At 58.6% G+C, this 138474-nt stretch overlaps 1 protein-coding gene and 1 long non-coding RNA gene across 6 annotated transcripts; one reads left to right on the top strand and one right to left on the bottom strand.

The window, feature by feature from the left end:
• Positions 1-38685: 38685 nt before the first annotated feature.
• Positions 38686-44465, bottom strand: LOC124514890 (uncharacterized). Of its 2 annotated transcripts, XR_006962689.1 has the most exons (4): positions 44050-44465; positions 40873-43890; positions 40177-40527; positions 38686-40008 (listed from the first exon to the last, which is right to left on the bottom strand). It is a non-coding gene; the product is annotated as an uncharacterized LOC124514890 (long non-coding RNA). The 2 variants fall into 2 exon arrangements; XR_006962688.1 differs by having other exon boundaries at positions 38686-40527.
• Positions 44466-44621: 156 nt separating this feature from the next.
• Positions 44622-116719, top strand: ARHGEF10L (Rho guanine nucleotide exchange factor 10 like). Of its 4 annotated transcripts, XM_047083248.1 has the most exons (22): positions 44622-44798; positions 45544-45650; positions 47772-47849; positions 48109-48249; positions 48869-49048; positions 50054-50170; positions 50546-50638; positions 51227-51400; positions 55200-55345; positions 56978-56992; positions 57221-57402; positions 60788-60903; positions 61446-61573; positions 62976-63076; positions 71216-71337; positions 76778-76864; positions 78425-78645; positions 79295-79449; positions 86725-86873; positions 107686-107860; positions 114919-115041; positions 115994-116719. In XM_047083248.1, the coding sequence occupies exons 1-22, from the start codon at positions 44627-44629 to the stop codon at positions 116524-116526; spliced, it is 3315 nt and encodes a 1104-aa protein (XP_046939204.1). In that variant the 5' UTR covers positions 44622-44626; the 3' UTR covers positions 116527-116719. The 4 variants fall into 4 exon arrangements, with proteins under 4 accessions (XP_046939204.1, XP_046939207.1, XP_046939206.1 ...); XM_047083251.1 differs by lacking the exon at positions 48109-48249; XM_047083250.1 differs by lacking the exon at positions 56978-56992.
• Positions 116720-138474: the final 21755 nt, after the last annotated feature.

Raw genomic sequence — 138474 nt, 5'->3', positions numbered from 1 at the left:
AGGTTCCGCACGGACGGCACAGAGGCCGATGCGGGGCTTGAACTCAACAAACCCGTGAGATCATGACCTGGGCCGAAATCCAGAGTTGGACATTTAATGGACGGAGCCACCCGGGTGCCCCTGTTAGTGCCTGTTTATTTATTTAGAGGGTGAGGGGCAGGGGAGGGGGAATCCCAAGCAGGCCCCTCCCTGTAAGCACGGAGCCCGACGTGGGGTTCAGACCCACAAACCGTGAGATCATGACCTGAGCCGAGATCAAGACTCGGACGCTTAACCGACTGAGCCACCCAGGCGCCCCCGTGTTTTAATTTTTAAGAAGGGCGGTCACGCAGCATCTTTATGGTGGTGGGGCGTGACCCGGGAGAGAGGAGCTGAGGTTCTCCTGGCTGTGTCATCTTCTCCCCAGAAGGACCACCTCCCTCCTCACAAACCCTCCCTCCCCCCCTCCCTCCCCCAGCCCCCAAGTTCCTCCCCTTCTGGCATCAGCTCAGGGTCCAGGGTCTTGTTGTCTAAGCGGGGTCGACATGAGGAGGGTGCCGGGGTTCCCCCATCGGGAGGCCCGTGGGGCTGTGAGCACCCGGGGTGGGACAGGCCAGGGGAAGGGCCACTGCCCTCCTCGCGGAAGGGCGGGAAGCAGGAGGCACACGGCCGGTCTGGAGCCCTGCTGGAATCCAGCCGTGTGAAACCATCTCCCTGACCGAACCCCGACTTCCCTGCTTGGGGAAGTCAGTCCCCTGCATCCCGAGGGAGGGGGGCGGCATGCCGGGCACCAGAGGGGGGATGCCCGCTGGGTACAGGTCAGGAACCAGGACGCTGCCCTCAACTCCAGCCCCTCGGTCTGGGAGGTCGCGGCTGCCGGCGTGGAGGGGGCCGGAGCCATGGGTCGGCTCCCATCTGTGGTGTTTGGGGAGCCGGGCGCCGAGTCTCCTGGGGGCTGTCTGTCGTGTGGTAACGAGTCGCACCTTCTGGCGAGTTCCTGGGCGCGCCACGCCACTTTGCAACGTTCGTTACCTTGTTCGTGGCTCATCTTAACCCGAGATGCCCCCCTCCCCGCAGTGCATACGCAGCTAAGCAAGTTCTGGCAAATACTGGAGCCAGGATTGCAATCAGTCTGACCCCAGAACCCCTGCCCCAGGCTCTGATCTGGAATGAAACGTGGGCCCGGAATCCCCTGGGCTTCTGTGGGATCACAGCCTGGCGGGAAATGCGGGCTCGGCACCCCCCTTCCGTGCTCAGGGAGCCTCCTGCCCTGCAGGTGCAGGTACAGACCTCCTGTGGTTTGCTGCCTGAGGACGGGAACTTGGGCCTCTCCTTTGTTCCTTTGTCCCCAGGCCCCAGCTGCTCCCCCCTTCCCTGGCAGGCAGTAGGTGACCAGTGAAATGTTTGTTGAGTGGGGGATGGGCGAACACCGGCACTGTCACTGGGAAAGTTGCTGGAGGTGAGCCTGACCCCCCCCCCCCCCGCCCCCGCTTTCACCGGCGGGCTCACCCCATTTCCCATGGAGGGGCCCTTCCCTGGAAGCCCCAGCTCCCCCAGCCTGTCTGGAGGCCTGGGCTATTTCTGCAGCCCGGACAGTCCATCCTTCCCCTACGTCAGCTTTGTCAACTTGGGTGGAGTCAGGCACACCTTGCTTTCCTGGTCGTCCCGCCTCGTGCTCCCGCTGACGTCAGGCAAAGGCTTTGCCGATCTGAGCCTCAGTTTCCCGTCTCTCAAAGACAGGGGAAGAAGCCCACCTCTCAGGTTTGGTGCTGGCATGGAAATGCCCCGCCTCTAGACTGAGCGACTGAAGCCACGCCGGCACTAACATTACCTGGTGGGGGGGGGGTGGTGTTTCCGGGGAAACTGAGGCTCAGAAGGGTGAAGGGGAGGCAAAAAGTCAATGCTGCCCCTGTCCCGCCTCCAGACTGTGGGCCGTGGGGCCCCATCACACAGCCCACCCAGGACGTGGCCAAGGGCCTGGGCCCTCCAGGGATGAGGACAGGAGATGAGGGCAGGACGGTTCAGCCCATAGTAGGAGGCTTTTCCCCGGGTCCTTCAGCCTGGAGCCTCTTGCCTGGGCTGGATTCCTGCAGACAGAGGAGTTAATGCGCTAGGGGCTGAGAGAGGAGGGGTGGCACCGGGGACCAGCCTGGGGCAGCCCTGTTTATATACGATGCACTAGCTGCCCCCGGCTGGTTTGGCTCTCATTTCCCAGGCGGCAGCTCCCAGGGATCCCCACCCCCCCCAACCCCTGCCCCGAGGGGTGCTGAGTGGATGGGCTCTTCTGCCCAGGGGCCTCCTCCTGGGGACTCCTCCCCACCTGTCCTGCCTGGGGATCATTGACCAGGGACCTGCCTAGGAAGTCCCCGGGGGAGGAAGGCTGGGGGCTGGGGGTGCCTACTCTGGGCAGGGACAGAGCCTCCATTGTATGAGGCTTCAGCCATTGACCAAGCCTCGCTCCTGCCCGCAGCCTGGAGGGAGCTCCTCTCAGAGCCTTCCTCCCCCATCCCTCGAGGGAAGCCCATTGAGTGGCCTGGCACCTAGTGGGTGAGAGAGCCGGCCTCCTTGTCCCTCTGGCATTTGGAGGCTTGTGAGGGGCAGGGAAGCGCGCCCCCCCCCCCCCAGGGCCCTCACTTGTTACCGGTCTCCTGCTCCTTGCTGGGGATTTTGCTTAGAACCAGCCTGGGGGGCCTGCCCTGGCGCTCCCCGCTCACAGCCCGGGGACTCCCTGCTCAGGATTGCGTGGCCTGGGACACATCCCTCAGCCTCATCGGCCTCGTCTGTCAGGGGAATGAAATTAACTCAAGTGTCCAGCGTGCAGCTTGGTGCACAGCCGTGTCAGCTGTCATTTTGTGATCTCGAGAGTGATGAGGGTCACAAAGGACAGAGTCAGGGACGCCTGGGTGGCTCAGTCTGTTAAACGACTGACCTCGGCTCAGGTCATGGTCTCACTGCTCGTGAGTTCGCGCCCCGCGTCGGGCTCTGTGCTGACAGCTCCGAGCCTGGAGCCCGCTTCAGAGTCCGTGTCTCCTTCTCTTTGCCCCTCTCCTGCTCCTCCTCTGTCTCTGTCTCTCAAAAATAAATACAGATTAAAAAAGAATTTAAGAATAAAAAAGGACGGGGTCAGGAGTCTGGTGGGCAGTCGGTCTGGGCTTCGTTGAGCAGAGTGGGATGGCTGTCTGTCCTTGGGACGGCTGTCCGTCCCCAGAGAGCAGCAGGGACTCCAGGCAGGGAACTAGCACGCGTTACGAACCCACCGGCGTGATCAGGTGCCATTTCGTTTACACCTGCGTCTGAGAGTCAAGGGCAGGAGGCACCAGAGGATTAACCTCCTGAGGTCTGGCGGCCGGAGAGGAGCAGCTTTAGCATCTGAGTCCTTCCTTCCCGTAGGTCTCTTTCCGGGGCTCTGAGTTCTGGACGTGTGCCCCTTGCTGTGGCTCCTCCGGCGTCTTCTTGGACGAGGCGCCGTGTCTCTCTAGGGGTGCTGGGAGATGATGTCTCCCTCCAGAGCCCCCAGCAGGTGGCTGCTTGCTCTGAGGGCAGAGCTGTGGGCGCCCTGCTTCCCTGCACGCAGTAGCTGCGGGTCCCCTCCACGGCCCAGCTGGCATCCCCGCCTCTCCCTCCCGGCTCCGGTCTTTCCGGACAGGGCCGAGGATACCCGAGGGGTCTGAGGTTCCCCCCTGGGTCATGCCCTTCTTTCCATCCGGCAGGAAGCCCAACACCCACAGCTGCCCCAGGCCCGGGGACACGCCGGCCGTATGGGGTCCACAGTGAGGAGATCCCAGGCAGGTGAAGGTTCTCAGGCTCTCGGGTTCGCAGCCCCTGGGCTTAATTCGGTGCAGTTGAGTGGCTGTTGTCTAGCATGCTGTCTAGTGTTCCAGACACTGAGATGACAAGAAGTCATAGTCCACTGAGGGAGACAGTTATAACGGGTGTGTGTGTGTGTGTCCCAGAATCACTTGTGCCCTTTGAAAATAGACTAGACTTTCCTTGGCTGCATCCCTGAGCTGTCAGAATCATGGACTTGGGACACATGTATTTTTTTTTTTTTTTTTAAGTTTCACAACCAGCCTTGGGAACCGTGTCATGAAATCAGTGGGTTTTGAAGGTTAAGTAGGAGTTTGCTTGCTGGCTGTGAGAGGGCGTTCTAGCTGGAGGGCGTAAACAGCCTGAGCAAAAGGCCCAGAAATATAAACCAGGTTGGCAGGGGCAGGGGCCTGACGACCCTTATGAGGGCTGAGCATGGGAGCTGCTGAGGCCCGAGAGAGGTCAATGGAGAAGGGCGAGGGGCGGGTCCCTGAGGGCCTCGCTTGGGTCCTGGACTTCATTCTGGAGGCGAAAGGAAGAGCCTGAGGGTATGTGTTGTGGAATTGGTCACTGTGGCAGCCGAGGGTCGGGGGCAGGTCAGCCAAGTGTATGTCTGACAAAAGGCCAAAAGTCACAGAAACCTCTGGAAGGGTGCAGTTGCGTGGAGAAGCCCTGGTCCTGCCCGGCCCAAGCGCCTGGCCTTGCTGGCCTGTCCCACACGTTTCTCCTGGCTTCCAGGAGACAGACACAGGTGCCTCCGAGACCAGGTTTGAGATGGCTGGGGGGGCTAGAACCTTTTTCTTGTTTCCCTCCAAGCAAAACTGGGTGGCGGGCCCCGTCGTGGAGCAAGGCCGCCGGACTCGGCTATGCCAGCATCTGCTGCTTCCCCAGCTTCTGGGACTGACTTCCTGCCTGTCTGGACCCCCTGCCCACTCTCCCCTCCCCTGTCCTCTGGCCTCTCTCCCCAGAGGCCAGCCTCCCCTGTCCTCAAACGCCTGGCCCAGCCTGTGCAGCCTCCCTGACTTTGCGGAGCCCCTCCAGGGGTCTTCTCCAGGCCTCCTGTAGGAAAGAGGGATGGGGCCGCTCAGGGATTGGGGGTGGGAGGTGGCTCCGACTGGGGTGAGCCTCATGAGCTAGTGAGGGGGAGGCGAGTGCAGGCTGGAGGACGGTCTCCTACCGGGCCTCAGGGCTGGATGGACCTTGAACTCTAGAGGGAAGGAGGAAGTGATAAGCTCTTTGATTAAATGAGACCCGGAAGGTACCTGCTGTGGTGAGCAGGGCGGCTGCCGGTGGAGGGAGGTGCTCATGCTGGCTGCTCCTGGGTGGTCCCCGTCATGGGCTCACCCTGCCGGGGTCCCCCTGCCGCCCAGGAGCTGGGGCTTCCTCCTCGGCTCCTCTCTCTGTCGCACAGCCCCCGGCTAGCCATTCTGCACCCTGTAGCGGGAAACGGCACTGTTGAGGGGGCCTGCCCGCCTGTCCAGTCTTGACGGGTGTTTCCAAAGAGATGACCCCCCCCCCCGAAGAGGAAGAAGTCTAGGACCCACCTGCCGAGCTCAGCACAGTGAACGCGACAGGGATAGCAGCGACCGGCGTTTCCAGAGAGCATGCTCTGCGCGTCTCGTCTCACTGATGCGGGACCCGTACGTGGCAGGTCCTCGTGAGGAAGGCGTCAGCTGCGCCGCGGGGAAGCAGCAGGGCCGGGGGACTGGAACTCAGAGCTGACACCGGATCTCACCCTTTTAACCGTGGCCCTTGTGTCTCTGTCCCTGCGGCACAGGAGTGCGGCCGCACAGGGCCCCTTCCCTCCGTGACGCGGTTTCCACATCTGAAAAGCCAGAGCAAGGTCATGGTCAGTGTCCGTGCTTTCTGGTTCTGGTTCTGACCTGCTAGGATATTTTTTTTGCCTTGATCTTCTTTTTTTTTTTTTTTTAGAAACAGGAGTGTTCATTTTTGTTTTTCCTTATTTTAACGCTCACCCGAACCGAAAACATCCTAACTACCTGCCTGGGTTTCCTCGTGGGCCTTTTCCTCCGTGCACTTTTCAAGCACAGTCCTCTACTCCGCTGGGCCACTTGTGGTTCCCCGCCGGCTCTCTTCCACCAGCTGGACTGCCCCTTTTGCCAGAGACTGTCATGGCAAGAAGGTTCTGGAGCCCTTTTCAGAGAGAGACTCGTGTCGGGGTCATCACGACATATTTCTTCTGGCTCAGGCTCCCCCCCCTTGAGAGCTCCCAGACCACGCATAGCTCAAGGAAGACTTAAAAGAAAAAAAAGAAGAAGAAAAGGAAATAGCCAAGCCACTCGACCTGTTTGCTTAGCAAGTTCACTCCCACAGCCTGGCTCCTTGCTCGTAGGAGCCCGGGAGATAGTCTGGATAGGGGCGGTCTTGCCCACTTTATAGAAGGGCAGCCCAAGGCTCCGAGAGGCTGAGGAGGGACCCGAGCCCAGCCTGCAGTTGGATCCAGTTGCCCCAGACTCCCCTAGTGCGAAGTCCTTCTGTGGGCCTCCCCCAGGGGCCCTGACACTCCGGGGGTATAGAATCCAGACACAGGGTCCCGTTGGCTGTCTCCCTTTTTGGTGGTGACAGCTTCAAGGACGGGCATCTTGGTGTCGACAGAGCCTCCCAGGGTTTTGTGGTTGACCTCGTGTATGCTGCTGGGAGTCCCGTGGGGCAGGCAGTGGGACCCCATTTTACAGATAAGGATACTGAGGCTCAGCTCACCTGCCAGTGGAGATGAGACTCTGGCCTGGGTCCCCAGCTCCCAAGGTAGAGCTGTGCTCACCACAGCCTGTTGTGTGTGTTAATGAGAGCCATCTACCAGTGTCCCTGGGGGACCCTTCCAAGAGTTTCCATGAAGTTACTCTTTCTTTTTTAAAGTTTATTTATTTATTTTGAGAGAGAGCGAGAGCTCAAGCAGGTAAGCAGGTGAGGGGCAGAGAGAAGGAGAGACAGAATCCCGGGCAGGCTCTATACCATCAACGCAGAGCCCAATGTGGGACTTGAACTCACGAGCCCTGAGATCATGACCTGAGCCGAGATCAAGAGTCGGACACTTAACCCACTGAGCCACCCAGGTGCCCTCGAATTTACTCTTAATTGTCTTTTAATAACCTGGTGAGCTGGCTATTTTTTAGTCCCCATTTTGCAGGTGAGTAAATGAGGCCCTCAGATGGGGGCTAAGGAACTCATCCAACGTGTCATGGCTACTGAGTGGCGGGACCCAGTCAGGTAGCCTGAACTTCTTCCTAACTGCTGTTCCATGAGGGTCTCTAGTGGTGGCAATGGCTGCTCCTTCACATGCACCCTTCTGAGACAAGGGGCGCATGTGTGCCAACGGCCACAGGCTATGGGTGTGCATGGGGCCGCGGGTCCGGCTCCTTGCCTGTAGCAGGTGCCCCACCCCCAGATTAGCCTGTAGCAGGTGCCCCCAGATTAGTTTATAGCAAGTGCCCCCCAGATTATCCTGTAGCAGGTGCCCCTAGATTAGTTTATAGCAAGTGATCCCCCGAGATTAGCCTGTAGCAGATGCCCCCCCCCAGATTATCCTCTAGCAGGTGCCCCCAGATTAGTTTATAGCAAGTGCCCCCCAGATTATCCTGTAGCAGGTGCCCCCAGATTAGTTTATAGCAAGTGATCCCCCCAGATTAGCCTGTAGCAGGTGCCCCCCAAATTAGACTATAGCAGGCGCTCCCCCAGATTAGCCTATAGCAGGCACCCCCCCCGTCAGATTAACCTATAGCAGACACCCCCCCAGATTCCAGGCTTGAAGTCCAGGGAGGGGTTGTGGTTCGAGGAGGGAGAGGACGGCTAGGGGCCAAGGCCCCCATTGAACCCTAGTGTTGTCACCCGTTCCCTTGCCTCTGTGACCTCAGGCAGATCCCCACTTCTCTGTGCCTTGGTTTCCTCATCTGTAAACACAATCATGCAGATGAAGCTTCAGGCTCCATAAATGCTGGTGTCTCCCTCCCTTCCTGGGGAAAGCCTTGGGCTCAGGGAGGAGGGCAGGGTGTGAATCAACCCTGAGGGTGAGGGGAAAAGGGAGGACAGTGGGCTTTCTGGCCTGGAGGGAAATGACCCTGGGTTTCTGCGACATGAAAAAATCATATTTAAGCAGCAGTTTGCACGAGAGCCTGGGTTAGAGCCTCCCTTTGTCCTCCTGTGAAATGGGCGTCAGTCTCCCTGCTCCGGAAGGACGGACCTGCATGAGGAAGGTTCTCTGGCTGTTGTTTGATCTCTTGACTCGCAAGGGAGTTTGCAGACATTTGAGGTCCTTTCCCCAAACCCTTTGCTGAAGATAAAATTTTAGTCCGGACAGTCTTGAGCGCGTGGTTAGAAGACACAGCTACCCGCTTGGTGGAGAGCAGTTTGCGTTCAACCGAGATGGAAACTGCCGTTCTCCTCCTCGACCTGGCAGGTGCCCTGTGGGTTCACGTCCATTTCCACAAGCCCCTACATATGGAGGCTGTGTTGTTCATAATGCCCAAACCCCGGGAACACCTCAGTGTCCAACGATAGAGATCCCATCGATTACGATCTATCCAAAAAAAAAAAAAAAAAAAAAAAAAATCCCCAACTCTGTGGTCATGAAGCAGAGGGAGACTGATGTCTGTACCGTTCTGAAATGGTTGCCAAGCTTCATAAGCTTTTTTATATTTATTTTTACTTATTAAAAAAATTTTTTTTAATGTTTATTTATTTTTGAGAGAGAGAGAGAGAGAGACAGAGCACGAGCAGGGGAGGGGCAGAGAGAGAGGGACACACAGAATCCGAAGCAGGCTCCAGGCTCCGAGCTGTCCGCACAGAGCCCGACGCGGGGCTCGAACCCACGAACCGCGAGATCATGGCCTGAGCTGAAGTCGGATGCTTAACCGGCTGAGCCACCCAGGTGCCCCCAAGCTTCTTAAGCTTTAAAAAAAAGGTGGGTACAGCACAGTGGGTGCGGCATGCTCCCTCCCACGTGAAACAAGATACAGGTATAAGCTGGCACACACGTGGGACATTTAGAGGGACTCCTAAGGACCTAGTGATAGCGGTCACTTTGGGGGGGGCGGGGTGGCTGGGGGAAGGGAGACTTACTTTTTGCTGTGCAACCTTTATACTGCTTGGGTTTCGAGAGGCACTAGAGTGTGGTGGCTACTTAATGAGTGTGGACCGGGTGGGGAGGGGTCTATGGCCTGGGTTCAAACCCCGGCTCCGGCGCTTAGTACCTGTGTGATGCTGGGCAACTTACTTAACCACTCTGGGCTTCGTTTTCTCATAGTTTGGGTTAACAGATGTTAATATTTGTAAAGTGCTTAGAATAGCATCTGAGACGTAGCAGGCACCATGGGAATGTTTGCTGTTATCAATTAATTGCTATTTACATGTGTCCTATATTTATTTAGAAAGCCAGTTAATGAAAATAAAGGCTTTAGGACCGGAGAGGGAAAAAACAGGCACACAGCCAGTTTGTGGCAGGGGCTGATTGGGTTGGAGGGCTCGTGCTTTCCCTCCAGGACTGATTCTGTCCTCTACAGAAAGGTCTAGAAGGACAGCCCTTAGCTCGGAATCGGGGGAGTGCCGGTGGGGAGTGGGGAGAGCTCTTTGTCTCACCGCGGGACTCCTGGCAAGGTTGGCTGCAGGGCCCGGGAAGCCCAGCAGAGCCCCCACTTTGAGGTTGCACTCCCGGCTCCAAGCATTTGGGATTCTACCCCTGTCTCTGGCCATCTGCCTCTCTGCAGCCTTTTACTTCCCTTACGCCCATGTGCCAAGGCCAGTGGCCCCTCACCAGCTGGCCAACCCTGTGGGGCAGGACAGGGAGAGACAAAGAAAGAGTGAGGCTGCAGGCGGGGCTGGTGCGAGGGGCCGGCCTCCAGGGAGCTGTGGTCAGTGGGCAGCGGGAGGAGGAAGTGTCCAGTCACATCCATGACCGTGCAGGCATGATCCAGCTTCTGGAACACAGGGGCCTGAGTGTGATCCTGGCCTCTGGGGCTGGAGTTTGCCTGCAAGCCAGAAGGGATGAGAGGGGTTGTCTAGCCGGACCCACTGGACTGCCCCGGGTCTCTGGTCTGGGGTGGCCAGGGTTTTCTGGGAAGATGGGGTTACGGCTCTGCAGCTGCTGGTGTTCTGGGTTAATGATTTATGGTGGGTGGGGGCTGGGCCCTTTCTGGGGCTGTCCTGTGCTCCCGGAGCCGCCGGGGAAGGAGCCGGAGAGCTGGCGGGCTGGAGCACCCGGCCGTGAGCCAGTGACCCCTTTCTGTTGACGAAACTTTGCCCTTAAACGCCAGCTAATTAGATTTCTGGCCTTTTTTTTTTTTCCCCACAGGCGAGCGGCTGGGACGGTGCTGGTTTGAGCTGGACCTTGTCTGATGGCTTCCTCCAACCCTCCTCCACAGGCTGCCATAGGTAAGGTACCCCAGGCTTCCCGCCCGACCCCCCCTTTGAACGGGCCCCGGGGCTGGCCGAGGGCCACCGGCCCTGGGCGTGAAGCCTGCCCTGCTGGTGGTTGGCTGTGTGCTCTTGGGCAAGTGACTTTACCCCTGTGCCTCAGTTTCCTCGCCTGCAACAGGGAAATCATAATTTCCTTGTCACACAGAGTAGGCTCCAGACGAGGCTTGAGTCTTTATCTAAGATGCCCCGGAGACTTTAAACTTTGAAGGCCACAACCCTTAGACGTGACCACAGCCGTGTTGTGTGCTTGGGGGGCAGAGGGGAGTGAGGCTTATGAGTTGAGGGCAGCGACCCCAGGTTGGAGGGGAAGGCGTTGGGGCCGCCCGCCTCCATCTGCCAAGGTCCCGAGGTCAGGTCGTCTAGCAGCGGCAGGGTCATCAGAGTTATCGAAAAGAAGAAGAAGAAGAAAAATCCATGCTTATGCTAACAAATTATTTGTTGTTAATCTGAGATTCAGTTCGATGTCCTGTGGTTTATCTGGCAAAGCCTGGCAGTGGGGCCTCGGACACCGTAGGCAGAATCCAGAATCCAGAATCCTGGAGGAGCTGGACACCCTTCTCCCACTGGGCCCAGATTCCTGTCCTTTTATCTCCTTTGGGGGACGCAGATAGCAGAGAGGTCCCGCCTGAGGGCTTTTTTTCACCAGCCCAGCCCTGCCACTGACACCGTGGGCTTGGCTGAACGACTTGGTGATTCCGTGGCTGTTTCATCAGCCGGAAACATGGGGTTGGTAATGACACCCTCTCCTGTGCTGTTGCAAGGTTTAAATATATGTAAAGCCCGGGTGTGTGGTGATCAATCGCTCAATGAATAGAGGCTATTATCACCATGGGGTGTTGCGGGACAAGGCCAAGTGTGCCGGGCTCTGAACCCCGGGCCGAGACCAAGGAGAGTCCCTTCCTCCCTGAGCCCTCGTGTTCTTCTCCGAAGGGTGGGGACCAGCACAGTGAACCCACCTTCACGGTGCAGGGTGGCTGCTCAGGCGTCCTGCCTCCCCCGGCCTTGCCGGGGTTGGCTCTCCCGAGGACGGGAGTGCGTCCAGGAACATCAAAGGCATATGTGGCCGGTTCTGGTCCTGCCACCTGTCGGGACGGGTGGGAAGGGCTCAGTTCAGCTCTCATTATCCAGGGAGGGGCCTTCTGATTTTTCCTTCTGATAAGGAGCCGTGTCTGGTTGCCTTGGGTCTCAGGAGCATGGGAACAGGGCTATGGGGACCAGGGCATCTTCTGATGCCCGACTGTGGCTTTGATCCCAGGATGCCCCCTGCCCTGCCTCCTGCTGCCGTGGGCATTTTGCACCCTTTCTCCTGCCCAGCAACAATGAGGAACACAATGATTTTGCGATTAAACCGATTCGGTCCCGTTCAGCAAACATTTGACAGGCATTTCCTTGTTCTGGTTGCATCTGAAACTGGGGCCAGTGCCACCTGGTGGAGACAGGCTCTTTGCCACTTGCGGATTCTCTGAGAACTTCCTGTTGTCTTACTAAATGAAACTCAAATCCCCCGAAACACCTCTGTAGTGTCCCGTCGCTGCCCTCCTCCTCGCTCGCGTCTGCGCCCCCACTGGCTCACGGGCCGTTCGTTCCCCGCTCCGGCCGTGGCCGCAGCCTCTGGAGCACCAGCTCGATACGAGCCTGTCGGACCTTCACTCGTCCCGCAAGGCCCTGTGAAGGGGCAGCCCCGGCCAGCCTGAGCCCGCCTCTGCTGTCGCTGGGCACTGGCTCAGTCCCTTGTGTGCTATGGCCATCTCTTGCCATATTTGCCGCCCGCCTCACCTGCAGTGAGCTCCTTGACGTGAGGGGTCCCGTCTTACTGGCCCAGGGGCTGCTGGGAACAGTCCTCGGGATGCAGGCGTGACTGTATTGACGGATGTCCCTGCACACAGCCTGTGGGCCGGTGGCTCGGTGGGCCAGGCTTGTGATTGGGAAGGCCTGCCCATCTCCCCTAGGGCCTGGGGCTGGGCTCTGACTGAATAATAATAATAATAACAACAACGAAGATAATGGTAAGGATGCAATGACACAGGACAATGAGTGGGACCATTATTATCAGAATAGCTAATGTCAGTGAGCACGTACCTCACACTGGGTGCTTTATATGCATCAGTTCATTCCGCCCTCCCGTCCTCACCCCGCCCCCTCTGCTCGCCTGTGAGGTACTCACTGTCACTGTCCTCCTTATGGGTCAGGAAGCCACCGCCTGTGGGGATAAAATGACCTGATGCTCAGGCAGCATCTAGGAGAGCTGGGGTTGGAGCCCAGTGGTCTGGCTGTGACACCCTAGTCACCCTGTGACACTGGTCATGCACACAGTATCCCTGCCGCCTCTCAGGCAGATTCGAGTGGGCAGGGGCCAAGGGCACCGAGAGAGAGAGAGAGAGAGAGAGAGAGAGAGAGAGTGTGTGTGTGTGTGTGTGTGTGTGTGTGTGTAAGCCAGGGAGGGGCGGAGAGAGAGGGAGACTCAGAATCCGAAACAGGCTCCAGGCTCCGAGCTGTCCGCACAGAGCCCGACACGGGGCTCGAACCCACGAACCGCGAGATCATGACCTGAGCTGAAGTCGGACGCTCAACCGACTGAGCCACCCAGGCGCCCTGTGGTGTTTTTAAACTTTTAATACCACGACCCATAGACATGGCAACAGGAGTGTGTGTGTGCACGTATGTGTGTGCGTGTGTGTTCAACAGATGCTTGTTGTGCACCTACTGTGTGCTGGCACTGTACCAGATGCTGGGGATATATGTGACAGTGGACAAAACAGACCAGAATTCCTCATGAGCTCACGTATGTTCTAGTGAGGACCCAGTAAAATGAAAGCGTCAAACCTCGTTGCTGACGAGGGCCGTAGGGCAAAGTAAAGCAGGCGAGTCAAATGGGGAGTCCCAGGGTGTCTCTGTGGGCAGTTTCACTCACAGCAGCCTCACCTGCAGGTGACCTGCAGTAAACACCTGAAGGAGGTGAGAGCAGGAGAAGATGCCTGGGGAAGAACATTCCGGACCCCAGGACTGAAAGTGCAAAGGTCCTGAGGCAGGAGCACATCTGGCACGTTCACAGTGTAGCAAGGAGACCAGTGTGGCTGTGTGGGGCGAGCGAGGGGAGAGCGGTAGAAGGTTCTAGACCACCTGTACGTGTGTGTGTATATATACCCTGGAACAGAACTGTCAAAAGCAATATCGAGAGTAATCCCAAGTGTGACTTAATAAACCTAAAATATTTAAAACTATCTCAAATAAGCATTTCAAAAATGAAACAAAAGGCTGCCCGGGGAATCCCCTAATTGATTTTGTGACTCACCAGTGGGTTGAGAGCCAGAACATGAAAGCTACTAACCTGGCTTCTGACTCAGCCCCGGGATTTCTCGTGTCGGTTCATCATCTCAGGGCCCACCCAGCATCCAAGGGGGCAGCAGGGCTCAGTGGAGCATGTAGGATGGGAACTAAGACAGAACGGGCATTTTCGGGCTCGCCACCAGGGTTTGGTTCCCTGACCTGGGGGAGCGGCTTGCGCCCCTGGCCACACCATGGCCTGGAAGGGTCCATCCTGCTGACTTTGGCCCAAGGGGCCCCCTAAGCTCCCGGGAGGAGAGGTGGGCCCCCGCCTCAGTGGTCTCCGGCTGGGGGTGGGGGAGGGAGGATGAGCTGGCGTGCAGCTGACGAGGGGACTTCTTGGATTTGGTACATTTGCACCTGGAATGTTCTGCTCTGCAAACTCCCAGGTCGCGGGGGGAAGGATTGGAGTTTTCTAGTCCAACAGACTGCTGGAACTGGATATGCCCATCAGTCAGTCTGCTGTTCCATCCAGCTGTCTCTCTGCTCCATGTACCTCGCTGCCTTCTTACTCATCCCTCCCCGCCCCGAGCACCTGCTGGGGCCGAGTCCACAGACCAGGCGATCCTGTCTTCAAGGATCTCAGGCTGGGAGGGGCCGTACCTACAACAGGTGCCCGAGTGCTCCATCTACCCTGGCTGTTGTTCTCAACCTGGGGTGATTTTGTTCCCCAGGGGACGTTGGGCAATGTCTGCAGACGTTTCTGGCTGTCACAGCCGGAGGGCAGTACTTGCTTCTAATTGGTGGAGGCCGGGGCTGTGGCCATAGGTCCTCCTCCAGTGCCCCCACCACAAGGACCCTGCGACCCCAAAGTCAGTAGCAGTGAGGCTGACAGACCCGGACCTGCTTCTCAGTTCACGTTCTCGGCCTCATGGGGTGTTTTTATTCCCCAGTTTACAGAGGGAGGCGTCAGGGCTCCAAGAGGTGAAGTGGCTTGCTCGGAACCACACAGCACGTTGGGGTCCCAGGCAGGACCGAAGGTCATGCTCTCAATCATACGGTGTGAGCTGCATACAGCGGGACTGCTCAGGGCGGCCGGAGGAGGGGTGGTCAGCTTTGCAGACTTTTAACACCAGGCCACACTGCCCTTCGGTTTTGGAGCGGGTTTCCAAGAGGCCGGAGGGGAGGGCGAAGTGAAAGCCTGAGGCGCTGTCCAGCCCCAGGTTCTAGGAAGGGAGCCCTCGGAGGAAGACTGAGAACCTCAGCTCGGTGATGTAGGTGGAGAGGTGAGCGCCTGGTCAGCTCTTTGGGAGAGACGATCTGTTCCTTTTCTTGTTTAACAGAAGTTTCTGGGTTTCTACCCCAGGCCAGGCCAGGACCTGTCCCCTTCAAGGGGACGGTAAAAGGGGCTCTCAAGGATCTGAGGTCCGTCTGGGAATACAAACGAGCACAAGTCACATCACTGCAGGTCATACAGGAATGGAGAAAACAGGGTTGAGTCGAGGAGGGGGTGTGGTGGGGCAGGGCTCTGCTTCGGTGGAGCTTTGATGGATGGCAGGGGGCATGGCTCCAAACACTTGCAGGCGGCCGGCCGTGTTTTATGCCGCTGCGGTGTGCAGGCCAAGCGCGTGTGTGCTCACTCACACGTATGAAAAGCACATGGGTACACACATGGAGATACGCACAAAGGTGCGTACCCAGCCGCACGCGAGCAGATGCATTTAAAAGGCCCCCCTTGCTTACAAAATGGGGAAATAGGGAACAAGGGCACGAAAGACGTGCGTCCGAGTGTGGATGTGCTCGCGTTCTCCGTGAAGGCTTTCTCCCTCCCCTCTGTCCGCTGCCCACCTGCTTCGAGCCCTCACCGAACCACAGGTCACTTCTGGAGCACAGGAGGGCCGGCTGGCCCCGGGCAGGGGTTTACTGTAGTCTCTGGGAACTGCCCTCGCTCAGACCCCAGCTGCTCACCCGCTGCAGATACCCCCCTTGCCCAAACCCCAGGCCCTGTGGCCGCTGACTCCTCCTCCCTTCCAGGAGATCAGCTGGTTCCTGGAGGCCCTGGCCCCTCCCCTGAGGCGGAGGACGACCCTGGAGAGGCTTTCGAGTTTGACGACAGTGACGATGACGAGGACACCAGCACTGGCCTGGCCGTCCCGGACATTGCTCCCGAGAAGGACATCGATGCCCCACTGATCCACTGGGACTCCGCCCCCATCGCTGGTAAGGTGTTTTGGGGGAGCCTGGGGGCCTCCCATTTCCGGTCCGCTGGGGCTACAGAGAGCCAGTGGAAGATCCAGGCTCCCAGTGATGCCTCCCAGGCCCCACCACGGTCCCCAGAAGCAGGAAGGGAAAAACCATTGAGAAGAAGTTGCATTCCACCGCTTCCCTTGGGGACTGGACATTCCAGGCGTTCCTGCAGCATCTGGTGCACTTTGACACATCATAATGAAAGTGGTTTTGGCCCCAGGGTTGTGCTTTGGACACAGCGGGTGCCCAGGGCTGGGTCTCCCGAGCCCCTCTTCCTCAGCAGCTGCTCCCAGGGAATCACACCAACCAGAGAAGGAGGCTCCCAGAAGTCCCGGAGGGTGGCTCTAGGGGTGGGAGTGCCCTGATAAGCCTGATGTTAAATGGCAGCTTCTGGGCTCTCGTATTGTGTCATCTGGGAGAGACTGGGGACCGGACTAGCAGGAACCTCCTGCAGGCTTGGGGACAAGAGGCTCCTTGAGGAGCTGGGGGTGGCGGGGGGGGGGGGGCAGGCCCAGTGCAGATAGGGCGGCTGGTTCTGGCCAGAGTTGGGATGTGGGCCATGGGGGTGGGAGTGGGGGTGGTGCAGGTAGGACAGGTTGGGGAGCTTAATGACAGCCGGTGCAGTGGCTGGGGGAGGGGAGGCAGGAGCCCAGCAGGCACCCGGGAAAGGGGGCGGGGATGGGCCCAGTCGGTAGAGACCAGCCTCGGGCCTGACGGGCTCTCCTCTGCTCTCTTCCCCCAGACCCAGACCCAGACCCAGACCCAGACCTGGTAGCCTCACCACCCCAGACACAGTAAGTGAGCCTTGTTCCTTTGCTTTGGCGGTTGGAGGAAGAGACACCAGGCAGGAGGTGTGAGAGAGGGTGGCGCTGTGCCCAGGAGGGCTTGGATGGGTCTTTGGCTAAGGAGGGACGCATTCAAGATCCGTCAGCCATCCCCTCTGTGGCCTCCCCAGCCAACTCTGGGGCGGGCTTCACATTTGGGGCTTGGGAGTCTTACAAGCAGCGGGTTCTCAGGGTTTGGCTCACTGCTGCTTGCTGCCTGGCTTCGGGGACCTTAGAGAGCACTCCTCTAAAGGAATTCTGAGTGGTGGATTGAGGGCCTGGGGCCGGAGCTTTAAATCCTGGCCACCCTGGTTGGGGGGAGGGGTATTCGAGTCTCCTTTTGTCTTCCTGGTGCGGGGAGCCAGGGGGACTGAGGCTGAGGCAGGTGTCTCCAGGCTGGCTGTCTCAGAGATGCATTTTGCCGCCTTGGGCCCCCGGGAGCCAAGGCAGCCCTGGATTCAAGTGCAAATGTCCCTGCATTTGCCATCTGGAGTGGGTGGGCCCTGGAGGGTTTCTGCTGGGCCAGAGGTATGGGCCCGCCTCTCCTCCCTGGCGGGGGATCTGAACTGAATCGGCAGCCCTGCACCCACGCGGGGAGTTCTGCTCTCCCAGGGGTTAGAGCCCTCCAGGGTGGGCCAGGAAGGAAGCTGGCCAGAAAGGCAGTCACAGGAGAGCGGCCCAGAGAAGGATGCACAGGGAACAGGGGACACCGATGGGAGGGGGCCCAGGAGGAGAGCTCAGGGAGAGGGGAGGGGAGGGGAAGAGAGTTTACTGGAGGAAGCTACTGGCCAAGGCAGGGGGGTGGGAAGGGGAGCCGGCCATGAGCTAGTGCACCTATACCATCAAGGTCTGGTGCTCTTGCTTCCCTCAGACCACCCTCCAGGAGAACCCCGTTGCCCACTCGGGACTGTCCCTGCCCGCCTTCTCTCTGTGGGTCCAGGAGGCCGGATTGGATGTCTGGCCAGTGCTGGCGCCGTGCCGAGGCGGGGACCCAGTGGCCTGAGAGCTGCTGCCATTAATTACCATGTTGTTTCCATCAGCCCCACTGGGCAGGTAGCTCAGAGAGTGTTTCAGGCACAGGGGCCCAGCCTCGGCCTTGACCCGCCGCCCGCCCCTCTGCAGCACCCTTACCTGTCCTGGGACTCGCCCTGGAGCAGCCCTAGCCCCCTTGAACACCATATCCTGGTGGCGCCAGGGCGTGAGCTCTCGAAGGTTCAAATCCCCACTCAGCTCTTCTCCAAATGGGTGGTTTTGGGCGCCCGTGAACCTCTCTGAGCCCCACTTTCCCCATCTGTAAGGCGGAAGTAATACCCATCTAGGAGCATCGTGGAATAGGAGAGGCTGGTCGAAGGACGCGCTAAATATGCACCTTGTGTTTGCTTCTACTCCGCCTCCTGTCTGGGTGTTCCCAGTGATGGGGCCCGAGGGACGGAGACTGTGCGCTCAGTGCCTCAGCCTCTTGGGCTGGGCCTGGGTTGCCCGGTGAGTCTTGCCAACACTTGGCTTGAATAAATGTCACTTTTGAGTTCCCTGACTGGGCAAAGCCCTCTGCAGAGCCTCGGTCCTGGCCGGAGTCCTCAGGGGCCTCTCTTCCTGCCCTTAGTTTCCCGGATGGAGAGATTGGGGGGCAGGACTTGTCCAAGGTCATGCGGCGAGACTCCGGCAGCCTCGGACTCCTCGTCCAGTGCTCTCTGTCTGCTCCCAGTGGCACCCCTCCCTTCCGGGTCTCTGTTTACTTCACTTCCAGCTCCCTGCCTGGGGGGTGATTTTCTACTTTGGAGTCCTCTGGGAGAAGAATCCGTTCAGATCACTGTCCTCCTTTTTATCTAAAGGAAAGAGGAAAAAAAAGTTTGCTGTCCTTTTTTTTTTTTTGTTTTTAGACTTTCCTAACGATAGTCTCTCAGCAGAGGCTGCTTTGAAAAAGCAGACGTCCGAGCGGAGGACATTTTCACCAGTCCTCCTTGCATTTCCTCCACGGCCCCTGCCTGCGGGTCTGGAAATGGTCCCTCTGCCTACCTGGCCTCCGGAGGCTCCTGACAACGGGAGGCTCCTGACAACAGAGTTGGGGTCACCGCCCAGGTCCTGGAGTTGCTGCAGCCTCAGAGCCACCGCACTCCCATCCGGGCCCTCGTCCCCAGCGGGGGAGGGAAGCGGGCCAGTCCTCGTCCCCGCCGGCCAGCTGCCAGGCAGGAGCGAGGTGGGTAAAGTGAGGGCTGGCGTCCGGGGCCCGAATCACCCGGCAGCCTGGGCCCTGAGCCACGCGGAGCTGGCCTCGAGTCCTGCTCTGCGCTTAGCTGTGCGTCATTGTGCAACTGGCTTCCTGTCCCGAGCCTCACTTCCCAGGGGTAAGATGGGGATCATAAATCTACTCTCTTGCAGGACTTGCACGAGGCGCATGTAACCTTGATCCCGTGCTCAGTCTGGCTGGCATGCGCCGGCCGCCCCGGATGTGTTTGCTGTTGTTATTCTGGGTCCTGGTTGAGATTGGGTTGTCGAGGGAGCCGGCTGGGCTCCGTACCCTGGGAGCCAGACCGACCTGGGTTTGACTGGGCTCTCAGCAACCAGCTACCCCAGCTCTCCCAGTCTGCGCGGGGAGGGGAATCGTACTTGCGGGGTGGGCGGTGGCGAGGCTGGCTGAGGCTGACTGGCAGTCCGGGTACCCTGGCGGGGGCACTGGGTCCGTGTCTGACTTTGAGGCCTGTGGACTTCCTGGTCCCTTCACCGGCTTGGCCAGGGGGGGCAGCCAGGCGTCTACGGGGTAAACAGAGCTGCTGGTGTTTCTGGGCGCACGGTGCCGAGGCCCCTGGGGTGATTTGAGGGCCAGGCCACCCTGCCCAACAGTCCCAAGGAGTGAGAACAACCGGGGTCTCGTCCGTCCTTGCTGCTGGTCAAGAGTCACCTTCGAAGTGCTCGGCGTTGGTGACGCTTCTGCTTGTGGCACGAGACATATCTATTGCTGGAAAACCACCACGATAACAGCGGCAAAGTTAACGGCAGTGATAATGATCCTGTTTACTGCGTACCAGGCACACTGAGCTAAGTGCCCACTCCCGCTGATGCCTCCCATCTGCAGGAAGTAGACCCTGTCCTTACCTATGGCACAGGTGGGGAAACTGAGGCTCAGGGAAGTTAGGCGGCCAGGGTCACGCGGAGATGGTACGTGTTCATTCAGCCCGGAGACTAGGACCTTGGGCCTCTCCAACCAGAGGCTGGGCATTGGCCCCAGGCTGTCCTCCAGGGATGCGCTGGGGACTCCAGGTGCAGAACCTCAGGCTTCGGGTCATGGTGGGGGTTGTGGCCAGTTCCATATGGATGAGCCGATTGTGCGTGTGTTTAATTGGGGTGAGGATTTTGCCTGCTAGGGGATTTAACTTTGCCTCTGAGTTCTTAGAGAGCAGTTTGCGAGCGGTTGGCTCTTGGGGGGCCAAGCAGGGTGGCCTCGGCACTGCCTGTACGTGATTCTGGCTGAGGTCCCTTCCTGTAAAGGGGAGCAGAGTACCAGCGGCCCCCTCCCCTCTGGTAGAAGGGTGTGGAGGCATGTCTTCCCGCCTGCACGTTGGCTCCCTTGGGCGCTGGTGGTTTGGGTGGGGGAGGGACGCATTGTATTTGCTGTCGGGTCCTCTTGGCTTAGCACACTGCCCGGCCTAGGGGAGTCCTGAAGGCATCGTGTGGAGTGAATGGTGGGCGCGGGTGGACAGAAGGAACAGTGGGGTCTGAAAGGCAACCTTCCGTGTCTCCATGAAGACGAGAATGGGAATTTGGAGCCCGGGCTTCGACTCTGGCACTGACGGAGGCCGGTGGGAGGCAGGCTCTCCGTGGCTGGGTGGCTGGTCCCACTGATGCTGGTGGTGGTGGTGAGCTAACACCGCGAGCTAACATCATCTTGCAACTGATCTCTCCCAGCACCGCAGCCGCGGGAGATGGGATGATTGATCTTGCCCACTTTTTGGATGAGGAGCGGAGGCTAGAGTTGAAGCGGCTTAGCTGTCCGTTGTTGGAGCCTGTGGGATTGGCCTTTCCTGGTGGACTTTGAGGCCCATGCACTCAAGCACCCCGAGCTCTCGCCGGGGGAGTCCGGCTGACGAAGCAGCCCGGAGCACCAGTGCCTGCTAGAAACAAGGGCGTGTGGGTCGCTGGCTTCCTGTGTTTTCCCTGGACTCAGGCCCGGGCCTCTTACCTCTGAGGGCACCGGCCCCCTCTGGGGTTGTTTGCTTTTCCTGCCCGGTTTTGCTGCCTTCCCAACGGGGCCCCCTGCAGCCTTAGTATTTCCTGCTGGGTCAGGCTTTTGGCTCCTGTCCGGGCTGCAGGGATGCTTACTGGCTCCCTGGACGCACCTGTCCTGCCCCTTCCTGGGTATCCAGACGAGATGGACTGGTCAGAGGCTCTCACCTGGGCCTGGACGCCAGGGAAGCAGTTGGGCAGCTGGATTCCCGGAGGTGCCAGGGAGCCCCGTCCTCCCTGGACACCTCCGGCGCTGGGAGCATCTGGCCGGGCACAGAGAAGCTGCATTTGAACAGAATGGATGGAACCAGGGCACCGGAGGGCCTGGCGGCGGCCTGTGGCTTCTGAGGCTCATGGATGTGGGGAGTACGGGGGTCTTGGGAGGGACGGCTGGACAAAGCTGGAGTGCCCCCAGCCCCGGAGGAGTTTCTCCCTGGCGGAAGTCAGTCACCGGCTTATCCCTCAAGGCTTTATAGACTGGCTGCAGCCCTAGTCTGGGGTTGTTTACGCTCCCGGGCTTGCCCTCAAACTCACTGTTTCTACAAATCTGGGGCATTCTCAGCCTCCCGCGTCCTCTTCCGAGGGCTCTGTGTGAAATCTGAGCCCTGGCAGAGGTCACTGCCCCTCAGAGGAAGATGTCCTCGTGATAGGGTTATGGGGACCAGGCCCCTTTTCCATTAGAGACCTCTCTCTGGCTCCTTGCCAGTCCCGAAGTGGAAAAGCTGTATTTTTTTTGTTTTTGTTTTTCCTCCTCCCCACCTCTGGTTACGAGGGGTTTCCACATCCGGAGCCATAGCCTTTGGGTCCCGGCACAAAAGTACCAGCACAAAAGTACCCAGCATAAGAGCCACACGGTCTCTCCTGAAGAAAGGTCCCCGCGTACCCCCATTCATTGGATCCCTGCAGCCACAGGACGCTGCCTTCTTCCTCTCTCATCCCTGGTGCCTGGCGTAGAGAAGGTGCAACCCCAATAGTTTCCGCGTGCACGGACTTTACGTGGTCCGTTCCACGCATCTCCTAGCTGTGGCGGGCAGAATAATGCCCCCCCCACCCCCCACAAAGAGTGCCATGTCCTAATCCCCAGCACCCGTGAGCATGTTGCTGTCTATGACAGAGGGACTTGGCAGGTGTAAGTTAAGGATCTGAGAGGGGGCCACAAGGGTCCTTATGAGACAGGCAGGAGGGACCCCAGTCAGAGAGAGACTGAAAGATGCCATGCTGGGGGCGCCCGGGCGGCTCAGTCGGTTAAGTGTCCAACTTCGGCTCAGGTCACGATCTCATGGCTCATGAGTTCAAGCCCCGCGTCGGGCTCTGTGCTGACGGCTCGGAGCCTGGAGCCTGCTTCGGATTCTGTGTTTCCCTCTCTCTCTGACCGTCCCCTGCTCATGCTCTGTCTCTCTCTCTCTCTCAAAAGTAAATAAACATTAAAAAAATTTTTTAAAGAAAATATGCCACGCTGTTGGCGTGGAACATGGAGGAGGGGCCTCGGGCCAAGGGATATAGACTGTGTTTCCAGAGGCCTGGAGGAGCCGAGGGAACGGATTCCCCCGCCCTGGGGGCCTCCAGGAAGGCACAGTCCTGCTAACACCTTGCTTTTTATCTTTAGTGAGGCTCATGTTAGAAGTTTGACCTACAACTGTAAGATAATGCGTCTGTTGTTTTAAGTTGACCAGGTTTGTGATCATTTGTCCCGCAGCAATAAGGAGACTAACGCACCTGGAAAAAGGGAATCATTATGGATCCCATTGTGCAGACCCAGAGGGGTGCACTTCCTGGCCCCGGGGTGGTGCTGGCCCCTGAGCTCCAAGCCGGAGGGCAGGGCTCTGTTTGCTTCCCCCCCGCCCCCACCCTGCAGCCCTCCCCGCCTGTGCAGGACAGTGCTGGGGTGCAGGTGGCCGGTATTCTGTTGGCTGGCGGGCTGGCTGGGCGCCCCCTGCCCCTCACCCCCATGCCTCCGGCTCGCACGTCTTTGTGGCATGCCTGTGATGTGCCGGGCGCTGCAGTGACCCAGGCCGACAGGCCCTGCCCTCGGGGGGGAGGGGGTGCTGACATTCTGTGCCAGGCTGTATTATTTTCACATGCCAGGCTCTGTTTTAAGAGTTTTACTTGCCTTATCTCATTAATCCTCATGACCCCCTCGGAGGCGGGCACTGTTATAATCCCCATCTTACGGATGTGGAACCAGATGCCGAGGGGACATGGCGTCAGCCTAATGTCAGCCCAGAGCTGAGATGAGGCAGAGCCGGGGCTGAGGCCAGTCAGCTTCCAGAACCGGGGTTTAACCTGCCGAGGTCTCCCACCCGGATCCGGTTTGGATCCTGCCCGCCCTACGCATGAGCTCTGTGACCCAGGACCCGTGGGTTGCCTTATCTGCTTAAGCCGGCTGCTGGAGCCGTGTGTGTGTGTGTGTGTGTGTGTGTGTGTGTGTGTGTGTGTGTGGTGGGGGCGGGGATGAAATGAGATGCAGGGATCGGATGCTCAGCCAGGCACTGTCCCCACAGGGTGATGGTCTGTCTGGGGCTGACCCCAGGGCATGAGGGACCCGTGCTGGCCAGCGGGCTGCTTAACATTTCCAGAGATGCGTCTCCTTCCTCTTTTGCTTTCTTATAATAGGCATACATGTTTACTGTAGAAAAATGAGAAAGTACAGAAAATGACAGACTAAAGCGAGCTTTAATTCCACCACCGTGTGTTTCTGTCCAGCTTCTTTGCTACGCAGATATGCAAGTATTCATAATATTTTTTTTTTTATAGAACTGTGGTTTTATTGCACATGCTGTTTCATGGCTCATTCTTTGTCCTAATTGCATATTGTGAGCGTTTTCCTGTGAGAGCCTGTATTCTTGTTCAGCACCCCACATGGCTCTTGATAAGTTATTGCTGGGGGGTACAGTGCCTGCCGTGATCTGACCCCCGAGCCCAGGGCCCTCCAGATGTCAGAGGGGTGCGTGCGGCACAGAACGTAAGGGGGGGGCCGTGTCAGCATCCGTGGCTGTGGAGGGTGTCCCCGGGGGCCTTGGCACTCTGTCCCCAGTGAGAGCTGTGCTATGGATAGCAAGTCAGGGGTTCTCTTTCCCCCCAGACTTCCCCCTGGCGTCTTCTCACCTCTCAGGGGGTGGCAGAGGACAGACAGACTGGGTCCCCGATCCCTTCTGTAGGAGAGGGACGGCCCGGCTGTGGCTGCAAAGAGGCACGTGCCTGCAGGTTGGAGGCATTGCTCTGGGACCCACAGCCCAGGACCCTGTAACTGGAGGAGGGACGGAGGGGAACGTGGGGAAGGGAGGTGGCACACTGGCAGGATTTATCAAGCGCCAGCCCCCCTGCTAAGTGTTTTAAGTGCTCGCTTTGTTTACTCTTTACCAGAACCCTGCCCGGGAGGTATCGTGGCCCCATCTCGCAGATAGGTTGTCTCGTTAATCCTTGCTACAGGAAGCAGAAACCGTTATTCGGCCCATTCCACAGTAGCTGTGGGACATGGCGACTGTCCTGTCCGCCCAGGACACGCTGACAAGCCCATGAGCCCGGTTCCCGACCCTGGCTGCCCAGGGGAAGCAGCGGGCAGTTTAGAAACGCCGATGCCTGGCCTCCTCCGGACCACCAGCTCAGGACTGCTGGGCCGGGGCCCTGGCCGGTACCTGCTGGGGGCTTCCCGGGCAACTGCGAGGGCCACTGCTGTGAGTCATCTGACCAGATGATCTTTAAGGCCCTTCGAGCTTTAATGTGTTATATAAACTGGAAAGTGGCCAGCGCTGAAGAGAAATCTGGTAGCAGGGTTAATCTGGGCTTAATGTTTTTGTCATTCTTTTGTGTCTCTTGGATGTAGGGATGGTGGCAGTGGTGACTTTCTGGAGGGGTGATGCCCTGAGTAGGACCGTCCCGGGCAAGCCCTCTTGTCAAGGCCCGATAAGGCAGTCGGTATTCCGGTCCTTTCTATTCCCCAACGGGGGATTCTTTCCTCCTTTGCGTTTTTCACACTTTGCCCTGGAAAAGGCCCTGGAATGCCCCGTGTGTGCACGTGGGGTGTATGTGTGTGTGCACAGGGCGCAAACCCAGCCTGCGGGAATCCTCGGGCCGTTAGGGTTTGGGTGGTGTTCCACACCACGTAGCCCCTGGGGAAGGGACCCTGTGGAATCAGCTGTGCCTGGAGATTCACTGAGAAACTGGGGGCTAGACCAGCAGCTGCAGGGGTGAGGCCACTGCCATTGTCTGGAGTGGAGCTTTGATCGAAAACAGGCCGGGGAGGGCACCCGTCAGCATCGATCGTGCCCCCTGTGTGCTGGGGCTGACGGAATGGGGTGGCCAGGACAGAGCAGGTCCCTGCTGTCCTGGGGCACTCACTTCCCTCTCATCTCTGGCTTTTCCCTGGATAGCAAGGAGATGGGCACAGAGGCTGCTTGGAGCTGCGTGGTGGCCCAAGTCCGGTGGAGAGTGCACACCGGCATTGGGGGACCAAGGAGGCGTCCTTTCTTCTGTCTCCTGCCCCCTCGTTTCCATCGAGCTCCTTGTTCTCTGCTCCTGTCCGCGAACCGGGCTCCTTCCCCCTGCATCCTGGTGGCAGTGGGCTCACCTCGTGAGACTGGAGTCCTGTTAGCGGACGGCCTGTTTCTCAGGTGCAAGCTGAGAGGCATCGAAAGTGCCGGAAGCTCAGATAAGCGTGAGATAGTTGGCCTCTCGTTGACTTTTATGGCTCTTTGCTTATCTTGAAGCGTTGGGGAGGCCCCCGAGGGAGGGTTTGCTCCCACGGAGAATTGCGGCCAGGCAGAAGCTGGGAGAGGCTGTCCTCTGGGTGACTGCAGAGCGGGTACCCTCAGCCTCATTTCCTGCCACGTCCTCCGCTTCCCTTGCCCGGGAGGTACTTTCCCCTGCGAGGCTTCGCAGGCAGATTGCAGCTCAGCCTTGCTGACCAGGTGACTTGGGGGGAGGTTCATTCTGAACCTCAGTTTCCTCATCTATAAAACGGTCGTGATGAGACATACACTTGTGCTCAAGGGGTCTCAAGCGTTCAACACAGCATGGGGTACGGCATAGGCACCAGCCAAGTGCAGGGCAGGGGGTGGGTGATTGTCTCCAGCCCAGCCTAGGAAGACCTGTACACCCAAAGGCACTGGCCTTTTCCCTCCCTCGGGGCTCCCAGTCGCTCTGCTTGCCTGAGCCGGGGAGGCAGCAGGGGTGGGCACGAAGGTGATTTCTCTCTGCTGGAAGATTCCCCACTCCCAAGCCCAGGGGCACAGACTAGCTTCTCCGGTAGTGGAGGTGGCTTAGACCTGCACTGTCCTGTACAGTGGCCATTAGCCACGTGTGGCTATTTAGAATGAAATGACGTAGAATGAAATAGAATGAAAACTTAAGTTCGCTGTGTTTCGGTGATGCTCAGCCCGGAGGCTCGTATTTCAGCCACTCCCGGCTTTTAGTACGTCATGTATTATTTCCAGAGCCCTCCTAAAGCTGCCTGACCTCACCCAAAAATACCCACTGCCTTTTGATGTCACCTTCAGAGTTCACCCAGGGCCTCCTCGGGTGTTCTCTGGCTGAATCGCGATGCAGCCTTGGGGCTGGCTGTTAGGATTTCTCTTGGACAGAGACTTGAACTTGCATAGGCCCAGTGCTCTTTCTCTTCTTCCTTTAAACATTTTTTTCAAATGTTTTTATTTATTTTTGAGACAGAGAGAGACAGAGCATGAGCAGGGGAGGGGCAGAGAGAGAGAGGGAGACACAGAATCCGAAGCAGGCTCCGGGCTCCGAGCTGTCAGCACGGAGCCCGCCGCGGGGCTCGAACCCGCGGACCGTGAGATCGTGACCTGAGCCGAAGTCGGACGCCCCGCTCTCCTTCCTTTTAAAAAGTCTGCACACTCAAGCCAGGCTCAGTGGCGTTATGACACAGCAAATATGTGATGTAGTTGAATATCTAAATGCCGCTTGTCTACTTCCAAGTGGTCTGGTTGAAAGATGATAAAACTTCGTAGGCAGACGGGCTGGGCTGTAGATCCCAGCTCCCGCGGATGCACTGAGCGACTTTGGGCGAGTGAAATGGAGTCTTTGCGAGTCTGCGTCTCCACGTGCAGAATGAGGATCACAGAGCCTGCCTCGCCTGCGTTCTTGCGAAGTGAAATCGGAAAATACAAAGCAAACCGGGAAGCACGCAACAGGTGCTTTGTAATGGTCACCGCCTGCCGTGGTCAACATATCGAAGCAGAGAGAGTCTGTGGTTGGGCCACTTTTGAGCCAAATCGCCAAGCTGGCGTGGACGGGGGCTGGAACGGGTTTGGTGCCGTCCGAGCACCTGCAAGATGTCTCTGGGTTGAGGAGGTGGGGGGCACAGGGAAGGGAAGGTGTCAGGGAAGGGAAGGTGGCTCCCGTCAGCCCAGCACCCCGTCCTGGTCTAGCCCAGCCCTGTCCCTCGCTGGCCCATGGAAAGTGCTACCCTGGACTGAAATATGCCATCTTCCTCACCCCGGGGTGACACTGCTGACTTCTGGCCGTAAAACGTGAGCCAAGATTTGCTTCTCCAGGGCTGCCCGTCACCTAGACCTGCACTGTCCCGTACGCGGCCACCAGCCACGGGTGGCTGTTTAAAATTAAATTACTTGCCGTGGAACAGAACTAAAAATGAAGTCCCTTAGCTGGAGCTAGTCCCCTTAGCTCCAGTAATGAAGTTCCACTCATCACATTCCAAGCACCCGGCAGCGTGGCTCGCCGTACGGCACGGACAGAACATTAACAGCATCACAGCCGTCCGTGCTCTCGTACCTGAGCCGCAGGTGTAGGAGCCCACGCGGGGCCAGGCAAGCTGGCCCCACGTCTGGCTCTGCCACTCGGGCAGTGTGACCGTGGCCAGGTTCCCCCGTGGGCCCAGCACCCACAGGTGGATGCAGGATTCACCTCTTGGCTGCTCCTGGGAGGTGCTCCTTCCCCCTCTTCCTTCTCCTCCCTCCCACCCCTTCTGCTGCCTCCTCCCTCCCCTTCTCCTGCACTCTCCTGATGTGTGCCTCCCCTCCTCCTCCCAGGGCTCTCCAGTGAATTCTTGGCAACCGTGGCTACTGTCTTGGACTGTTTCAGGATCGGCAGGTGTGGCCTTTAGTTTTTTGAGGCTGGACTTAAAAAATAAATAAAAAAAACCCCAAATTCTTCCTGGAATAGTTTTAGATTTATAGAAAAGTTGCAAGGGTAGCATGCAGAGTTGGGTATACCCAACAGCCCGTTTTCCCTGTGGTTAACTTCTTACACGACCACGGAACGTTTTCTTTTCTTTTCTTTTCTTTTCTTTTCTTTTCTTTTCTTTTCTTTTCTTTTCTTTTCTTTTCTTTTCCTTTCCTTTCCTTTCCTTTCCTTTCCTTTCCTTTCCTTTCCTTTCCTTTCCTTTTCCTTTCCTTTCCTTTCCTTTCCTTTCCTTTCCTTTCCTTTCCTTTCCTTTCCTTTCCTTTCCTTTCCTTAACGTTTGTTTATTTTTGAGAGAGAGACACACACACAGGGTGTGAGTGGGGGAGGGTCAGAAAAAAGAGGGAGACATAGAATCCGAAGCAGGCTCCAGGCTCTGAGCTGTCAGCACAGAGCCCGACGTGGGGTTCGAACTCATGAACCCTGAGATCATGACCTGAGCCGAAGTCAGACGCTTAACCGACTGAGCCACCCAGCCTCCCCGACCACGGAACATTTCTTGAAAGTGAGAAGGCAGTGCGGGCACACGACCATTCACTGAACTCCAGGCTTTATCTGAGTCAAGCCAGGTTTTCTTCTTACACCCTTTTCTGTTCCGGGATGCCGTCCAGGCTCCCACGTTGTGCACGTACTTGTTGTATGTTTAGCCCGGTCTGTGACAGTTTCGTAGTCTTTCTTCCCTTGCTTTTCATGATCTTGGGAGTGTTGGGGAGTCATGGCCAGGGGTTTGTAGAATGCCTGGGTTTGTCTGGCGCTCTTCCTGCGATCAGACTGGGGCTACGGGTGTGGGGTTACAGTGCTGCAGAGGACAGACGGCTTCTCGTCACATCCCGTCAGGGTACACGGCGTCACGTGTGATGTCGCGGGAGATGTTCACTCAGCCTCTTGGTTGAGCTGGCATTCGCTGCCTGGCTAGTTTTCCCTCTGAGTGTCTGCGGCCGGGAAGCTGGCCTCCGGGTCCGGCCCATCCTCACGTTGTGGGGGATGAAGTTCTGCGTCCTGTGCCTGGTTTTGTGAAGCTTTCCAAGACCTCGTTTCCCACAGAGGCAGGGGTCCCCCGACCCCAGCCCCCATCTTGCCCAGAGGAGAATGGGCGATGGCCAGCCCACTGAGTCTGCCCCGGAAGAGAGACGGGTGCCCTTGCATCCAGGCACCTGGCCCTCAGCACTGGGGTCTTAGGGTGCTTTCCAAAGATGGGGAGACTGAGAGAGGGAGGGGCTTGTTCAAGGCCAGCCCAGCGGCGGCCTCCCCCGCTCTCCTGACTCACAGCTTTGGGGGCCGGGGGCTCCTGGGCTTCAGCCCCCCGCCCCTGCACCTCACGCACCCTGCCGTCCTGGTGAGGGGCTACCAGAGGCTTCGAGGAGCCGGCCGTCCCGTCCCTCCCTGCTCAGCGGCACCGTCCCTGTCCCCGCTGGCTCCCTGACTCTGTTTCTTGGCCCGCAGGGTGCCACCGGTGGTGAGCAACGGGGATGCTCTGGGTGCTGCTCTCTCCGGGGTCCGGCGCTCCAGCTGGAAGCGGAAGAGCTCCCGCCGGAGTAAGTGCCCCCATCCCCCCCCCCCCCCCAAACCTCATCTTAGCTCAGGAAGGTGGTACTGTGATAACCTTAGAGTCCCTTCCTCAGGCCCAGAGGGCTGATGTGGGCTCCCCCGTGCCACAGGGGCATCCTCACTGGGTGGGCTGCCGCAGGCTTGGTGGCAGCTCTGAGGGGGACCGGCCGCTGCCCATGCCTGGGAGTTGCCCCCGTCTCCTGCCCGATGGGAGCCATGGTCCAGGAGTAGATCGTGTGTTTGACCGCTTATCTGTTCCCCCGAATACCCAGAAGCTCCTACAGCAGGGCGGATGGGCTGGCAGTGGGGTGCCCTGCTGCCCAAGACGAGGTCCCTCCCGGGAGCAGAAGCCACCAGGTAGGCAGGAGGTCACCTTGCAGAGGGCAAGGTGCCAGGAGGGGGAGGCGGGAGTGAGGAGAACCTGAGAGTCCTGAAGGCAGAGAGGCGGGAGCAGGGCTCAGGGAGAGAGCATCCAGGCAGGGTCCACCTGTGCAGGAGCCCCAGTCCCCCCCCCAGCCCCAGGGTGGAGGGGGGACATCTGGCACCCTGGGAAGCAACGGCCTTGGTGTGACGGAGGGTAGCATCCAAGGGGTGATTGGGGCGAGGTGAGGCTGCATGTCCCCAGCTCCTTCTGGGGCCGTCCAGCCCTGCTTTTCCGAAGGCAACAGGGAACCACGAGAGGGGAGCCAGACAGGGTGGGGTGCCTGCAGCCCAGTGGGGAGGCTGATGGCCAGAACTAGGGACCTGAAGAGAGGTGAGCAGGTCTCAGAGCCATGTGGGAAACAGAGTCTGTATGGGGGTGGAGGAGGGGGTCGAGGGTGAGGCTTGACCAGGCTCTGGGGGCCCTGGGGGCCCTGGGGGCCCTGGGACAGCCGGAAGCACTGCAGTTAGGACCGTGGGGATTTCAGAGCCCATCTGGTCCTGTGTCTTCTGCGAAGGGCGATGGGGTGAAGACAGGCTCCCATCAGGGTGGGGACTGGTTTTCCAAACCCTGGCTCTGTGGAGGGGGGCACACCCCTAAAGAGGGCAGAGGTTGGGCACACAGTTTTGAGGGAAGACCTCCTTTTTTTTAATGTTTATTTTTTTTTATTTTATTTTTTTAAATCCTTCTAATATTCTTTGCTTATATTTCTTTTTTTTTTTTTTCAACGTTTATTTATTTTTGGGACAGAGAGAGACAGAGCATGAACGGGGGAGGGGCAGAGAGAGAGGGAGACACAGAATCGGAAACAGGCTCCAGGCTCTGAGCCGTCAGCCCAGAGCCCGACGCGGGGCTCGAACTCACGGACCGCGAGATCGTGACCTGGCTGAAGTCGGACGCTTAACCGACTGCGCCACCCAGGCGCCCCTAATGTTTATTTTTGAGAGACAGAGAGACACACAGTGCGAGCAGGGGAGGGGCAGAGAGAGAGGGAGACACAGAATCCGAAGCAGGCTCCGGGCTCCGAGCTGCCAGCACAGAGCGCCAGGCGGGGCCCGAACCCACGAACAGTGAGATCGTGACCTGAGCCGAAGTCAGGGGCTTAACCTTAACCGACTGAGCCGCCCAGGCGCCCTGAGGGGAGACCTCCTTAATGTGTCCATCCGGGTAGCTGCTAACAGGGGCAGAGTGCGCGCCTGCCCTGCCCCCTTCCAGCCCAGCAAAATACTAGCAGAGGGATGTGTTTGTTTGCTGAATTCTTCAGCAGTCAGGATCCTGCTGGCTGAGTTTTGGGGGCCCTCTCCTTCACCCCACTCTCCAAATCCATCTCCCCTCCCCCCATTCCCTGTCCTCAGTAGGGCCGCTTTGCCCGGCCACCTCTGGGTGGGAGGTAGTTCCTTTTGGGCAAGTCCCGTGAGGGCTTCTGGGCCCATGAAGATGTCCCCCGGGCCCCAGGGCACAGGCGCAGGGTCGGCTTCATGCTCCCTGCAGGTGCCGCGAGCAGCTGCGGCGTCAGCCAGATGGGCAGGCCTGTGGGTGGCAGGGAGGCAGCTCGCCAGGAGGGTGCCTTGGGGCGGAGGGCGGGGAGAAGCAGCGGAAGCGTGTCCTCCGAGAGGAGAGCAGCCGGCAGGGGCTCCCCAGGGGCCGGGCCGCGGGCTGCTGGCCGGGCCCAGCCGGAGGGCTGCGGGGCGGCGGGAGGGAGCCGCCGGCTGGCGCAGTCCCGCTGGCAGCCTGGCAGCCGCCTCCGCCCCTAGCGCTCTTGTCCTCTCCCTTCGCTCCCAGTCGACCGATTCACTTTCCCCGCCCTGGAAGAAGATGTGATTTACGACGACGTGCCCTGCGAGAACCTGGATGCCCATCAACCGGGTACGCCTCTTCCGCGCTTCTGTGCCACCTTCGGGGACGGGCCGGGGGGCGGGGCCTGGGGAGGGTCGTCTTCTATTTGGCTCTCCGCCCCGCCCGGCCCTGGCCGCTGCCTCCAGCTTTTTCACCAACCTCCGGTCGTCCTGGGAGAGGATGGTGCCGGCTGGGGGCGTGGCCAGGCCGCTGGGCGGGGTTGGGCTTCAGGCGCAGGGACCCCCGGCTGGCTGCCGGGACCCCCTGGCGGCGAGGCCGGACCTGGCATTTCACCTCCCCAAGCCTCCATTCCTGCCTCTGGAGAACGGGGTGGTATAGTCCGGGCTTCCCAGGGCTGCTGGGAAGAAGGGCAGCTCGTTAAACCTGACCGCTGAGGCAGAGAGGGCTCCAGAAAGCCTGTGCCTTGCTTGCTCTGGGCCCAGGGAGGCCGGGGCGGGAGGGATTGTGGCTGTAGAGAGGAAGCAGGGTGGGGTGGGGGTAAGTCTGCCCCAGCTGCCCCCCCCCCCACCAACCAAGTCCCCAGCATAGAGTCAGTCACCCAGCAGGAGAGAGCATCACTCAGGTCCAGGGAGGAGGAATGGTTAGTAACTTCACGGTCAGAGCCGTCTTTGCCCAAACACATCGGGGTAGCGACTCTTCGTGTTTGATTTCCTGGAATCTGCTTAGAAACTTTGATTTGGGGTATCGTGGCCTCAGTGTACAGACGAGGAAACTACAGGCAGAGCTGGGATTTGAACCTGGTTATTCTGCCTCCAAGTCCGCTGCTCTGTCCCCTGCCCCGGGAGGATTTGGGTGGCATCTTATGACCGGTGACGCACATCTGCTCCCACCGGTCTGTCAACCCCTTGAGGTCAGCAAGGCAGGCCCAGTGGCTCCCGGGGACAGTTGCATCTGAGAGGTTAAGACACCAGCTCCAGATCACACAGCCCGTGTTTGAGGGGCTTCTAGTCTGATAGGGGTGGCCATCACCATCTTGGGCTGTGCACAGTCCAATGGGGGAGACACGCGGATGGCACTACAAGGCCCCAGGGCGACCAGGGGCAGGGACAGGTGGGCTGATGGTATGCACATCCCTTTAGCAAGTCCCGGAGGTGCTTGGAACATCCCTGCTGCTTGCTCCTTGGAATCCAGGGAGAGGAGGGGGAAGGGCACGCTGTATTGGGAGGCAGTGGGGTCTTGCCGAAGGTCCCGAGTGGCTGCAGTCCATTGTTTAGCCCTGTTGGGCAGTCTTCCCGCCTGAATCAAATCAAGCAACACATTACTTGGCTGAACAGGGATCTTCACTGAACAGGGATCATTGACAGGCCATCCTGCATTTGACCGTGAGGTGGTTACAAGCAGGCAGCCTGGGAATCAGCCCCTGAGCCTTCAAGTGGGGGACCGTGACACCCATCCGAGGGCCCCCACCCTCACGGCTTCGGGAGGGTGAGTCCCAGGAGGCTGTGGCTGGCCCTCAGTGGGTGGTCAGCTCAGGGCTGGCCCTCAGTAGGTGCACTGCACAAACGATGGTGCTGTCGTTACCACGTCTGCCAGGGCCCAGCACTGACCTTCACGGACCGATGTGGGCTCAGTGGGCACGGGAGAGGAGGCTGTCAGCTGAGCAGCAGGCCGCACACGCAGCCCTTGGTTCAAATCCCAGCTCTGCCGCTGATTAGGGCACAGAGCTCCGTGCCTTCGGGCCTTGGCTTCTTCATATGACATCAGAATATCATCCTGACCTCATGGACTGTCATTCTGAAGCTCTGGGGAGTGTCACATCAGAGAACCGCTTCCTATCTCTGGACCTCAGTTGACGCATCTGTAAATTTGGGACAGTCACAGCTGCATCCTGGGCTTGTGAGTTTGCCGTGAGGTAACTGACACAGAGCACTGAGCCGGTGGTGGTCCGTGCTTTGCAGGGGGAAGCCGTTCGTGAAGCCCGAGGCCCCGGGAAGCGGAGGGTGGGAGCCAGGATCCCTGTGAGGCCCCTGAAGGCTGAGGCTTTGGCCCAGGCTCAGGACTCTGGTGGCACTGTCTCCACTGGAGAGAATATTTCTAAATGAGCCCAGGAGGTGGTCAGGTTAGCCGGCCTCATAGAAGGCAGCGTGGTGCGTGGAGGGAGCCTGTCTGAGTCTGCAGCTCCTTCTCTGTGCCCTGTCTGACCTTGGACAAGCCACCTGTCTTCTCCAGGCCCCTGTTTTCTTGTGTTTCTAATGAGGCGGTGGCCGACCTTAGGGCTGCGGGAGAATCCAGAAAGAGAGGTGGCTGTCACTGAGGACGTAGGCGGGTGGGAGGCCGGGGCTCATGGAAGCGTGGGGAGGTGGGCATTCGAGATGCTGCCTGGGTTCTTCCTCAGAGGGAGCCCCAAGAACTGGGCTCTGCCCCTTTACTCCCCGGTCATCGGGCCTCCCCTGCGGTAATAAGACAGTCGACCCAGTCTTGTAAAGGTCATAGCCTGGTTACCAGCTGCTCCTGTCCCTGGAGACGTTAGTCACTATTATCTTTTGCTTAAAAAATAACCTCACGCTCCCTCCTCATCCTGAGACCTGAGCCCCCAGCTAAGCCTCAGTGTGTCTGTTCTTTGGGTGACAGTCTCCCAGACCCCACACTCCCCAGCTTTCCGGTAGGGGCTCTGGGGTCAGTGGGATGATTCCCGGGCCCACGCAGACACTCCCCCCCACCCCCCCACCTCAAAGCAAGGATCGGCTGCTGTTTGCTGAGCACCTGCCATGTGCTACACTCTTTGCTAGAGCTTTTGGTTCATATTTTATTTACTCGACCTTTTCTGGCTTATTGTTGTCGCCGTTTTTGCAGAGAGGTCTGCGATAACCAAAGCTCCCTGTTCTGAGCAGATTTTTTTTAAAAACCCTTCCCAGTGCTGTATTTCTTGTGTGTTGACAAAGGCATTTTCATATTGGTGCGCTTTTTGGGGGTCTGGCCTCGGTGAGGCCTGCAGTTCGGTTCTCCCTCAGGTGACAGGCCAGGAAGTGCAGCCCAGAGGGGTGGGAGCGAAGGCCAAGGTCTCGGGATGGGAGAGCTGGGGTTACCTGGACAGCAGCTCTCCCACTTCAGCCTCAAAGCTGAGCATCGCACTCCGGATTTCACAGGGACCCTGGGAGTACCCCGGCCCCTGAGGGGACCTGTTTCTCCTGGCCAGTGGACTCTCAGCTCTTTGTCCCCCACTTCTCCAGTGGGGCTCTGGAAGACAAGGGAACACTCCTGGATCCTGGGCCTGGTGCGCCCCCTACTGGGCCATTCTGGACCTGCACGGGAAACTCAGATGTGGGAAACGCCAATTTAATGCTCCCGACAATTTCCATTTTGATCCCTCCGAGGATGCTGGGGCTGGAGCCGAGGGCCCGATTCAGGACTTGGTTCTAGGTCTTGTCTTTCCCACTAAAACATGCCCCGAGGCCCAGGATGAGCACTCAGATCCCAGAAGAGCAATACTGAGGCGTGGGGGGAGGGGGTTAAGGAGGCTGTTGCGTTCCCGACTCGTTTCTTGTGCCTCTCCGGTCTTTCTCGTGTCCTCCTCGCTTACCAGGTGGATGTTGCGTGCTCCTCACCCCTGCTCTGTGGACCGGGAAGTGGGGGCGGAGCCCCACCTGCCTGCCTGGGTCAGAAATCAGGTCTGGTGGCCTTGGTGCCGGGGCCTCCCCTCACCAGCCCTGTTCCCTGGCCTGCAGGGGCGGAGAGGAGCCTGCTCTACGAGGATGTGCATCGGGACGGAGCGCCCAGGGAGCCCGAGGACCTAGGCTGGAGCTCCAGTGAGTTTGAGAGCTACAGTGAGGACTCGGGGGAGGAGGCCAAGCCAGAGGCCGAGCCCGCCAAGCACCGAGTGTCCTTCCAGCCCAAGGTAAGGGGTGGGCACCTCCCACCCCGGCCAGGGCTCCGGGACCCCCTGGGGAGGGGGTGAGGAGGGTGGGAAGGGTTGGCCTCAGACTCGTATCCTGTTAGGGAACCTCCCCCCCGCCCCCAGGAATGTACAGTGAGAGGGGCGGTGGCCCGGGTACCCCAAGCATAGGAAGCGACCCCCCGGCATTGCTGTTTGTGCCCCAGTGTGGAGTCCCACGCAGGGCTCAGTTCCCCGACCGTGAGATCATGACCTGAGCCGAAATCAAGTCAGACACTCAACCTACTGAGCCCCTCCGAGGTCTTTTGAGATGCCATCCGTGCGTTGGTTTCTGCCTGGAACAGGGTTCATTCTGCTGGCTTCGTGGAAGGAGCCAGAAGCCGAGAGGAGGACGGACTGCTTCCTCCTGAGACAGACTGCTCCTCCCGTTTGTTCTACAGAAGCCAGCAGAAAGCAGATTCTACCCATGCTGAGATTTGGGGTTTAATGGGAACCACTCCTTACAGGCAGGCCCTGCCCGACCAGAGGTGACTGGGTCCCTCTCAGCCTCTTTGTGAAAAGACGTACATGACAGATACCCAAAGGTGGTGCAGGGAGAAGGCAGGGGCCCCAGGACTAGGCTGGGGTTATGGCACCCCATGTCTTTCCTAGTGCATCCTGCCCCTTTCGGAGTTTGAGGATCCCCTCTGGGGGAAGGCTGCCGGCCAGAGCGGCACCCACGCCTACGAGTCCTCGAGGAGCCTGGGGGCGGAGCAGGTCTCTCTCGAATGTGGTCTTGTGGCCGGGCCTCCGTGGGCCGGGCCGCGGAAGATGGCCTTGGTATCTCACTAGGATGAAGTTAAGCATCTATGATACCTACCCTGTGCCCAGTCGTTTCTCAGGGTGCGGGCAGGGGGAGCTCGAGGCCTGGGCCAGCCCTTGTTCTCATCCTCTGGCTGTCCCTCCTGATCCCCCTGGGCCACTTTCCCAGGCCCCTGCCACACATTTCTCAGAGGGCAGGAGGTGTGGAGATGCTGAGTTGGGCTTCCCACTGCTGGTGCTCAGTCTTATTTAAGCATCAGGACCACGAGGTCCTGATTGAAATCGCAGATGCCAGGGCCTCACTCCCAGGGACTCCGGCTCATGGTTTGGGGGTGGGGGGTGGGAGCCTGGCAATTTACCTTTTTTTTTTTTTTCAAGTTTATTTATTATTTTTTTAAATTTTTAAAAAATGTTTACTTTTTGAGAGAGAGAGAGAGAGAGACAGAGTGCAAGCAGGGGAGGGGCAGAGAGAGAGAGAGCGAGACACAGAATCCGAAGCAGGCTCCAGGCTCCGAGCCGTCAGCACAGAGCCCCACGTGGGACTCGAACCCACAAACTGTGAGATCGTGACCTGAGCCGAAGTCTCGCGCTCAGCCGACCGAGCCACCCAGGCGCCCCCTCCCTGGGCTGGCCCTCACCATGGCCGGGCCCCAGGGGAGGAGTCTCTGGCGGCCGACCATTAGCGTTTGTCCCTCAGACCCTCAAGCGAGGGGCTTTGGACCCTTCCTCAGTAGACAAACAGTGTGGCAGAGTTCTTGGAATTTCTAACCGGGAGGACTTTTTGTCTGGCTGCGGGCCACGGCCTGCCTGTTCCCCAGACAGCAGGCCCCCAGGGAGGTGAGGGTTGTGGAGGGACCTTTCCTTTGGCACCTTGCCTGCTGCGCTCTGCCCTCCTGGGCCGCTTGGGGCCCACCTGCTTCCGTGCCTGGCACCGCCGTGGCTGAACGTTCTGGGGCCACCGCTGCTTGGCCGTGTCTTGTGTGTGCTGTGGGGCATGGGGCCACAGAGATCTGGTGGTGTTTTGCCCTGTCCTTGGAGTCTCACGGGGGCCTAGCTTCCTGTCCAGCTGCAAGCTGTCCCTGCTTCAGGTGTCTTAGAAGGCCAGCCCTCAGCGGGTGGATTTTTGCCAAAGAAAGTGACCGAGGGGTCTTCAGAGGGACCCCCTCAGAAGCACCTGACCCAGATGTAAGCAGGGGCCTGATCCCATTATGTTAATAAGTACCTGCTGATGGCCACCCAGGGTCCTTGGGATTTTTTTTTTTTTTCTAGCCAGTTGTGGATTGGGCTGCATTGGATTTTTCCTTTTCCTGACTGTGACCTCTTCATAATTAAGGTTACCGTGATACAGCTGGCCAGGGCACTGGGCAGAAACGCCAGCTCTGACCTCTGACCTCAGCCTTGCTCTCTCCCCTGCTCAGATCGGACCAGTCTGCAATCGATCTCTGATCCGGGTTCTTCTAATCCTGAGAGAGGCAGAGGGGAAGTGCAAAACCAGGGGCTTTATGATTTTATTGTGTCAATTTACAGGTGAACCAGGGCTCAGGACAAACCCCAGCCTCTCTCCAGTTGTGGGGAGTCTGAGTAACTCTCAGAAGGATCCCTGTCCTGCGATTTCTTTCTTTTTTTTCTTTAAATTTTTTTTAAACATTTATTTATTTTTGAGAGACAGAGAGAGACAGAGCACGAGCAGGGAAGGGGCAGAGAGAGAGGGAGACACAGAATCTGAAGCAGGCTCCAGGCTCTGAGCTGTCAGCACAAGACCCCGATGCGGGACTCGAACTCCCGGACCATGAGATCATGACCTGAGCCGAGTCGGACGCTTAACCGACTGAGCCACCCAGGTGCCCCCTGTCCTGCGATTTCTTTGCATTGACAATAGTGAGCCTCTGCATAGTGTGGTACAATTTACAAAGCGGTTTCCTGTGATTTTCCTGATACCCTAAAGTGGTTGGTGTTATTTGGATTAAGAGTCTCATGTTATTGATCAGAGACCCTAACACAGAAGTGTAGAGAGGCTAAATGATATGGTTAGGGTCACGCAGCCAGTAAGTGGTATACAACTCAACATCACACAAGATTTGAAAGAACATACATCGTTCTTCTGTCCATGCATCCATGCACCCATCTATTCATCCATCCAAGCATCCTTCCTTCTATCCTCCCTCCTTCCCTCCCTCCCTTCCATCCGTCCATCCATCCGTCCATCCATCCAACCATCCATCCATCCATCCATCCATCCATCCATCCATCCATCCGTTCATCCATCTTTCCATCCATCCGTCCATCCATCCTTCCATCCGTCCATCCATCCTACCAACTATCCACCCATTCAACAAATATTGAGCACTTACAATCTGAAAGATAGCGTAATACTAGCTTCCATGTTTTGAGCGCTTGCTAAGTCTTGGGGTCTACACGTGTTTCCCATTCCATCTTCTCAGTAACTCCGTGAAGTGGTTATCATCCGGGCCGCTTTCCCAGTGAGGAAGGTGTCCCTCCGAGAGGTGAAGACACTATTCCAGCTAGTGAGCGGGGGGTGGCGACTTAAACCCAGGCCCGCCTGCCTCCAGCGCTCCTGCTCGTGGTCCCCTTCCTGGTCTACTCCGGAAGTAGTACCTTCTTGGGGTTCTGAATGCTTCACCGGATGTCAGTGTTGCTCATGCGTTTGAATGTCTGTGTTTGTCTCTCCATCCATCCGTCTTCCCAGGTGGCGTGTAAGCTAGTCAGCCACCCCTCCTTCCATCCAGACGCCCACCTGCCCTCCGTCCGTCCATCCGTCCGTCCGTCCCTTGCTCTGTTTGCCCACTCCTTCCTGCAGCTGTGTGCCAGAGTCCGCTCTTCCGAGCTCACGAGAACTAGGAACCAATTGCGCGCTCTTTCCAACTCCGCATTCAGCGACGTCACACTAGTGGCTTGAAATTTGCCACGGTGGTGTAGTGACATCATGGAAAGCCAACAAAGCAGGGGTCTATTTCTTGGAGAAGCGCATGTTAAATATTTACCGGCACGGCACTGCTTCCATCCATCCCCTGGTCCCCCTGGGTTTTTATCCATCTTCTTGTCCGTCTGTCTGTCCATTTACCCAGATCTGCAGTCCTCCAGCCAAGTTTATCCATTTGCTCATCCAGCCATTTTTCTGTCTGTCCATCCAACCACTCATCCCTCTGTTTACAGTCCATCCGTCTGTCCAACCAGCTCTCTGTCCATTCACCCGTCTTCCTGTGCATTTGCCCACGCACCTGCCCATCCATCCATCTCCCAAACTTGCCAAGGACCTCCTGTGTCACCAGCCCCTCGCTGGCCCCTGGCATATGGGGGGATGCCTGAGACACAGTCCTTGTCCTCTAGGCACTGTTCCCCTTCTCTGAGCGGGGCCGGCTGGTCCCCTGCCCCTGGCCCCCCAGCAGCCAGGACTCCCAGCCCCCGCTGCCTGCGCGTTGGGGTGGGACGCTGCTGGAGCCGATCCCCGGCGGGAGCCATCCCCAGGCCCCACGTCCCACCTCACCTGGTCTCCTTTCTCCTCTGTTGTCCTGTCTGTGTCCTCCCGTCCCGCCTGCTCCTCGCACCTGCTCTCCTTCTGCCTGGCTGCTTGGGGGCTCCAGCTTTCTCCAGACCTGACTAGGCTAAAGGAGAGATACGCCAGGACTAAGAGAGACATCTTGGCTTTAAGAGCCGGGGGGAGAGACGTGCAGGCGCTGAAGCACAAGTACGACTGTAAGGTACTGTCTGTCTGTCCCCCGGCGGCCTGGCAGGGGCCCGCCCCGACGCCGGAGCCTGGCCGCCTCTCGCACCTGTGCCGGGACCGGTGGTGCCGGCACCTGCTCCTTTCCACGTTCTCGCCTCTCTCTCCGAGTGAAACTGTCACTGTGCCAGAATTCCTGGGGGGTGGGCTGGGCTGGGCTGGGGCGGTCTGCAAACTCTGGGGTCCTCAGAATCACCTGGGTGCTTTGGAGAATGCAGATTCCTGGGCTGCACCCCCAGAGATGCTGATTCTGTAGGTCTGGACCGAGGCCCAGGAATCCGCAAATTTGGTAACTGTGGCGGTGGGTTTGGGTGACGCCTGGAGAGATGTGAGCCTTAGTGAGTGATGCTGAACGTTCCTCCCGCCCTGAGCCGTTCAGAGAGATCCAGGGTAAGGAAGCCTGTAGGAGAAATCATAACACCTTGGTCTTAGATGAGACCCAGACTTCTGGATAACGATGACACCGACAGCAGGAACTTCTCTTAGTTGAGCACCTACTATGTGCTGTGGAGGCCTGCAGGCCTGGCTCTGAATCCCCGTCCCACCACTTCCTCTCTTTGTGATCCCGGGCAGGTCTCTTGACCTCTCTGAGCCTTGGTTTCCTCACCTGTGAAATGGGGGCATTAAGACTACCGGCCCCCTGATAGATGTAAAGATTAGGTGAGCTCAGATCTATAAGGTGCTCAGTGCTGTGCTTGGTGTGACCTAAGAGCTCAGTGGGTGGTGGCCACTATTACTTACACACCTGACTGTTTTGTCCCCAGGGCATCCGGGGAGGCAGCTGTCTTACTGCTGTCATTTAGCATCAGTGAGGCTGGAGAGAAGTAACTGGCTGATGGTCACAGCGCTGGTCAGTGGCAGAGCCGGGATTCAAACCGGGGTCTGCTGTCCATCCTGTGCCACGTCCTGTTTCATCAGAACCCGAGGCCTCCCCGGAGGGGGAGGGGGAGGAGGAGGAGGCGGCGGCGGGGGAGGGGAGGCACTTTATAGTTCCTATACACACGCCTTGGGGGGCCTGTGACCTGAGGGGGGCAGGTTTAACTTCTCAGAAGGCGAAGGCCCCGAGAGGAGAGGGAGCCTCGAAGGGAAGATTCTATGACCACTGTTCTTGCCCTGGCTGTGACCCTGGAATCAGACGCCTGGTCCAGCCTCTGCACCGTGGTTGATGGTGGGGACACCTTCCGGGATGTTCATTTGCTGCTCTTCTTTGCCCAGGAAAACGGCAAGAGAAGACCGCTTTGGGAGTTTGTAGGATAGCCACCTGCCCCAGCTTTCTTCCGGGAAGGAACTGGGCTCAGAGCAGAGGTTTCCAATCTGGGGCTTGTGACCCCTCCCAACCCCCAGAGGAGGACGAGCATCTCTGTGTAGTTTCTGGGGTCGGACATCCGTGCTTCTCCTTAGATTATCACAGGTGTTTCTGACCCCCGAGCCCCACTCCTAGAAGCCAAGAATCACCACTGAAGAATTTTACCATTTCCATGCAGGGAGGCCCCAGGGGACTTCCCTTTCCTCCTGCGGGGTGTGGGGGGGGGGCGAGGGGTGTTTCCAGAAGTCAGCATTGTTCCTGAAAAGCCACCACCACCCCGTGCCCCAGGCCTCACGCTCAATGGGTTTTTGGCAAGGCCGGCTGCTCGGGGTCCTTCCACTGGGGACCAGGGGGTTTGCTTGGAGGAAGGTGACCTCCTCCTCCAGGGACCAGAGCCCCCCAGGGGAGTGCTCTCCGCCTTCAGCAGAGAGTTTCAGGAAGGAGAGAGTGTTCTAGAACTGCGCTGCCCATTATGATAGTCATGTGGTTCTTTACGTTTAAATCAGTTACAATTAAATATAACCGGGACTTCAGGTCCTTAGTGACAAGAGCCGCTTTTCAGGTGGCCCAGGAGTTACTGGTGGCTGGCGGACCCCCTGTGGGCACACCGAGAGTCGGCATTTCCATCACTGAGAAAAGTTCTGTGGGATAGGGCTGACTGTGTGTCGGGGAAGATGCCAGGGCTGGGGGCTGGGGGGCGGTGCAGGGATAACTTCCGGGACAGCGGCTCTGTTTGCGGGCCCCGGGCTCCCCCAGTGCTCAGCTCGCGGCTTCCCCCTCCTGGGTGCGCGTCCTCTCCCGCCTCACATCCTGCTTTGCCTGCCGCGAGGTGTGGTGGCCGCGGTCCGTCCCCACGCCGGGGAAGCTGTGCTCGGCTCCGTGGCAGCTCCGGCCTTCCCTCCCCTTCCCGGGCCTCGGCGCAGTCAGAAACTTGGCTGCTTTGGGGGGCAAGGGACGGGGGCCTCACTTGGGTTTGGCAGATGGGGTGGGGGTGTGAACTCACTTCCTTCTGCTTGCCCCCAAAGTAACCGCTGCCGTTTGCGCGGATCATCTTACTGTCCAGCGTGCTTCCCTGGCCCCCGTTAGTCTTCATAGACCCTGGCACATCTCAGTGAGGAAACTGAGGCTCAGTGAGGCTAAGTGACTTGTCCCGAGAGGCGCGGCTGGGATTTGAACCCAGGCCTGGCGCTCCAGGCCTCGGGTCTTTCCCCTGTGTCATGCCACTGCCTTCATTTGACGCCTACCCGTGCACTTTGTCCCGAAGGGAGACATCGGGTTAAGACCTCCTTTTGCCAGTAAACAGGGTTCTTCCGGGGTGATCTCCAGGGCACAAATGCCCCTTCTCACCCCTTCCTGGGATGCATTGGGCGGCGTTGCCTGGCTGTCCCCCTTGGCCTCTGCCGCCCCGTCCCTGGGAGTGAACGGGCCCTGGGGTCATGATGTGCGCGGCCCCGGCTGGGAGGCCTGCGTGGGGCGGCGTGGCCCTTGGTGGCAGGCGTCCTGGGCTCTCCTTCGGCTTCTCTGATGAGCCCCTCTGCCTTTGCTCAGATGACCCAGCTCATGAAGGCTGCGAAGAGCGGGACCAGGGACGGGCTGGAGAAGACGAGGATGGCCGTCATGCGCAAAGTGTCCTTTCTGCACAGGAAGGACGTCCTCGGTGAGGCGCCGTGGGCCTGGCTGGCGGGAGGGTCAGGACTCGGCTCTGTGACAGCGGGGACGGTGGGCGAAGTCACTCGGGCTCTGGGCTCCTTCGGTGGTCGGAGTCCTCTCTGGCTGGTCCCAGTTAGTTTCCCACCCTCTGGCAGGCATGGTCTACCTCGTTTTGGGGGCCCTGGGGCCTCTCCCTTGGTCTGGGGCCCAGCGGCCCTGCCCTTGGTCTCTGTCCTGGCCGTCTGGGCCCCCCGCCTCTTATGCTGTGCAGCTTACCCGGCCTCATCTTTGGACGCTCCCACCCTTTCCTTTATCCGTCACCCATCGGCCCGGCAGCCGGTACTTACTGAACACCCACTGAGAGCCGCACCCCGTGCCGGGCGCAGGGCCACCAAGATGAATGAAGCAGCATTTCTTCCAGGAATATAAACAGGAAGTGACGGTCAGAGGCGGACAAGCAGTGGTGGGGAAATGTGGCAGGAGCAGGGAGGAGTGCAGTGCGAATGAGCGGTCAGGGAAGGGCTGGGAGCAGGAGGACGCGGGTCAGTTAGGTAGCAGGGTGGGGGGGGGGTGAGGCAGGGAACAGGAGTGAGCGTGTGGAAAGGCCCAGGAGTGGGGAAGTAGGAGACATTCGAGAAAGGATTGTCGCGATCGTCCACATGTATCGGGGACTTACTGTGCGCGAGGCAGTCTCTTACGGTCTTTGTGGTTCCTTGCTCAATCCTCATCAACACCGGACGGTACGCAGGGCTGTCCTGTGTCCATCTGGAGACGAGCGAACAGGCACAGAGTGGCTCAGTGGCTTGCCTGGGGACACACAGGGACAGAAAGGATAAAGCAGAGGCTTCATGTGGCTGGAGTGAGGGTCCGGGAGACCAGTGAGAGACGGGGGCCAGGTCAGCACAGGCGTTCAGGCCAGGGAGGCCTTCGAGACTCTGTGCCCTCTTGAAAAGTTACGTGCTTTACCTTCTCTGTGCCTCAGTTTCCTCATCTGTGCATCTGCCTCAGGGGCCGGGGTGAGAGTGAGCGAGGCAGTGCGTGGAAAGAGCCCGGCACGGCTCCTGGCTCCTGTGTGGCAGGTGTAATTCTCAGTGGGCAGTCACTCAGTGAAGTCGTGTGCAGCTCTCTGGTCTGGCTTCAGGTCCCGGCTCCCCGGCCCCCTGGCTGCAAGACCTTGCATAGGCTTCTGCCCCTCTCAGAGCGGCAGGTTCCTCATCTGTGAAATAGGCTTATTACTCCAGCACTGCGTGAACTTGGCACAACCCTGAACCTTTGGGAGAGCCCCGGCCCCCGACCGGGGAGCGGATGGGCGGAGGGGTCCTCTCAGACTCGGTGGGGTGGCCTGGAGGGTGGACAGGGTGACAGGCCGGTTGGCCGCGAGCGGTCCCTGGTCACCCTCCCCACCCCCAGACTGGCCAGGCTGCCAGCGGGCTCTCCCTCGGCCCTCCCCCGCCCCGCCCGCCGGCCCAGAGCCTTCCCCAAAGTGACCCTCCCACCCGGGTGTTATTAATAGCCACGACAGGGCTCGGATCACTGGCCAAGAATGTTGCCCAGTGGCGCATGGGGGAAGAGGAAGCCGCGGGGCCGGCGGCTGGGGTGGGTGCGGAGTGATGCCCGGGGTACCATGTGGGCCAGGCAGGAGGGCCTTCACCACCCCCACCCCCACACTGTCGTCCGCTGTCCCTCCTCCTCCTCCTCTTCTGTCTCCTGTTCAGGTAAGGGCCCGCCCGGGTGTCCCTGCTCCCTCGGCCCCCCGCTCAGGGGTCGCTGCCCCTTCTTTCTGCTCAGCTTCCCCACGGCCACCCCCACTGGGTGTCAGAGTCCTGAGCAGCTAGGGTCCCATCTCCCTGTGCCTGTGTCTCTCTTGTGGGGGCAGAACCGTCCAAAGCCAGGTCCCTACACTCTGCCTGACCTCTCTCTCTCTCTCTCTCTCTCTCTCTCTCTCTGCCTGATCCTTGGCCTGTCTCCTGCTCTCTGTCCGAGAGCTGCCTCCACTCGGGTCTGCATCGCCCAGTTGAACTTTTTCCCTTTGGGTCTGTCTGCATTAGTTGTGATGAAAACTTGAAAACGCACAGCCAAAGAGCCCCATTCTTCTTGGGGCTTACTTTCTTCCCCCTTTTGGGCATCCAGAAGAAAACTATTTTTAGTGCATGTGATGGAGACACGGGCGGCCTGGCTTACTCCGGGCCAGGAGTGGGCGGGTCTGAGCAGGGACAGGGACTCTGGCAGAGCTGATCGGGCGAGCTGGAGGCCCTGGACGTGCTGCTCTGTGGCCCCTTGCTCGTTCCCGTTAATTTACGGACCGACCGATCTAGCAGAGCGCAGCAGTGAGTGCAGCTTGTGGGCTCTGACCCTGTGCGGCCCCAGGACCCTGGCCCAGGGTGGTTCCCAACTCCTGGGGGGCTGAACAGTCTAGGTCATCCTCGCTTGCGTGTGTCACCAGCCCATCTGACTTTGCAGGTGACTCGGAGGAGGAGGACATGGGACTCCTGGAGGTCAGCGTTACGGACATCAAGCCCCCGGCCCCGGAGCTGGGCCCCATGCCAGATGGCCTGAGCCCTCAGCAGGTCTGTGGGTAGGGTGGGGTGCCGGGGGTCTTTGGGGGCAAAAGGGGTGGTTGGGGACCCCGCGGGTCTGGGTCTTGAAGGGGAAGGGGTGAGCGGGGCCTCCTGGCCGAGCCTCAGCTCGTTCTCTCCTCACCTGCTGCGCAGACTTCCAGACTGGGCCCAGCAGGTCCCATGCCGTTGTCCCGGGGTGGGGACGGGGGGGCCGGCATTCAGAGCCTTTTCTTCCCACCCCCAGGGTGACGAGAGCAGCTCCTGCTTAATCATTTCACACGGGAGATGTCATTTGCAGGGAAGACCACAGTGACAGAAGGGTTGGAAAGCATTGAGCTATTCCAACTTGGGAGACTACAGAGGGGCCAGCCCACCCTCCATCTCTGGGCTTCTCCCAGGCTTCGGGGGTCTTTGGGCCATGCCTCCCCTCCCCTGAAGTGTCACACGGGACCAGGACCCCGGGGGCTTTGCTCCGGGCCTCAGGCACAGGCATGTTGCCATGAGGCATGAAACGGGGGGGGTGGGGGGTGGGTGGGGGGAGACCCCTGGCTTCCCCCATTGTGGGGACACTGAGTGAGTCGCGTTGGGGCAGCAGGTGCGAAAAAGGATTTGCCCCTCTTTTGGCTGGCAGAGGAGATGCTTGGCCTCTTTTGAAAACCAGGGAGAGGAGATGTGGTGGCCACACCTCACGTCTCAGGACGTGAGTCCGTCCGCCTGCTTCCTTCTTCTCTGTTACCCGCCTGGACCCCCCTGCCCCCAGCACTGAGGTGATGACCCCCTGCCCGCGCGCGGCGAGTCCCCGTCAGAGCCAGGCGCGAGCCAGTCCCGGCTGCTCCTGCTGGCATTGGCCGCGTCTCTCTCCTCCGGAGCCTCTTGTGTTTCCCGGTCAGGCAATATGAGTTACTTTGGGCCAGTGGCTCTCAGCCGAGGTGATTTTACCCTCCAGGGGCATTTGGCCGTGTCTGGTGACGTTTGTGGTTGTCGCAACTGGAGGTCCTCCTGGAATCTAGTGGGCGGGGGCCAGGGATGCTGCAGGACAGTCCCCGACACCCAAGAGTCACCCGGCCCCCAGTGTCTATGTGCTGTGGTCGAGAACTCTGCTCTGGGAACGGCTTGGGCACCTGGGGATCGGTGACCGTGACGGTGCATCTGGCTGTGGGGCGGCCTGAAGGACAGTGGGCCTGGCCCATCCTGCGGCCCTGGGGCTCGTGCGGGCCGTAGTCAGGCCTGGGTCCCAGGCGGGGCCGTGGGAATTGCTGACAGAGGTGTGCGAGGTGGGAAGGAGGTGTCCAGAGGGGCAGGGGGAGAGGGTAGGGGCTGGATCGATGCCCAGGACGGCTGTGGGGGCACAGAGGAATCACCTGGGATGCTCTCACCACCCCCTCCCCCCCGCCCCGCCCATACCCAGGTAGTGCCCTATACCGACTCAGTCGGAATGACTGGGGAGGCAGCTAGGTGACAGCATTTTAAAGACGCCCGTGTGATTCCACTGTGCAGCGGGGTTTGCTTATGCACCTGCCCCCTCTGTGCTGCTGGGCCCAGGCGAGGGCTCCCAGCCTCTTGCCGGCCAGGCTGCACCTGAGGGGGGTGTTGATGTGGGCCGAGGAGAGAAGGGGCCAGCGAGAGGGGGGCTGGGGGGCACTGGGCTGTTTGGCCTGCGGTGGAGCTCACCCGGTGGGGTGGAGAGTACCCTGAGGGATCCCGTCTGAGGGAGGGGGGTTGGTTAAGGGGTTGGAGCTACGAGGGGTGGGAGCTGAGATCTCTGTTCCGTCCAAGAAAGAATTTTCTCCCCCATTTGTCCCAGGATGTGGGAGGCCACCTGACCCCTTGGAGGAGGGGTGGTGACTCCCTATCCCTGGATGTACGTGAGGAGCGGCCTGGCGGGGGCCTCGAGCCCAGCACCCCACACCCCCCATCTGTAGGCGGGGCTCTGGAGGGCAACGCTGGCCCGCGGGCCCCGGTGGTCCCAGGAGCGGGCTCTGGGAGGGACGAGTCCCTTCCGTCCTGCAGCCCCTCAGCTCTTCTGGCGCCAGGACTCCTTATCGGCCACCCGGGGCCTCTGCACACAGCGGGTGCTCCCTCTGTGCTATGGCGGGTGCGGCCACTGACTGTGTTTTCTGGCCCGGGCAGGTGGTCCGGAGGCACATCCTGGGCTCCATCGTGCAGAGTGAAGGCAGCTACGTGGAGTCTTTGAAGCGGGTCCTCCAGGTACGACTCCGGGGGCCTCTGGGGAGACAGCAGGGAGGACCCCAGAGGGACACTCTGTAAGGAGGGCTTGTAGGGAGGTTATGGGCAGTTTTAAGGGGAAGGAGCCACAGGCCAGCGCTTTTATGGGGATGCCTGGGAGTTGGCAGGAAGACTGCATTTCTGAACCAGAGTCGCGGGTCTGTGAAGTGAGGTGTGCCCTCTAGAGTAGAGGGCGTGTGGACCCTTCTGTGCCTGGAAGGGACCGTGCTTTCCTCACCAGGCCGGGAGCCCCGGGCGAGGGGCCACGTCTCCCATCATCCGGGATCATCCTGGGCCCCCCCTCCCCCGCCCGAGGCTGGAGTGGATGCACCCCCTCGTGCTCTGTCAGTGCTCGTGTGACTGGAGTAACCCTGCCGCCCCGGTCTGTCGTCTGCACTCCCGAAGGGGTGACTCCTCTGGGGGTGCTGTGACTCCAAGACAGGCCAGCGGGGAAGGGAATTGTTGGGGGTCGTGGGGTGTCGATGACACCGTCCTCTTGCCCCTCCTGAGTTCGGAGCCACACAAGGGCAGCCCGGGCGGCAGGCAGGGAGAGATGACAATATCACCGTGTTCCTGATGGCTGGTGGGGGTGTGGCTCTAGGGCTGGGGGCCAGGGGACTTGCCAGAGGGGCATCGCCACCACTATTCCATTCGACACGCGGGCTCAGTCACGGGCAGAGCTGCCCAGGGCCGGCCTGGGCCTCGGGGCCTGCCTCCACGGGGCTGTTTGCAGGCGGCCTCTTCCCCCAGTCCAGCGTGACACCTAAGTCACGGGGGTGGGTTGTGGGTGGGCAAAGAGGGGCCAGGAGTGTTACATTCATGGAGACCCTTCCCAAAGGACGGTGAGGAGTGAGGGATGAGTGCCCTCCCACCTCCTGCCTCCGGGAAGGTCCACACATGGCCTGCTGAGTTCTGATTGGCAGGGCAACTGGGTGGGAGGGGCTGTGGCCGGGCCCTGGGGTGCTCACCCCGCTGCCGCCCCCCCCCCCCCCGCCCCGCAGGATTACCGCAACCCCCTGATGGAGATGGAACCCAAGGTGCTGAGCGCCCGTAAGTGCCAGGTGGTGTTCTTCCGCGTGAAGGAGATCCTACACTGCCACTCCATGTTCCAGATAGCCCTGTCCTCCCGGGTGGCCGAGTGGGACTCCACCGAGAAGATTGGGGACCTCTTCGTGGCTTCAGTAGGTATCCCAGATTCTCTTTCCCCGGCCCCCACCAAGGTGAACACCGCAGCCCTGTCCCGGATGTCATCCGGGCCAGCCTCCTGCCTCCACCTGGTCACCTGTCCAAGCTGACAGGGTCAGGGGGAAGCAGGGCCTGAGTCTGCCTGGCCCAAGCTGGGGTGCACATGACAGCTTCTAGTGGGTCCTTGGAGATGTCTGCGGGCAGGGTGCTGGGGAAGCCAGCTCACCGTTCTGGCCCTGCTGGGGCGGCTGTTCCGAGTACCCACAGGTTGCTCACCATATGAGATGCTTTCCCATCCCATGGCCTTGGCCCCCAGAGGACTCTATGCTACAGGGCAAGGGGCAGGTGCACTGGCTTGCTCTCCAGGAGGCCCGGCTGGGTCCCAGCTCAGTTTTGTAACCTTGGCCAGCTCCAGGGCTCTCTCGGGGCTCAGGCCCCCCATCTGAGGGGGGACTCTTGGTTTTTCAAACTGCAGTCTGTGAACCCCAAAGAGATTTGTGGGGGGTGGGCGCATCAAGTCAGTGGATCTGTTTTAGATCACTGGGTTCTGCTAAAAGGAAAAAATATATATGGTTTTGCAAACCCCAGCATTCAATAGATCTGATATCCTGGTCAGTGCGGACAAGGACCTGGGGTCAGGAGTGCTGTCCTCGGGGCTGGAGGCCCAGGGCATTTTACTTCCTGGGGGTGGTGAGGAAATGCAAAAAGGGGCATCGTGGCTGCCCCCACCTCTGTCCCTTCTCCCCTCGCCTTCCCGGGTCACCCTGCTGGGAGAGGAGGAGGGTCCCTGGTCTCTCCTTAGCACCGCCCCTCCCTCCCTGGACCGTGGGCATCTCTCCACCCCTCGGAGCCTGGGTTCGTCCCCTCAGCGGGGCGACAGGTCTCCTGACCACAGGGCTGGTTGCGAGCCTCTGGGTACCTGGCACCGAGGGCAGGGGTGCCGCCCGCCCTTCCCCTCACGTCACAGTGACCCTCCCTCCCTGCCCCCGTGCCCATCCCAGTTCTCCAAGTCCATGGTGCTAGACGTCTACAGCGACTATGTGAACAACTTCACCAACGCCATGTCCATCATCAAGAAGGCCTGTCTCACCAAGCCTGCCTTCCTCGAGTTCCTCAAGGTGGGCCCCTCTCACGGGTTTCTCAGGAGGGAGAGGGCCCTGCGGCCCAGCTTCGGGTGTCACATCATCGCTGTGGCCTGGATGCCACCCCCCCTTTCCTTTGGGACATCCCCCGTCCTGGGGGGAGAGGATCGGTCCCTCTTGCCCCCCAAGAGGAGGGTGATGACGAGGTGGACAGATCCGTAAGCAGCCTGGGAATCTGGAGGTTTGTCAGGTGGAACAGATGGGCGAGGTGAGGGGCGGGTCCTTTTGGGGGGGGACCTGGCCCTGTTGGGGCTGTGCTCCTCCGTCGGGCTTGGCTCGGGTGGGGCTTCAGGTTGTGGCTGGGCCCTCGCCTCAGGAGGTCAGCGGACGGCTCCGCCCCTTCTCCAACAGCGTCGGCAGGTATGCAGCCCCGACCGCGTCACGCTCTACGGGCTGATGGTGAAGCCGATCCAGAGGTTCCCGCAGTTCATCCTCCTGCTTCAGGTACTGTGCGGGGTTCGGGCTGCCACGGACCTGCAGGGTGCGGGGGCAGGAGCCCAGGCGACCGGAAGGGAGTGACAGCCTGTGGCCTCCCGGGGCCTGAGGGGTCCCGGCAGTGGGGAGTTGCTCAGTCAGCTGGCTTTGGCCTCGTCAGGCTTCCAGAGGGAGCGTTGGTCCCCACGCAGGGCTCCCGGAGCTCGGAACCCCTTCCCTGATCGCCCAGGGCCCTTAGTTGGGGTGAGCCGTCACCGCCGGGCTTGGCGGGGGGGGGGAGGGTCGCCAGGCCGAGGGCCGCCCCAGCACTTTCTTCTCTGTCCTCAGAGCTTCCAGCTGAAGGAGGGAGCTCTCATCTCAGGAAACTGCTGATCAGTGAATTAGGGATTGATCCAGAGATTTATTTTATTTTTCTGTTCATTAGCTATTTCTGGAGTCCTTACTCCATGTTCGATACCATCTGTCCTGGCCGAAAGCTGGGCACCTTCAGATCGGGTCTCTGCAGGAGGTGGGAGGGTGAGGCCTTGACCCCAGGCCAGGGGAGGAGGGTCTGCCGGCGTGCGGTTCTCATTCCCGGCTCTCTCGGGGTCCTGGCAGGACATGCTGAAGAACACCCCCAGGGGCCACCCGGACAGGCTGTCCCTGCAGCTTGCCCTCACGGAGCTGGAGACGCTGGCCGAGAAGCTCAACGAGCAGAAGCGGTTGGCCGACCAGGTGGCCGAGATCCAACAGCTGACCAAGAGCGTCAGTGACCGCAGCAGCCTCAACAAGGTGAGTGCCAGGGTCCCCCCTCCCCCACCCCCAACCACCTGCACGCCTTTACCTGCTCTGCAGCCTTTATCACCTGTCACTCTGCCTCCTCCCCTCGGCCACCCACTAGATGGCAGTGTTCTCCGAGGGAGGGTTTCCTGGCTCCCCTCTGAGCCCCGCAGACCTAACCCCGAGGATTGGGGTCTTGACCGCCTCCTCCCCATTCATTACCATTCACATTATTTTAGGATAAAAGCCGATTTTGTCCACCAGTGTCATTGCCAGGAAAGACACCAGAAATGAGAGTCTAGCATCGTGCTTGACACAAGTAGGCTCTGGAGTCAAGAGTCTGGTTTTGAATCCAGACTTTGCCAGTGGTGCTCACTGTGTGGCCTCAGGGGAATCACCCAACCTCTCTGAACCTCACTTGCTCCCTCTGAAACGAGGAGAACTCAGTGGGGCCTGACCCCAGGGCTGCCGTGAGGCAAACGGAGGCGTCGGCAAAGCAGCAGACCCAGAGTTCTTAATACAAGGTGGCTGTTGTCATTATTAGTGTTTTATTTATTTATTTATTTATTTATTTATTTATATGTTTATATGTTTATTTATTTAATTTGAGAGAGGGGGAGGAGGGGCAGAGAGAGAGAGAGAGGGGGGGGGGGCTGGGGGAAGAAAAAGAATCCCAAACAGGGACATCAGGCTTGATCCTACAATCCTGGAATAGTGAGCTGAGCCGAAATCAAGAGTTGGACACTTAGCCAACTGAGCCAGCCAGGCGCTCCTAGTGTTATTATTAAAAAAAAAAAATTTTTTTTTAATGTTCATTTATTTTTGAGAGAGAGAGAGAGAGACAGAGTGCGAGCAGGAGAGGGGCGGAGAGAGAGGGAGACACAGAATCCGAAGCAGGCTCCAGGCTCCGAGCTGTCAGCACAGAGCCTGACCAGCGCTCGAACCCACGTATCGTGAGATCATGACCTGAGCCAAAGTGGGACACTCAACCGACTGAGCCACCCAGGCGCTCTGCCCCTGGTGTTATTTTTAAAGAAGAAAGATGAGAAATTCAGGCCATGGTTTGGGACTGTAACTCAGGAACATTCTAGTAAAAACAACAAAACAAAAAATCCCCCAAAACCTTGGAAAACTTTCAAATGAGTCTGTAGAGAACCTTGTTTTCAACATGAAAAGCCAGCACAAAAAACTGGAGTCCCCTAGAGTCACCTGTTGGTGCGCGTGACATGAGCGGCTCAAAGCCGCACCTAGATCTGGGAGGCCCTGCCCCCTGGGCCCCACCTTCCTTTCTCCCACTGGAGGGCAGAGGTTGGTGGGGATGGCTCAGAGTGGGGTGACCCCCATGTCAGGGGACATAGGCAAGGACAGTGGCTGTTCTTTGGGGCAGAGACATCGTATGAGGTCATCATAGGAGGTGTTCAGATCTTTTGGGGCAAGACTGGGAGCCTCCTGGCTCTGTGGGCCCTGAAAGCAGAAGTAAGGTTAGTGACTAAGGCCAGTGAGATTTCAGCCACATGGGGTGGAACTTTCTGAGAGCACGGGAATTCTTGCCAGATGGCCAACAGCCCTTTCCAGGCGGACTGCCCTTTACAGTATATGATACTAACTTACACTGTCGTCTTTGATCTTCACCATGAGCCTGGAAACCCGGGCGAGGTAGCCTGTGGGGTTCCCTGCAGTTCTAGGCATCAGAGGTCCCACCTCTTAAGACTCTCCCTCCTCAGGCCAAACTCAGGCCGTACACACATGCTTTTAGGCCCACATAGTATTTTCAAGAAGGTGGAATCGGTTGCCATCATTCAAAAATGGAAGGATGTCCTAGAAAGTCCAGACTTGTAGGTCTGCTTGAGGGGCTGGAAGAGCTGGCACATTGGCCTGCCTTCCTGCCAGGAAGGTCACCTGAGTAGTGGCTGCCCCCGCAGTCCCCAGTCTGTCCCCGCCTCCAGGCAGGCCTCCCTAACCTGCCCCACACCAGCTTTCTGTTTCAGGATGTCTCTTGAAAAACAGGCTGCACTTGGGAGGGGTCTTCTCCTGTCCCCTCCTTTGGCCCCCTTGTCTGTAACCAAGGGGTTTCTCTTCCTCGCACACCTGTGCACCTGTGGGGGGGGGGTGCGAGGAGACCTGGCTGGGCAGGAGGAAATCCCTCTCTTCAGCATCACTGTTCTCTTCAGCTCTGTCCCCGATGGGACCCAGGCAATAAGGGGCCAGGGTCACTGGCTGGAGGTCGGGAAGACCTGTTTGGTGTTGGACAAGGAACAGAAGGCTCTGAGCCTCAGTTTCTCTACCTGTCAAGTGGGGGCATTTTTGAGACGTGTGGGATGTGGTGGCAGTGTGGTGGCCATGCACTGCGCCTGCCTCGAGCTAGGCCCCCCCCCCCCCCCACCTTGGACAATCTCAGCCAGTTCTGAGACCAGTCCGGTGATTTTCCTCTTGCCATCCATCCCCTGGGGAAAAGCAGAATTGAAACTGGGCGCGCCCCAAACGGAACCCTGCCGGCTATTTCAAAATGTGCCTGCTCAGGACCCTCCAGAGGGGGGTTTGTGCAACATCCGCTCTTCTTTTTTTCTTTTCATCTGCCTGAGGGGCAGGGGCGTGGTTTCCAGAAGCCCAGGGGACTTTCCTTCCAAGGTTCGGGTCGTGGCGCTCTTGGCAACCTTCTGGGGGGCCTGCTGTCCTCGGGCCTCCAGTCTTGTTTCCATGTGCTGGCGGCAGCTTGATGGAGGAGGTAGTGACACAGGGGAGCCCAGCCTTAGCCATTACGCGGGGACTCCCGAGGGACCCCTGAGTCCCTTTTGTGTTGCGAGCGGTGGGGCCTCCCCACTGTCGCACCCAGCGCTGCCCAGGCTGGGGATGGCTTCCTCCTTTGGGGACAGGGATGGCCTCAGGGGCTGCGGAGCCCGTGAAACAGGAAGTGGGAGACTTAGGGCCACGTGCAGTGCCCAACACGCAAAGGGCATTGGTGCCGTTCAGGCTTTGGCGTTGATCGGAAAACATGGTTCTGTGGAGAATGACAGGCTGTTCTCTCCGGGGGGGCGGGGAAGCTTTGGGTGATCTGCCCTTTCCCAGCAGGGGTGAGGAGGGAGGGGAGGATGACTCTTGTCATCGGAGTCATGGGTTTTGGGAATGAATTTTGCTGAATACTCTCCTTCTCTCTGGGAAAAAAAAAAAAAAAAAATCCTTGTCAGTAAAAAGATGTTTTCCCGGTGGGTCCCTGGGCAGGACGGTGGTCCCGGTGCGGGCAGGGGGTTCTTGGTGCCCAGCCTGAGATTGGCAAAGGCCTGCTGAGGTGCTTGAGGCTCGAAGGTCTCCGGCCTCCTCGGAGGGTCGCCTCATTGGACGACAGATCTGTGCCAACCCCCTCGTGAGGCAAGGCTGGTCCAGGCCGTTCGGTTCAGGGTGCAGGGCTGAGACCTCTTCCAGGCTGGGAGTTTTCCCTGAGGGAGGCCACACCTCCTCACGGGGGGGGGCGGGGGCGGTGGGCTGCCAGGACCGGTCACCCCCGAGAAGGGGTGCTGGCTGTGGGCAAGGCGGGCGGTCAGAGAACCCAGCGTGTGGTCCCCTGGCCTCCTCCCCGGTGCCCCCCGCGCCAGTCCCCTTTGTGCACAGCGAGGGGACCCTGGCCTCCTCCCCGGTGCCCCCTGCACCGGTCCCCTCCGTGCACAGCGAGGGGACCCTGGCCTCCTCCCCGGTGCCCCCTGCGCCGGTCCCCTTCGTGCACAACGAGGGGACCCTGGCCCGCTGGTGCGTTGGCGTCCCTGTCGCAGCCGGTGTGTGTTGCGGGTGTTGACTTTGCTCTGTCCCCCTCCCGCAGCTACTGACCTCGGGTCAGCGGCAGCTGCTCCTATGTGAGACGCTGACAGAGACCGTGTACGGTGACCGTGGGCAGCTGATCAAGTCCAAGGAGCGTAGGGTGTTCCTACTCAATGACATGCTGGTCTGTGCCAACATCAACTTCAAGTAAGTGGGTCTGGGCCGTGACCACTCTCTAGGGACCCCCTCCTGCTGTGTCCCAGTTCCCAGACCGGCCTCTCTGTGATGGGGTGCCCTCTGGGCTCGGCTTAGGTCTCAGACATTCCAGCTTCCTCTCCCAGCCCTCTTGGCCTGCTCTGTCCCCGGTACCCGGAACTGGGGAGCCTATGGAAGGGTCATCTGGGCCAACCCCCGGCCTTTGGGCCAACAGCTGTCCATTTGTACAGACTGGTCTGTTCTGGAACTCTGCTGTTGGTAACTGAACAGCCTCCTGAGTTTCAGCCACGTTGCAATTCAAGAAATTCCGCCCCCCCCGCCCCACCCCCCACTGCCCAGGGCATCGTCTTCCCTACAGAGCCTGGCTGCCTCGTTCTGAGTCAGAGGTGGTGGAAATGCCCAGAGCGGGGCTTCCAGACTGTGCCGGAAAGAATCAGAGCCTGGACAGGGTGAGGGCGATTGTGCCCCGTGGGTTGCGTCAGACCTCCAGAAATCTCTTATTAGGCTCGCACCGGGAGTTCGCACAAGGACCGAGACGTTTGACTTCTCTGGAAAAGTTGAGGCTCCGGCATTCTGGGCCTACACTGCCCGGGCCACTGGGGCCTGGAGCTGGGCCACTTGGCCCCCTTCCTGGGGAGGAGTCCCCACCTGGCCCACTTTACTCACTTGTGTCCCCTGCTTGGCCCTGTACGTGTCAGGGATTGTGACGGAGTGAGCTCCAGCTGTGTGACCCGTCCAGCTGTGACCCATCCAGCAAGCAGAGGAGGCTCTTTGCTCTCAGTATTTTATAACACTTTGACCAACATCAGGGCAACACCAGCATGGCAACGATCGCTGAGGTCCAGAGGGAAATCGCCTGTACTCCAATCTGAATCCCGGCCCGACTCTCTTATTGCCCGCCCGCTGGAGCGCACGTGGGGTGGGGGACGCCTGAGGGGACTCACGTAGGCTCTGTACCTGGTGCAGGCACGGCCACGGAGCGGATTTGGGGACGGTCCCCATGCTTGGGGCTCACGCGCCCTGGAACGGGAGCAAGTGGGGCTGTCCTGGGACTCCCATCACCCTCCAGCCACCCATCCATCCATCCGTTAATCCATCAGATACTTCCTGGGTCCTTGCTTTATGCCAGTTCACGGGTCTGGAGGAGAGCCGGTACTGGAGGAGAGCGGACTTGGACAGAGAAGCTTCTGTTCTAGATCAGTGTGGGTGGTGCTTACGGCTGCCTCATCCATTCCCTCCCTCCCTCTCTCCCTCACTCACTCAAGCCCTGTGATTTTTAAGGCATCATAGCCGATGAATACCTGCTCTGCCCTCTTGTGGCTCAGGGACTAGCCTGGTATGAGCTGTGACGGGGATGCTGGTGGCCCACTGTGGCAGGGAGCGTGTGGGGGGGATTCGGCGTGAGTCGCATGACCTCTCTGAGCGTCAGTGTCCTTGTCTGGAATAATACAAGTTTCCAGCAGGGCCGCTGTGGCAATCACAGGTGACTAGAGGCTGGTGCCCAGCTCAGGGAGAAGGCCCCCTGTGACCCCCGCTGCCCACACCCGGCCCCGCTGTCTCAGTCCCCTAGAAGTCACTCACTAATGGTAATGACCTTCCCTTCTGTCTTGTCTTTTTCCTCAGGCCTGCCAACCACAGGTAGGGGTTTGGGGGCTCGGGGCCTTGGGGCATGTGATTCTGGATCTGGGCTGGGGCCTGGGCACCCCGGTGCTTTGGCCTCATCGGCGGGTCCCTGCTCTGCCTCGCTTGGTTCTGGCCTGAGGTCTTACGCTTGTCGCGAGGTGCCTGGCTGAGCTGGTGTGCCCTGGGCTGGCCCTGGGCCTGGGGTGCCGCGGGCCCTGCAGGGCTTCCTCTGTGTCCTGGCAGGGGCCAGCTGGAGATCAGCAGCCTGGTGCCCCTGGGGCCCAAGTACGTGGTCAAGTGGAACACAGCACTGCCCCAGGTGCAGGTGGTGGAGGTGGGCCAGGATGGCAGCTCCTACGACAAGGACAACGTGCTCATCCAGCACGCTGGCACCAAGAAGGCCTCTGCCGCAGGCCAGGCCCAGAGTGAGTACCCGCCCCGCTGCCGCCCAGGCCTGGGGGCCCTGTGTGGGGACCCCAGAACGACGGGCCACTCAGCCAAGAGGCCCTTGCTGGTTTGCACGCTGCATACCCACGACCCACCTGCGCACGCGCGTCCTGCAGGCACGTCCTGCCGCACGAGGGATGGCATGCCCGCCCCCGGCCCCGCCCGCCCCGCCCCTACCCCCTCCAGCACGTCTGTGCCCATTCAAGCACTCGTGCGCCGTGCCTGGTGAGACTTCCACCACTACCTGGCCACTGCCTGCCTCCTCCGGGACCTCGGCGGCTGTCCCTCCTCTCTGTGCCTCAGTTTGCCCCTCCGTGCGGGGAAGGGCTCAGGTGACACTCACTGAGGCCCCTACATCCTCAGGGACAGGCTCGGGGCCCAAGGAGATCGAGAACGCAGAGTGTGGCCGGCAGCCTCCCAGCCCCGCACCCCCAGCCGTCTCCGTGGGGCTGCCGTCCCTCCCTGCACCTCTGTGCCCTTCCTGTCCATCCTCCACCCACCCCCGGAGCTGGCTCTTGCGATGCAGATCCAATCTGTGTGTGTCCCCCTCTGCTCCCAACCCACCCGTGGCTTGTCATTGCTCTCAGGGTAAAGTCCCAGGTCCTCGCGGGCTCCGTGCACCCCTCCTTTGGGCACCTGTCCACCCACCCTCCCTGGGCCGGCCACACCGGGCCTCTGGGTTCCTGAGGGGCAGAGACCCCTCCGGCCGCAGGGCCTTCTCCCAGGCTCCGCCTGCAGAATCTTCTGCTGTTCTATTTTGGCTTAGTCTGCCCTTCCTCCTCTTAGCTCAGATAGCACCTCTGCAGACAAGCCTTTTCTGATTCCCTTGGATGGGCAGATCCCCCTGTCCCCTGCTCCCAGGGCCTGTTAATTTTTAAAAAAAATTTTTTAAAAATGTTTATTTGTTTTTGAGAGAGAGAGAGAGAGAGAGTGAGTGGGGAGGAACAGAGAGTGAGGGAGACAGAGTCCGAAGCGGGCTCCAGGCTCCGAGCTGTCAGCACAGAGCCTGACGCGGGGCTCGAACTCACAAACTGTGAGATGATGACCAGAGCCGACTGAGCCGCCCAGGCGCCCCTCTCGGGGCCCGGTTTTATGGTCACCATCACTGGTGGCGGTTCTGCTGCAGCCCTCGCCCCAGAGCCTGGTGTGCGATGGGGGTTAAGGGATGTTTGTCGAATGAGTGAAGGGGGCCTCGCTGCAGGGCTGGCAGAGAGGAGCTGTGCCTGAGGCACCTTCCACAGGCAGGAGGCTGCTCGGTCCGACTCTGTCCCGCGCCAGCAATTCTGGAAACTTTGAGGGAGTGATTGCATCATGCGCTCTTGCCCTAGGAGGGCTGGGCTGCAGAGTCGCGCCTGCTCCCAGATTTGTGCCTCTTCCCCTGGGTTTTGTGAGCAGGAAGGCTGTTCCATGGTTCATAGAAGCCCCTGGCGAGGGGCTCATCGGCCCCGTTTGTCTTCCTCTGAGGTGCCTTTACCCCAGCTTGACTCTGCCTTACTGCTACCACTCTGGGGCCCCCCCTTCGGTGGCTGTTTTGTCCGTGGCCACATTTCTCAAACTAGAGTCATCCACGGCCAGACTCCCTGAAAGAGGGGGAAAGAAAAAAGAATTCTTGCTGAAGCCTCATCGGCCTCGACTGATTTTTTTTTTATTACGTTGCTATTCAAATAGGTGCACATATAAGGCTAGCTCTAATAAGCTCCTTAGGCTCGTATGTCCCTTGAACAGCCATAAAGCCAAAACGAAATCACAAATGGAATAAAAATGAAGCCTCAAAACAATGAAATTCAAATTAACAGCGTGAACGTGATGGATGATGTTGTTTCGCTGGAACCAAATCGCTCACGCCCTGGGCGTGGCCCTCTTCTGGGCCAGGTTCTTTTGGGTTTGTCCACACCTGCACGCACCCCAGGACACGTGGACGGTGACCCGCACTCCCCACCGGCTCACCCGCCCGGGCCGCTGGCGAGTCTGTTCTTGCCCCCCTCTTGGCGTGAGTGCGTTACCTCCCTCCCCTGCACACCTCGCTTCCGCTCCGTCCCTGCCTGACCACTCACTACCAGAGTCCACAGGAGCCCTGACCCCACGCAGCAAAATGCGGCTTGAAAGTCACGGTATCCGGGTGACTCAGGATGTGCATCTGGTCTTTTTTTTTTTTTTTTTAATTTTTAAAAAATGTGTTTATTTTTGATTTTGAGAGAGAGTGGGAGAGAGAGAGAGCGAGCGAGCAGGCCCCATGCTGTCAGCGCAGAGCCTGATGCGGGGCTCGAACCCGCGAACCGTGAGATCGTGACCTGGGCCGAACGCAAGAGCTGGGTGCTTAACCGACTGAGCCACCCAGGCGCCCCATGGATGTGCATCTGTTTTCTTTTTTCTTTTTTTAAAAATTTTTTTAATGTTTATTTATTTTTGAGACAGAGAGAGACAGAGCATGAACGGGGAGGGTCAGAGAGAGGGAGACACAGAATCTGAAACAGGCTCCAGGCTGTGAGCTGTCCGCACAGAGCCCGACGCGGGGCTCGAACTCACGGACCGCGAGATCGTGACCTGAGCCGAAGTCGGCCGCTTAACCGACTGAGCCACCCAGGCGCCCCTGTGCATCTGTTTTCTAGATAGTCATCTAAACCCCCAGATAAGCCCTCCCCTGGGATTCCATAAGACCTCAGCTTGAGGAACCATGGCCTAGAGGCTACAGCCCACATTCCCTGTCTCCGCATTCAAGGATTTCCCCACGTGGCCCCAGTACTTACCACGTGTGTGTGATCACCAGAGGTCTGGACACCCTCACCGTCCCCGCGCCCTGATGTCTTTCTCCCTAGTGCCTTCCATCATTGTTCTTAATTGCTGTTAATTGGCTGCTGCCCCTGTCCCCCGTCACTTGGTTCATAAGCTCCACGAGAGCAGGGACCCTATCTGTCTGCTTTGCAGCTATGTCACCAACACCTGCAAGAGAATCTGGCACCCAGTAGGTCCCCGGCACATCTTTGAACAACTTGCCCTTTCTGGGTTTCCTCTAGCCACAGTGCCTTTGTACGTGCCGTTCTCCTTTTTGGCCGTGCCCATTACATCCCCAGCCCCGTGAAGGTTCCTCACCGCTTGCAGGCACAGTTGGGTCTCGATCTTCTGGCCTCCTGTGACCCTTTGAGTGTGGCCCGGACCCTAGGTGCTAAACCACCTGTGGTGACATCTGTCCCCCTAGTAGACTAGGGGCTCCACCGGGGCAAGAGCCTGGTAATGCTTCCTTCTGTGTCTCTAGTGCCATATCTCCGGGGCGACAGGTCTTCTCCTGTGCGGTGAGTGGACGCTTGGGTCCTTGTTGGCACCTTCTCCACCCCTGAAGTTGAGTTGGGTCTCTTCTCCGTCCAGATAAGGTGTATTTCGGCCCCCCGCGCCTCTTCCAGGAGCTGCAGGATCTGCAGAAGGACCTGGCTGTCGTAGAGCAGATAACCTTCCTCATCAGCACGCTGCACGGCACCTACCAGGTACGCAGCACTGGCCCGGCTTCGTTGGGCTCCGGGCAGCGCCCAGACTCAGCAGGCAAAGTGGGAGAGGGCTCCTGTCTTAGCCCAGGCCCCAGGCATGCTCCTGGCTTCTGAATTCCCGCAGGCAGCACGAGTGGCCAAAGCTCCCCGTGGCTGTGCGGCCTCTGGTTTGGGGGGAGGTTCTGATTCGGATCGAGTGGGGGCTGGCTGCGTGGTGACGTTTTTCTTCTCTGCACGATGACGAGTCCATCTAGCAGCCCCTTCCTGGACCTCAGCCCGGGCTGGAGAAGAAGCCGGCTGGGAGGTTGTGTCCCTCTCAAAGGAGGGGTGCCAGGTGGGGTCTGAACCCCGGGCTGGGGGAGCTTACTCGGGGTCTGCAGCGGGGAGCCGGTCACCCGCTATGGCTGAGCGGGTGGCCCCTGTCGAGCTCTCGGACCTCCCGGCTCCTGTCCCTCTGGGCACCCTGAATGCTGCAGGGTCCTGTGTGGCTTTTGGGGAGCCGGCCGGCTGTGTGGTGACCTCACTGGCCTCCTCAACCCTAGAACCTGAACATGACCGTGGCTCAAGACTGGTGCCTGGCCCTGCAGAGGCTAATGCGGGTGAAGGAGGAGGAGATCCACTCGGCCAACAAGTGTCGTCTCAGGCTCCTGCTTCCTGGAAAACCTGACAAGTGAGATGGGGAGTGGACAGCGCTGAAAGGGGGGTGGTCCCGAGAGGCGGCACCTGGAGCCGATCTGCTCATCAGGGTGGTGACGGGTGACGGGTGACGGGTGTGTGCACGATGTGGGCCCTGCCCAGCACGGCACTTGGCGCGGAGCGGGTGCTCCTTGTGGAATGAACGCATGCACAAACAGATGAGTGACGGATTCATACTTGGGCTCCTCCTCCTAGGAGACTGAGGACTCAGACCCTCTGCTGTCGGTTGGCTCTGTTTGTGCTGTGACCCTGTCACTCACTTCAGACTGTGCAGAGCCCCGGGACTGGGCCCTGGGTCTCCTCTTGGACCGAGGCTGGGTCTCCGGCCTCCCCCCAGATGCCCACACAGGCGCTGGGGCTCCCTAGACCCTCCACTGATGTTTGTGGAATTGATGACAGATCTAGCAGGGGTGAGGAAAGGTAGCTGAGCCCCATTTTGCAGATGAGGGTGGCGAGGCCCAAAGAGCTGTCAGATCGCCCCACGGCCACAGAACAGGCGGTCGAGCCAGGCTCCGACGGGCTCTGGCTCTGAAGCCTGGGCTGGCACAATGAGGGGCCCACGGCCTGCGTTTGACCTCGAGGATGAGGGGACGGTGGGGGACAGAGGGTTCCAAGCACACTGGCTGCATGGAGAGGGAGCACTGTCGTTCGAGGGAGGGCCACCAGCCCGGGAGCCCAGGAGACGAGGCTCCAGGCTAGGGTCTCAGAGGCAGAGAGGCAGGGCCCTGAGCCGTAATCCCAATCTGCCACACCCCTGCTGAGTGGCCTCTCGCAGCCCCTTCCTGCCCCCGCACCCCTTTCTCTGTGCGGAGTTGGTGACACTAGCCTTGCCTGCCTCCCGGGATGGCTCCTGGCGAGAGCCTGCCCCAGAGGACTCTGAGGGCGCTGCTCCAAGGTGAGGGGACAGTGTTGTGACCATAGCGGCCCCTAGCTGCCCAAGCCTGGGCACAACCTCATTCATTCACGGCTTCATTCACTCGTGCGTCCATTCCACAAATGTCTGCCGGATACCCACACTGTGCCCGGTCCTGGGAGTCCGAGAGGGCCCTTTCCTGCCTGCACGGGCTCCCGGTTGGACGTGCTCGTGTGTCTGACAGGCCCGTGGAGAGCTGACCGGGAAGCCCGGGCAGGGCAGGTGCTGGAGGCTGGGCTGCGGAACGCGGCGTGATCGCTTTGGGGAGGGACCTCCGTTCCGGGGCCACGGTGGGTGGAGGGACCCCTCCCCCAGGAGACCTTGGCTTTGCCGGCCGCCAGCCTTTCTGGCCACCCTTCGGTGCTCCGAGCAGAGTCAGTGACACTGAGAGTGCGCATGGTCGAGGGAAGAGCTGGGTGCTCGCTGTGGACACTCACTCACGCTCGTCACCCTCTTGCCGCAGATCTGGCCGCCCCATCAGCTTCATGGTGGTCTTCATCACCCCCAACCCCCTGAGCAAGATCTCCTGGGTCAACAGGTTGCACCTGGCCAAGATTGGACTCCGTGAGTAAAGGCCTGGGGAGAGGGCCGCAGGAGACAGGAATGCGGAGAGGAATGCGGAGCCGGGAGGCCTGGGTGTGTGTGTGTGTGTGTGTGTGTGTGTGTGTGTGTGTGTGTGTGCGCGCACGTGGGGGCGGGGGGCTTCTGAGTTGGAGGGAGGTCGTGCGGTGGAGAAATACCGGAGCCAGTTCTGAGCGCTGAGGCTTTGCCTCGTAACCCTGGACAAGCCACTGCTCCTCTCTGAGCCTCAGTTTCCCCATCTATCAAGTGATGGCAGTTCACCACATAAATGACCTGGGGGAGGGCGGTTGGAGCGTGGCTGCTGAGGGGGTTTCTTTTGGTGGAGGGGGGGTGACGAAAGTGTTCTAGAAGTAGGTAGTGGTGATGGTCGCTCCACTCAGAACGTGCTAGAAACCAGTGACGTCAACGTTAGAGAAGGGCGGTTTCGTGGCCACCCCCTTCTGTCTCAGTAAAGCTGCTACCAAAAGAAAAACGCCACACGGTGCGGGTTAGATTAAACTGATTCTCAAGCAGGACCTCCTTGTGATCTCTTTCTCCTACTCCCCCTGCGATAATCACGTAGGTAAATACCAGACATGTGTGGACAGCGTTTCCTCTGGGGCATTTTTCTGCGCATTTTACACACATCTCTTTCATTTCACATTGACGATGACCCTAGGAGGCAGGTCTGTCGTGATCCCCCTTTTACCGGAGAGGGTTCTGAGGCCCAGAGAGGGCCAGTGACTTGCCCGAGCTCACCTAGAAGGAAGGGGCCGAGCTGGGGTTCAGACCCTGGGCCCTCGGCCCCCAGAGCCCAGTCTGGACCGTTGTCTCTCTGCCTTCTCACGTTGGAGAGTTTCTGTCTGCAAAACACATCTGTTAAGTTGTCATTACTTTCTTTGTCCTCGTTTTGAATTGACAAAAGGCCTGGGTCCTTGTCATTCAGCATTGCCATATCCTGTGACGCACTAGCATTCCTATTTGCTGCCTCTGGCTGGTGGCAGGGACATTTTTGTTGTTGTTGTTTGCTTTTCCATTGTTGGTTGTCGTTTCTAGTGATCTTTTTCTAGGCTTTGAAACATTTCTGGGAAGAGGTTAGGACCTTTGTCACTGGCTTTCATCAATTCAAAAATATTGAGTGAGTCTTTACTGTGAGTTTAGGCCTGGGGGGAAAGAGCGGTGATGAAAACTGAAAGATCTCTGCTGTCAAGGAAACTGTAATTTATGAGGGGCAGACAGATATTACATGAGGAGCAAATCAACAGGGGGAGGCGGTGCTGTTTAGGGGACACAGCTGGGCGGCATGACGGTCACCGAGCCCGGGGGCCAGGGCTGCCGTCAGGGAGGGCCTCTGAGGAGGTGACATCCGAAGCCGAAGCAGTCTAGGCTTCAGAAGAGCAAGTGCAAAGGTCCTGTGGTGACCAGAGCTGATGAGTGATGGGGAGAGAAGCAGGCGGGTGGAAGAACGGGCCGCATTTCCAGAACACCAGGGCCAGGCGCGTGGAACTTAAACTCTGGATGGGACGGGGGCCGTTCCTCATGGCAGTGAGAGCTGGACAGCCCCCTGAACTGGGTTCCACTTGAGTGGATCACTCTGCCTGCTGGGCCCAGAGGGCATGTGGAGGCGGGAGGGAATGGGGAGGAGATGGTTGCTCTGGGGGAGCCAGGCCCTTCTTGGATCTGTTGCTGATGCGGCACAGGCCTCCGCTGGATGTTTCTGGGTGACCAGGGGGGCTGCGGAGGGAGGAGAGAGGATTTCAAGCAAGGCTGACGTGACTCCCCGCAGGCCTGCGGAGCACTTTGGGAGCACTTTGGTCTCGGGCGCGCCTGGGCCGATTTTACACCTGCTCTAAAGGCGGGTCAGTCTCCCGCTGCTTTGCTGAGTGGGGCTTGGGCTTTGGCGTTGGAGGGAGACGGGCTGAACGGGGTGAGCCTCTCCTTTCTCGGCTGCCTGTGACGCTCAGCCGCTTTATCTCCACGCGGTTTCACTGCAGCAAAAGTTTTAATGGAAGGAGAGTCATTTGAAATCTTATTTGAAAGCCTGGGTTCCCCTGGGGCTTGAATAATTTGTTCCTTTTATTTTGCCTGTTTTTTTTTTTTTTTTTTTTTTTTTTTTTTTTTTTATCTGCAGTGCCTGGTTGGGTGGGGTGGGGGATAATACGAGCCTGTTAGTAACAGAATATGTTAAAAACATTTATTCACAAAGGATGTGATTCCTTTAATTTTTCCCCCCTGTCTTCCTCTTTTCCTGACTACCACGTTGAGAAAGGAGAGGACCGGAATGGGGGTGCCTGGGATTCAGCGTGGGCGGGGGGGGGTCAGTTCTGCCCCTTGGGAGGAAAGGCCAGGGTGCCCGGGGCATCTGGGGACCCATTTCACATCCCAGTGGGGCCCCCACTGTGCCGTGCGCTCTGGGGAAAGGCAGGCTCCCTCCTGGTAACTTGGACTAGGGCTCCCGTGGTCCTGTCCCCTCTTACATTTGGGGATCTTCGGGCCTTGTGAAATGGATCCGGGCTGCCTGGCTTTCATTTCCCACTTCTGTCCCTTTACCAGCTCTGCGATCCTGGGCCGATGATTGAGCCTTCAGAGGCCCGTCTCCACCAGAAAGGGGGGATAAAGCCAGTGCCCTCATGGGGCTCTTGTGCATGTTCGGGGAAGCCAGCACCTGGCACATGGAAGAAACTCTGAGGACAGTGGGCACCCGCATCGCCTAGACGGGGAAGTGACCGGGCTGAGGTCGCATACGATTCAGCACAGAATGGGGGTGGGACACCTTCCCACCCTCTGCCAATTAGTTCCCTATTCATAAAGGCTCCAGAAAAGAGCTGGGACCTCTTTCCCCCAGAGGAGGGAGAGGCGTGGCTGCGGGCTTCTGGTTCCACCTTCCCATGTCCCCTCACCTGAAGCCCTCCAAGTGCTGTATTCCTGGCTTTTCCACTCCACGGACCCCTGGGGCCTCTCCTACCACAGTCCTTATTCTCCCCTTCCCAGAGGACCCGGGCTGGGCAGGCTGCCGGCTGCCGCCAGGTTCTCAGGGTACATCCTCGAAGGCACGGCCTGGGCCCCCACTCCTCGCTGTGTCTGACTTGGTTAACTTTCCAGCCCTCGTCCTCACGGATAGAACCTATAATTTATGAGGGGCAGACAGATATTACACGAGGGGCAAATCAACAGGGGGAGACGGTGCTGTTTAGGGGACACAGCTGGGCGGCATGACGGTCACCGAGCCCGGGGGCCAGGGCTGCCATCAGGGAGGGCCTCTGAGGAGGTGACATCCGAAGCCGAAGCAGTCTAGGCTTCAGAAGAGCAAGTGCAAAGGTCCTGTGGTGACCAGAGCCGATGAGTGATGGGGAGAGAAGCAGGCGGGTGGAAGAACGGGCCGCATTTCCAGAACACCAGGGCCAGGGGCGTGGAACTTAAACTCTGGATGGGACGGGCGGCTGTTCCTTGTGGACAGCATCCTGATCTGGTTTCTACCCGGCCTCTGTTCCACCTGACTGCGAGCCAGTGAAGGATCCTGAGTGTGGCCCAGGCCGCGTGCTGAACTCTCATCTCCACTAACCCTCAACCAGTGCAGAGGCGGGTGCCGGGACCTGCCCCAGCCCTCGGGTCTGCCCTCTGGAGGGGTATTAGCCCAGCTGGCCGACCACAGCCATTCATCTGGCCTCTCGGGGCACCATGTCTCTCCATCTCCACGATGGGCGGTATTGGGAAAAGAGGGGTGCCGAGGTCCCACCGGCCCCCCACGTCCGTGACTGCGGCCAGCGGCATCTCCGTGGCACCGGGGGCATGAGAGGGCCTCGAGGGCAGCCTCGGATTTGGAAAGTAGAGAAGGGTGGTCCGGCCTGTCCCCCTGGGGCTAGTGGTGGCAGGATAGGCACAGCGCTGGGAATGAGCGCAGGAAGGCTTTGGGGGCAGGTTGGGGTAGAGAAGCAGGGCGGGGCCGGGGGCTCAGCATGGTGGAGGCGGGGTGGCCGCCCTCGAGCATACCCGTAGACTCCTCCCCTCGGGGACGGTGATCTCCGTGAGCTTCATTTCCTGTGGGCCTGGCACATGCCAGGCATCAAATCCTTTCTTCCCAGCGCTCACGATGACACTGAATGGCTGGAGGCATTTCCCCCGTCCTCCAGATGAGGCCACAGACTCAGAGAGGTTAAGTGTCTGCTCTGTGTCGCACAGCGAGCTGGAGGCGGCTGGGGGATCTGCCAGGGGCTTCCTGGCAGAGTCGGCCTCCGGCCGCGGGTGGGGTTGTGAGGTGGGGGGAGTGGAAAGGGACGTGGCCTCCAGCCCCGGAGCTTCCCCCCCGCTGCCCCCTGGGGTGCTCTCGTGTTCGGTGGGTGCCGACAAACAGAGCTGGGCTCTAAATAAGCCCCCACTTAATGTCAGTTGGAACTCGAGGCCTTGCCGATCGTGCCAGTTCTTAATGTCACTTATCCCGAGCGGGCTCTCAATTTTCGACCGCAACAGCCTTCTAATTTGGTCTCAGCCGCTCTGGTTTTGTGACAGGAACAATGGCAGTGGCAGATGGGGAGCAACAACTCCATTTTCTTTTAACGTTCGCGATCGCAGGCAGGGAAGGCACCATCTGGAAGGAGAAGGTCAGATCATTAAAAAAATATATAATAATAAATTGCCGGGACTCGGTGGGCCGTGGGCGTGGGGGGAAGGGTTGATGTTCACAGGCTGGGCTCCCGGAAGGAGCTGGAGCTCCGGGGGGGTGGGGGGCGGTCGGTTTGAGTGGCCTGCAGGGCTCTCGTGGGGCCTGGGGGGGGGGCTGCGTGACCGTAAGCTCCCTGAGAGCAGGGCGGACTCGAGTCCCATCTATCTTCGTTTGTCGCCGGCCGGGAGCTTGTCCAGGACGCCGTGTGGTGATGTCCCCTGCCGAGGTGGAGGCGGCTGCCCCGCAGGGCGGGCCGTCTGGGCTGTCACACCCCGTGCTGCGGGCCCAGGCAGGGTGCCCCCGCCGGTCGGTCCCCTGCCTCCTGGGCCCAGCGTTGGGCTTCTCCTCCTGGCCTCCGGTCCCCTCCGGGGTAGGAGGGGGACGCGATCACCGACCGCTCCCGGCGGCCCCAAGGACGAAACGAAGCCTCACGCGGGGCAGAGCCTTGTAAACCGTGCCGTGTGGTGCGCGTCGGCACTGCTGTGAGGGTGCCTGGGCCCTGCCGTAGTTGGCCTTTCCGTGGTGGCCTCATCTCCTCAGTGACGGGATCCGGCTTCGGGAGCCAGTGGGGCGGAGGGCTGGCGCCTCTGGCGAAGCAGGTTGCGCACGTGGTGATGCCCGACATTTACGGATGTCTTGGACGAGCATCGCCTCCTGCCACCTTGTCCCAGCTGCTCTCGCCGTGACCCACACGGAGACGCCACCTTTCTGTGGTGGCGGTGGCATTTTCAAAAGCCACTTTATTGAGGTACGACTGACATACCTCACACAGAACACAGGCGTAGTCGGGGAGCCCATGGGCACACATGAGCACAAACACGCACACGCTCATGCACGCACACCCACTCACACACACTTATGTAGGTACACACCCACACACACACGTGCATGCACAGACTTGTGCGCACACACACACTCCCGCACACACTCCCACACACACTCATGCAATACACTCCTGTACACACACTCCCGCACACCCACTTATGTAGGTACACACTCACACATGCACACACACACACCCACACCTACACTTACGCAGGTACACACGCATGCACACAGACTTGTGCACACACTCATGCACACACACACTCCTGCACACACTCATGAACATGCTCCCGCACACACACACTCCTGTACACACACTTCCGCACACACACTTATGTAGGTACACTCACACATGCACGCACACCCACACCTACGGAGGTACACACGCATGCACACAGACTTATGCACACACTCATGCACACACACACTCCCGCACACATTCATGCACACACTCATGCAATACACTCCTGTACACACACTCCCGCACACACACTTATGTAGGTACACACTCACGCATGCACACACGCACGCACACCCACACCTACACTTATGCAGGTACACAGACTTGTGCACACACTCATGCACACACACACTCCCACACACACTCATGCACATGCTCCTGCACACACACACTCATGCACACACACACTCCTGTACACACTTCCACACACACACTTTTGTAGGTATACTCACACATGCACACACGCACGCACACCCACACCTACGGAGGTACACACGCATGCACACAGACTTGTGCACACACTCATGCACACACACACTCATGCACATGCTCCTGCACACACACACTCATGCACACACACACTCCTGTACACACACTTCCGCACACATACTTATGTAGGTACACACTCACGCATGCACACACGCACGCACCCACACACTTATGGAGGTACACACGCATGCACACACGCGTGCACACACGCATGCACACACATTTATGCACACAGAGGAAAAAAGAGGCAAGTCAGTAAAAGCGCCAGAAACTGTGTTAAGGGCCACGACAGACCAGGGGCTGAGATGGCAGGTGATGGAGGGGCAGGGGAGGGTGATGGTCACTTAGGGCTGCTCCCAGAAGGTGACAGGAGGCGAGGAGCCGGGCCTGGAGGGCAGAGAGGGAACATCCTGGGCCTAAGTTGCTGAGGAGAGCCTAGGGCAGTGGAGCCTGAAGGAGTGTCCTCACAGTTCTGGAAGGGTTGGATCTTACTCCAAGTGGATGGGACTCGATGGATGCGGGAATGGCGAGGTCCAGTGGCTGTCGTGGGGGGGACGACTGTAGGGGACAGTAGTGAGCACGGGAAGCCCGTCTGGCTGGTGGGCCCTGTGGGGCTGAGCTGACCCTTGCTTGGCCGGGGTGGGCCCGGGTTCCAGCTTCCTCCTTGCCACTGTGTGGGTGGGGATGGCCGCCGTCACAACCCTTCTGCGGAAGACCTCTCCTCCCAGGCCCGAAGCTCAGCCTGCTGGCGTTGCATTCAGTGGCCCCTGTCCCCTGGGGCACCCTGTCCTGTGCCTCTCCAGGGCAGAGCTACCTCCTGGCTGTCCAGGGTCGGTGATACCCACGGGCCTCAGCGGGGGGCTGGTTGCTGGGAGATGGCATTTGTGTCGGACAGACCCAGGTCCCCACCTGGACTCTGCCACCAGGCCATGCACGTGACCTAGCCCGTTACCTAATCCCCAAGGGTCGGTCTCGGCGTCGTTGCCCTTAAAGCGAACATCGTGATCCTGATTGTGCTCGATTGTTGTGAAAGCGAGGCCTGGGAACGTGTCTGTAGCACCGTGCCCCTGCTGTCCCCACGTGGGGTGCAAAGAAGGCTGGGCTCCTGTGCAGGGAGAGTTCCACCTGCTCGCTCACGCCCCCCCCCCCCCGCCGCCCCCGCTTTTCATTCACCCCATCCGTCCGTGCTCGCGGAACATTCCAGCGCGCTGGGTGCCAGGGAGACCGTGGCAAACAAGACAGACCAGGTCTTGCTGCCTCGAGGTCACATTCCAGAGACCTAAGGAGACAGACCATAAACCAGGAAACAGACAAAATGATTTGAGATTGAGGTGAGGCGATGCGGGAAGTAAGATGTGGTCTTTAGAACCGGTTTCCGAGAGAGGGGCCCATCGTAGGCAGGGTGGTCAGGGAGGACTTCTTGGAGGTGGTGCCGTGTGAGGGAGCCCTGACCCATGGGGAGGAGACGTGGCAGGGTGTAGTTTGGCGGATGTGAGTCCAGGGTCGGGGCCTCAGTGTCCAGCTGGCCTGGGGACTTGGAGGCAGATGCCACCCGGGACTCAGGGTAGGTCTCGAAGGGAGCAGGAGGGAGTCATCCTCTTGACCGTCATCCTCAGAGTCAGGCGGAGAGCGGCATGGCTGCATCATCTTTCAGCCTGTTCGGGGGGCCATCTCCCACCTCTAGAAGCATGTCCGGAAGCTCTCAGTGAAGGCAGCAGGGCCTGGGGACTGTGCTCAGCGTCACATGCTTTTTGAAACCCTTTCTCGTCTCTAGGACCCAAGCCTTAGGTTCCCCGGCTCGCTGCTTGCCATGACCATGGAGTGAGGTCACCTTTCCTCTTGGCTGGGCAGGCGTGGGGCTGGGGGCGGCCCCCTGGGCTTTGCGGGGCTCTGACCGGCTTGACCCACCTCCTTCCTCTTGCTGTAGGGGAGGAGAACCAGCCGGGCTGGCTGTGTCCGGACGAGGACAAGAAAAGCAGAGCCCCGTTCTGGTGCCCCATCCTGGCCTGCTGCATTCCTGCCTTCTCCCCCCGGGGCCTCAGCCTGCAGGTGAGTGTGGAATGGATCTATCTCCCCGAGCCCACCACGAAGGTGGCTCCCGGGGGAACCAGAGTTTCCAGGGTGTGCCCACCGCTGGAGAGGGCCCGGCTGCAGTCCCGGCTTCCCCACCTCTCGCTGACGGAGTCGGTCAAGACCTTTTGTTGCTCTAGGAGCCCGCTTTCCCACCAAAGAGGATAGACGCCTTCTGTGGGTCAAGTGAATGGAAAAATTCCATGGTTTTGAGCTAACGAATAGCAGTGATCTCATCAGTTGATGGTGCGACTCCAGCTAAGAAGATAGGCCGGAATATGCCCAAGGGGCTCTGCCAGACTGTGGGTTGGACCCTTTATGAGGCCGCCAGCCGGGAGCTGGTCTCTGGCTGCAGCCGCCACACCTCCATTTGTCAAGCACCTACTGTATTCCGCCCCCCCCCCCCGCTTTGCCACCACTCTCTTGTTTTAATATTTATAAGAACCCCATGCATAGATGTTTCTAGATTAGTTTCACGGGTTAGGAAACTAAGGCACAGATAGGCGGCGTGAGTTTCTAAAAACACAGCCAGTAGTGATGGGTCCAGGAATTGGAAACTCGCTTCGCCTGATTCCAGCCCCCGTGTTCTTAACCACCGGGACGCTCGCTCCACTGGCTTCCGTCCCCGATGTCCTGGCCCCTCCATCTGGAGTGATCCCTGCCCGTCCTCCTCCCTGGGTGAGGGGGTCATGTGAGCTTTGGGGAGCGGGAGCAGGCTTGGGACCTCGGCCCAGATACGTAAGCCCCAAGAGACAAGCTCATTGGGGTGTAGACTGGGGCACGAAGCACACATGCCCTTGAGATGTCCGTTCATTCATTCACTCATTCACTCGTTCTTTTGTCTGTTCTGTACATAATTTTTGAGCACCTACTGTGTGCCAGGCCCTGTGCTGGACGCTGGGTTTATGGTGGTGACCAAAACATACAAGGGCCCCACCCTCCTGTGGCTTTTAACCTGGAGACAGACAGCGGCACCCCGGCTAACACAGGGAAACGCAGAAGAGTGATGTGTGTTATAGAGAAAATAAGTCAGCTGTGATGGATACAGAGGTGGGGCCCCATGACAAGGGGGCAGGGAGGGTCTCATGGAGGAGGTGGCTTTTAAACTGAGACCTGAACGCCAAGCAGGCTGCAGTCCCTTGAGGGCCCAGGGGAAGGATATTCCAAACAGACAGGGCAGCCCAGAGGAACAGTCTGGGCAGCTGCAGCTCGGGGAGCCGGGCGGAGAGGCCGTCGATGAAGTCTGATGTGGGCACAGTGGGCCAGCCAGCTTCCCCGGCTCGTCGGGTTTGGGTTTTGTTCTCAGGACAGTGAAACCCCAAGGATGGCTCCACACAGGGGAGCAGCACGATCTGATGTACATTTTGGAAAGATCGTCTGGGGGCAAGAGACAGACCGATATGGACCTTGGCGGCCGGGGGGGGGTGGGGGTGGTTGTCCCGCCAAGCTGTGGCAGGACGTGGTACAAGTGGAGGTAGGTCCAGACTAGAGCAAGGGGAGCAAGAACTCACCTGATCCTAATTCTCAAGATAATACTTACAAAGTCAAATCAGCAAATTGTGACCTTGGCTTGGCTGCATTTATTGGGTGAGTGACAGGCGGGGATTAGGGTGAGGCACAGTCGTGCCAGGGCAGAGACCGTTGCTGTCTTTATTTCAGTCTCACTGATTGTTCACCGTGGGTTTTTTGGCATTAATTTTTATTGCCCCAAACTGTGTTATATATAATATTCCCTTCGACGTGGGAGTGTGTCGGCCCCACTCTCCTCCTTCTTGTCCTGGTCCCAGAGGAGGCAGTGGGGGACACGGGGACACATTTGGGGAGTGTGCCGGCGTAGGGCTGGCCGATCTGATGAGGGTTTAGAGGGCGGCTGGGGGGGCAGGAGGGACGTGACGGGTCTTGGGCTTGTGTACCCGCAGGTGGTGTCGGGAGATGGGGGTGTGTTCCCCGTGCCACAGCCTGATTTAGGGGTGCAGTGAGAGAGACGGGTGAGCTTCCCAGCGCTGCTGGGGGGGGGGGGCAGCGGCCGGGGCAGCGGCAGCGACAATATGGTGGCAAGCCCTTTCGCGAGGCATCTGTGCCCGGCTCTGTTCGAGGCACTTCTCCACGGCTAACTCTGGTCCCCCCAGCTGCCCTCAGAGGCAGGGCTTGCCCACGCCCACTGGGGAAGGAGAGTTTTCTTGACTCGTGCCCCATCCTGCTTTTCCTGCCTCTCACGGCCTTGGCTGATGTTTTCCCTGGTGTCGGTCCCCCCACCAAACATTTCGGGGGGTAGGGGGGGAAGGACAGATGCTGTTCATTTCTATAGGGCTTGGGGAAGTCAGCCTTTGTAGGCCTTTATTTATTGATTGATTATTTATTGATTCATGGGGAGGCCCTGCTGAGTCTCGTGAGCTCTTTCCCAGCATGGCGGGCATTCTCACGTACCTTTCGGGCCAGGCAGGGGTGGGGTAGAAGGGCAGAGTCCATGGAGTGCAGGCTGTTCAGGGTCCACCCTGCCCGTGGCTCATCTGGTCCTAGGACTCCTGCGGAGAAGGCTGATCTGGGGTGACTTCCAACCCCCCTTCCCCTTTCCCCAACTGCCAGGGCTCAGGCTATTCATGGGTAGTAAAGTCTGAGACCAGCTGCGGCTCCCAGGGCCTCCCTGAAAGAAACCCCTACCTGTCTGGGGAGCCATCGTCCGCCTCATACTCCTTCTGTGGAGCCCTCAGGGTCTGGGGGTGTGTAGGCTGGGGAGCATCCTTAGCCCCCTCCAAGCCCCCCGCCTGCCACCTCCTGAGGAGCCCCCTGTGGGAGCGAAGAGAACCCCCAGTGAATCTCCGGGGGCGGCGAGCCTGTGGAGCTCCTGAGGGACATACCAGAACCTGCGTGTGCCCATCTGCTGGGTCCCGAGACACCACTCCCGCTCCGCCTGCACCTGCCTCCCGCCCCGGACCGGGCAGATGCGCCCCATCAGCTCTGTGCAGGCGGCCAGATGAATTAGGGGCCCGGAGTGCCAGGGCCTTGTCCAACCAGCGTGGCAACAGATGTGAGCCTGTCGGCCGCTGTCTGGGCCTCCCGGCCCGCCGCCTCTCTCCAGGATTCGGGCTCTGCGGCTGGCCTCCTGGGAGCCCAGGACTCAGTCTGCCTTCCGGGAGAACGCTCGCTGGCCCCAGCCCCCTCCCAGCGTGGACGAGGTCCGTGCTATGTCCTGCCAGCTGGATGAGGGCGTGCGTGGGGTTCTCCCCGTCAAAGGAGCAGGGACATGGGGGCTGAGGGAAGGAGCGTTTCTCCTCTCAGTGCCGACGGGTGGCTGGGGCCCAGGCTGGGCCACACCAAGACCTTCCTCGAGGGGACGTCATTGGGGCACAGCCGTCCCTGGGCCTGAGCTCCAGCCGAGTGATGCTGGGAATGCCACCTTGGCCGGCAGCGTGCTTCACGCCGAGCACTGGCAGGCCTGTCACGGGGCGTGTGTGCAGAGTTCAAGAGATGGAAGCAAAGATCCAAGGACATTTAGGCCCCCACGGGCGTCTGTTCTGGAGGGTTTCCGAAGGCGTCACGGCCGCGGGGTCACCCCGGCGGCACCCATCCAGGCTGGGGGCCTGTCCCTGGAGGGTTCAGTGCAAAGGTGTCCCCACCGTTAGCTGCAGCCCTACCTGGGGGCAGGGGCTCGGGGAGAGGGGTGGGGGTGCCCCCCTGCACTGAGGTGCTCTAGGACATAGCCCCTCAGGGGGGCCGGGGCTGCGGCCCCGACCTGCAGAGGGTCTGTTCCAGGCTCGCGTAGGCCTCAGCGTGCTGGCCGAGAGCCTCTGTCCTGGCCATCGTTAGCCAGGACTCCCCTGCCTCCCAGCCCTGCCACAGCCCTCCCCTCCTGGCCTGGGCCTGCCCGTGAGGTAAGGTGATGCACAGGAGGTTGTTGGTAAGCAGCAGCGGCCGCTGCTTTTTTGTCTGCCTCTCCAGTCCCCACGACCATCCTGATGAGATGTCAGGGCCCCCGTGAGCGTGACGAACTGGCCTGTGGGGTCACCAGCTGGTAGCGGCTGAGCTGGGACCAGAGCCCAGGCTGGCTGCCTCCACGGCCCGTCTCCTTCCCCAGCCCCGAGCCGCTCTCCGCTGTGCTGCGCGGGGCACCGTGGTTTGGGAGAGCTGGCTTCTTGGCACAGGTGGGACTTCTGGGTCCGGGGCCTTGCCCGTCCAACGAGCCGTTTGAGTTTTTGCCATCACTTTGGACCTGGACTCTATTTGGCTGACTTCCGGGCCCCCTGGAGTTGCCATGGAAACGCCTGAGCCTGGGCTGTGGTTGCCCCGTGCCCGTCTGTGTGCTGGGCGGCCTCAGCTGGGTGTGGCCTACCATGAAGCAAAACGACTGGGGAGCAGGGGCCTGAGGGGGCCCGGGGCCCCGGGGGCCGGGGCGAGGGAAGCCTCTAGAGCTCCCAGCTGTGCAGAGGTGGGAGCTGGCGACTGCCCAGGCCTCCAGTAGGGCGGCCTGGCCTCTGGGTAGAATTAACCAGAGCGGGAAGGGCATTGGGCAGGGAGCTGGAACTCTGAATTCCAGCCCTGACTCTGCTGCTAACGTGCTATGTGACCTTGAGCCAGTCATGTGCCTCCCATGCCCACCCCCTGAGCTTCAGTGTGCTGACTTCTGAATGAGGGGACTGGATGAGGCGACCTCTTTGGGCTTCCTCACCTTTAACCATGGGACATCTTGTTCGAACATCCCAACAGGGCCGGGGCAGGCCAGGGCCTTCACCACCAGCAGAGGGCAGCACTTGCCCAGCAAAGGTCCCGTGGTGGCCGCGTTGCAGGTGGGGACCCTTGAACTGTCCCTTCTTGGCCTCCTTCCCCTCCCCTGGCCCCGGGTTCCAGCAGCGTCCACCACAGGGCCAGGCCATCTCCTCACCCTGCTGCCCTGGCCGGACAGACGGACTGGCCGGGTCTAGCTCGTCTGCACAGGGGTTCTGACGTTGAGTGGGGCGGTACCAGATGTCTGGCACCCCTTCCCTCCTCCACCGTGCTTTTCTGGAAGGATTCAGGAAGACCTAGGAGGGCGGCTGGCGCAGGCCGGGCCCTGGCACTCATCTTCTCGTGGCCTAGGGCAATCATGTGTCCTCAGTTCCCCATCTGTGAAATTAGGGCGTGGCAGGCGTCAGTGGTTTCCATCAAATCTTATCTGGACGTTGCTTAGTCTGAGAAATCTGTGGCTGGCCCAGAGCATCATTCGGGCGCCTCCTAGCCAGAAGGTTCTAGAAGAGCGCTGGTCAAACGTGAGTGGATAGGAACTGCCTGGAGATCCTATGGGGCTTTTCCGGCCCCATCCCCCTCAGGGATTCACATTTGGGGCCTGATGGGGCCCGGGAATCTGCAGGCTTAACAACCCCACAGGTGGTGGTTCAGACAGAGATCCTGCTGCCAGATGTGTGTGCCTTGTGTGTCTTCACAGCTTGGGGCCCTGGTCCACAGTCCTGTCAGCTGTCCCCTGCTGGGTTTCTCGGCGGTGAGCACGTCCCTTCCACAGGGCTACCTCTGGGTAAGTCACTCCTGAACCCAGCCAGGGACTCTGGCCTCAGGACAGAAGCAGGGAGGGTGGCACCGGGAAGGGGGTGCTGGAGGGTGCTGCCTGCCTGCTGGCCCCCGTTAGGTCCATCTTCAGCCAGGAGGGTCTTCCTGGGAACCTCTGTGCTGGGCTGTGTGCTCAGAGTTGGCACATGCGACTTCACCAGGGACGACAGAAAACCAAGTGACGAAGAAGTGAGCGTGGCTGTTGCAAATGGCCATGTGCCACGAAGGAAACGAACAAAGCTGTGCCGAGTACCTGGATGTCAGGGTCTTTTACCCTGGGGGTCAGGAAGCAGGCCTGGATGTCGCTCATCTCTGGCAGAGAGCCCCACCCACCTCTTTTCCCCTGGGATTCCTGGCAAAGCCTCTCTCAATTCAAATAGGTCCCCTTACGCTCCTTGTGACGCAGCCTGTGCTCTCCCGTAGGCTGCCCGGGGTTCCACCTCCTCACCCCTTTGGCCACTTTCCAGTTCCTGCTTATTCCTGTATCTAGGCACTCAGGCAGGAACTCTGGCTCACTCTTGAGAGTCCAACCCAAGTGTCCTCTGAGGGTGATTTGTTTCTCACTGTTTGCTCAGTTTCTGGCATGTGGTATATTCATCCAACCATCCAGCCAGCCGTCCATCCATCCATCCATCCATCCATCCATCCATCTTTCCATCCTTCCTTCCATCCATCCATCCATCCAGCCAGCCGGCCGGCCAGCCATCCAACCATCCAACCAATCATCCAACCATCCATCCATCCATCCATTCATCCATCCATCCATCCATCCATCCAGCCGTCCATCCATCCATCCATCCATCCATCCATCCATCCATCCATCTTTCCATCCTTCTATCCATCCATCCATCCAGCCAGCCGGCCGGCCAGCCATCCAACCATCCAACCAATCATCCAACCATCCATCCATCCATCCATTCATCCATCCATCCATCCATCCATCCATCCAACCAACCATCTAACTATCCAACCAGCCAGCCAGCCATATACTCATCCACCCATCTATCCATCCACCTATCCGTGTAATCATCCATCCATCCACCCACTCATCCATACAGTTATCCATCCATCTGCTCATCTATCTACCCACTTTTCTATCCCTTGCTTCCATCCGTTTATTCATCTGTCCATCCATTCAGCAAGTGTGTATTAAGTGCCTACTGTGCGTGACACAGAAGTAGAATGGTAAACAAGACAGAGGAGAACATTTTGAAGGAGCACATGTATGTTCACTATTTGTTGGTTGAAATCCACCCTAAAGATGGGGAAATAGAGCTGACTTGGTGTTTAGTCTACCTTAGCTCCTTAACTGATTTCGTTTGGACTAACTTGTTGCTATGGCAACTGGGGAAGCATGACCTCCAGTGACAGCAGGACGTGTGGGGGCAGGAGGCGGGTGGAATGCTCCTCCCGATGCCTAACCTCAGTACAAGTTGAAGTTTGGGGCACGTCGCTGGGAGGGCGGGGGCCCAGCTCTGTCCCCGCTCTGGCGATTGTGCCTGACGGCCTCTTCGGGTCTCTGCCACAGGTCGGGGGCGGGCAGGAAGGTGCAGGGGGCCAGGTTGAGATCTTCTCCTTGAACCGGCCCTCGCCGCGCACGGTCAAGTCCTTCCCGCTGGCAGCCCCTGTGCTCTGCATGGAGTATATTCCCGAGCCGGAGGAGGGGGAGAGCGGAGACGAGGGCCACGTGGCCGCCGAGCCCTCAGCTGCAGTGCATCCGACCATCTGCCTCGGGCTCCAGGATGGCAGGTGAGGGGCCTGGGGAGGAGGCGCGTGTCACGGCCTCGTTTCCTTTTTGGCGGTGAAGCCGGCATCATTGCCCCATTTCATGGGGGAAACTGAGGCGCAACAGCCTGGGGTCAGTCCGCTATTCCCACTCGGGTCTGTGGGGTCCTGAAAACACTTTTTTTTCTTTTTTAAATTTTTTAAAATGTGTATTTATTTTTGAAAAAGAGAGAGAGAGAGAGAGAGAGACGGGGTGTGAGTGGGGGAGGGGCAGAGAGAGAGGGAGACACAGAATCGGAAGCAGGCTCCGGGCTCCGAGCTGTCAGCACGGAGCCCCACGTGGGGCTCGAACCCGCGAACTGCACGATCACGACCTGAGCCGAAGTCGGTCGCTTAACCGACTGAGCCCCCCAGGTGCCCCCTGAAAACAGTCTTCTCGGCACCTCGATCATGCCGCCTCTCGAGATTCCCACCTAGTTCTCCCTGGCGCCAGGGGTGGGGAGCGTGCCGTCCTCCAAAGAACCGCCCACGGCCAAGTGCAGGCTCCCAGAGAGTGGGACAACGGCCTGTTGCCACGGCAGGGAGGCCTGGCTGAGACCCCTGTCCGCGGGAGGGCCTGCGGGGCGGCGGGGGGGGGGGGGGCTCCGTGAGTCACTCGGGCCTCTCCCCACAGCATCCTGGTTTACGGCAGCGTGGACACGGGCACCCAGTGCCTGGCGACCTGCGGGAGCCCAGGCCTGCAGCCTGTGCTCTGCCTGCGGCATAGCCCCTTCCACCTGTTCGCTGGTTTGCAGGATGGGACCGTCGCCGCCTACCCTCGGGCCAGTGGTGAGGATGGCGGTGCTGGGGGCGGTGGGGGGCGGCCCCGGGCACTGCCTGCGAGCGGCCGCGGGAGGGAGGCCGAGGAGGCAGCTCAGACACAAATCGGGGAGTCTGGGGGTACTTCGAGATTCCACGGGGGTCCCTGCGGGAACAGGACGCTCACTACCGTGCAGGCAGCTCACCCCGTTAGCAGGAGGCTCTGGGAAGAGCAGGGACTCTGGGTCACAAAGACTCTGGGGTCTGGGGTCCCCTCACTGCCCTGTCGATGGCCGTGTCCGCTGGCGATCGGCTTCTCTTTGCACCCGGGTCTCCTCGTCTGTGAAATGGGCATATGTCTGTACCCGCTGTGCACGGGTCCCGGCGGGTTAAACAACCCGGCGAAGGCGGAGCCCAGGGCCTGGCACGGGGAGTGCTTAAATGGAGTCAAGCATTTGAACGCCTATCACGTTATCAAGCCACGGATGGCACAGATGGTGTCTGGAGGGCAAGGCTAACAGGTCTGAGCTGCTGTGCACCAGGAACGGGAGAAGTGTCTGATTTGTGCGCATCACCTGAATTCTCCCGACAAGCCTCTAGAACTGCAGATCCTGGGAGTCCGGGAGGGGGTGTGGGTTGTGCACAGCCACACAGAAGGCCGTGGCCCCTGTGCCCTTGTGGCTCGTTCGGCTCCCGGTTCCAAGATATGTGCTGGGGGTGGGAGGGCGGCCAGCCCCAGGGCGCCCAGAGAGGGCTGATGGGTCTGAAGCTCAGCAGTCATAGACCTCTCCCCCTCCTCCCCTCCCCTCCCTCCCTCTTCCTCTCTCTCTCTTCCCCTTCCTCTCCCTTCCCTCCCCTCTCTCCTCCCCTTTCCTCTCTCCAGCCCTCCCTTCCTCTCTCCTCCCCTCCCCTCCCTCCCTCTTCTCTCCCCTCCCCCTCCCCCTCCCCCTCTCCCCCTCCCTCTCTCCTCCTCCCTCCCCTCCCTCCTGAGAGAGCCTCTAATTGCTGCGTCATCACTGCCTGTTGCAAGGATATAAACGGATATTTGCACTGAGCTATTTTTTTGCCACTTGGCACTGTGTTGGTATTTTTAATTAGCTTTTGATAAGGCATTTATAGTTTTTAATTAAAGGGGGAAGAGGGAGGGAAAAAAAATCCCTCTCACCGACAGACGTTGCATGTGTGAGAGTGTAAACGTGGACTCTGATTTTTGGAGATCTAAACGGGGGGTTCCAAGGGGACCTGTACCCTGTGGCTCCTGCTGAATCCCGCGAGCCCTGCCCTGCCCTGCCCTGGCCGCCCGGGTCCCCACTAGGGGCTGCCCTTGGCCCTTTGCCTCCTGGTTCCCGACTTACCAGTTTGGGCATGGGGGTGGGAGGAGGTGGGGGGGGGGTGAGATCGCTGGGGCCACCTTAACGAGACACCACAAACTGTACCACCTCCTGCTCTGGGGGCCAGAAGTCCAAGACCAGTGTGCTGGCAGGGTCGATTCCTTCTGAGGGCCGGGAGGGAAGGGTCTGTTCCAGGTCCCTGTCCCAGCTTCTGGTGCTTCCTTGGCTTCTGGCCACAGGACCTGCCCTCCCATGGCTGCCTCCCCTGTGTCCTATTAGATTAGGGGCCCACCCTACCCCAGCGTGACCTCATCTTAATCAGTTATATCCACGACACCCCTACTTCTAAATAAGGTCACATTCTGAAGTCCTGGGGTTTAGGACGTGAACTTACGAATTTGTGGGGGACACAACACCCATAACGGGGGCCTGGGGTCTAACCGTTGGCTTTCAGCCCGGGGTTAGAGCCTGGTGCTTTGTCAGAACCAGAAAGGCCACTGGGGACCACTGGACTCCACGCCCTCATTTTCCAGGTGGGAAGGGACTTCCCAAAGTGCCGTGGGTGAGCCCGAGCCCAAGTCCTCTTGCGAGGGCCAGGGCCCTCTCCAGACGTAAGGGGGTTTGGGCTTCCCCGAGCGGAGCTGGAGGCCATCGGGCCGGGAGGAGGGGCTGAGATCCGCTAGCCGCTCTCCCAGCTTTGCTGCCTTGCAGACGCTTGTCACCAGGTATTTGCTGAGCACCTGCTATGTGCCATAGATATGGCGGCCGGCAAAACAGGCGTGACCCTGCCCTGGAGAATGTATATAGCCTGTAGCGGGAGACAGAATCAGTCAAGTGGACAGGTAGGGAGCTTATGGTTATACATCACGCTGAGGGGCGTTGGGGGGAAACAGGGTGGCACGTGAGGGCCTGACCCCCGGGCATGGGGTGGGCTGGTGGGCAAAGGCCTCTCCGAGGCACGGGGGAGTGGGGCAGGGTCTGGGAGCAGACGGCTGATAGGGTGGGCCTTGGGTTTGTCTCAGTCGATGGGAAATAGAATGTTGGAAGAGGCTGAGCACTCTGCCCTGTGGCCGGCGGACGGGAGAGGAGGCAGGGAGGCTGGCTGGGAGCCCGTCACACCCGGCTGGCCAAGTGGGCCTGGGCTCGCTCTTTCTTCCTGGAGCCCACCCTCTGGGGCTTCGGTTTGGCTTTGGCCAGGGAGGCCTCTGGGAGAGGCCTTGTCTCGCCCGGCCTCCCCCTTCCCCCATTCTTTCTGTGCTATCCTCCAGAGGTGGCCCAGGCAGGAAGGCGGGGGGGGCGGGCGGAGGGGCTCTCAGGACCTGCCTCACGGTGTAGGGTGGGGGAGGGTCCCCCCCATGACCGTTCACTTCGGCTGCATGTGGCAGGGTCTGGACTCATCATCCTGGCCCATGACCTAGCTGTGGGGCCCCCTCCAGACTCACTGAGGCCTCAGATACCTATACCCCATCCCAGCCCCAGAGCTCCTGGGCCAATCTCTGCAGCCCTGTGCTGGTGGAGCCCCCTCTGGTGCTCCTGGTGGCCTGGAGAGTCTGGGAATTGTGAATAATCCACTTGAGGACACCTAGGTTCATGCTTGGCTCACCCATGGGCCTTTGGGAAGTCCCTTCCCACCTAGAAAAAATGAGGGTTTGGAGCCTTTCTTTTTCTTTTTTTAGTTGTTTTAATGTTGGTTTATTTTTGAGAGAGAGAGAGAGAGAGTGCAAGCAGGGGAGGGGCAGAGAGAGAGAGAGACACGGAATCCGAAGAGGCTCCAGGCTCCGAGCTGCCAGCATGGAGCCCGATGTGGGGCTTGAACTCACCAACTCTGAGATCACGACGTGAGCCGAAGCTGGACGCTTAACCGACTGAGCCACCCAGGCGCCCCGGGTGTGGAGCCTTTCTGGTTCAGCTCTGGGCTGAAAGCCAATAGTTAGACCCACATCTTCTAGCATAGGTTGAGTTATATCCTCCCCAAATCCAGAGGCTCAAGTCCTAGTCCCTGGAACCTGAGACCGTGACCTTGCTGGGAAGTAGGGTTGTTGCAGATGTGATTAGTTAGGATGAGATCACAGTAGAGTAGATCCAGTGCAAGGATGTCTTTATAAAAAGGGGAAATTTGGACACAGACCCTTCGTGGGCTCGGAGCCAGTGCCGGACGGAATACTCGTGTTTGTAGTCCTGCCTGGGTTTGGCTGAGACCAAGACCTGGTAAAACGGGGATTTCCGGCCCGTGATCTGGCTCATTGCAGAAGGGAAGACCCAGAAATATTAAGGAAGAGGTGCAGAGCCAACGGGGGACTGGCCCAAGTGCTGGGACCTGCGGAAGCAGCGGCTGAGACATGACAGGGTTCCAAGGCCGCCAGGCCACACGGAGTTCCGTAACGGCAGAGCTGGAGGGGCCTTGGAGTCCAAGGCCAAGAGCAGTGTGGTCACGGCAGTCATTCTGCTGCTCCCCGGGAGCCTCTGCATACCTGCATGCATTCATTCACTCACTCACTCACTCATTCATTCATTCACTCACGCATTCATTCATTCATTCATTCGTTCACTCGTTCTTCCATTCACTCAACAAGTATGTATTCAGTGCCCATGAGGTGCGAGGCCCTGAGCAGGGCACTGGGACCCAGAGATGACTCAGGTGGCTGCTGTCCCTGCCCAGTCCTGTGTTTGAGCGGAGCTACCTCCAGGTACCCTCTGTCACCCCATCTCTGAGCAGGCAGAGGAGGGGTATGGGTATGGAGCTGTCCCCGGTTAGGTGCTGGGGACGAGGGCCAGGGCCACCCCCTGGAGGAGGCAGGTGATGGAATGTGTAAGGGGATGGACTGAGGAGTCAGGCTGCCTGGGATGGAGTCCCAGCTGTGACAGGTTGGGCCTATTGCCTCCCTTCTCTGAGCCGCGGTTTCCCCACCTGTGAAATGGGTGTGAAGGCAGCCGCACACAGAGTGGATGTGAAGGCCCCATGTGATGAGTCAGGTGAAGTATCAGGACGGGCGCCTGTTAGTTCCTGTCACCATCGTCGTCACTGTCGTTATTGCTGGGCTCAGGCTGCCCTTTGGGCCTTTCTCGGCCCCGAGGACGTTCCCTCTGTGTCCTGCCCCGTGACTCCGGCTGGGTGAGCGTCCCTGAGGGAGACCAGCGGGGGTGGAGGGGCTCCTGCCTCCTGAAGGTGCCTTTGCTGAGACATCTCCCTTCATCTGGCGTGAGAGCCGGTCCCGGGCCCAGACGGATAGGCTGTCACTCGGGGCTGGCGTGTGCATGTGAGTGTGCACGCGTGTGCCAGGACGTGTGCGGGCTTAACCCAGAGCCGCTGCAGGGCACGGAGGGGGCCGGGGTCAGCCCTGCCCCGCGCTCACAGTGACTGCATTTAAAATCCTAAGGTTGTGGCTCGGGAGGGCTGGGAGGAGCCCTTGAGCTCTGGCCTCTTGTGGTGCACTTGGGGAAACTGAGGCTCAGCTCGTTAGAGCCTGTTGGAGCCTGTCCGGTGCCCTTTTTGATAGACAAACATCTAATTAAATTTTGCCACAGTTTATCATTTTGTCCTGGAGTCAGGCCTTGGGGGGTTTCTGGAGGAGGGATCAGAGTGATGTGGTCCTCAGGGCTCAGACCCCACCCCCCACCCCAGGTGGCCATGACTGTGCTCTGTGCTAGAAAAGTACAGGGTGCCCACGGGGCAGAGCCCCCACTCCCTTGTTTTCACCTGTGGTCCCAGCCTGCTCACCAACCCCTCCCCACCACCAAGAGGTCACAGCCCCACCCGAGCCATAGTTCTGCCACACACACGCACTACTCACCTCTGGCCACTGGGGGGCGCCAGAAGCCTTGCAGTTTGTGGTTCCGGTGTCTGGGCCAGGGGGTCAGCATCCCTTGTGGAGGCCCGGCCACCATGTGGTCACTCATCATCCTAGACCCCAGTCCTGATCCCAGAGCCCGTCGGAAACTCTGGGAAGCCGAGAGGGCGCCAGGGTTGGGGAAGGAGGCCAGGATCAGTGAGCGGAGTTCAAGCCCTGCTTGGCCCGTCACCCTTCGGGTGGCTTTGCACAACCTCTCAGCTGTCTGGGTCTCTGCTGTCACGTCAGTCAGGGGGAGTCCACACCTGCTTCTGCACACTGCTGTTTTGTAGCAAATGACACCCGACAAGAGCTAACGGGCAACTGCAGGCTTTCTGGCCGCGTCGCTTGGGCCACTTATTTAAATTCTCTGTGTCTGTTTTCTCGGCGTAAAACCGGGATAAGAATAGCGCCTTCCACACCGGCTTGCCAGGAGTTCAGGAAACGACTCACGAGCCGAGCGCCTGGCAGTGCCGACCTGGCAGGTCAAAGCTGTCAGTGTTCCTGACTGGGTGCCACCCCCGTGCTGTGTTCTGCGTGTCTCCTCTGATTCTGCAACGTGCAGGCACGCCTGTCACGCCCATTTTACAGATGAGGCTCCGAGAGGTGAAGTCCCCTGTCCAAGGTCTTGCAGTAGGTTGGGGGGCTGCGGCCAGGGTTCTGGCCCAGCCTTCTCCCCGTGTGTTCATGTTCATGGGCTGGAAAGACCCTATCCCCCACCTCCTAGCTGACCCGGGAGTCTGCCAGCTGTCAGTGGGACAGAAGGGTGAGAGGAGACCCCGTTTTACGGGTGGGGGAGGGGTAGAGGAAGAGGGAAAGCTGGGGGTCGGGGGTGGTAGGGCATCTGGTCTGTCCTCCGAGGGCTCCTCCCGATGCACCCAAGCGGCGACCTCCACCGGGTGCCCCGGTGGCCCCCCCCAGCCCTGCAGACAGCTGTGCCCCGTCATGCCCCGCCCCGGCCCCCAGCAGCTGGCTCGGAGGGAAGGGCTATGACAGGGACCCGGTGGGGGGGCTGTGAGGGCGGCCGGGCACTGGCACGCCAGCAGCGGCCTCTGCCCTCTTCCCAGGCCCCAGCCACTGCCGCCTGTCTCCATAGTGTGCCCCAGATTCCCTCTCAACGCCCCCCACTTCTCACCCGGTATGCTGGCAAGACAGGGTGGCCCCAGGGGTTCTGTGTGGCCTTGAGTGTGACCTCAGAGAAACGCCTGTCTCACACACCCGGGGATATTCCAGGCATGTTCTCGGGTCGGCCGAGCACCCCTGGGGTGGGCAGGGGAGAATCGTGTCCAGGGCCGGGTCAGGTCTCTCGTTCTGTTCCGTCTTCAGGGGTGGTGGACTGTGGACTAATTGCCCCTCAGACTTCCTCTTCTGTACCCGGAGGTGGAGGCATCTCTGGAGGAGGAAGGTCATCAGAGCTCTTGGTACAGGTGACAGAGTGTCCTGGAGACAGCAAGGTCTCAGAGATGGCAAGAGTCGGCCAGAAACGTGTAGAAAAAGTCCTCGGAGTCCATGTTGGTGGTTGCCCCATTTTACAGATAGGGAAACTGAGGCCCTGAGAGGTGGGCAGAGATGGGTCAAGGCACTTCCCACCATGCTGTGTGTGGCCTTCTTGGCAGGACTGTGTGGATGCTGCCGATCCTGGGAAACCTCCTGGGATTTCCCCTGTGCCGAATTTTCCCCTTTATCTCGAAGTCCTCAAGGCCCGCTGTGCGTGCCCGGTCACTTTTGCCTGTCACCTTGTATGGGGACTGCTGATCAACCAGCCCCTTGGCTTCTCCAGCCAGCAGGGGGGTTCTCTGAGGGCAGGGTCTGCGCTCTTCCCAGGGCGCAGCACGTGGCCTGGCACCGAGTTGGCGCTCACTAAGCGTGCGTGGGATGAACAGAAGAGAGAGGGAAAGGGAGAGAGGGAGGCAATGAAAGCGGGAAAGATAAAGGAGGGGAGCAGGAGGGCGAATTGGGGGGTTCAGCCCCCAGAGGGGGTGGGGCACAACGGAGGCAGGTACGAACGGCCCCGACCCTCTGGAGGAGGGAGAAGGGCCACAGAGAGGGTCGAGCAGGTGCTCCCTCTGCGGAGGGTTCCCATCCGTTCCCAAGGGTTGAGGAGTGCCCCTCCCCCCTTCTGACCTGCTTTTGTCCTCTCCCTGCAGGTGGTGTCCCCTGGGACCTGGAGAGCCCTCCCGTGTGCCTGACTGTGGGGCCAGGACCTGTCCGCACCCTGCTGAGCCTGGAGGATGCCGTGTGGGCCAGCTGTGGGCCTCGGGTCACTGTGTTAGATGCCACTAGCTTGCAGACTCAGGTACTGGCCCTACCTGTGGCTCGAGGCCGCCGGCCCGCGGGCCGTCTTGCTGGGCAGAGCCCGGCAGACCCTTCTCATGGTTCCAGCTGTGTCTCAGGGATCAGTGAGGGTTTGCTGAGAAGCAGAGGGGCCCCCAAATCACTGCCGGGCTCTGCCCTCTGCCCCGGCATCATCCCTGGATGATGGGCTGCCTGGAGGGGAAGGGTCACGACCACTGGGCTGAGCCGTGATCTCCTGCTGCCTGTGGGGCTGTACCTGGGGCCTGGCTGTGCTGAGGGGAGGCCAGTGTGGATGCAGCTGTCCTGGGGGCTGGGCTCGGGCGGAGCACAGCCTGCGCCTTGGCCCCTAGGATGAGGGCCTCCACGCGGGGCCTCCATCTGGACTCAGCCTGGGCCCGTGCCTGTCGCCGCCCAACAGCATTGCCCACCCCGTCTCTCCACACCCCAGGGCCCATCCTGGGTGGCAGGCGTGAGACTTGGGTGTGGCTCCCCAGTGGTATTTCGGTGACGTTTGCCATCGTTTGATTTGTCGTGGAATGAGGCCTTGATGACCGGGCCCAGAAGAGAGGTCTGGGTTCAGGCTCAGGGTCGGAACAGACCGATGCCCTGGGCGAGCTTCTGTGAGGGGGGACCATTACTGTTTGCTCGCCTGGTCAGTCATCTCTACAGACCGGCTGTAAATTGGCTACTCGACAGGCAGGCGAGAGCACTACGGGAATTCTGCCGTCGTAAGATCAAGGCGATGGGAGCTGGGTCAGAGGGGGGGAGACTGAGGCCCAGGGAGCTGTGGGTGAATAGAACCAGAGGGTTGAGGCTTTGAGTTCTAATTGTCCTTTAGAGGAGAAGGGGGTTGGGGGCTGAAGGTGACTCCTGGGCTCCGCTCTGGGGACAGAGCCTGAGGACCTGTGACCTCACTGGTGCAGCTGGGCCTGGCCAGGGGCAGGGTGGACGCAGGGGGAGGGACACTCCAGGGAGGGGCCAGGGAGGCGTGAGCAGGAAGGAGTCTGCTACCTCCCGCTCTGGATTTCTTGTTCTTCTTTTTCCTTTTCCTGGGGGGAAAGCCAGAGCGGGGAGGGGAGCCCTGAGCTGTTGTAGCCACAGGCCCCCTTCCCAGCGCCTGATTTGCTCTGGGGGCTTGTCTGCACTTGCTCCAAGGGCCTCTCACCTCCTCCCCCTTCTGAGAGGGAGGAGAGCAGGGAGACTTGGCTCCCCAGGGCCTTCGGGGTCCCCTAAACTCCTGGGTCTCAAGCCCCCAGGCAGGAGGAAGGATGAGGCCCGTCTTGGACCCTTTGGCTCACCTCCTGCAGCCCCTCCCCCAGTGTCCCTGCACTGTCCTCACAGCAGGCCCGGGTGCCGCCTCTGCTCTCCCCTGCTCGAACCCTGTGCAGGTTCTGACTCTCGGAGGAGAGTGGTGAGGGGCCCTCGGCCGGCAGCTGAGCACTGGGGCCTGGTTGAGGGCAGCTGGGGAAGGGAGGAGGGGTCCCAGTCTTGCACATGGTGGCCTCCAGACTGATGGGGGAGACACAGCCCCTCCCTTGAGGGCCTCCAGTCTGATGGGGGAAGGCCCAGCCCTGCCCTTGAGGGCCTCCAGTCCGATGGGGGAGACACAACCTTGTTCTCTACATGGGAAAAGTGAGCCCAGAGATATGAAGAAGCCAAGAGCAGAGAGAGGATGAGATGAGAAGGTGTAGGCTCTTCGAGTCCCCTGTTGGCCAGAGGACCTGCTCCTCATGCCAACAGGGGAAATGGGGCAGGGGTGGGAGAGAGGAGGCAGCTGAGGACATTGGGAGGCAGGATGTGAACGAAGAGGTGTTTCAGAAGAAGAATTGTCTGAGGAAGGGTCCTGAGGACCCAGAAAGCACAGGCCTGGGGGGGGTCAGTGGCTGTTGGTTGCTGGGGAGAAGGTGTGAGCAGTGGGGCCTGAGCGGCACAGCAGAACGTATCTCTTCCCCTCCCCTCTCCACCCACCTCCCCCGGGCCCTGAGACTTCCTGGAGAGGGAATGGGGGCCATCACCAAAGGCAGTGGCCCCATCTCTGTCCTGGCCACACCCCCCGCCCCGCACGCCGGGTTCTCTGGGCGTCCCAAGCCCTTGGAGGTGTGCAGCTGGCCGGCCAGCTGGGTGGCCCTGCTCTGTTCTGCCAAGCTGTGCACCCTTGGACCAGGCACCGAGCCTTCCTGGGCCTCAGTCGCTTCATCCGTAAAGTGAGATGTTAACAGTACTTCTAGAGGGTCGAGTGAGAACATTTATGGAAAACGGTTATTTCACCTCGGGGCCTGGCACACAGCAGGTGTTCAGTGAGCATGAGTCATCCCCGTAATGGGGTCCCTAACCTAAATCCTCGTTACGGCATATGTGGCTTATTTGGAGAATCCAGCTCCCTTTGGGTCGGTGTCGCACGTGTCCGCACCCCGGGCGCGCCATCGTCTTGGGTCACTGGCAGGGGCCTCGCCTCCTGCCGACGGCGGTCCTGGGAGGGTGGGACGGTTGGACGGAGGGCAGGACATGGGTGAGGCCGGGCCCCGGCCATCTCTCACCCGATCATGCCGCCCGCCAGCCGCAACACAGTCCTACCCAGGCCCCGGGAGCCCCGCTCTGGCCCGACCGGCCCTGGGGCCACGCGGCCACCGTGCTGCAGCTCAAGGCCGTGATGATTCAAGATTAGTTCTGGATCAGCTGCTCTCAAGAAGGGGATCAATATGGCCTTTCATCTGCTTTGCACGCCACGGGGGGTGTCGGGGGGGCGTCGGGTGCAGGAGGCTGGACGGAAGAAGGGGTGGCGGGTCAGAGGGAGCACGCGCCCCCTCTGCGGCCAGGGAGACCGGAAAGCTCGCGCGCTGTGCCATGCGGTCCCCACAACCCTCCAGCGATGAGGTGATCGCCGTACATTTTTAATAAAGCTGCACTCTGCTGCCGCTTGGAATAGAGGAAGCCTGCCCACCTCAGCGCCGGGGCTCTGGAAGCAAGCTCCGTCCGGCCGCGGCTAGTGAGGCTCTCGTTGGTGCCCAGCACACGGTCAGCCAGGCCTGGGGGAGCAGCCTGGAGACCCGGATGCCGTCCGGGCTGCTGTGCTCTCGCACAGCCGCCCGGGGCCTGGCGTGTGTCTCTGCCCCAGGCCTGAGAAAACCTTCGATGGGGATTTGAGATACTTACAACTGCTCGGTGCTCCAAGCCAGAAGGCCCCGGAGTGCGTTGGTGGCTGCAGGTGTGGTGAGCGGGGTTCTGGGCCAGATGTGAAGACACAGTGAGTTAACGTCGGCCTCGCGTCGACTCTGAGAGGCTCTGCCTGGTTTTCTCCCACCCCCAGGAAATAATAATAACCGAAACATCTTGAGTACTTGGTGTGGATCAGGTATGGGTTTTAAGTATTTTGCATGAATTAACTTGTTTAACCCTCAAGTCACCCTATGAGATGAGCATTGTTATTGCTCCCACTTCACGGATGAGGAAACAGAGGCACAGAGAGGTTAAGTGACTTGCCCAAGGTCACACAGCTAGAAGGAGGCGGAGTTGGGTTCTGAGCACAGGCATCTGACTCCTGAGTCTGCTCTTGACCTCTGTGTTGGCCGCCTGGGTAGATGGAAGGCTGTCTCCTTTGGGCTGCATTTGTCCCCTGCAGTTTCTGTCCTGTTACACATAGCTCCTGGGAACTGTCATTCGTTCATATACTTGCTTTCTCCGCCAACACGTCTCCCAGGCTAAGGATTGCTGCCTGTTCATTTTCATTTCCCCGGTGTCCAGCTTACATAGCAGTGATCTGAGTAAATAGTCATGGTGGACGGACAGGGGGGTGTCCTGATTTCCAGGCCCTCTGTGTGGGGTGCTGCAGGGATCGACGGACACGAGTAGCACCTGCTCTCAGCTCGCGGGGAGCTCAGAGTCCAGTGTGGGGAGCAGACCTGGGGTAGTCAGTGTCAACCCAGGGTGGGGAGACCGGGAGGGGGCAGGCCCAGGCCCAGCGGGAACCCAAGGGAGCCACGAGGGGTGCCAGATGCAGCCAGAGGAGGGACAGGAGCAGGCGAGGTTCCTGGAGGTCAGGACCCCCGAGCCGGGCCGGGCAGGCGCGTGTCTGTGATGAGGGCAGGAAGGGAGGAGGCGAGGATGATGCTGGAGCAGGGGAGGCACCGTGAGCCGGGCCGCAGTCAGCCCGATGGTGCGCAGACACAGTTCGGAGGGCTCCCTGGGACCAGGCCCCTGAGCTGCGCCCCCGCCCCCTGCAGCCATCTCCATTTAGGCCCGCTTGTGCCCCGTCAGCCGCCCCTGACCTCACTGAGCCTGTCCCCCGCGGGGCCAGTGCCCACAGTCTGTCTCTTGGCTTGACGCTCGTCCACCAACTGCTTGTTCAGCTCCTTGATCCCAGCGGAACAGCAGCGAGGCCTGTTAAATAATCATGTAGCTCACCAGGGCCTGTGTCAACACCGCGTCCTCCTGTTCATTATCTAGATCGGCACCTTCAAAGTCTAATCCAGTCGTATGGACTTCATTTTAACCGATCGCTGGAGGGGAAGCCGGCTGTGGGATGATTGTTGCATCTTAATTAAAAAAAAAAACAAAAAACAACAACAACAAAAAACCTTACTGGGGACAGGTTGCCCGGAGAATGCTGGGACACGGGCAAGTTGTGTCCGTGTTTGGGGACCGGGCCTGGCGCCTGTCCCGCAGGGCTGTTGAGAGGGTTAATGGGGGCAGCGTCGCTCTCGTTAGACCCTGGCTCCCCCATTCCCACCCGCAGAGAAGCCTGTCTGGACCACCTCCCCTCCTCCACGTGCACTGGGTCATACCCCTGTGACCCGCTGCCGTGACACCAGGCCATTCTCCTTTGTAGCACTGGCCACAGCCGCGTGTTGATGTTTTGGGGACAGCTACCAGATTAACCAGACCGAGGCTGAGTGAGGGCAGGAGCACGCCCGGTTGGCTCCCGCTGCAGAGCTGGTGCTGAGACCAGGCTGACGCATAGCAGGTGCTCAGCGAAGGGCCGTGAAGGCCTTGGGCACGCCCCCTCGGGGGAATGGGCTTGGAGTGTGGCGGGCCCGCTCAGCGAGGAGGGCAGATTTGGGCAGGGGATGTGCGGAACAGGGGGTGTGATGTTAGCCTGCTTCAGAGCTCAGCACCAAGCCCATGAAAGGTGCTTCCCACCTCGCACTGGCTCCCGAACTTCCTGCGGCTGCCACGCCCCCCCGGCACCCAGGCGCTGGCCTCCGATACAGGCACCGATGCTTTTTGTCGCCAAGCATGCCCGAGAAGAAACTTCTCTGGATTCCTGGACACCGACAGCCCCCAGATGTCCCCCTGCCCACCCCCGCATACACCCACCTTCCCCACCCTTAATTTTCACGTTTAGTGCCCAAACTTAGTTTGCATGTATTAGCTGTTGTAAATCTATCATAACAGTGTGATGTGGTATGAATAATGCATCCCTGGGCTGTATTAGTTTTCTGTCTCCCGTCTTATTTATGACACGAAACGGGTGGGAATTTGCAAAAGCGAAGTCTAGGCGCAGGGTTTCCTGGGTAATGGTATGCAAATTAGCATGAGGGCGGAAAGATTCACCCAGTCCTTGGGGTGCTGGGGGCCCCCTGAGCGTGCGGGGCAGGGCTCATGTCACTGCATTGAGTCCTCTCTGTTCCACGGTTTTGTCTTAGTTTTTTAAGTGCGCGCATCATTATTATTGTCGGCCTGTTATTTATTTTTTAAATTAAAAATTGGCTGGTGAAACTTGAGACACTGATTTTCTAAAGACCAGAGACTTCCCAGGAGGCTCAGACAGTAACAAGGATAGCGAGCGTTTTCCAACAGTAGGAAGAATGGAGGTTAGACTTTTAGAAGAACTTCATTTCAGGGAGCTTGTGAAGGGTAGGGGGTGGGGGTGGGTTTGGGGATCCTGCGGGAACCCCCTCCTGGGGGATGCGTCGAGGGGTCAGGCATAGCTCAGGGCTGACCCTGCTCCGGGCATCGGGGGGTTGCGAGGAGGGATCTCCAGGGTTGTCCTACGGGCCTGGGGATGGTTGAGGGGGCAGGGCTCCAGGCCCCCTCTCCCCTCACCGGGAAGAGCTCAGATCTTTCTTGTATCCCATAGTTGGTCTCCCCCTGTCCTAGAAGATTTAGGTTGGTAAAGGACTTCATGGTTTAAAAACAAGTTGTTTGGCTGAACCCAAGAACCTGTCGGCTCAGGGAGCAGGTTCTGTGAAGCCATGGAAGAGAGGAGGGAGGTGGTGAGGGGAAGACAGATAGAAGAGGTTATTACGGAGAGAACAGATGGGGGCTGCAGGTGAGGGAGGGGACAGACGATGGCGGCAGGTGGCAGTCCTCTGTCTCTGAGCCCCTGCCCCCCGCCCCCCCCCCCAGCGTCTCTGGCTGTCATGCTGTCCTCTGGTCTATCTGGCTCTCCCATGTGCCCCCCACACCCCCTCTGCGGTTACCCTCCGCTCTGAGCCCTGTAGGACAGACATCACTGGACCAGCTGCCCAGCCCCCCAGAACCCCCAGACACACAGAGCCGCGGACGGACCCCTGAATGCTGGGCCCCAGGCTGGGCCTTGATGCAGTGGAGGCTGGGAGCCTAAGCCCAGAACCAGACTCCGGGTGTAATCACAGATTGAGATCACACAGGAAGGGGTTCAGGCCAGTGCCTCGCACATTCAAATGGTCATCTCAAGCCTGGCAGCCGGCTGGGGGAGGGTGTGCTGCGCTGGAAGCTCCAAGGAGGCCGTCCTGCTTCCGTGTCTGGGTGAGCTCGCATCGCGGTCCATGTGGGCTGGGGAGCTGGGCTGACTGGCTTCAGCCCTGGGTTCCGCCGCTGAGTGCCTCCACCTCCCCACCTGTAAAATGGGGATAATTACGGAACGGAGCCCAGGACCTGCGGCTCAATGTATGTGAAACACTAAGTGTCACAGCTGTTGTACGGTGACAGGAAGGGCTTGGTCAGGACCTCTCGGGACACCCGGTGAGGTGACGTGCCTGGATTGGCATCACTCAGGCTCGGTCAGGTGGGGCCCGCAGGGAAGCAAAGCAGAGAAGGCAGAGCAACCGTAGCGGGCACCTGGAACTGTTTCTGAGGTGCTGGAGGTGCTGCTGCTGCTGGAGGATCTTTCCCGAACAAAGCTCCCATCACACCTGATCCAGAACTGCCTCTTTCCCGCCTCTCGCAGCCCTCGGGCGCAGGGCTGGGCACTGACTGGCACTTCGGTCCCTGCGCTGGGCCACCCTGCTGTCGTGCACCCGCTCCTTTGGCGTGGGTGCGGTGGTGGGGGTGGGGCCGTGGGGTGGACGCTCATTGAAACTCCCTTGTCCCAGTGGCTGTTCCAAGGCCTGTTGCCAGTCGCGACTCCTGGAATCTTTACAGCAGCCCTATGTGGCATTCGCCTTATCACCCCAAAGTCGGGGAGGTAGAGGCAGGAAGTCGGGGAGCTGCCCCTGACAGTCTGGCCCGGTGCCCGTGACCTCACTGCCTCTTCTGAGCAGGAAGCGGCTGATTAAAGTGTCACACAGAAGGTGAGCCAGGCACACTGAGCTCAGCCCGGCTATTTCCAGGCAGGTCACGCCCCCTCCGAGCCTCAGTTCCCCTGTCTGCCCAGATGCTCAGTGGTCCTACCCCTTGGAGGGGGTTGCGGGGACTCCGTGAGCTGAGCTGAGCTGCGGTGAGCGGGGCCTAGACGTGCTCGGGTGCTGTGGGTGCTGTAGGTGCGTGTCCTGTGTCTGCCCTGTCTTGCTGGGGCCGCCGCGGTGGCTGGGGCAGAGGCAGACCGCAGGCTCAGCCGGGGCACTGCTTGCACAGGGCAGGGCAGGGCTGGGGCACGTGCTAGGGCCAGACTCCCTCTGAAGGTGCTGGGTGGCCCCGGGTGGCCCACAGCCCGGCGTCCCCCCTCAGGTGGAGAGGAACCGCCTGCCGCCTCACGTAACCCAGGACAACAGAAGGAAATTAAATAGGAACTAACGAGGGGACTCTCGGTGGCCCACGCTCGGAGGTGCTTTTCATATTCCACTCCCTCCAGAGTAGCCGCTGCACCAATGAATTTTAGTTTAGTTTTTAGAGGTACAGGCAAAGGTGGTTTGCAGACTAAGCAGTTGACCGTCTTTCTGGAAAAAATGCACCAGGGATGCCAAGTCTTTCACAGTTGATTCCAAAATGGGTTGTTGAAAGTTCGGGACAGGCTGGCAGTCTTGGAGCTGTGCGGGGACCTCCACCCGTCCGTCCTTCCCTTTTCGGTTCCCGGGGTGGCCCTGAGCTGGAAGAGCCCAGCACCAGGTCAGGTCTCTTGTTAGCCAGACACGACCTCACCCCCGGTTTAGAGATGAGTTGGCTGAGCCCCAGGCGTGCTGACCGACTTGCTGGTGAGAGGGGGAAGCGGGTGTCACGTCCTGGGCCCCCCTGAGAAATGCGCCGGAAGGACCCCTCTGCTTCTGACACGTGATCCCTTGGCCGTGAGCAGGTGGGACTCTGGAGGAGGTGTGTGGAGGCACAAAGGTGTCTGTGCGTGGCCGGGAGACCAGGTGTGGCCTGTGGGGTCCCTCTGGGGTGATCAACCGTCCCAGCTTGCCCAGGACAGGGCGTTGGACTTCTGGTGCTACAGAGGTGCCTCCCCAGGCAGACCGGGGCGGTTGGTCACCCTGAGCTGGAATCCTGGCCACCACCTCCCCCCCCCCCCCGCCGTTTCCTGTGCCGTGACTTTGTGAGTGTCATTCAGCCTCTCTGTTTTCTCAGCTGTGACGCGTTGATAAGAATAAGACAGATAAAGAAAGGGACGGGAGTTGTCATGCCGATTGCCTTTCAACCACAGACGGTGCCTTGCCCAGAGCAGCGGATCAGAGCGGGACCCCTGCGTCTCCGTTCCCGGCCCGGCCCCAGGCTGGTGGAGTGACCCCACACCATTGATTTCTCGAAGCCTCTGTGTCCTGCCTGTTAGATGGGAACGGCAGGGAGGGGCCCTCATCCCAGGTGGCTGGGGCGTTACGCGGAGGCAGCGTTGGCCAAGGAGCTGGCCAGTGCTCCGTGGGTGATCTCTGGAGGGGCCCATGACTGTGCCTGCCGGGCAGCCCGCCCTGGGGACCAAGCAGGGGGTGGGGAGGAGGGCCCCGCGTATGCCTCCATTCTGCTGGGTCGTTCGGTCAGAGATGTCTGGGGGTGAGTCCTGAGCTTGGAGTCCAGCTGCGCCCCTGCCCCTGCCCCTGCCCCGTGGGGTCACCTGTGCTCATGTTCCCCTTTCCGGGTGGTCCCTCTTCTCTCGTAAAGGTCTCTGCAAGGATGCAGTCCTACAGCACGGGAAGGGCCTGGCACACAGTAGGTCCCCACGGGCCGTAGCTGCGCCAGCCTTCTGCCATTTCCTCGGCAGCCCCCGGCCGGCCCCGACCACCCTCGCGCTCCACCATCCCAGCTCTAATGACTTTGAGTGCTGAGCTGCTCACCCTGGCGATTTATAGAAACCAAGCACAGAAACGGCACCTGGAGGCACATAAATATTGTAGGATGGAGGCTGGGCTGTGTCAGCACTATTTGGAGCAGTGTCAGTCACCTGAAACCCTCTGTGTGCACCCCTGCCGCGGGGCGAGGGGAGGCGGGCCGCCGTGGGCCGGTGAGGCCACCTGGTTTCTTCCCAGCTCCCTGACCAGCTCCTCACGGAGGCCCGCCCTGCCCTCCCCGTGGAGGCTTCCGGGACCCCAAACGGCGGCTTCTCCTCCAGGCTCCGTTGACAGGCGTGCGAGGAGAGCCAGTTACCTGGACGGAGATGAGCTAGAAGCCCGGGCTCTGACCCGGGCCCTTCCCTCTGGCTGCCAGCTTTTTTTTTTTTTTTTAATAAATTCCCCCCTCCCCAAACTTTTTATTTATTTTTAACATTTTTAATGTTTATTTTTTATATTAGAGAGAGACCAAAACAGAGCATGAGAAGGAAAGGGGCAGACACACACACACACACACACACACACACAGAATACGAAGCAGGCTCCGGGCTCCAAGCTGTCAGCACAGAGCCCGACGCAGGGCTCGAACTCACGAACTGTGAGATCATGCCGTGGGTCGAAGTCGGTGCTTAACCACCTGAGCCACCCAGGCGTCGCCCCCTCCCCCCCCAAACTTTTTATTTTTAAAATTTCAACAGTAAAGTTGAAAGAATAGTACAAAACCACGCAAATATTCTTTAGCTAGTTAACCAACCGTTATCATTTTGCTATAATTCTTTCCCCACTTTATACGTACGCTCCCTTTTTTGGCTAAACCATTTAAAAGTCCGTTGCAGACATCATGAGGCTTAAGCCCTCAAGGGCGAAGGGCGGCGTGGCTCTCCTGCGTAACTTCTACAGCGTTATCGTGCCCGGGAATTTAACGTCAGCAGAGTGGCATTTCCCAGCTGTGCCCAAGTATCTTTCGTAGCTTCTCTCCCGACCCCTCCAGCTGGGATTGAACCTTGCTTTTGTTTTTCAGGCCTCTTTAGTCTCCTTTTAATCTAGAATAATCTCTCTGCCATATTTATTTATTTATTTGGTCTCCATGATCCTGACTTTTTTGAGAAATCCAAGCCAGGGTCTCATAAAACATTCACACCCAGGAATTGCTTGGTGTTCCCCCAGATGGGCTTGGGGTGTTCGGCCAGATCCTGCGTGGGGAAGCTGTGCACTTCTCGCTGCGTCACACGAGGGGGCAGGACACGCAGGCTGGCCCGTCCTCATCCTCTGTCACTCGGTGAAGGCGGGTCCTTCAGGTGTCCCCATCCTAAAGGGACTGGTTTCCCTGTGTAATTAATTCCTTGGTCACCTGCAGGTGATTCTTCCAGAATCTGTGAACATCCTGTTCCTCAGCAAACTTTCATCCTGAACTTTCCTTATTTAAAGAGGGGTTTCCTTACCCGGACTCAGCCCTCCCCCCTTCCTGTACGACCTCTACATGTTTATAGATTCTTTTTTATGTCGATTTAACTTTCAGAGTTTTTATTTATTTTGAGAGAGAACGTGCACGAGCATAAGCATGGGACGGGCAGAGAGAGAGAGAGAGAGAGAGAGAGAGAGAGAGAGAGAATGCCGAGGCTCTCCGATGTCAGCACAGAGCCCGATGCAGGATTTGATCTCATGAACCTTGAGATCGTGACCTGAGCTGAGATCAAGAGTCGGATGCCTAACCGACTGAGCCGCCCACGTGCCCCTAGATTCTTTTTTAAACCCAGTGTACTGTAATCCAAGACCATCATTATTATTTTTGATACTCAAATTGTCTCCGATGTGGCCACCAGGAGCTGTTTGTGTTGGCTCCTGGGTCCTTTGGGCACCTTCCCCGTCATTCGTTGGGCACTTCCTTGCTTTTCTGCATCGGGACTTTTAAGCTCCCCTGTTATCTCCCCTGCCCTGATCGGCCATTTCTCTGGGGTGCCTAGGCTGGTTCCCTTTTGTGGGGAACGGTGTCTGGAAATCGAGACCTGGTGTGCCCTCCACTGCTGGGGGTCATTGCTCCAGACCCTTTCGGTGCACAGGGCCAGGGTTCATATGGACAGCTCCAATTCAGATCCCAGATGACGGACCTCCACCCCCCAACATCAGTGAGCTTCAGCCACACCACAGTTTCCGGATCGCTGTGCCTGTCCCACCACCCACACCAAGCCTACTGGGTAAAGTTCAGGATTTCTTTGCAGATCTTTTTGTCCTTAAGGACCTGGGGTGCTGTATGGTCAGAGTGCTGAGTTCCCAAGCCACTGGAATGGATTCTTTTCTATGTGGCTGTGACCATGTTCCAAGAAAACTTAATTTCCCCAAACAGGTGGCAGGCTGGTATAGTCTGAGGGCCACTGTTTGCAGACCACTGGTCCAGAATTATCGTCCCAACGGAGCAGTTCCTGGTTCAAGATAAGCAGCTGGCAAATCGCCATGCCTGGACCATGGGGGTCAAGTGGGCAGGAAGCACGGAGCCTCCCAGAGCTCAGAGGCAGGGGCATGGCTGTGCCCGTGGCAGCTGGGCAGGGGGCCTTCTTCAAAGACAAGGGGGATAGAGTCCTCTTAGAGAGAAGGTGCCCCCACCCCAACTCCTGGGCTCCAAGACCAGCTAGGGATAGAGGAGGGGTCCAGAGGTGACAAGTGGGATGCCAGCACCGAGCCCAACAGGCAACAAGGGCCGGGGCCTCCCTGCCACCTGCCCCCACCCAGGGGTAGTGGGACCCATGCTGCGGGATGCCACCGAGTCCGCCTGTGTGCCCAGGAGGCCCGGCCTGGACTCCCAGGACTTGGCTCCATGGCGGGCTCCTGGAGTGGGGAGGGGTCTCGGGGAGCCCGGAGATCACCGAGGGGTGAGGGGCTGGGCCTCCGTGTCGTTGGTCATACATCCTACCCTTTCCCCCACCTGCCCGACCGCTGGGCTTGGCGGGTTGGCGCAGGCCTTGTGTAAAGTCGTTCGGGCCTGGGGGCAGACTTGTCACGCCTCTGGAGAAATGAGCCCGGATTTCCACTGCTGACTTCTCTCTTAATTGGATTCTGACAACAGCATTCGGGGCTGAGTGCCTGCAGACTCAGGTATGGCTTTCCACAGCCCTAGGCCTCTCGGTTCCAGCGCAGCCTGGCTTTCTGGGAGGCAGGAAACGCTTCTGGCCCTTTCTTAGGAGCTGGGCAGGAGCCCTGCTGCACACAGGGGCGAGCATGCCCACGCTTTCCCGTGCAGCACGCGTGTGTGTGTGTGCGCTCGTGTGCAAATGGGTGCGTGCTGTTTTTGGAAAAAAGACTGCAGCCAGAGCCTGTTGGGGGCCCCTCCCACCCCGCTGCCCCATCCGTCCGTCTGTCTGCTTGTTGGCGGTGGGCACTGTGGGCAGTCGGGTCCAGCCTCAGCGGCTTGGCTGTGATGGGGGTCGGTGAGTCCTCGGCTGGCCCTTCCCAGCAAGGCCCCTCGGGAGGTGTCCTGTTGAACCTGGTGTTGTGCCCGGGGCTGGGCCTTCTGGAACATTGTCTGTTCAGGACAGCAGGCTGCTCGGGGTTTCTCTGAAGGAGAAAAGGAGTACTGAAAGCCAGCATTTGGGGGTGAGGGCCAGAGGGATCAAAGATCCTCCTCTCCCCTTGCACGGCGTGGACTGGGCCTGGCTCTGAAGTTTCTACTGCCTCTTCAGCTTCTGCTCTCCGGGTGCCCCTAGTCAGGGGCGAGCTGTGCCATAGAACCGTGCCCCTCGAGGGCAGCCTGGCACACAGGGAAAGGAGGACGATGCTCTGCCTCTCTCCTCCCCTAACCTGGGGCCCTGGAGTTTCCTGTACCCACCCCCCCAACCTGGTAGGCCACCCTCAGCCCTGTGCAGAGCTCAGCCGCCGGGGGCTGGCTCGGAAAAGCAATTTTGTTGGCCTTCTCACAGGCTTGCCCTCCCTGGCTTGGCTCCCCTCCACCATTAGCTTCCTTATCTCAACGGGGAAAACGCGTGAAGGTCTTGGTGATCGGAGCCGGGTGGAGTCGGGGCTGCGGCCAGAGAAACCGAGCAGTGTTAGCGCCACGTTCACTGGCGAAGCAAACGTCCTTCGGGGCTAAACCTGACCCTGTCACTTCCCAGCCTAGCTCCTCCCGCACCTAACCGGATGGCGGTGGCCCCGGGGTGATCCGGCGCCTGCCCCCCTCTCCCCTCCATCTAACCACGGGCTGCACCCTGACACGCACACTCATTCCTGAGGGGCCTCCCCACTCCCCACCCCGGCCCTGCTCCCTGGGACAAAATGCACCTGTTCTGTTTCTAATCGCCAGGAACTTCCCTCCGGCTCCAATCTGTCTGCTCTGCGATTTCTTTTTCCTTTTCTTGAATTCAAACCCAAAGTCAGAGTCAGAGACCCTCAACATAGTAAGTGCCTGACATCCCATAACTGTTTTTATTCCGTAAGTTTCAGGAGCGCAGCTTTATAGTTTGGCATTGTGCGCGCTACAAAGTCGCCTCACCCTCCATCACCATACGGTTGACCTCTCACACATTTTGCCCGTCCCCGACCCCCCTTTCCCTCTGGTAACCGCTCATCTGTTCTCAGCATCTGTGAGTTTGGTTTTGTTTCATTTCATTTGTTTTGGTGTTGGTTTTTCAGATTCCACATATGAGTGGAATTCTGCAGGATGGCTTTCCCTGTCTGATTCATTTCACTTAACATAATACCTTCTAGGTCCATCCATGTTGTCGCAAATGGCATATTTCATTCTTTTGATGGCTGAGTAGCAAATAGTCCATTGTGTAAATACACCACATCTTCTTTATCCATTCATCTCCCGATGGACACTTAAGGCTGTTACCATGTTCTTGGCTATTGTAAATACAACTTTAGTGAGCATAGTGAGCACAGTATCTTTTTGAATTAGTGTTTTTGTATTCTTTGGATACATACCCAGAAGTAGGTCATATGATATTTTTATTCTTAATTTTTCAAGGAAGCTCCATCCTGTTTTCTGCGGTGGTGACACCAGTGTGCATTCCCACCAACAGTGCATGAGGGCTCTTTTGTCTGAACATCCTCACCAACACTGTTGTTCCTTGTGTTTTTTGCTGGGGGCCATTCTGACGGGTGTGAGGTGAGGCCTCATTGTGGTTTTGATTTGTGTTTCCCTGATAATTGGTGACCTTGAGAATCTTCTCCATGTGTCTGTTGGCCATCTGTAAGTCTTCTTTGGAGACTTGTCTATTCAGGTCCTCTGCCATTTTTAAATTGGGTTGTTTGGGGCTTTTGTTGTTGAGTTGTATGGGTTCTATTTATGCAGGTTTACTTCTAGGCTCTCAGTTCTGTCCCATTGACCTGGGTGTGTTTTTGTACCGATGCAAAAACAATACTGTTTTGATTATTATAGCTTTGTAGTGTAGTTTGAAATCAGAGAGTATGATACCTCCATGGACATTAAACAGTTTTTGAAAGCTTATTTAGACAGAGAGGCGGTGGGGGAGGGACAGAGAGAGAGGGAGAGAGAATTCCAAGCAGGCTCCGTGCTGCCAATGCAGAGCCTGATGTGGGGCTTGAACCCACAAACCATGAGATCATGACCTGAGCTGAAACCAGGAGCCGGATGCTTAACTGACCGAGCCACCCAGGCACCCTGGAATGGACATTTTTATAATATTAATTCTTCCCATCCATGAGCATGGAGTATCTTTCCATTTATTCGTGTCTTCTTCAGTTTATTTAATTAATGTCTTAGAGTTTTCAATGTACGGGTCTTTCCCCTCCTTGGCTAAATTTATCCCTAGGTATTTTATTCTTTTTGGTAATAATTGGAAATGGGGTTGTTGTCCTATCTTCTCTTTCTGATGAGCTGTGATTAGTGTACAGAAATGTCACAGATGTCTGTATATTGATTTTTTATTCTTGCAACTTTACTAGATTCATTTATTAGGTGTAATGGGTTTTGGGTGGAGTCTTTAAGGTTTTCTACATACAATATCGTGTCATCTGCAAACAGTGACAGTTTTACTTCTTCCTTTCTGATTTGGATGCCATTTATTTCTTTTCTCGCCTCATCGCTGTGGCTAGGGTTTCTAGTACTATGTCGAATAACAGTGGTGAGAGTGGACATCCTTCTCTTGTTCCTGCTCTTAGAGGAAAAGCTTTTAGCTTTTCTCCATTGAGGATGCTATCAGCTGTAGGACTGTCACATATAGGTTGAGGTACATTCCCTTGTACCCACCTTGTTTTGAGAGTTTTTCAACATCATAAATGGATGTTGCATTTTGCCAAATGCTTCTTCTGCATCTATTGAGATGATCATATGATTTTGATCTTTCATTTTGCTAATGCGCTGTATCACATGAATTGATTGGCAGATGTTGAACATCCTTGTATGCCTGGAGTAAATTCTACTTGGTCTGGTGTATGGCCCTTTTAATGTACTGTCGGATTCAGCTTGCTAATATTTTGTTGAGGATTTTTGCATCTACGTTCATCAAGGGCATTGGCCTGTAATTTTCTTTCTTTGTGTGGTGTCCATGTCTGGTGGCGTGATGCTGACCTTGTAAAATATGTTTGGATGCTTTCCTCCCTTTAAGTGTTTGGAGGAATTTGGGAAAGGTAGGTATTAAATCTTCTTTGAATGTTGGTAGAACTCACCAGGGGAGCCTCCTGGTCCTGGACTTTTGTTTGATGGGAGGTTTTTGATTGCTGTTAAAATCTCCTTTCTAGTGGGGCACCTGGGTGGCTCAGTTGGTGAGGGAACCAACTTCGGCTCGGATGATGATCTCGCGGTTCGTGGGTTCGAGCCCCGTGTCGGGCTCTGTGCTGACAGCTCAGAGCCTGGAGTCTGCTCCCCACCTCTCTCTGCCCCTCCCCTGCTCATGCTCTGTGTCTCTCTTTCTCAAAAATAAATAAACATTAAAAAAATTGAAAAAAAACCCATAGGGGTACATGTGCCCCTATGCATCAGCACTCCTGTATCCCTTGGGTAAATTCCTAGCAGTGCTATTGCTCGCTCGTAGGGTCGTTCCATTTTTAATTTTTTGAGGAACCTCCACACTGTTTTCCAGAGTGGCTGCACCAGTGTGCATTCCCACCAACCGTGCAAGAGGGTTCCCCTTTCTCCACATCCTCGCCAGCATCTGTAGTTTCCTGATTTGTTCATTTTAGCCACTCTGACTGGTGTGAGGTGGTATCTCAGTGTGGCTCTGGTTTATATTTCCCTGATGATGAGCGACGTTGAGCATCGTTTCATGTATCTGTTGGCCATCTGGGTGTCTTCTCTGGAAAAGTGTTCTAGGTATTCTTTAAAATTTCCTCTTTGATTTCTTTTTTGACCTGTTGATCGTTCAGTAGCATGGTTTTTTAGTCTTCCTAACTTGTGGTTTTTCTCATTTTCTTCTTATAATTAATTTGTGGTTTCATACCACTGTGGCTAGAAAAGATGCTTGATAAAATGTCAATTTTCTTGAATCTACTGAGACTTCTTTTGTGCCCAGCGTGTGATCTACCCTGGAAAATGTTCCCTGTGCCCTTGCGAAGAAGAATGTGTATTCTGCTGCTTTGGGGCGAAAAGTTCTCTATATACCTGTTAAGTCCATCTGGTCTAATGTGTCATTTAAGGCCGATGTTTCCTTATTGATTTTTTTGTTTTGTTTGGATCTGTCCACTGAGGAAAGTGGAGTAGTAAAGTCTCCAACTATTATTGGGTTGCTGTCAATTTCTCCGTTTAGGTCCGTTAAGATTTGCTTTCTATATTTTGGTGCTCCATGTTGGATGCATGTATATTAATAAAAATTACATCTCCTTCGGGATTGACCTCTTTATCATTTGTGTAGTGCCCCTCTTTGTCGTCTATTACGGGCTTGGTTTGCAACTCTACTTTGTGTAAGTATCGCTACCCCAGCTTTCTTTTCATTCCCCTGTGCACGGAATATCTGTTTCCATCCTTTTGCTCTCAGTCTGTGTGTGTCCTTACTTCAAAGTGAGTCCTTCGTAGGGAGTGTAGAGATGGGTCTTGCTGTGTATCCATTCAGCCGCTCTCTGGCTTTTGATTGGAGCTTTCAGTCCATTTACATTTGAAGTAATTATTGATAAATGTATACTTACTGCCATTTTGTTAATTGTGTTCTGGCTGTTTTTGTAGTTCCCGTTCTGTCCCTTTCTTCTTTTGCTCTCTTCCCTTGTGGTTTGATGGTTTTCTCCTGTTATGTTTAGGTTCCTTTCTCATTTTCTTTTGGGTATTTACTATAAGTTTTTCCTTGTGCTTACCTTGAGGTTCATGTAAAATCTCCTATGGCAATAGCAGTCTGTTTTAAGTTGATAACAATGTCATTTTAAACAGATTCTAAAGCTTTACCTTTTTACTCCCCACCCTTGATGTTTTATGTTTGATGACACATTTTATATTTTTTTGTTTTATGCTTTTCCCTCAATGAATTATTGTGATTTTAGTTAATTTTAGTACTTCCATCTTTTCATCTTTAAAAAAATTTTTTTTCAAACACTTTTACTTATTTTTGAGAGACAGAGACAGAGCGTGAGCAAGGGAGGGGCTGAGAGAGGGAGACACAGAATCCGAAGCAGGCTCCAGGCTCCGAGCTGTCAGCCCAGAGCCCGATGCGGGGCTCGAACTCACGGACCGCGAGATCATGACCTGAGCCGAAGTCGGACGCTTAACCAACTGAGCCACTCAGGCGGCCCTACATTTTTTCTTTTTTTTTATTTTTTTTTAAATTTTTTTTTTTCAACGTTTATTTATTTTTGGGACAGAGAGAGACAGAGCATGAACGGGCGAGGGGCAGAGAGAGAAGGAGACACAGAATCGGAAACAGGCTCCAGGCTCTGAGCAATCAGCCCAGAGCCCGATGCGGGGCTCGAACTCACAGACCGCAAGATCGTGACCTGGCTGAAGTCGGACGCTTAACCGACTGCGCCACCCAGGCGCCCCGGCCCTACATTTTTTCATCGTTATGCTTGCTGTAGAAGTGATTGGCTCATTACCTTTGCTGTACATTTACCTATTCCAGTGAGATTTTTACTTTTGTATGTTTTCTTATTATCGATTAGTGCCATTTCTTTTAAGCTTAAAGGAGTCCCTTTAGCAGTATTTGTAGAACTGGTTTGGTAGTGAAGAACTCCTTTAGCATTTGCTTATCTGAAAAGCTCTTAATGTCTCCTTCAATTCTGAATGGTAACCTTGTTGGGTTAGAGAATTCTTGGTTGGGAGATTCTTCCTTTCAGCACTTTAAATGTGTCAGGCCGCTCGTTTCTGACCTCGAAAGTTTCTGTTGAGAAATCTGCTGATAGCCTTGTGGGGTTTTCCTTGTACTTGACAAGTTTTTCCTTTGCTGCTTTCAGGACTCTTCCTTTAACTTTTACCATCTTAATTACAGTGTATCTTGGTGTGGTTCTCTTCGAGTTCATGTGGTTTAGAACTCTCCGGGTTTCTTGGATCCAGATGTCTGATTCCCTCCCCAGGTTAGGGGAGTTTTCAGTCATTATTTCTTTTTTTCTGGCTCTTTCCCTCTCCCTTCGCCTTCTGGGATCCCCATAATGTGAATGTCATTCCACTTGATGTTGTCCCAAAGGTCGCTTCAGGTGTCTTCACTTTACTTAATTCTTTTTTCCTTTTGCTGCTCTGCCTGGGTGTTTTTCATTGCTTTATTTTCCAGCTTGCTGATTTGTTGTATTTCATCCAGTCTGCTGTTGGACCGCTCTCGTGTATTTTTCAGTTCAGTTATAATTTCCGTTTGGTATTTTCTTTTATTTTTCTCTCTCTGTGTTGAAGTTCTCCCTGTATTCATCCACCCTTCTCCTGAATTTAGGGAGCATCTTTATGACCATCACTTTGAACTCTTTATCAAGTAGATTGCTTATCTCTGTTTCATTTAGTTCTTTCTTTAAGGTTTTGTCTTTTTTTTTTTTTTAATTTGGAACATATTCCTCTGTCTTTTCATTTTGCCTTACTCTGTGTTTTTCTGTATGTATTTAGGTAAATCACTGACCTCTCCCAGTGTATTTAGGTAAATCACTGACCTCTCCCAATGAATGGCCTTATGTAGGGGAGGATGTATGGGACCCAGAAGTGGAAACTTCTTGGTCTCCAGAGCCAGGTGCTCAAGGACTGTCTCCTCTGTGGGCTGTGTGTGCCCTCCTGTTGTGGTGGGACTGTGGCTGTGACACATTGGTAGGTGGGGCTGGCTCCTGGCCTGGCTGTGGGCATGTCCACGTCTACTGGGGCACATTGGTGGACAAGGTTCTCAGTGGAGTACACCCACTGGCACACGTAGGTTACAGGGAGAATTCCAAAATGGCGCCCACCAGTACCATTCTTAGTAAGATAGACTGAGATGGACAAAAGGGCTCCTACCAGCGTCTCAGTGCATGGGCAGAGCCCCTGCTGTTTTCTGCCACTCTGGCAGACCCTCTAAGGTTTGTAGTAAATGGATCTTCTTTATCAGTGGTGTATGCTTTTTTCAAATTGGCGTTTTCAACTGGTTTCCAGGTTGAGTGAGTGTGTGCAAGCCCCTTAAGAGCAAGTTTCCTGTTCCTTCCGGTTTTCTAGAGTCTCTGAATATAATCCCCATTGATTTTCAAAGCCTGGTGTTTTGGGGGCTCATCTCTCCTGTGCAGGGTCCAAGGGTTGGGGTGCCTGATGTAGAGCTTGAATTCCTCATTCCTCAGGGAAGTTCTCTACCTTTGATATCCCTCTTGATTGTGACTCGCCACGGCTGGGTTTTTTCCTCTGGTGCGTCGGTGTCTCTGCCTCTCATCTGGTCTTGACACCATCCTTTTATATTTTCTTGTGGAGGCTCAGTTCATTCAGTTTCCAGGTTCCTTTCAGAGGGAATTATTCCACGAGTATGTGTAGATAATTGTGTCCGTGGGAGGAGGTGAGGTCAGGATCTTGCTGCGTCACCATTTTGAACCCCGCTCCCTGCTGTTTCTCATCAATTTTTGGACATTATGTGTTGCATCCCCACAGATGCAAAGATTCGGATGCAGAGATGTAAAGGATTAGGATTTGACTCACACGACCCACCTCCCTTCCCCGATTGTTCCGTTTGTTGCCTTTGTAACTCTTAGATGATATTCATAAGGTGCCACTTCCTCTTGTGTCGCCTTTGGGCCTGACTTTCCCTTGTGTCACAGGGGCATGCTAGAGCTTGGTCTGTTATCCCTTTCCTAGTTCCTTGTTCATTGATGTCATGTGAGTAGCTTGAGATGGCCCATGTTGGAAGTATTTACACCATGGGAATCGGCAGACAGGGCAAACCAGGATTCCCCACCAGTAGTTAAACACTTTCCAGCACACTACTCACTGCTAGGCTTCTGAGGGTCCCTTCTAGCCCTGAGTCTGGTTCAGGCAGAGGCTGGGTTAGTTAGCTTGGCCTCCCGAGGCTCAGCTGGCAGGCCCAGCCCGACACCAACACCCTTCTCTCTGTGCCGCAGCAAAGCTTCGAGGCGCATCAGGACGAGGCCGTGAGTGTGACGCACATGGTGAAGGCGGGTAGCGGCGTCTGGATGGCCTTCTCCTCTGGTTCCTCCATCCGCCTCTTCCACACTGAGACACTGGAGCATCTGCAGGAGATCAACATCGCCACCAGGACCACCTTCCTCCTGCCGGGTGAGGCTGCTGTTGGGCATCGCGCCCTGCTGTCCTGGGCCTGTGCGGGGAAGATGCTGATATCCGTGCAGCATCTTCCGTGGCCAGGCGGAGGTGCCTCCTGGTCAGCCCATGTTGTTAACCCTCATAGGAGTGTTTGGCCGGCATCAAAAACTGGGCCTTCGAGAGGGGAGACAGCAGGGTCGGGATTCGAACTCAGGGCATCGTTCCAAAACCTCTCTTGCTGTCGTCGCTCTTCCCTCTCACCCCTCGTGGGAAATGAGGCTCCAAATTCAGCAGACTTCCATATCAGGAAGCTGCTAAAAAGCCATACTGGGTGGGAACCCAGGCCCGTCTACACCTGCCGCCCTTCAGGTTGACCAGACACCCAGTTCTGCCTCCCATCACGTTCGGAACATGAGGCGAGGGGCAAGAGAGAAGGCCGACAGGGGTCTATTTCTTTAGAGGTTTTTCTAAGAAAGGCAGCTGTCTCTCTTAGTTTGCTGGTTGGGCTTTGGGGGCAGGGGGAGGGCGAAGGGCTTGGATGTCATCCCCTTGGGGCCCTGCTTCCTCCTGCAGAGCTACTGGTGATGCTCAGTGGAGAGGAGTAAGGTTGGAGCTCGCCTAATACCCTGCTCCTCCCGCATCTGCCTCTGTGGAATCGGCTCCAGGCAGCGCCCTTACCGTCTGCTGTCCAAGGTGCTGCCCAGACCCTGCAGGCCGTGCCGGAGGGAACCAGGGCAGACACCTGCTCAGGGCCCGTTCCTACCCCCGGGCTGGCTTTAGAGCTTGGCCCAGCCCCCAGGAGACAAATAGACTGGTCTGGGAGGATGTAGAGGCTCCATCCTGTCCAAACTGGGCTAGGTTTGGCAGCTGGGAGAGCCGAGGGGCCCTGGGGCCAGGGACACGGGCCCGGCATGGCAGGTGGGGAGCTAATTGTTACAAGGACTCAGCAGATGGGCCGCGTGGAGGCCAGAAGTGGCTGTGTGCTGAGCTGAGGGACTGATCTCCCCGTCCTGTGAGGCTGGGCCAAGGACAAGCACGTTAGCCAAAACCTAAGGGGCAGCGTGGGGGCCTCTGTTTTACCACAGAGGTCTGGTCCCTGACCCCAGCCAGGGGGCCCAGAGATCACCCCCAGAGATCCTGCTTCCTCCCGGCCAGGCACAACAATGGTCCCTGAGTCTGGCCTGGTGGCGACAGGGGGTGGTGGTTGCTTGCTCCACGTTCAGCAGTGGCAGTAGCCTGCCACAGGCCCTGCGGTGAGCTGGGTTCCAAGTGTTTTACGTGCAGGGTCGCGTTTCACCGTAACCCCATGAAGTGGCTTGTCCGTGGTCACGCGGCAGGCCAGAGGCAGGGCCGGGAGTCTGTGGGAGAGTCCCACGGTGTATAACGGGGAAGCCATGGTTTCAGAGGTGGCCAGAGCCCTGGCTCGGCCACTGTGGGGCTTGGGCAGGTCTCTCTGCCTGCTGGTCTGTGGTCCGTCTGTGGGAGTAGACAGAGGGCTTCCTGGCTCCGGATAAATGCCTTCAGGCATGGGAAGACACCTTGCACGGGCTTGGAGCATGGTAGGTGTGTGAGGAGAATAAATAGGGCCATAATACACTTCCCAGGGTGTGCTGTGTGGGCTCTGTGGGACCTGGGTTATAGCTCTTTGCCTGTTCTTCCCTCCTTCCCTCCCTCCTTCATCCCTGATTTCCCTCCCTTCCTCCCTTCCTTCCTCCCTCCCTTCCTTCCTTCCTCCCTTCCTCCCTCCCTTCCTTCCTCCCTTCCTTCCTCCCTTCCTCCCTCCCTTCCTTCCTCCCTTCCTTCCTCCCTTCCTTCCTTCCTTCCTTCCTTCCTTCCTTCCTTCCTTCCTCCCTTTCCTTCCTCCCTCCCCTTCCTTCCCTCCTTCTTCAGTTTCATTGCATTTCACAGTATTTAGCCATTATACAAGGTAAATCTATTTTACCTATGATAGAAATTTCTATCACAAAAATATTTCCACATTTATGCTGATAGCTAAATTACTTCAAGTTAGTGGAACAACAAAATAAGTGGGCCTTTTAAATCTCCTCAGCTTCATCTGGGGGCAGAGGAGGGGAGAGAAAGAATCAGCCCGTCAGGCCATCCGAGGCGGGACTGGTGGGCAGACCCGGATGCAGGTGGACAGCCGCAGCCCCCTCGGGCACAACTGTGACTTTACCACGTGAGCTCAAAATGCATCTGCACACCCACTGGCTTACTTGTTCTCCGCAGTTACCCTTTGAAGAAGGAAGGGCGTTCGCTATCTTATGATTATGTCAGGGCCAGGTAAACGGAGGCCCCGGAGCCTAAATGACCTCCTGGAAGGTCACACGCCCAGGAGGCCAGAGCCAGGCCCCTAATTGCAGCGTCTCCGAGACTTACTGGGCAGCGTCCCCATTCCCAGGCCTCAGTTGCCCCATCTGTACACGGAGGGGCCGAGATCTGAGTCGGAGCCTGGCCGTGGGGCACAGGGCAGACCAGAGCTGGAGTCAGGCTGGCTCTGCTGCCGCCCAGCCCCGTGACCCGGGGCGGGTGGGGAACCCCTGGGATCCCCGGTCCCTGCCTCCCAGGGAGGTTGGGCCTTGCCTGAGGCGGGGCAGGGACAGCACCCCCATAGTCTCTGGCTGGAGTGAGTCCTGGTCCACGGCAGTGTCATTCATTGGCATCATCTTCGTTCTCATCTTCGTGGCCATCCCTGCCCCTCTCCGTACCCGCCCTGTGGGCTGCACATCTCCCAGGGTGCCTCCCTGCTCGGTCCCCACTCTCCAGCCCATGTCCTTCCGGCTGCACCTGCTACATCCAGCAGACAGAAGCCACCTCTCGCTGGCCAGACCTCCCTGGGGCTGGGCCCTGGGACATCTGGGCGGTGGGGGAGGCTTAGTTTCCCCAGGGGTTAGTGCCCTGGGCCTCCTCTGCCAGGCCTGACCGTTCCTAGTCAGCGACACCGTGGAGCCTGGGGCTGGGGCCAGGACCCCCCAAACCCCAGAAGAGCCGGGCCGGAGCTGCCCCAGGGAGAGGGCGGCTTCAGACCCGCTTCACACTGTGCCCCTGGCGGAAGAACAACAGAGCAGGATTCGTAAATTCTTTATTAGAAATATTTTTAAAAGGCTTTGAAGTATTTTTTTTCTTCCCCCACACCACCAAATGAAATAATTGCATAATTAGTAATAAATTTGTTCCTCCTCTAAGTGTGGACTTTTTTAAGGGCGTGTTAAAAATTTATCACGCTTCCTTCCCCCGACCCCTTTCTTCCTCTCGTGTACCCGGCTGGTATTAATGCATTTTTTGAACCTAAACTCCCCCCCTCCTCCTAACTAGACAGGTCATTAATAAAATGTTCTCCAAGAGCCTGAGCCTTTTAAAGTTGTATATCTCCAGATAGATGGCTTGGGTGAGTCGAACACTGCTGCATTAAGTCTCTGTGATAAAATATTTATCCACCATTAGAATTTTTTTTTTTTTTCCTTTCGGACTGTTTGTGAAGTGTCTTGATCTTTTCCTCGAGGCAGACGGGGAGGAGGAAGGGCCCTAGAATGAGGTCTGCAGATGAAGTCATTTCTCAATGCTGGTGGCACTTCTTTGGGTTTCCTGCTGCCCTCCTCTCGTCTGCTGGGTCTCAGCTGTCCAGTGGGGGCCGGGAGGATGCGGGGGCATCGGGGAGCCGTCTCTTGCTGGGCTCACGGCCCCAGGGTTCCCTGGAACAGGAGGTGAGGCAGCGAGATGAAAAATTTGCCACTGCTCGCTCTCTGGGCTTAATTATTTTTGTGGGTTTATGGCTCTGATGGACTAGGTCCTTTTAATAATCACAGACGTTATCCTAATGGCCTCCTTTTATTGATTGTACACTCTGGGCTAAGAGCTGCGCCCAACTGTGTGTGTGTATTATACAGACACACGTGTATTTCCAATAATCATAAAACTGAGCGAGGCAGGTTTATAATACTCACGGATAGAGAAGGGAAAGAAAATGACTTGTCAGTTCGCACGCCCCGCGCGTGACACCCGCACCCGTGTCCTTTTTCGCTATTCTGCTCTCGCTCGTTCATTTGTTCACGAGCTGAGGGCGCTTGAGCCGCGAGCTGGGGAATCAACTCAACTCTGAGTGTGCAGATGAGCTGCTGCCCTCACGAGGCTTCCATCTGCAAAGGCAAGCGGCGAGAGAGAGAGAGAGAGAGAGAGAGAGAGAGATGGGGCGATGGAGACCCTGACCAGGGCCGAGCGGGGGCCAGGTGGTGAGGAGGGGCTGGGAGCACCCGCCGCCGGCCAGGAGCCCGTCCTCCTGTTTGGCGTCTACGCGTTTTGAGCTGACGCGGGCGTGGGCAGGAGCCCCAGCTTTGCACACACCCAGACCCGTTCGTGAAACGGCCCTTGTTGTCCAGAGACGGGCCCGGCTCTTCTTCCCGGGGTGTGCGTTCCTGCGTTGAATCAGCACCGCGAGTGGGACTCCGTTCGCGTCGTGTGGCCAGGCCCACCACGTGCGTCCGCGTATCCGGGAGGCAGCGTGGCCTTCCACCCCAGGCCCGCCCTCCCGTCGGAGTCCCAGGCACTGCCAGGCGCCCGGCTGCTCGAGACCAAACACCTTGGAGTTGCCCTCGACGCCTGTCCGCTCTCCCAACCCGCGCTAGTCTGCCATTTGACTTCGGACCGGATCTCGAACGAGCTGGCTTCTTGTCGTCCTCCAGGCCACCACGGCGTCTCGCCACCACATCTCTGCCTGGCTGGTCTGCTTGCTCCCTCCCTGCCCTCCACCACACTGAGGCCAAAGCGCTCGCTCCTCCAAGCCAGGCCACCGACGCCTCTGCTCAGACCTTCCAGTAGCTTCTAGAATGTAGCTCCAGAACGAACAGTCACCGTTCTTACCCTGGCCTACCCGCTCTCTGCTCGTCTTGAGCTCCACCCCCCCCCGCCCCCAATCCCCAAGCTGCGCTGGCTGTAGTCTGCTCCTGCCACCCTCTTATTCTTGCCACGGGGCCTTTGCATGTGCTGTGCCCCAGGCCTTAGCTCGGGGCTCGGGGTGGCTGCCTCCTCCTTGTCCTTCGAAACTCACATCCCCACGCCTGCTTCCCTATCCTTCCAGAATGTGGGGGTAAGTCAGGAAGCTCAGGAACCTTCCTGCCCACTCTCTCCCTGCCCCATGCTCCCATCTGAATCCTCTGCCTGGTATTTATGTTCCTGGTTTATGTCTTCACTTCCTCTTTCCGCTCTCTAGACTGTGCTAATACGGTAGCCGCTATGATGATGAAAACCGGATGAAATGAGAAATTCAGTGCCTTAATCCCACCAGCTACATAGCCCGTGTCCACGAGCCACCTGTGGCTAGTGGCTGCCGCATCGAACAGCGTGATCCATAACATGTGCATCATCACAGAAAGTCCTAGAGTGTTTGCTCCTCAAGAGCAGAACTTTGCGTGTGTGGCTCCCACTGTGCCTCCAGCACTGAGTGCAGAGTCCTGCGCGTAGTAGGTGCTTGGGGTGTCCCGGAGTGCCAAGTGAGTGGGTCAGTGATGGTAGAGTCCATCGTGTTAGACGGTGCCGCGTGAACCCCGACATGGTAACCCTGGGGAGCCACCCCGCTCGGCTCGGAGGCTGTTTGCCGTGCACAGGAAGCTCGTACCCTTACCCGCGTGGAACCGCAGTAATGTGCTCAAGAGCGGAGAGGCAACAGAGGCACAGACTGCAACCAGCAGACCTGAGCCCTGCCCCTGCCCCGCACTCACCAGCTGGGTGACCTCGTTGGGCCTTCCTGTCCTCATCTGGAAAACAGGCCTGACATCCGTGTCTCACACGTGTCCCAGGCCGCTGCAAGGCTTACATCCGACCAGACCGGGTTTCTGTGTGCTTTAGAAACTCCGGAGTGCGGTCCCTGGACCAGCACGCGTCAGTGGCACCCGGGTACTTGCCAGAAATGCAGTTGGGGGCCTCCTGGCCCTGCTGTTGGTGCTGAGACACGCCCAGGCCGCGAACCGGCGCTCCGAGCGTCATTTCACACACTGCGCGGCATTGTTGTCGCCATGGCACGTGGCATGAGTTCGAATTTCCTTTTAGGGAAGAGCTGGCCCCTCTCAGGGGGGCAGGAGGAATCGGGCAAGAAGCAAGACGGCCCTTTAGGAAGGCAGGGGGGCGTCGGTGCCGCCTGTCCCTTGAACCCGTTTCCGGCGACCATCATTGTCAACAGGGCAACAGCAGTAGCGTCCGAAGGCACCTTTCTGTGTGTGCCGTGTGCCGGGCACTGGGTTAGGTGATTTCCGCTCAGTCGTTGACTCGTTTCATCCTCAGGACGAGGCTGTGGAATATCGTCATTGTCCCCTCTTGCGGGTGAGGGAGCCACGGCACAGAGGGGTTTAGGGACCAGCCTGGGTCATGTAGCTGGGAAGGGGCAGAGCCCGGGTTTGAGCCCAGCGCCTGGCCTCGGAGACCCCGCTCCGGGCCGCTGTGGGGCGTGGCTCATGCTGCGCTTCCTGCCTGTAAAGGGCAGAGGGACCCCCGCACTGTCCCTGCCACCGCATCCTTGATGAAACGAAGAGACGGCACCAGGGGGACGGTCAGGCGCTAATCTGGACCGCCATCAGTAACATGCTGGTTCCTGGCACGTCAGGCCAGGGGCTGCCGGGTGCGCTGTGCCTTCACCCAGGGAAGGGCCCGCGTGGGCGGAAGGACAGGCCTGGGCTGGAGACCGAGGGACCGCGGCAGACTGCCGACTCGCCTCGCTTCTGCGTCCACGCCGGCTCCCTTCCCAGGCATCCCATGTGCGCCAACATCCGCGTCGCCCTCAAACCCTGTCTTTGCTCCCCCCCTGGCCACGGAGGGCCCCCACGGGCCAGCTCCGTGGCCAGTGGCTCAACCCCCTTGCCTCCTCGGGCAGTCCCACTTTCCCTGGGTGGAAACAGGGTGGGTAGAGGGGCACTCAGCTGGGGGATCCAGCCAGGTCAGCCTCCCAAGCCCATGTCCCGACCACAGCCCCATCCAGCTTCCTGCCGGTCTCACAGGAGGAGCCGTTTCCTCACCTCGAAGCCCCCAGAACCCACTGCCGTCCCCAGGGGATGCTGTGCGGCTCACGCTGGCTTCTCTCTCCGCAGGCCAAAAGCACCTGTGTGTCACCAGCCTCCTGATCTGCCAGGGTCTGCTCTGGGTGGGCACCGACCAGGGTGTTATCGTCCTGCTGCCTGTGCCTCGGCTGGAAGGCATCCCCAAGATCACAGGTGAGGCTCTGGGAGCCCGTCTGGGCAGGGCCTGGGACAGTCAGCTGCAGGTGGCCGGGGAGGGCGTGTCTCGTGCCCAGGTGTTTAGGCATCATTCTCCAATGTCCTCTGTCACCACAGGTGGCGCTGTGGCACGGCGGAATTATGTCCTCCCCTCCCCCTCTGTCTCCCACCTGCTTTCTGAGTTAGTCTCAGTTTCCTAATCCGGCCAGTGGGCACAATAGCGTGTCTTGGTCCAGTGGCTTCAGGATTCGTGGGGACCCCTGAATAGTGGCCGGGCCCCTGGAGGGCCGAGGTGGGGAGGGGGAGGGGGGAAGCCCTGAGGGTAGACCAGCCCGGCCGGATCTTGAGCCGCCCTCCCTGCTAAGGAAGAGTCTCTTCCTAAATCCAAGATCTCCTGTTTCCATCACAGAGATCATTTTGCTCCCCCCGGTGTCAGTCCTTGGGTTTGCCAGGACGTATCGGGCAGAGACCCTGCCCCCCAGCGCTGACAGTCTGGTGGAGGCAGCTGAGGTCTGGGGTGGCGGGTGCTATGCCGGCAGGTGTTCCGGGCCCGCGGGGCACAGAGACTCAGGCGCTCAGCGATCTGTGGGTGGGTCAAGAAGGAGGTGCGGCGGAGGGGCTCGAGCTGGGCTTTAGGGGATGGGGCGAGCGGCAGGTGGGTGGGGAAGGTTCTCTGGGCGGAGCCAACGGCTCGGAGACGTGTGGCTGGCGCTTTCACACTGATGCCCCCCCCCCCCCCGCAAGTGGTTGATAAGGTTGCTGCTGTCCCCTGTCCCGCTCCTCCACAGAAAATAGCCCTAGGCTGTGGGAGAGCCCCTCCCCCGGAGGCTCCAGCATCCACTGCCGTTAGTAAAACCAAAACACCACCCAGAACGTTCTCCAAGAGAGGTCTGGGTGCCCCCTCCAAAGCTGGGCCTCTGGGCCCCTTCTCCCTGCCCCACTCTTGCAGGGAAAGGCATGGTGTCGCTCAACGGTCACTGCGGGCCTGTGGCCTTCCTGGCCGTGGCTACCAGCATCTTGGCCCCCGACATCCTGCGGAGTGACCAGGAGGAGGCCGAAGGGCCGCGGGCGGAGGAGGACAAGCCTGACGGGCAGGCTCACGAGCCCCCGCCCGCGAGTCGCGTGGGCCGAGAGCTGACCCGCAAGAAGGGCATCCTCCTTCAGTACCGCCTGCGCTCCACGGCCCACCTCCCGGGCCCGCTGCTGTCCGTGCGGGAGCCCGCGCCCGCAGACGGCTCGGCCCTGGAGCACAGTGAGGAGGACGGCTCCATCTACGAGATGGCCGATGACCCGGATGTCTGGGTGCGCAGCCGGCCCTGCGCCCGGGACGCCCACCGCAAGGAGATCTGCTCAGTGGCCATCATCTCGGGGGGGCAAGGCTACCGCAACTTCGGCAGCGCCTCGGGCGGCAGCGGGAGGCCAGCCCCGTGCGGGGAGACGGACAGCGCCCTCCTCATCTGGCAGGTGCCCTTGACGCTATAGCCCCCACCGGGGGCGCACCGCCGCGGGCGTGGCGACCGACAGTCATGCGGGGTCCTCCCGGGAGCACCGATCGCCTTCCAGGGACCGTGGGGATGGGCCTGGGTCTCCCGGAACTACCTTGGCCGAGCAGAGGAGAACCTCTTCCTTTAAAAAAAAAAAAAAAAAGAAAGAAAGGAAAGAAAGAAGGAAAGAAAGAAAGAAAATATTTCAGAAAGAAAGGAAAGAAAGAAAGAAAGAAGGAAAGAAAGAAAAAATATTTCAGAGTTTTGGGGGAGGGGTCTGGGTGCGGGGAGAGGATACCTCTGGAGGAAATGGCCTTCTTTTTAAAAGCAAAAAACAAACACAAAACCTCACAACTGCCTGGCAAGCCCAGCACCTCTCGTCCGGGCCGAGCGGGGCTCAGAGACGGCCGCGCGCCTCTCCTGGACGGGCGTGTGCGTGTGAGTGTATGAGAGCGTGTGGGCTGGTGTGTGAATATATATAAATACGTATATATGGTGTACATTATGTGTATAAATGAAGTCTGTACATATTGGAGCTCTGGGAGATGCTGGAATAAAAGGCAAGAAGAACGTGAGTGCTTGGACTGACTTTTTGTTTTTTGAGGTGTGACGGAGGCACGAGGGCAGGAGGTAGGGCTGTTCCGGAACCAGGGGGACCCCGCCATGGCACAGGCCTTAGAGTGAGCCGCCCGGTGCACTCGCCATTGGCCACGTGTCGCTTTTTATTCGTGTAATTAATTAAAATGAAATGAAATCACAAATCCAGGTCCTGAGTCCCATAGCCACGTTTCTTGGAGAAGCCCCACGGGGTGGGGCGTCTTGGAGAAGGGTCTTGGAGAGCCCCACGGGGTGTGTGCCTCCCGCAATGGGCACTACAGGTCCAGCTATTTCCATCATCCCGGAAAGTTCTCTTTTGCTCGAGAAGGGGCTCTTGGGAGCTTCTTTCCTGAATAGTTTCTCTTTAAAGTTTATTTATTTATTTTGAGCGAGAGCGAGCGAGCAGGGGGAGGGGCAGAGAGAGGGGGGGGCAGAGGATCTGACGTGGGTTCCGTGCTGACGGCAGAGAGCCCGACGCGGGGCTCAAACTCCGAACCGCGAGATCGTGACCTGAGCTGAAGTCAGACGCTTAAGCGGCTGAGCCACCCAGGCGCCTCCGAACAGTTTTTGAAGCCAAGGCTGCCGTCCCCGCTCTGGAATGGTATGGAGGCAGGTGGCCTTGGCACCTGTCACTGCCGACCCGGGGAAGGAAGGGAGGCGAAGGGCTTCACCGCGTGCGGGATAGGGGTCTGGGGCTATTGCTGTGGGCAAGGGGCGAGGCAGGGAGGGGGCCGAGGGAGGAAGGGGTGAGTTCCAGATGCTGGTGGCAGAGCCCAGGCTGTGGGGTGCGACTGGCGGGCGGGGCTGCCTGGGGCCCCGGCTTCCTTCTCCTGGCTCAGTCTCCGTCCTCAGATGTCTGGAGCTGCCTGCAGGCAAGGCAACAAAAGGTGTTTTCTCCGTCTCCCCACCCACCACCTCGCTGGCATCTGTCCACCTGTCTGTCCACCCACCACCCGCCCACCTGTGCGTCCTCCCTTTCACACTTCCCGGCCTCGCGGCACCAGGCACCGGGCGGCGGGGAGGAGGGAAGCAGAGATCAGTGGGGGCGGGAGGCGGACCTGTCAACCAGACCCAGCTGTGCAGCTCGATGGCTGTCACGGACGCCCCGGGAAGCCGGGGGACAAGAGCCACCACGGAGAGGCCACGGCAGCCAGGTCCTAACCGCCTGGAGGGCTCTCGCCCACTGGAGGAGCCACTCACTCACTCACCCCTTTCCGCAAACCCCTTGAGCTCCTGTTAGATCCTCGGGCACCGTGTTAGTTGCTGGGGCCGCGGAGGTGAGCGAGGCCTCAGCCGCCTCCGCCCGCAGGCAGTGCGCAGTTGGGTGGGGGGGGTCCCCGGGGGGGGGGGAGGGGAGCCGTGTCCGCAGGAAGCGTGGCCGTGGACGCTGGCCATTCAGGACGCCGGACGTCGTGTTCCAGACGAGCCCATCTTCTCTCAGCCTCAGTTTCCCGTTTAGTATCCAAGGGAGACTCACCACTGTCCTGCCCCCTGCTGGTGGGAGAGGAAATCAGGTGCACTGCGCCTGAGCTACTTACTGAATGCCGTCCGGGTGGGGCTCCCATGGGGGGGCCTTGATCCCGTTAGTCAAATGCTGGTTGAGACGTTTCCTAGGACAGCGATCGACCGGTAAGTTGCGGCCGCTTGGGCCGGTGACCAAGCCTGGGGGCTAGGATCTGGCAGGCCTGTGTTCCAGTCCCGCTCCATGAAAGGCCTGTCGTGTGTCCTTTAGCGCGTCCCTTCGCCTCCAGGCCTCAGAATCCTCACCTCTAAACCGGGGGCGACGACGCTTCAGGGAATTGCCGAGGACAAGCGGTAACGAGTCCGTGGAAAGCACCCGGGACATCCTCCAACAGCAGCGTTGCGATTATCCCTTACATCACCGCAGCCTGCCTTGTTCCAAACGATTTGAGGCAGACTGTCTTATTAAGAAGTCCCCCTTCTGTGCGGGAGTGGGCGTCTGGGAGCTCTGCGGGTCTGTTAGATCCTAGCCCTACAGAACGCTCAGCTGAAGGGGACCCGGGAGATCCTCAGTGACTGACTTAGCTCCACGGCGAAATTATCACATCAGTCAACAGCCCTTCTCCAGAGTCTCTGACAACAGAGCGAGGGTGGGCTGGGGGCGTCTGGCGGCTCCAGAGACGTGGAAACACGTCGAGGACGTGCCTGGCATGGGAGGGAGAGAGGCCCTCGCTTTAAGGGCTGATCAGAGTAACAATAACCGTAGCATTTTGGAAGCACTCACGTGTCCTCGTGGCCGCTCCGCTGGTGAGGGACTCGAGGCTCAGGAAGTAATTCCCCAAGGCAGCATCAGGGCCGGACTCCTGCCCCCAGACCACCCTGCCTCCAAGAGTAAAACTGGAGACAGACCAGAGTTCCAACGATGCTTTCCCCGCTCACCAGCTGTGTGATGTCAGGCGAGCACCTTAACCTCTCTGTGCCTCAGAGAGGAGATAGGAACAGTCCAGGCCAGGGGAATTGAATTGTCAGTCATTCCACATTTACGGAAAGCCTACTGTGTGCCAGGACCCGGTGAACTCTGCACACGGCCTGGCCCCCGTTTTGCTGATGGGCACAGAGGGCACTGACAGTAAGTAAGGACAACACGTCACGTGGTGTTTGTGCTCTGGACAGAGAACACAGACGCCGGGAGGTAGAGAGGCTGCAGAGGGGGCTTGTGATGTCAAAAGCAGGGTTGTCTGGGGAGGCCACACCGAGGAGGTGACATCTGGGCCAAGACCTGAAGGAGCAGCAGACATCAGGCCATAGAACATTCTGGGCAGAGGGCACAGCGAGTGCCAGGGGCCGAGGCAGGAGTGTGGCTGGTGGCTGGGGCGGAGGGAGCGGGCGGCTGCGGCGGGGGGGGGGGGGCGCGGGGGGATGGTCACGCGTTACCAGGTCAGATCACGGAGGGACTTGGCCTTTTCCTCTGTGACACGGGAGGTCGTGGGAGGGTTTGGAGAAGAAGAGTGACACCATCTGTCATGTGCTTTCAAACGATCACTTTCGGCTGCTAGGTTGAGGCTGATCCGTCGAGGGCAAGGGCAGAAGTGTGGGAGTCCGGAGAGCACACAGCGAGGGGGCCGTGGCGGTGACCCAGTGGCCACGGTGGAGGCGCGAGGAGGTGTCAGATCCTGTGTGGTGTGCAGCTGGGTGGGTGGGGACAGAAGGGGCGTCAGGGACGCTCGAAAGACAGAGTTGCCAGGAGGTGGGGGAGGGGCGGGCTTTTCCCGGGAAGACTGGGAAGGGGGTTTGGGGCGTTACACTGAGTTGTCGCCGAGCATCTTGGGCAGGCAGGACAGTGACTGGGAGTTTGGAGCTCTAGGGAGCGGTCCGCATGAGAGACAGGGGTGAGCGGGGAGATCTCCAGGGCGCAGAGGAGGGCGGGGAGGTGTGGGGGCCTGAGCGCGGGGAAGAGGCCAGGGTTGGAGGCTTGAGAGGTGGACAGGAGGGGCCAGGGAGCCGGGGGAGGCGGAGAACCTGGAAGGCTTGCCGTCCTGGAAGCTGTGTGGAGAGCGTCAGAAGGAAGAGGGAGCCATCCTCTGTGTCCAGTGCCGTGGAGAGAAGTGACCTTGCATTTAGGCCCAGAGGGGCCGTCCGGTGACCTTGACAAGAGGAAGGGGGGCCGAGCCGTGGGGGACCAGCCAGATGGCAGTGGGTTCAAGATGGAACAGGAGGGAAAGAACCGACTGGTCTGGGCATGAGGGCAGCAGGGGGCCTGGGTGGGGTCTGGGGCCCAGGTGGGCCGCACGCCTTTGTCCCCTGCCCTTGCCCTAGAAGGAGAAGCGCTGTTGCTTCACCCCTGACGAGCAGACACAGGTGGGGGCCTGTTGTCAGGAGGCAGGTGCACAGGTGGGGGCACAGGTGGGGCAGGTTGGAGCAGGCACAGGTGGGGGCCTGTTGTCAGGAGGCAGGTGCACCGGACCCACCTCCCAGATGGGATCCGCGCAGCCGCTGGTTGAGAATTTCAGGCTGAGGACAGGTCGCTTGCTCCCCCCCCCCCGCCCCACCACCTGTGGGTAACCCAGCCTGCCACCCCCTCCTGCCGCCTTTCTGCACCCCTATCCGCGGGACTCTCACCAGCTGGACCCTCCCCTGTCCTGCTGTCCCTGCCGCTCTCCCACCTGGTGGGCACGTTGGAGACGCAGCCCCCTGCCCATGGTGCCCAGGCTCCCTTCAGGCTTCCTGACTTCCTCCTGGACTTGTGAGGCCTCAGGTGTGGGGCCAAGCTCGAGCTTCTCCCCTCCAGTCTGTCCTGTTTCTGACTTGCTGCCTAAAATGGGATTTCTGGCCGGGGAAGAGTGCCTCAGTGGCCTGTGGGTATCTCTGCGCTCCCAGAGCTTTGCTCTTGCTTCGGCGTTTCCCCCAGAAGCAGAGCCTGAGACGAGGATTTTGATTCGAATCCTTTATTAGGGAGGTGAGGCCAAGGACCAGCAGGAGGGGACATGTGTGGGACAGGGAAGGGAAGGGAGCCAGAACAGGGTGCGGTACTGAGCAGGTGAGCTGCAGTGGGGGCTCTGGGGACAGCACAGAGCAAGCCTCAGAGTCACCCCGGCCACCATCTGTCCCCCCCACTGCCATCAGGGTGTCCCCAGCTGAGGCTTCAGCCAGAGGCATTAGTTCCTGGCGCTCCAGGCCAGCCCGAGAGAGAGAATCCTGAGACCCCCAGGACTGCGTGTACTGCCGGAGGGAACGTATGGGAGAAGCGGCTTTCATGATTTTAAATGTTTTCTTCCCCAGCGAAGCCAGGCTTTCGAGGGGATGGTCTTGCTATGGACACAGAAGTATCAGACTTGGAACTCAAAGCTGGTTGTCCGTTTCAGCTTGTGCCCCGGTGGCCTAAACGATCTGTTTCTCCCGGTTCTGGGTGCCCGAGAGTCCCAAGATCAAGGTGCTGGCTGCTTTGGTGTCTGGTGAGAGCCCTCTTCCTGGCTGGCAGACATCTGCCCTCTTGCTGTGTCCTCACATGATGCAGACAGGAGGCTCTGGTCTCTCTTGGTCCCACCCTGGGGCCCCACCCTCATGACCTCATTACCTCCCAAAGGCCTCACTTCCGAATACCATCACAGCGCGGGTTAGGGCTTCCACACATGAACTCGGGGGCGGGGCACGAACATTCGGCCCGCAACACGCACGCACACGCACGCTATCTGGCATCGGTCCGGTGGGGTGGGGACCAGGGAGCCATCAGCGCATGGAGATTTATAGAGGATGAAAATAAACCCCAGGTTTCTATCACAAACGGATCACCCCACGGCGTCCAGCTTTGCTGGCTCGACGTTCGGCTAGAGTCACTGGGGAGATAAGATTGCCCCTGTCCTGGGACAGGGGTCCCTCTGGAGTCCAGGCTTTGGAAAGAAGCCAGAGGAGACCCCGGCTGTCCCTCCCTGGGGCCAGACCGATGTCCTGGGTACAGGCTTCTTGCCCTAAGAGGGACCAGTCTTCCTGCCACCGACGTGATTTGTGGACCCCTGCCGGGCCCCTAGCCCTGTGGAAGCCCAAAACACACACATACACGAGAAGGGACTGTCCCCTTGTTCTGTGGGGGCGACAGCCTCTGAAACCCGCCTCCTGGGGGCCCGATATGTGCTTTCTTTGGATTGCAAAGCATGGGCATGTGTGTTCACGTGGGCGGTGGTCACACAAGGGTGGAATCAGAGTTTCAGCCGCACACTGTGGGGACATTAACAGCACCGACCCTACTAGCCTGATGGGGGAGACAGAGCCACTGATGGGGGAGGGAGGTCCTCGTTCTCAGGGCACTCCCAGTCTGATGGAGGACTCAAAGCCCCCTATCACCTAGGTTGATAAGGAAGCTGCTAGTCTGAGGGGGGAGACCCAGCCCCACCCTCAGGGACCTGCCAGTTTGTTGGGAAAAATAGAGTTTCTGCACAGAAGGAGACCCTTGTCTGACGGGGGAGATAACATTTCTGTCCTCGGAAGTTCTCCGGTCAGATGGTGGAGGCTCCTGGGCCGGAGTGCTCCCAGTCCGAGAGGGGAGACAGGACCCTCAACCGTGAAGACAGCTAATGATGAGACACACAACGGAAACTTTTTTTCAACAATGCCGACCCAATTACGGCGCTGCTGAACCACTTAAACTCCTCATTTGCACATTCCTGGGGAAATGGCAAATAGCAAGAATGTGTAAATTGAGGAAAATTAATATAATTACCCAAGCTATTTCTTGTCTTCCCTTCATATCAACAGAAACCACAAACCTTTCCCGGTGAGCAGCGAGGCCGACAGCTGCCTCTCCCTCCGTGGGAAACAGGTTTTTACAGGTGCGCGGGGCACCTGTAAGCCAGGCCCGACAGGTGCGTCGGCGTGTGTGGCGGAGAGGGCGCTGCGGGCCTCGAGTCGGGAGACGCGGCTTGAGGTTTGGCCCTGTCGCTGGTTTGCGTGGGATTCCCGGGTCCCTGCACCTCTGGGCGCTCAAGTCCTGCCCGATACTAATCCAGGCGTGCCAAACTTTCTTCCGGGTCCAGGCGCCGTGTCAAGTGCATTGTCCCCTCGCTCACAAAGGATCACCACCAATACTCCCAGAGGGTTTCTTTCCTTACCCCCCCACTTTACGGATGAGAAGACGGCCGCTCGGGAAGGTGAAGTCACTTGCCAAGGGTCGCACAGCACAGGAGGGGACCCCAGGGCTACGGCCTTAATGCCCACACCCTTGACCCGGCCCTACCCACCCCCCAACCTTGGTGGTAAATTGGGGCCCATTCCCTGGCCCCACCCCTCCGCTCTGCCGCCTGAGGACCCTGGATGAGAACAGGGGCGCAAGTGCCGATCCGAGCCATGGAATGTTTGCAAACCCTTAGCCTTGGTCTTTCTTTCTAGCACGTGGGGGACTTTAACAGCATTGTGTGCATGGCGGTTTGGAGGATAAAACGAGTTAATTTATGTAGGATACTCAGAGCAGCTCCTGGCCCATAGGAAGCCCTCATCAACTTGATCATTATCATCACACACAGGAGCCCTGCCAGGTGTCTGTATCCTAGATGCTCCTCCTTAGAGTGGTAAATGCCCGGGCCTGCTGGGTGCCTCCAGTACCTTCTTTAGAGAGGCACAGCTCTGCTCCAGCCAGCTTGAAGAGCACAGCAGTTTGTGCAGAAACTTCTATCAGCTCTGCTGGCTTGGGGGGCCCCAATGCTGGAGCTGCTCAGCGAGCTTTTTGGGCAAACAATGGCAAAGAGCGGTAACCACCATACCGGTAAGTCGACATCCTGTCGTGGGCTGTTTAATGGGTCCAGAAAAGAGACCGTGTACGTTTGCAGAAAACGGGCCTCAGTCTGAGCGTGCACGGCCTCGGAGTAGATTTCAGCCCGTCCGCAAGCGTCTCCTGCTGGCCACGGCGAGCCAGTTTCCCACCGGGGCCCGGCGCCTGGGCAGCCAAGGAGGCCACGCGGTCCCTGGCTTCCCGGGGCTGAGCCCCCAGCCTCACGGCCAACGGGCAACAAAGGTTTGAAAAGATGAGGTTCTTGGAGGCCCTTGTCCCAGGGTCACGGGACGTCCCGGGTCAAGGAGCCGATGTGTATACGGTGCTCAGCCCCCGGGGCCTGCTCACTCAGTGTGAGGATGTCAGTGTCGGGCCTGACCAGCAGCGAGCAGGTGGCTGTATGTGGGCGGGGGCAGCCGGGAGCGCCCTGTTCAGGGCCCGCCTGGAGGGAAGGGAGACTCAGGGTCCTCTGCTGCAGGGGGTCACCTGGAGGCCTACACGGAGCACTGGGCTCAGGAGCGGCTGGAGAAAGTCACCTTGCCACGGGTATTGCTGGGCCTGCACGATACCAGCCACTGCCCTGTGGCAATTACCCTCGGTAGCCTGGCGATGTCAGTCCCTCTACCTGGATAGAGGGAGCTGCGGAAGGTCAGAGAGCTAAGACTTCAAACACCCCACCGCAGTGATTGCCCCTAAAACGAGTGCCCTCCCCTCAGAAGGTCAGGGGGTCGGAAGGTCCAGCTTTACAAACACTGCGAAGCCAGCGTCTGCGGGCAGAGCCGGGCCCGAGGGCTCCTGGTCCTAGAGATTGGGTGCCGGTGGCCCAGGTGTGGCCGGAGACCCCTGAGCTCCATTCCAGAAGGTCTCCTGAGTTCTTTGCAGCCCGAACCTAACTAACACACGATGGACAGACACGATCTTCTTCCCCTGCTGTTTCAGCTAAATTAGGTGACCGGGTCCTCTTGTGTGGCGAATCCGGGGACATGCATTTGCATGCTGTTTTGCATAACTCAGGGCATCATTTGCATTCATTTGCATGTTTCTCCGGATGTGAGATTCAAGGGGCCCGAACTCAACGCGTGTAAAATGAAATACGTATGTTGAGCCCCACTCCCCCCGAGCCGGCCTGAAGCCCACAGGCTGGGACGAAGGCGCTCAGAGGGCCGGCGGTCTCCCGGAGATGGTTCGATCAGGGAGGGCCTCCCGCCAGCTCTCTCTAGGGATACTCGGGACTGACGTGGGGGAGGAGAACTTCGGGCATCTGGGTACAAAGGACGGAGTGTCCACCACCGCCCAGAGCAGCACCTCGAACAGGTACATACAGTGGGCAGTGATGAAAACCCCTCTGCCCTGTCATCATTTAGGACCTATTCTGCGCCGGGCACTGTGCTAGACTTTTCGCACAGTTTGGCCCATTTTCTCCTTAGACCCTGACGAGGTGGGTTGTTATCCCGCCCTTCTTGGAGATAAGGAAATGGAAGTGTGGAGAGGCGAGGTGACCCCCTCAAGGCCACATGATTGGTCTTTGGAGGTCCGAGACTCAGATACAGGCCAGTTTATTTCTAGAGCCTTCCAGCCCTGGTTAGGCAGAGTGAGGAACCCAGCCTTTGGCAGCTCCAAGAGCATCTCTCTCTCTCTCTCTCTCTCTGCCAGACAGAAGCCCTCTCCTCTTTCTTTCCTGGGTTTCAGTGGACTTTCTCTTGAGGAGGAAGCCATAGGGCACCTGTGCCTCTAGAATGGCTTGGTTTCCATAGCAACAAAGGTACCACAGCCACGTCACAAGCCGTCCCCAGGGACGGAGTGGTGGGGCGTCTCCCTTTGAGGGAAGGAACTTCAGCCCCTGGCATAGACCAAACACTGAGCAGGGTCCCCGTGAGTGCTTCCTCAGTTCATTCACAGATGGGATGGGTATCCCCGCTTCGCCACTGTTTGCCCCACCCTCCCGGGGGGAGTGGTTAAAGATGGTGAAGCTTCTAGGGGCGCCTGGGTGGCTCAGTCGGTTGAGCGTCCGACTTCGGCTCAGGTCAGAATCTCAGGGTTCGTGAGTTCGAGCCCCGCGTCGGGCTCTGGGCTGACAGCTCGGAGCCTAGAGCCTGCTTCCGATTCTGTGTCTCCCTCTCTCTCTGCCCCTCCCCCCCCTCAAAAAATAAAGAACAACAAAAGACGGTGAAGACTCTCTGTCCCTTCCCCCATTGAGAAGTGGAGTTTACGTACCTTCCTCTTGAGTCTCGGTTGGCCTTTATGCTTTAAGGAGGGAATGTGATGAAAGCGACCCTGCCCGTCAGCCTGATGGCATCTGCTTTTGTACTTCTGGGAGCCCCTGGGTTGCCATGGGAGCGGTCCAGCTGCCCTGATGGAGAGACCACAGGACACACGTGTGGAGACAGGGCCTGAGAGAGAGCCCTGGCCACGGGGGCGCCATGCAGGCCGTGGATCCATCTTGTGACACGCCGCCTGGTCGAGTCCCCAGGTAGGTACAGATCCAGACCCGGTCTTGTCCTACAGGAGAACCACCTGCTCCCAGCGACCCGCGGAATCATGAGAGATCGTAGCAAAGCTTTAAGATGCTAAGTTTGGGGGCGGTTCGTTTCCTGACCACACACCTCCTCCTCTTCCAGTAGTCAAAGCATGCTTTTGGGGATGCTGCCTCACCTGCTCCCACCGTGGGGTGCAAGGTCACGATCAGACCTTGTCCCTTTAGTCACAGGGGTGGGTTGGGACCCAGGTCCAGTCAGTATAATGTCTCCTCCCCACCCTGGGCAACAGTGATTGGGCAGAGAAGGGCGCGTGTCTCTAGAAAGACCAATGGGGACCCTTCCCTGGGCTTTATGTACGGATGCTGGGGGAGAACAGCTCTGTTTCTTCCGGGGTTGCTAACCCGGGAGAACGTAAGCCTGGAAGCTGTCTGTGGCCGCGTTCCACACACCCGTCCCTACCCTAGCTCAGTGTGGAACGACCCTAGCCGCGGTGGGAGGGGAGGAGGGGAGGCAGGGACAGAAGAGGTGGGGCGACACCTTTGGGTTCTCGGCGTCTCCGGGCAAGCTCTCCCGCCGGACTTCCCGGTTTCATGAGCCAATGCGTGTTCTCTTCCCTTTAAGCTGGTTTGGGTTGATTTCTGTCACTGGAACTGATGGGACACACATCAGACCGACAGAGGCTGCTCTGTGCCTCATCTTAGGGGCTCGGTGCTCCTGGGAAAGGGGAGGAAAAGTGCACCTGCTCTGAGGCTGCGTACGTCCCTCCATTCTCTTACTGACCTCCCACAGCTGGCTTTCAGGGGGGTGGTTCCTGGCCATCTTGCAGGGAGACAGCAGGTGAGAGGCGGAGTGGCAGAGCCCCAACCATCCACGAGCCTCTCTCCCTCTCTCTCTCTGTGCGGCAGAGCGAGGCAGAGACCAGGCAGGGAGGAGGCAAGGCGGGGGGGGGGGGGGGAGGGTGGAGGGAGGCAGGGGAAATCCCATTAATTTTTCCAGTCCTAAATCAATTTAATGGGAGCCTCCGATGACTCTGATTTGATTTTTCATTTTCAGTATTACAATTATCAGCTGATGTTACCAGCAGCTCAGGCTTGAAATGGGCCAGCACAGTAGAAGCTGTCAAAAAGGGAATAGTCCCAGATTACACCAATTACCTAATATTTTGCTAATTAGACGCCCAATGCGTCTCTCTCGTTTACAGCAAGGGAAAAAAAAAAAATCCTTCACACTATCATCGTCCTTCTTCTTTGCTGATCAGAGGTTATCATGTAGCCCAGCTTGGGGATTTTGCATCTCGAGGAGAACTTCTGCGTTCAGGATCCCGTGTCCCCGTGATACTTCCTTGTGGAGAGTCCGGGAACCCTGCTGTCCATACTTAGTCCTTCTTGCCGCTCTCGGGAGGGATGGGGTGCAGGTGGTTCCATGTGCTCAGCCCCCCCCCCCCCCGTGAGATGGCACTATGCCAGGAGGCAGAAGGCGTGGGGAGAAATTTCAGGCATCCTCATACCAAACAGCAGGCGACTCAGGGGAGGATCTGGGGAATGACTGGGGCTGGAAAAGTGTCCAGAGTCAGAAACTTTCCTTCTCCTTTACTGATGGGGAAAAGGTCTCCAAAGGGGTGTGACTTGGCTAAGGTGCCATAGTTTGGCAGAGCTGTGCCTGAGCCCCAGGTCACTTCCTTCCCCGGTGTCACAGTCCTTCCACCCGCCACCGATGGCCAGTGTGTGCTCAGTGTTGTTTAAGTCTCCTGTGCAGCCGCCTAGACTGGCAAGCAAAGCCGGCTCAGAGGGAACACAGAGGCATCGGATGTATTCGGGCACCGGTCCAGCCCACTTATCTGCAGACTCCTAAGTCTACACAGCTGTCCTTCCTTTGCTTTGGGGCCAGGAAAACGGGGTTTGAATCTTGCACCCACCACTTACCGGCTGTGTGACCTTGACCAAATTCTTCAGCCCTCTGAACCCCAAAGGGAGCAGGAAGTCCAGAATGAGAAGGGTTCAGGAAAATCAGGGGTTAACAATTTATCCAAAAGAACCATTTTCCCCATGGACACACAAGGACAGGGAGGGGGGCGGCTTCCATTATTTTCTTTCGGTAATATAAATAACTGCTACGATTTACTGGGGACCCACCGTAAACTCCAGGCATGGGCCAAATGCTTTGCATATTTTATCTCATTTAATCAGCGCTAGGAGGCAGGATTGTCATACCCATTTTACAGCTGAGAAAACTGAGGCTCTCAGAGCTCAGGTGATTTGATTCCTGTGGTACGTGGAGAAGGGTAACGCCCCACCCCCTCCACAGCCTGGGTCCTTCAGCCTCCAGAGGCTGAACTGCGTGGGCAGGGGTGTGGGGGTGTGGGTGGGAGGGCAGGGGAGGGGCAGCGAGCCCGGGAGGCGCCGCCCCGCAAACCCCTCCCCCCCTCCCCAGATCCTGGTTCCTAGAGCTCAGGCCTCAGGGCAGCTGCTCTCAGAAACATGGTCAGCTCTGCTCTGCTGAACTTCATTATCTTTATCAAATTAATTTACACAAGCCGGTGTGGCCACCTAATTAAGACGTTTCCCAGGGCCCTGTGCCGGCTGCTTAATGAGGCAGGAGTGGCTGGACTCAGGTTCACAGTGTCCTGGGTGAGGAGGGGAGGAGGTGTCCGAGTGTGACCTGACCGCTGTGAGGTTCCTGCTCCGCCACAGCCCAGGGCTGTGGGTGACTACCACCGGTCCCGCCGTGCATCCCCCTGCTCCTTGAGAAGGAGGGTGTGCTGTGGCCCGTGGGGCCCAAGTTCCTGGTGGTTAATTTTGTAAGTGACTAAGATAAGACTTTCCTTTGTGCCTGATGATGGGTCAGCCCTGCGGCAGAATGCCCGGGGTTTGGTTAATGAACTTCTTTTCTTTCTGGAAATGAGATTTTTGAGCTGGGAGGGGAGGAGGAACCCATTCAGAGGCTGTCACTCTAGGTGAGCGAGGGGCTTTCTGCAGGGGCTCGGGGGCTGACCGAGAGCTGCTGGTCAGGAGGCGGGATGCCTGGGGGGGCAGGGACATATCCTAGATTCTGGTTTGGGCAACTGGACAGAGCGGTCAGCCTGGCCATTCATTCATTCGTTCATTCACTCATTCATCCAACACACACACACACACACACGCACACACACGCACGCACACGCGCAATTCCACACATACACAAATTGCTAACCTATATGCCAGGCCCTGGGTGCCAGGTGACTGGGGATAAAATCATGAACCAAACAGACCAGATCCCCGTTCTCACAGAGCTGACGAGCCAGGGGTTCACTGAACCTTAAAATCAGACACTCTTCGGGGCGCCTGGGTGGCGCAGTCGGTTAAGCGTCCGACTTCAGCCAGGTCACGATCTCGCGCTCCGTGAGTTCGAGCCCCGCGTCGGGCTCTGGGCTGATGGCTCAGAGCCTGGAGCCTGTTTCCGATGCTGTGTCTCCCTCTCTCTCTGCCCCTCCCCCGTTCATGCTCTGTCTCTCTCTGTCCCAAAAATAAAAAAATAAAAAAAAAATGTTAAAATCAGACACTCTTCACTGTAACTTCAACTGCCACGAAACGAGGGCTGACTTCGTGCCAGGATCTCATCCAATCCTTGCAGCCGCCCTGAGAGGTGGAGTCCAGGCTTGGCCCCGTTTTACAGATGGTGCCACTGAGGCTTCGGGAGCGCCCAGTTTTGTGACGCCGCCCCTAAGTGGCCGAGGCCAGGATTCGGACCCCTCTCCCTCTCCCTCATCTTACAAATTGTGGTAACTTCCACCAGGCGTGCCTGAACACCCCAGAACACCCTGGGTGCCATGCACAGCCCCTCTGTGGCGTGTCTTGAATGAGGTGGTGCGGCCCCACTGGGCTCCCTGTACCCCCTTGCCCGGATCCCGTGAGGGATCCCCATGGCTGAGGCTGGGCAGCGGGACGGTGGTCTGCAAAACGCTGCCTGGTCTGCAGTGGAGGGAACGGGGGGAGGGGAAGACGGCCGGGGCCACCTGCTGCTGGAGCCCCAGCCCTGGGCCGCTGCCACGTCCTCATACAGATACTATGTATGACTGTTTTTTTTTTCTCCCTCTAGAATGTAATCTCCAGGAGGGCAAGGGTCTCATCGAGCACCTTCGAGTGCCGGGTCCCTTGTGTACCTGCACAGAGGAGGAGGAAAAGAGGGGGAAACACCCCCCGCCCCCGCCCCTTGACCGTGGCACGTTCTAGATGTGGGCCTGCTTGCCCATCTTTGATCATGTCAGAGCAAAGGATTACCAACAAAACAACCGAAGCAATCAATCATCATTGGGGGCCAGATCGCCCCTTCTTTCCATCCCACACTCAGTGCGCTCTGAGCCTCCTCCTTCCTGTTCCGGGCAAGCCCCGCCCCCAGCTGTGACGTCAGGGTGGCCGCCCCGGGATCCCGGCTTGATTTGCCTTGACATTTTATAACCTTGTTTGCGCAGCTCAAGCCTGTGCATTAAAGACCACATGTTCCACTGAACATTTATAGCTGCAAATGGCTCTCCGCGTGGGGAAGGGAGGCAGCTGGGGGGTCTGGGGGAGCCCTGCCGGCTCTCGGTCTCATTCTCCCTCTCAGAAGTCGTGCCTTGGCTAAGTCTTTTTCTGTTTCCTTTTGAAAGTTTCTTTATATATTTTAGGGAGGACAGAGAGAGCGCACCTGTGCGTAGGAGCAGGGGAGGGGCAGAGAGAGGGAGAGAGAGAATCCCAAGCAGACTCTGTGCTGTCAGCACAGAGCCCGACCCCGGGCTCGAACTCAGGAACCGTGAGATCGTGACCTGAGCCGGATCCAGAGTTGGACGCTTCGCCGACTGAGCCACCCCAGGTGCCCCTCCCTAAATCCTTTTCTTGACCACGTCACTCAGTTGAGCACTTACCCATACGGACCAAGCGGCCCCTGTCTGGGCACTGTGCTAAGCGTGGGGGGGGGGGTAGAGGTAAGTGTGACATCTGCCACTGTGGCTGCGGGAGAGGAGGATTCAGGTGCAGGGCAGGGTGAGGGAGGGCCCGGGGTGGGGGGGGTGCAGCTACGCTGGGGTATGACTTGGAGCAAAATCCCACAGAAAGTGGCCTCAGCCGCATCCCACGGGGGCTCTGGACTAGAAGTTAACTTCAGAGTTGGCCCTGCTGGGGGCCTGTCTGTCGCTGGCCAAGGGCCAGCCTTGGGGTTGGGGACTCCCGCTCCCTGTAGACGTGGGCTAAGGGGCCCCCCACCTCTGCGTTAGACCTGCGGGTGTGGACGTTGGCGGGCTCGAGGAAGCAGCAGGAGGTCCCTGTGGGATTCTGGGAAAATGCCCGACAGGCGTCCCTACGGGTGTTGATGAGTTCACAGGCAGGTGGCGAAAGATCGGTGACCAACACGTTATGGCGAGATCCTCGCGGTGGTCTGGGGGAGCTCGGGACCTCCCGGGTGCCGTGCCGCGTGTGCTGCCTGCCTCGTGACGCCTCGCCAACATTCTCCACGGCAGCTACCCTCATTTTACGGGTGAGGACAGGGAAGTGCGGAGAGGTTAGGTCACTTGCCCCGAGGCAAACAGCTAGTCCGTGCAGAGAGCCGAGGCTTGAACCGCAGAACCTACACCTTTTCGTGTCTTGGATGTTTCCGGGCTTCGAGGGAGCTCCTGTGAGGAGCCCTTAACTCAGCCTGGGCGGAGAGTCAGAGAAATCCTCCGGGGAGAGGGGGTTCTGGGGAGCAACTCCCTGGACCCTGGTTTTCCTGGTTGGTCAGTCAGTCAGTCAACAACTCTTCCGAGATCTGCGAACAGGCCGGGTCCCGCTCTTAACCCAGCGGACACCTGAGCAGAGCGTTTGGAGCCCTGACCGCCCCCCCCCCAGGAAAGGGGCATCCCTGACTCTGGGTTCTGGGAGGGTGGCGGGGCGAGGGGGGACAGGCGGCCAAGGGGCAGCGAGGATGTCCCTGGGGCCTCGCCTTGAAGACGGGGAGGGACTCACAGGCTTGCTGTATGGAGGGGAGCCTGAGCCTTTGGCCGCTTTGTTGTTGTTGTTGCTGGGAATCGTCCCCGCAACGGTCCCGTGGGTGTCGCTTTGTCCTCTGCGGTTCCGGATGAGGGAGCCGTTCTGAGAAGTGGACGTCCTGCGACAAGGCGGAGGAAGCCTGAGAGGGGAAGGGGCGTAAAGGCAAATGGCCTTTAGGGACGCTGAGTGTCTGCAGGGATGGTCCCCCGTGTCCCCGGTGGTTGTAGGAAGGGGAGTATCTGGCCTCACCTCCCCCCCCACCCCCACCTCTCTGGTGCCTCCATATCTAGGGAAGCTCCCCTGCCCCCACCACCTTGTCAGACACTCAGGCCTTGTGGGGAGGTGCCCGCGGTCTCCCCTTTGCAGGGGGAGGGCAGAGAGTGGGGTCCCCCAGGAGGGACCAGGGGCGGGGACAGACTGGGTTCAACCTCTCTGAACCTCAGTTTCTCTGACATAGGTGCTTGGCCGCCAGGGCTGTTGTGACGCCTGTTTCCTGGTGTCCCAGTAGGGAACCTCCCCAGTCTCTCATTTCTGGAACTTCCCAGGTCCCCCTCGGTCTCCTCCTAGCCCCTCCCCCACCCCGCATCTTCACGGTGTCTGCCCAAGAGTTAGGGTGAAGGAGCTGCCTCGAAGGGGGGCAGTGAGGTCCCGGGCACAGGGGCCTCACCCTCCTGCCCTGCTCCCCAGGAGCCAGAGACCCGGAGCCCCTGCCCAAGAGGCCTTGAGCCCTCGCTCCCTGTGTCTCGCCTGCCTGAGCCCCCTCCCCGCTAACACTCTTGGCCATTGCCTTCTCCGTTTTTCCCTCGAGCTGCGACAACCACCTAGTACTATATACGTGAGCCACCGAGAGCAGCCTTGATGAATTCCGTGTTACCGTTTGCCTCTACGCCATAGTCCTGTCTGCTCCGGGGCGGCCTTTTGCCACTTTACCCATCGGGGCGTGTCACAGGCCCAAGGGTGTGTCTCACCAACTACAGGTTCAGGAGTCGGACAGATCCAAGTTCAAATGCTGGTTCTGCCACTGCCACTGTGGCCCTGGAGCCTTCGGCCTCCCCATCACCACGACGGGCCTCGGCTTATCATCCGCCCAAAGCGCACCGTGGGCAGGACCTCCTGGTAGGTGTTGTAACCCTTCGACACGGCAGGTCTCATGATTCACTTATGCACCAACAAGGGATTTGGGACACGTGACTTACCCGTCCGTCCACCCTCTGCGGAGCACAGAGGTGGGTCCCAGCCCCTGTTTGCAGGGAACTCGCCACCAGGGCCAAGGAGGCAAAATGCAACAGGTAATCAACACGTGAGTGATGGGCTGGGTTGTCGAACTAAGACGCCGACCAAACTCGGCCTTATCCCCAAGGAGCTCACGTCAAGCCTGGGAGACAGTAGGAACAAACATTTCCTTTACGGCAATACCGTTAACAAATAATAATGATGGGCTGGGAACTGTGAAGTGTGTTCATGGACTTTATTTGAATTCTCACAACAACCTGAGAAGGCAGATGTTATCACCCTCAGAGGGGTGAAGCTGCTTGGGTCACACAGCGGAGCTCGGAGGAAGCGGAGCTGTGATTGAAACCTCATGGGTCTGTTCTATGCGTCTGGGTGGCAGCTTCTGTGCCCAAGGCTGTGATCTCCTGAGTGCCCTCTGTGTGCCAACCCAGGCACTGTCCCTGCAGGGAAGCATATCTTCAGTACTGTCATTTGCATTGCAGGTGACAGAAAACCTGGCTCAAAGGAGCTTAAATAATAAAGCGAACTCACTGGCTTATAGAACTAAAAAAGAGATAATGCCTGCTTCAGGCAAGGGTTGATCCAGCCTCGGTACCCTGGTAGGCATAGGACCAATGCACGTTCCACTCGGTTCTATGTCCTCGGTGTTGCACTACTCACAGCAGGCCCCTCCCTTCTGCCTCTGGGATGGCCACCAGCGGCTTCCTCCTTCACACCTGTGAGTAAATGAGAGGCCACATCCCCCTACAGCTCAATCCAAATCCCAGAATTTGGCCTGTGGGCACTTGGGTCATGTGCCCACTCCTGCATCAGTCGCTGTGGCCAGGAGGATGAAAGACAGATTGGTCTAAGTCAGTCAAGACTTCTTGTGACCAAACCATGCGGCCAGGAATTTAGGGCAGTGGGTGGGAGAGGGGAGAGGAGAGAGAATGCCAAGGAAGCAAATGACAAATAAATGCCCACTACTCCTTCCTACAGGACAGATATCATTCTCCCCATTTAGTGGATGCAGAAACTGAGGATCAGAGCGGCCAAGCTACAGGAAGGCGCTCTCTGACCGGGGAGGGAGTGTCCCCAGGGTGTCTTACATCAAAAACCCTGTGCACACGCACGTGCTTAACAAGGGTCACGTAACCCTAACACCCTGGCTTTCCCAGAGCGCACCGGAGCACCTCACTCTGCTGACCGAAGAGTGCAAATGGAGACAGCAAGACTAGGTTTTGGCCCATCACATTGGCAAAGGTGGGCCAAATGATGCTCCTCGAAGCTGGGGAGTGAGGAGTGAGGCAGGCTGTTTATCCCTGGCTGGCGGAGTAGTGACAGGTACGAGCTTTCTGGAAGAGAGTGCGTCCGTGTTTTGACTTCCAGCAGTTTTCCTTCCAGGGACCCAACCGTACGCGATGGGAGACAGGACCCTTCAACCACGATACGGGAAGTTGTCCCCGGCCTGGTTTCGGGCAGCAGGGGAGACCCGGTAACACCGTAATCTCAAATTTTTATACCTATCCGTCTTTGTTGGTAGACACCTTGCATGCCAATGGCAGCGTGCAAAAAAGGCAACCCTCTCTATTCTTCTAAAACTGAGCTTAATTTCTATTTCAAGTTTCTATTTCCGACCAGGGGCAGAAGCCTAATGTCTATTGGTTCAGGCCTCTCCCCCGTTGGCGTGTCCTTGGCCTTGTGTCGTGGTTGGTTCGTGGTCCATTTGGTCACTGCCTGTCCCCTCCCCACCCCACCCCACCCCCATGCCTGATCCTACAGGCTCTCCCAGCCCCGTGGCCATGATACGTGGGGAACATTCTCCCTCGGGGATGAGGGAACCGGTAGACAGTAAGCTCAGGCTTCCTGCCTGGACCCTGCAGCCAGACATCTCTCCTGCTCTCGTTCTGTGTCCATGTGGCAAACCTGGAGTCTCTTTGCCTCCTTGGGAGTGGCAGCCGGTCCTCTCTGTCTCAGGTCCCCACACTTTTATGGAGGATCCAGCAGAATCTAAGCGTCTTCTTGCCTCCCTGACTCTTGTGCTTGGCTCAGAGACTCCTCAGCCGGTCTCGGGTGGGGACCTCCCGCATTTCCCCCTCCCGCTTTCTTCCACATCGTCGGCCTTATGTCAGAAGCCCAGGCAGTTAGCACAGTCGCCTGGACCAGATGCGGGGTTTGGGCAGGTGCTGGTGCATGACCTGGGGGAACCTCGGTTAGAATCCCAAATGAGGACAGCCAACACGTGTCGAGCACTTACTGTGTGCCAGACTCTATTCCCAGGGGCGTCAGCTCCCCCGCACTTGTGACATGTGAGTCCTGCTATAGCCTCAGAGAAGGGGCGAGAAGAGGGCAGCGTCCTCAGTGCTGTGAAGCGGCCCCTGCGCGAAGCTGCTGGAAGGGCTGGGGGTAGGGGCCTTGGAGGGTCTGCAGAGGCCCTGCAGAGGTGTTCTGGACTGCCGTCTCTGCCCTGCCTTGTCATCCCCTGTCCCCTCACCGGGCCCAGGGGCACCCAGGGGTGCTCTGCTCTGCCAATGGCCGGGAGTCCAAGACCACAGCTGGGCTTCCATTGTTTTGTGTCTCTTCATGTGCACCTGTTCTGTTCCAGGCTCCATATTGAGTGCTTGAGCGTTTTATTTGGTCCTCATAATTCCATGGGGGAGGCATTATAAACCACCCCCCAATTTTACAGGGGAGGAAACCGAGGCTTAGAGAGGTGAAGGCACGTGCCCCAGATCACACAGCCGGGAAGAGTGGGGGCAGGGTTGGCAGCCGGACCTCTTTGCTGTTGCCTCCATCCATCGGCCCTGCAGCTCAGCCTTCTGGGTCCACTTTCCTCCCCGGTCCCCATCCTCCCCGTGGCTGAGCCAGATTGCTCAGTGGCAGGCAGGTGCTAGATGTTTCGAGGGAGAAAGCCATGGGGGAGACACCGGGCTGGAAGGAGGAGACGTGGGTGGACATCAGAAGCTGCCGGGCGGGGGGGGCACACCCTGTCTTAGTCCCGACGCCCTCCCCGTCATGCAGCCCTCAATCCCGTCTCCCCGTCCCCCACCCTCGTCCCTTAGGCTCCTAGAAGGGGCTTCATGGCTCATCTAGTCTAGGCTTTCAACGGATTCCTTGGAATGAGTGAAGCCCTTTGTTGAAATGACATCCTCCATGGACTCCAGCTCATCGAGCAGATGACAAAAGCGAGTGGTCTGGTGGCAGCTGGGGGTCAGGGTCACGGCTCCCCCTTCTGCCCCCTTCCCCCCCCTTCAGTAATGCCCATGATGCCATTCCAGGGAACTTTGGGGTCCCAAGGAATACACTTCGAAAACCCCTAATCTCAACCATACCCTTCTTGAGCAGACGGGGGGGAAGGAGGCCCAGGAAATCACCTGACTTGCTCAAGGTCACCCGGGGAGGCAGAGGCTGAGGCAAGGCCTGGACTGCGTGGCGTCCGCGCTGTGTGTCCTCTGTGCCCTCTACGCTGCCGGGGCCCCCGCAGAGCCTCCCCCAGCTGCACTCTGTAAAATGCCCTATGCAAATGCCACGCGTGCCCCTGGTGCTGTGTTTGCTCAAGGCTGCGGAGGCTGGCGCTTCCAAATCCTTATCGCTAAAGCAGGGATCGTCATTCTGGGCCTTCCCCCCACCCAGCTCTCCAGGCTGAGATAAGGGGCATTATCTGTCTCCGAGAACGGAGCTCCAGGAGCAGCGGAGGTAATAAATGGGGTTTGCTGATCAGCACCGTGTTCGGCTGAATCTCCTTGAAGAAAAGACACGGAAATAGCTCAGCGGGCCCCAAATGCCCCAAGACCTGACTTTCCCTTGGAGACGTGAGGACCAGGCGACGTGAGGCCCTGGCAGAAACCTCTGGCCGGGGACGAAACTGGCTCCTGCCCCGACGGGAGGCATCGGGGACCCCAGCCTCTTGTCCTCTGGAAAATCAAGGCTGGGGCCGGCTGCAGGCAGCTGGCGTGTTTGCGTGGCTCAGTGGATAAGGGCAAGGGTTGGGGAGCAAAGCAGACCCGGGCTTGGGTTCCGGCTCTACCGTTTACTTGCCGTGTGGCCTCGGGCTAGCCGCTTCATCCTCGTAGGACTTGGCTTCCCTAACCGGATCAGGGGGGCTGAGAATCGTGCCCGATTCAATGATCAGAACGGTTCAAGAAATAAATAAGTGTAAAATATTCCGCGCGTCACCTGAAACATGGTGAAGGCTGTTGTGATAAATCGGTCGCATTAACAACTCTGATCTTTCAGTCCCTCTTGTACCTACGTGTTTTGCAAGGAGACCTTGCAGCTGCCCCAACAGGCAGAGTCTGGACCCCCTCCCTTGTTCCTGGTCTGGCTTTGGGATCCGCTTTGGCCGAATGGGGGCGACACCGCACCTGTCCCAAGTCTAGGTCTCGTGCCTTACTCCCACGCTTCTGCCTTTGTCGCGAGAGCATTCGCCCCTGCCCCCACCCCCCGACTAGGCTGCCCGGGGA

This window comes from Lynx rufus, unplaced genomic scaffold (genome assembly GCF_022079265.1).
Source record: "Lynx rufus isolate CCGP_SWC_20201006 ecotype Redwood Valley unplaced genomic scaffold, mLynRuf1.p SCAF_2, whole genome shotgun sequence".
NCBI lineage: Eukaryota > Metazoa > Chordata > Mammalia > Carnivora > Felidae > Lynx > Lynx rufus.
The sequence above is the reverse complement of the archived record's forward strand: the minus strand, read 5'-3'. Positions and strand labels throughout refer to the sequence as shown.

Excerpts from the sequence above, each read along its gene's own strand:
- ARHGEF10L (XM_047083248.1), top strand. The coding sequence starts at position 44,627 with ATGTTGCCCAGTGGCGCATGGGGGAAGAGGAAGCCGCGGGGCCGGCGG. Across the intron at positions 50,171-50,545 it reads CCTTCCTCGAGTTCCTCAAG|CGTCGGCAGGTATGCAGCCC; the intron begins GTGGGCCCCTCT and ends CTTCTCCAACAG. Across the intron at positions 50,639-51,226 it reads AGTTCATCCTCCTGCTTCAG|GACATGCTGAAGAACACCCC; the intron begins GTACTGTGCGGG and ends GGGTCCTGGCAG.